We start from the raw sequence: 144,179 nt of genomic DNA, 5'->3' as shown, positions 1-144,179 counted from the left end.
CGTCCTCAGGCACCTTCATGGTGGTGGCGCAGCCCCAGCAGGGCTGCGCCACCAAACAGGCCGCAAGCCAGGGCTCCGGAGGCGGGAGCAGGTCCGGAAACAAGGAGGTAAGGGCCGGACCGCGGTGCTCGCGGCCAGGACTGCAACACATAGCTGATATAATTGTGGGGTGTCTAACCTCTCTGTTATCATGTCTAAAATAAGGTACTGACCCTCTGTGCACAAGTTAAGAATGTATCTTTCTTATCTTTAATTTGTTCTACGCCAAAAAAAAACCTGTTTAAATAAAGAGTTAAAAAAAAATTTGCTCCCCCTTTTCAGCACTGATTTCAGGAGCAGCTATGGTCAGCGGTTGAATTGTGAGGAAGTGAAGGGGAACACAGTTCCCCTTTGTTTACAAAAATTAAAAAAACATAATTCACCTGTTATATCCCTCAGGAGACAGCAATTATCTCTGTGATTTCTAAGCTAAGAGTGGGAAAGCACCACAGGTCGCTATAAACCTGGAGCTGGGAAGATGCCGATCGCTGAGCTGCCCGGACTCAGGTTCTGCAATGTGGACTCTTTACCGCCATGGGACCGGCTGTGGTCTGTGAGTGCCAGGAGAAGTCCTGCAGAGGATGGGAAGGCAGGAGCAGTTCTAGAAAATAGAGACGTGGCTTTGCTCACGGAGGACAGAGCAGGGCAGTGATCCAAGCCTGTGGAGGAGGGAAAAATCACAAACCGAGAGCTGAGCCTGCCAATGAAGGGAAGCAGTGGGGGGGGGGGGGGAGCTGGCTACAGAGAGGTGAGGAGGAACCTGATGAGGAGAGGAGGGATGGGATGGGAAGAGGAAATGAGTGGGGAAAAGAGGAAGATGGATGAAGGGGAAAATGGGGCGCAGAGCAGGCTAAGGGGGTTCAGGGAGTGGAACAGGCAGAGGGGGAGAGACTGTGGTATGGATGGACTGTAGGGGGGAAGGGAAGGAGACTAGTGGGGTTGAGCTGGGGTTGGGGAGAAAAATGATAGTGGGATGTTGGAGCTTCCCTAGTTTTTGTTTTGGTCACATGAGCCTTCCCCATGTCCATATTGCTTACTTCTCTCTGGACATTTAAATATGGGCTGGTTTGTCATACTCATGATCCACAGTGTTTTCTTTTTTCCTTTTTGCTGGTGGGGGGGGGGGAAGACTGCTCTGTTAACTGGTTCCCCCTAGTTTACTGTAAACCGGTACGATAAGACCTGGTCTTGAGCATCGGTATATTAAAAGAATTTAAATAAAACAAATAAATAAATAAATAATTTGTGTTGAGTTCAGCACCCCCAATCATTTTCAAAAGTTGGCTCCTATGACATGAAGGACAGGCTGAAGGCTATCCTGGATTCTGAACAAGTCACAGGCTTCTTGGCTGTCTGAGATATAGCTACAGCACAAGCTGCAGAGAGGGCAGGTAAAATCACATGTTCTGTCTAAATGCCACTACATCCATGGGTCAGGGCATTTCTATTATACATCAAGGGGGAGGCACAGTGGATCTTACACACTGCCCGTCATATAAAATAAAAAAAACATAGCTAATACAGGCAATCTGGAAATACTTCAGGGACCTAGCTCAGGACCAAAGGTTTCAGGAGAACATTTCTAAATTTCCACTTCTTTCTCATATCCAAATTCAGGGTATATACGATCACATGCGGACAACTAGACTTACTGGATAAAAGGGCACCAAACTACTTTTCTACATCTGTGTCACCATAATCTGCTGAAGGCGTGACCCAAAAGCCAAGAGCAGACAGTGCACAGGCAGGGAAAGACTGACAGGCTCTAACTAGAGCAGGTGTATGGCATCTTCTGCCTATGAATGCCACCTTCTCCTCGGATTGAACCCTTGGGCACTGGTGGCTGGCTGGACTTGGACAGGAACAATAGGAAACATAAGGCTCACAATATGACAATGTAGAGCCCAAACCTAGAGATATGAAAAAATCTACAGAAGCAAAGCAGGATCATTGCAAGAAAACCTGGAGATATGAAGATGCCCAAAGAAGCAGTGTAGGAAAAATGCAGGAGGACTAGATAAACAAAGCACATTAGAACCAACAAGAACACTGGATACTCAAAGCAATCTAGGAGTAAACAGAAACACAAAATGAAGGACCAGTTCTAGGACTGAGTGAAAGACTAAACATAAGACCAAGTTCTGGCAAAGTGCAGACTGTCATCCTGGAAGATAACTGTGTCCAAACAGGAACAAGATGGCTGCTAGCAGGAACTGTAGACCATAGAGCTGGGAGGACTAAACAAGTAGTCCAAGAGGCCCACTGAGCCCTCTGCTGGCGAGAGGCAATACCTGCACAACAGGGACTCACAACATCTTACTAGTAGTTAGTATTGATGTAGGTCAGCATAAATCCACACCTCAATCAGAATCTTCATGTAAGGACATTCACACTTATGTCCTCTTCCTCTCCTTTCCACATGTCCAATTAATCAGGTCAGCCATTCCATCATGTCATTCTTTTCAGGTGGTTCCCAGGAAATATTGGAGGTGGTTCATCCCCAACCATGGTGCTGGAGAGGGAAAAGAAGGAAGCCAAGGGTATGGCCTGGACATCTTCAGCCTGCTCTTGAATATTCACCAACAAAAGATAGAGAAAGAGGATTCAGAAAGCCGTACTGAGGAAGAATCCCTCCAGCTGTGGCTCCATCCAGCAGCCCCTTGCCACCCATTTCTTAGCTCTCTTCATTTGGAAGCCCCTCAGTATCATCTATGAAACACCAGCCAGCTGCCTCCCAGTACCTCCGGGAGCAATAGATCATCGCGGGACAGACCGAAATGAGGAGTGCTATCAAAAGTGGGCTCAGAAACGTTGAAAACAAATGAAGCCTCTGAGAAAATAAATTCAGCAACTGAACCGAAATTTCTATAAGGTGCACGCTGTCCTCAAGCAAATATCTAACCACCTGCATTCCATAGGTAACAACATTATTTCCTTTTTTTATTATTTATGTATTCATTTTAAATGTACAAAACAAGCAAACCTTGTGAGAGAAATAGAGTACAATTGTAAATAAGGGGAAAAGGTATTTTAGAACAAAACACCAAACATAATATGCCAAAATATCTAAAGAGTATCAAGGAAAGCCTGGGAGTAGACAAAAATCAGATATAAAATTACAAAGAAAAAAAAAGAGAATCCTTCACACAATCATCAAAAAACGTGTTGCCTGCCCTACTACCTTCTACTGAATCCAAAGGGGGAATCAGCTATTACTAGGTCTCTTAGAATCAATAAACAGCCTAAGCTAAGAAGATTAACAAAACAACTTATTTTACATTAGCCAATACAATTACATATTTACATGGAAAACATTAAAGGAAAGAGGCCCCCAGATTTAATAATTTCTTCTGAGATACCAAGAAATTTATTTTGATGCTCCCGACCCAGCTAGCTCTATACAAATCAGGAAAGATCCACATCTTATACCTCATAAAATGGGTTTAAAGGTTTTGAAAAAATAGCCACAGAACTGAGACTCGATCTTGAGGAAAAATGAAGGTCACAAATAAAGTAACAGTATGCAATTCTTCATCAACCAATCTCTCAAGTATATCAGAAAGCTCCTAATTTTCTAGTTTGATCCACATTGTAGAAGCACCATCCATCTTTTCTGGTTCCTTAGACGTGGGAAGGAAAAATATTTTACTAATGGGAGGAATTGCTTCCTGAGGTATCTTAAGAATTCACGCACATATTTCTTGTAAAGTTCCACCAGAGTGAATATAGACAATCTTGGAAAATGTAATACTCAATTCAGAAATCTCATAGTGTTTTCTAAGTTCTCAAGTCTACGATGCGTAGCAGTTTTGGCCTGAACAAAAATTGATTGAACCTCCACCAGTCGATTGGTGGAGCTTTTCAAACCATCAATTTTTTTCTGTCTGAGAAGATAAAGTAGTTTCCTGGAAATTAATTCTAGCATGAATGTCAAAGTTAATAACAGCTATAGATGAAAGAGACTCTTCCAAAGAGACCAGGACCCCTCCAAATGCTACCCAACACGACTGTAGAGGGTTGACTAGAGAAAGCCATGCAGTAATGACAAAGCAGCCAGCACTTCAGGGGAGAAGGCAGGGCTGTTTGCTGAGAAGAAAATACTAGGAATTCCAGGTCTTAACAAATCCTGCTTTCCATCTAAAGCTCCCCTAATAGCACCACCTTCTAATGCATTCTGCAATGTATGATGATTAAGCCTGATGAAAACTCACACGTTGTAAATTTCAGTATCGAGATGCCCACACCGACCAGTGCTGACCCCAGTGAAACTTCAGGATCTAATACATCCACCCTCGGTATTGTTGCACTAAGAGATGGAAGTGAAGGATCAGCTTGAATCATCCGTCATCATCCAGCCATGTTGATTCTCCCATGGAGGCAGTAGCAATGGATTTCAGCAGCATCAAGTGTGTAAGAGCAGGCTGGAGGAGTTCAGAAATGAAAACCTTGCACAATGGGTGAATCACTGAGGGAGCAGGAGGCCACCCATGGACCTTCCTCTTACTTTACATCATATTCCTGATGTGAAGCAAAAGTTAAGCAATTTAAGCACTAGAAGAGTTCTTCACAGTACATTGTCTCAGTATGACACCATTGTGGTTATCCATTGTTTCCTTGATGTGTGATGTAAGCAATAGGCAGGGAAATGTTATAACTGGGTTGGTAGCTCTAAAGTCGGTTTGTAACGTGTACAAGCAAACTTTAGCCAGCATTTTCAAAGCAAAGTTATGCACATAAGTTGGCTTTGAAAATGCTCAGTTAAAGTTATACCTCCTGTTTGCAGGGTATAATTTATGTGGTAAACTTCTGCACATATTTTATAATATCAAAAACTATGCAGGGATTCCTCCTCCCTCACCCCCCCCCCCCCCAAAATGGAATAAGAACATGCCATACTGGGTCAGACCAAGGGTCCATCAAGCCCAGCATCCTGTTTCCAACAGTGGCCAATCCAGGCCATAAGAACCTGGCAAGTACCCAAAAACTAAGTCTATTCCATGTTACTGTTGCTAGTAATATTAGTGGCTATTTTCTAATCAACTTAATTAATAGCAGGTAATGGACTTCTCCTCCAAGAACTTATCCAATCCTTTTTTAAACACAGCTATACTAATTGCACTAACCACATCCTCTGGCAACAAATTCCAGAGTTTAATTGTGCGTTGAGTAAAAAAGAACTTTCTCTGATTAGTTTTAAATGTGCCACATGCTAACTTCATGGAGTGCCCCCTAGTCTTTCTATTATCCAAAAGAGTAAATAACTGATTCACATCTAGCCATTCTAGACCTCTCATGATTTTAAACACCTCTATCATATCCCCCCTCAGCCGTCTCTTCTCCAAGCTGAAAAGTCCTAACTTCTTTAGTCTTTCCTCATAGGGGAGCTGTTCCATTCCCCTTATCATTTTGGTCACCCTTCTCTGTACCTTCTCCATCACAATTATATCTTTTTTGAGATGCGGCGACCAGAATTGTACACAGTATTCAAGGTGCGGCCTCACCATGGAGCGATACAGAGGCATTATGACATTTTCCGTTTTATTCACCATTCCCTTTCTAATAATTCCCAACATTCTGTTTGCTTTTTTGACTGCTGCAGCACAGTGAACTGACGATTTCAATGTGTTAGCCACTATGACACCTAGATCTCTTTCTTGGGTTGTAGTACCTAATATGGAGCCTAACATTGTGTAACTATAGCATGGGTTATTTTTCCCTATATGCATCACCTTGCACTTATCCACATTAAATTTCATCTGTCATTTGGATGCCCAATTTTCCAGTCTCACAAGGTCTTCCTGCAATTTATCACAATCTGCTTGTGATTTAACTACTCTGAACAATTTTGTATCATCTGCAGATTTGATTATCTCACTCGTCGTATTTCTTTCCAGATCATTTATAAATATATTGAAAAGTAAGGGTCCTAATACAGATCCCTGAGGCACTTCACTGCCCACTCCCTTCACTGAGAAAATTGTCCATTTAATCCTACTCTGTTTCCTGTCTTTTAGGCAGTTTGCAATCCATGAAAGGACATCGCCACCTATCCCATGACTTTTTACTTTTCCTAGAAGCCTCTCATGAGGAACTTTGTCAAAAGCTTTCTGAAAATGCAAGTATACCACATCTACCGGTTCACCTTTATCCACATGTTTATTAACTCCTTCAAAAAAGTGAAGCAGATTTGTGAGGCAAGACTTGCCCTGGGTAAAGCCATGCTGACTTTGTTCCATTAAACCATGTCTTTCTATATGTTCTGTGATTTTGATGTTTAGAACACTTTCTACTATTTTTCCTGGCACTGAAGTCAGGCTAACCGGTCTGTAGTTTCCCGGATCGCCCCTAGAGCCCTCTCTCAAGTTTGCGCAATAGTACGTATATACTTTTACATGCCCAGAGCCCCAGTCTATTTTGTAAGAACAATTTATGTGCATAAAGCTGGGTTTTATGCATATAAATGTTTTGAAAGTCGACCCCCTTCATGAGGCAGGGCAAAGGGGCTTTGTGCCTATTGAAGACTCCTTCTTTACTCTCAATCATGTCTGTTCAAAACCTTTCCACACCAAGGGGCAGCTGAAGACACTAAGGCCCCTGGTCAGACTGGACCAGCAACTCTAAAAGACCCACAAGGAGGGTAAAGATCACACCCTTGATGGAATACTTATTCCTGCCTTCTCTGCTAGACTATCTGACTGTGCTGCCTTCCCTGAAATTTCTTGCCATGGGTTCTGTACTGGGAACCCTACCCTACTTCTGAAAGCTGTCATGCTATGTGTTGCTTCTGTGGTGACCCTTTGAGATCTCCACTAGAAGGCCCTAGTTCCCAACTTTGGACTAGGAGTTAAGATTTAGGCAGAGGAGGGAGGGTCATACCATGTCTGGAACAACATCTCCAGTGAGGTTGCTGCAGTGGTTAAGCCCTTCTATCTGTATAAAAGCAACTGAGTCATAGATCTGAGTGACAGTTTCAAATTCTGTTTGGGGTTTGTGGGAGAAGGAGTTTTTATAGTTTATTGTTTTCCTACTCCAGGAAACAGGCCTCACAATGTGGGACCCAGCATAGGTGGGAGATTTAATCTATTCCAGTATACCACCTGTCAGTCTGCGTTGCCTCCAGTTTGTATTCTTGTGGATTTTGATGACTTTTGGAGTTTCTTGTGAGACCCCTGGTTCTTGGCCTAGGAAGGGTTTAAGAGAAAGTCCAATTTTCTGAAGCGGTCAGATTAGTAAAGACATCTCATAACCCATGGTTGGTAGCTGGTGGAACCTACTGCAGAGATTTTCAATTTCTGAATATACGTATAAAGATTTTTTTTTGTTGATCTGGGAGGAAGATTTTTGCTGCCATCCTCCCTCCTGCCTGAATCTTTCATCTGAAAGATCACTTGTTATCATCTGAGAAGGAGAGCTGTAATACTTGGTTTCTTCTGGAGACCCCCATCCAGAATCCTCACCCCAGGGAATGGGAGCCATGCATTGTTTTACAGCCCTTTTACCCCTCCAGTATTTTAGAATGGCATTTCCGTCTATATCTATGATACCCTGGCCTACTTGGGGATGCTTGTTTTTCCACACCCTGGAGGATGAGTTTTTCCTAGGCCCCATCTACTGAGGGACACTTGCACAAATAAAGGAGAGTTGGAAAACTTAAATAACAATTGGCTAGGGATGTGAATCGTTTTAGGACGATTAAAATTATCGTCCGATAATTTTAATATCGTCTTAAACCGTTATGGAACACAATACAATAGAGATTCTAACGATTTATCGTTATAAATCGTTAGAATCGTGAGCCGGCACACTAAAACCCCCTAAACCCACCCCCGACCCTTTAAATTAAATCCCCCACCCTCCCGAACCCCCCCCCAAATGAGTTAAATAACCTGCGGGTCCAGCGGCGGTCCAGAACGGCAGCGGTCCGGAACGGGCTCCTGCTCCTCAATCTTGTTGTCTTCAGCCGGCGCCATTTTCCAAAATGGCGGCGAAAAATGGCGGCGGCCATAGACGAACACGATTGGACGGCAGGAGGTCCTTCCGGACCCCCGCTGGACTTTTGGCAAGTCTCGTGGGGGTCAGGAGGCCCCCCACAAGCTGGCCAAAAGTTCCTGGAGGTCCAGCGGGGGTCAGGGAGCGATTTCCCGCCGCGAATCGTTTTCGTACGGAAAATGGCGCCGGCAGGAGATCGACTGCAGGAGGTCGTTCAGCGAGGGTTCCGGCGCCTCGCTGAACGACCTCCTGCAGTCGATCTCCTGCCGGCGCCATTTTCCGTACGAAAACGATTCGCGGCGGGAAATCGCTCCCTGACCCCCGCTGGACCTCCAGGAACTTTTGGCCAGCTTGTGGGGGGCCTCCTGACCCCCACGAGACTTGCCAAAAGTCCAGCGGGGGTCCGGAAGGACCTCCTGCCGTCCAATCGTGTTCGTCTATGGCCGCCGCCATTTTTCGCCGCCATTTTGGAAAATGGCGCCGGCTGAAGACAACAAGATTGAGGAGCAGGAGCCCGTTCCGGACCGCTGCCGTTCTGGACCGCCGCTGGACCCGCAGGTTATTTAAGTCATTTGGGGGGGGTTCGGGAGGGTGGGGGATTTAATTTAAAGGGTCGGGGGTGGGTTTTAGGGGGTTTTAATGTGCCGGTTTTGCGATTTTTCGATTTTTCACGATTTTTCACGATTTTTCACGATATTTTACCCCCCCAAACGGCAACAATACGATTCCCTCCCCCTCCCAGCCGAAATCGATCGTTAAGACGATCGAGGACACGATTCACATCCCTACAATTGGCTGTGTCAAGGGCTAATGTGTATAATGCGACAAACTTGTTTTTGGAGAATTGATGCAGTGACGTTTCCTTTCTTTTGAATATTCATCCTTAGAGTCCAGTGTGATGGGCACTCACAAGCAGCATGTACACTTGGAGAAAAGAACCCCCCCCCCCCCACCCCCGGAATAAAATAAATGTCACCCCTATACCCGGGGCCTTGGAGGAGTATCCATCCCCTGCATCAGAAGAATCTGATCCCATGGGGCCAGGGGAAATGGATCAGATTGTGCCCCAAGACCCTATGTGCCCCTGCCTTCCAGGATCTCAATCAGAAGAGAGGCTACACCACTTTCATCCTTTGAAAGTTACAGAATCAATTTTCAAAAAAATCTTGCTGCTTAACTTTGGGAGCTCCTTAATTTTTATTTGCATGTGCATTGCTATATTTACATAGGCAACTTCAATAAAAGTTATTAGAGCAATGATATCCCCATTTATTGTATTTTAAGAGATAATAAATGATTGTAGCTAAGGCAAGCCATTTATCTCATTTTAATACATCTGTCCATCTGTGACACCAGTGCAATGATAATAATAATAACATAAGAAAATAAGACTTGCCATAGTAGGTCCGGCCAAGGGTCTAGAAAGCCCAGTATCCTGTTTCCAACAGTGGCCAAGTCAGTTCACAAGTACCTGGCAGGATCCCAAGGGGTAGAGAGATTCCAAGCTGCTTATCCCAAGAATAAGCAGTGGATTTCTACAACTCTGTCTTAATAATGGTTATGGACTTTCCTCCAGGAACTTGTCCAAACCTTTTTTAAATCTAGCTATACTAATAGCTTTCACCCCATTCTCTGGCAATAAATTCCAGAGCTTAACGATGCATTGAATAAAAAAATATTTTCTCTTAGTTTGAAATGTATTACCCAGTAACTTCATTGTGTATCCCCTGGTCTTTGTACTTTTTGAAAGAGTAAACAACTGATTAACATTTACTCCTTCCATTCCACTCATTATTTTATAGACCTCTATCAGATCTCCCCTCAGCCATCTCTTCTCCAAGCTGGAGTCCTAACCTCTTTAGCCTTTCTTTATAGGGGAATTGTTCCATCCCCTTTATCATCTTGGTCACCTTTCTCTGTACCTTTTCTAATTCTTTTATATCTTTCTTGAGATGTGGAGACCACAACTGAACATAATACTCAAGATGAGGTTGCACCATGGAGCGATACAGAGGCATTATGATGTTCTGTTTTATTCTCTATTCTTTTCCTAATAATCTCTAGCATTCTATTTGCTTTCTTGGCTGCTGCTGCACACGGAGCAGAAGATTTCAACATATTTTCAACAAATGACACATAGATCCTTTTCATGAGTAGTGACTCCTAATGTGGAACCTTGCATTATGTGGCTCTAATTTGGGTTACTCTTCCTTAAGTGCATCACTTTGCACTTGTCTACATTACGTTTCATTTGCCATTTTTATGCAGTCTCCCAGTTTTGTAATGTCCTCTTGCAATTTCTCACAATTCTCTTGTGATTTGACATCTCTGAATAATTTTGTCCGGCAAATTTGATCACCTCACTTGCTGTTCACCTTTCCAGGTCATTTATAAATATGTTAAAAAGCATCAGTCCCAGAACAAATCCCTGGGGCGCTCCACTATTCACCTTTCTCCACTGGGAAAATTTACCATTTAGTCCTACTCTCTGTTTTCTATCTTTTAACCAGTTGGCAATCTATAAATCGGACACTGCCACCTATCCCAGGACTTTCTAATTTCCTAAGAAGTCTCTCAAGAGGGACTTTGTCAAATGCTTTGGGGAAATCCAGATACACTGTATCAATTGGCTCACCTTTATCCACATGTTTATTTACGCCTTCAAAAAAATGTAGCAAATTTGTGAGGCAAGGCTTCCTTTGACTAAATCCATGTTGGCTTTGTCCCGTTAAACTGTGCTTATCTATATGTTCAGCTATTTAGCTCTTTATCGGGCAGATGCAGTAAAGTGCGCTCACACCGAGCGCACTGTTAGCCCCCGTTTGGATGCGCGTTTTCGACGCGCTATTTTTACCCCTTATACAGTAAGGGCTAATAGCGCGTGGAAAATGTGCGGCCACTCCCCCCCCCCCCCCCCCCCCCGAAACTAATAGCGCCCACAACATGCAAATGCATGTTGATGGGCCTATTAGTTATTCCTGCGCGATACAGAAAGTAAAATGTGCAGCGAAGCCGCACATTTTAATTTCAGCCGGCACTGGGAAAGTGTACAAAAAAGAAGAAAAAACTGCTTTTCTGTACATCCTCCAACTTATATCATAGCGATATTAAGTCTGAGGCCCCAAAAATAATAAAAAATTTAAAATTAAAAAAATTAATTAAAAATCTGCCCGCAGCCCGCGGGTTGGAAGTCGGACACTCAATTTTGCCGGCGTTCGTTTTCCGAACCCGTGGCTGTCAGCGGGTTCGAGAACCGATGCCGGTAAAATTGAGCGTCGGCTGTCAAACCTGCTGATAGCCGCCACTTCTGTCAAAAAGGAGGTGCCCTCATTTGCATATTTTTTCTTTCTGAATCGCACACCCAGGAGAGTGGTCTGGGCACACGCCGGGAGAACGGGCGCTCGCCGGCTCTCCTGCAGGTTTTTCTGTATCGGCCCATATGATAGTTTCTACCATTTTGTCTGGCACAGACATCAGACTCACTGGTCTGTAATATCCTGGATACCCTTTGTTCCCTTTCTCATCCCACTTTTTAAATTACCTATTGTGCACGTTTTTATTTTATACAGAAGTAAGACAGTGTAAGTCATCAGTGATTTTGCTAGGAAACAAAATGTCTTTCTCCATTTTAACTGGATTGAATATTAAAGCGTTCCATATCATTTTAATTTTATTGCATACTTGTGTTGCCAGTTCCTTCCATAACTCACGTGATTACTTTGCTTTTTTCTTTTAATTTAAAAACAGATCATTTCATCATTTAATTTAAGATGCTTTTCCTTCTGCTTCTGAGATAAAGTTTAGAGAAATCAGAAATGCAACACACCATAAGATTTTTGTCTTAAACTGATAGTGGTGGTAAGCAGCTTAAGCGGACCCTCCTTCCTCCCCCGGGAAGTCCTTATTACAGAGTTCTTCCTGCAGATTCAGAAAACACCTTTATACTGGGTTATCTAATCTGGAAAGACTAATGAAGACACAAGAGAGAGCTCGTCTGGACATGAAAGAGCCTCCAGCATACTGTAACTTCAGATTCATAATAAACATTATATTAATGTATTGAAGATGTCTTTGGGACAGGTGAGTAACAGACTTACAATTAATTATGTATTACTGGTCTCCTGGAAAAGTAATTTTTTTCTTCTTTATTTTTACAAATGTATGAAGGTGGACAAAGATGAAGGTGAAAAAATCCTTTATCGGCTCATCAGAGGAAATGATTAAGAAGCTGACAGGGATTTATACAGCAGAGATTTCAGTTCCAGCAGAATTACCTATTCTCCTCTTAACATCCTAAAATCCCAGGCTTAGGTACTTCACAGCGCTTACTTTTAACCTGCCAAATGCTGCTAAATCTGGAAATTAAACCTCTGATTATGGAGTTCTGTTTGATGTTGAAAATTGGGGGATTTTCTTTTTGTGTGTAATTATTCCACCAGTAAGATTTTGTTTTGGGGGAGCTAGTTCTGTTTTTGTTTTGATAGGTAGAAGAAGTTCATTCTATTTCTTTGCAGCTTTGGACTAATAGACACTGCTCAGACAAAAGTTCCAAAAACAAAGTTGCAAAAATATCATGACTTGATTCCTGGAGTCACTGAGGGATACCACGGAAGCAAAAAAATTCAATGATAGACCCTCACCTCTCCACCCACCATCTATTTAGTTTATGCTTTTTTACATTAACTTTTCATCACAGTAACAAAACAATCCCCACTATTAATTGGGTATTTATTGTACACTGACTATTGAAAGTACATCTCCATCTCCCTCTGTTGCTCTGTCCTTGCCAAATGCTTTTTGCAAGTCTGAACAAGACAACAGCAGCACTGAAATAGAGAAGAAGTATAGCTCTTCTACAAAGTCACTGCTTCATCATGGCAAATGTTACTAAGCATTTCCTCTTTTCTTAAAAAAAAAAAGGAAGAATATAACATTGAAATCTTTGAAAGTGATAGTCCTACAAAGTAAGACATTTTAGTCACCTGCATCACTTTCAGAATGAGGACATAACTGAGCTCGTAGAATGGTCTAAAGTTTCAATTCAAAGAACAACAACAACAAAATAGGCTACAGAGAGTATGTGTAACATGGGAGCCATCAAAGTGTGGCCAGGACCTACCAGCATGGGTCACTGAAAATGTGAAGATGGATGACAAGGAAAAGTGAATTTCTAGAACCAGAGGTCATAGTATGAGGATCAAAGGGATTAGACTCGGGAGTAACATTAGAAAATATGTTTTTATTGAACGGATGGTGGATGCATGAAACAGAACTCCCAAGGGAGGTGGTGGAGTCCAAAACAGTAACAGAATTCAAGAAAGCATGAGATAAACACGGAGGATCCTTAATGGCAAAGAAATGAAGAGAAAGCCAGAAATCAGCTAGTGGGGATGGCAATCATCTGCATCATATTCTATGTTGCTATGACCAAGCCACCGGAAAACCACACACATTCCATGTTTCTGCGTTTTGCCTGTGTCAGAGTAAATATACAGGAGAGAAACTTCAGATGGGATGACTACTTCCATTCAGAAAAAAATGAGGGTTATAAAGGTGATCAAGTGTTACCCTCAAATAACAGAAGAGAGAGCATAATATACCGTCAATCAAACTGCTGCTTCCAAAGCACTGGCGCTTGTCAGGCATGACCTCCAGTTTCTCTCCTGCATAAGTTAACTGTGATGTGGGAAAAAACCCTGAGACACAGATCATGTCTGAAGCTCCACTATGCTCTCCATTTGATGGAGAGGCTTGCCTGGCATGATAACCTTCACTGTTTCCTGAATGGAGGTGGTTGCACGATCTGAAATGTCTCTTCTGTATATGTTACCCTGATGCAGGCAAAGATGCAGACCATGAGGGTTTGTTGACATGTGTGAGCTCCCAGATATTTTGTGATCTTTGGATTCCTGTCAGCACTCCTTCCTATGAAAGACTAAGGAAAATTTATTGAAGTGCACTTTACTGTTTACATTATAAATACCATGGTGTAAGCAGACATTTTATTTTTGCAATTTACTGTTCATTAAACAGGAACATAATCTCACCAACAACATACATAACTGTACCCTAGCAAACAAGGGTCATACTACAACTCCAATAGTCATTTATAAAGCATACATTTGTTTCACATATTTCAGAGTTTCAAAAGACTCCAAGATCCTGCTGATTACCATGAATGTAGCGGAAATAGATGAGAGAGTTCGGCACTTGATCTTGCAGATCATTAGTGCAACAAGTTGCAATAATTCTTGGAGACTTTAATTTACCTATTGACTCAGAAGAAAGAACCAATGCATGCAAGACATTCCTGAATTCCATGTCAGCAATGGGATGGACTCAAATGATTACAGATTCAACACATAAAGGTGGTCACACCTTAGATTTAACCCTAATAAATACTGATAAAATTTCAACAAAATCCAACAGAATTAAAGCCATCCAATGGTCTGATCATTGTATGATTGAAGCAGTTTTTAATATCATGAATAGCTTAACAGATATTGGTGATACTGAAAAAGTAATCCAATTCAGGAAAATAAATACTTGGCGTCCTCGATGTAAAGAATTAAGATTTGATTTCCCCTGAAGAAGCTGCATCTTTGCAGTGAAACACCGGCCGCTGTTGGGCGGTTAAAGCGTATCAACACAGATGGGACATACCACAAAAATACTTGGGACACAATATGCAAATACTTGCCAACTAATACTGTAATTTAAACATGTTAACAGGAGTTGTCATTTAGCCACAAATGATTAGAAGTCTGGGCGGTTCTAGTACAATACATACAGAACACGCCGTCAGGCTTGCTGATGGGGCGCCTTATATAAAAATTTAAAAAATTTTTGTTATTTCACACATGGCTTGTAAACGGCTGTGGTTTTGATGGAAGAGCTTTTTTGAATAATTTAATGTTCTTGTTTCCGGTTCCTTTTCTTGATACAGAATTGATAGAGACATCTTGTAGTTCCCAAGTTGAAATGCGAGAAACTTTATTGGTGAAATTTAAATTTTCAGAAGACAGAGATAATGTATTAAAGCTATTTTTAAGCAAAAGATCCTCTTTATATATGGGGCAAAAACTATGGGGTCAATTTTAAAACCCCTGCGCGCCGGCGCACCTATTTTGCTTAGGCCGCCCGTGCGTACAAAGCCCTGGGATGCGCGTAAGTCCCGGGGCTTCGTGAAAGGGGTGGGGGCGTGTCTGGGGGCATCTCCGGGGTCAGGGGGCGTGGTGACGGGTTCGGACGCGGGATGGGAGGGCGGTCCCGAGTCCCCCGGCACTGCGGCCTGTGCCGGGGGATGCGAGGCCGCGCGCGCAAGTTACGTCTGCTTGAAGCAGGCATAACTTGCCCAACAAAGGTAGGGGGGGATTTAGGTAGGGCCCGGGGGTGGGTTAGGTAGGGGAAGAGAGGGGAAGGTGGGGGGACTTGGAAGGAAAGTTCCCTCTGAGGCCGCTCGATTTTGGAGCGGCCTCGGAGGGAACGGAGGCAGGCTGTGCGGCTCAGCACGCGCAGGCTGACGATTTTGCGCAGTCTTGCGCGCGCCGATCCCGGATTTTATAAGATACGCGCGTATCTTATAAAATCCGGCGTACTTTCTAAAGATCTACCTCTATGGGTTTACCCTGACGTCTCTAAGGAGACTCAGTTAAGACGTAAGAAATTTCTAGTATTGGCTAACCAGGCTAGAACCTTTGGAATACAGTTAAATATTAGATTTCCTTGCAAATGTATAATGAAAATTAATGGAACAAGATTTTTTTATTATGAACCTGAACAGTTAGAGAAATACTTAGAGAGTCGTCGGAACCTAGGAACTGAGCTACTTACATCTTCTTCTCAGTTGTAAGGAAAAGGAAGTGTACTCTGTAATCTCCCAATTGTTTGAATTTGAATTATTTGGTATATTTTGCTCTAAAGAAGGATTGTCTCCCACATTTTTTTGTAACATGAAGATACAGATATTTATAATTTGTAATGTTGTTATGGTTATAATATATGTTTCCCTTTTAGGGATAATATATGTAATGATGTGATATGTACTCATGATTTTTGATTATTTTTATTTGAATTGTATTCAAGTTTGAAATTTGCAAAATTAAAAATTAAAAATAAAATAAAATAAAATATGCAGCAGTCAGACCAGTTTTGAAACCTAATAAAAAAGAAACATAAGATTTAAATAACTACAGGCCAGTTTCAAATTTACCAGCACTAGCAAAAATAATAGAAAAAAATTGTTCTACACCAACTATCAGATAACTTAGACTCCAACAATTTATTATTCTCATCATAACATGGCTTTAGAAAAAACTACAGTACTGAAACACGTATTATCATTGCAAGATACAGTCCTTAGGGGATATGATTCAGGTTGTGCTTACCTACTAGTCCTACTATATGTATTGGCCATATTCGACACTATAGATCACAATATCATGATTATTAGATTAAAAGAAATAGGTATAAAGGGAAAAGTCTTACAGAGGTTTTTCTTGTTTTTGAATGGCTCTTCGTTTAAAGTTAGACTTGAGGGATATACATCTGATCTGTTCCCATTAGAAACTGGACTGGTGCAGGGGTCAGCGCTATCAGCAATGCTATTTAACATCTATATGCATCCACTTTGCCATCTGCTTTCAAGCATGAGCATTAAATATTTTATCTATGCAGATGATATCCAGCTTCTAATCCTGATTGAAAGATCTTTAGAGCATTCCTTAAAAATACTGGAAATCTATTTTAAAGCAATCAAACAAATACTTCACGAAATTAAATTAGTACTGAACTGTGATAAAACAGAAATTATTCTGCTGAATAGAAAGATATCAAATGCATCATCACATTAATTGCCTACTTAAAAGATCAAACAAAAATCGAATTTTCAGAACACGGACAAGATTTAGGCATCATCATTGACAGTGAACTATCCATGAAAAAACACATACATTTAAAATTGAAAAATGGATATTACAAATTAAACATCTTGAAAAGGTTAAAACCTCTATTGCATCAAGACGACCACAAGACTGTTTTACAAACTCTAGTCTTCAGTGAATTTGACTACTGCAACTCGCTCTTTCTGGGTTTACATCAAACAACAACATCGCTTTTCCAAAAAACGATAGTGATCGGGCATCTTAATTGGATCATAATTGTTTTAATTTTATGTACATTAGGCCACAATTCATTGTAACTAGGACTATGTATACTGTTATTTTATGTTATTTAATGCGTTGTTAACCACCAAGATTGTCTATTCAGATTGATGGTATACTAATAAATAAATAATAATAATAATTTGCAGCATGGTGGTGCAAGGCTGTGCTGTCATCATTGGTATATGTACAACTGAGATTAGCCAGAGTATATAACCTGTGCAAACTCACAGCACACATGGGCTTTCTATATCATCTGGAAGGAGACACAGGAGTCAAGTCATGAGTTTAGAAATTCATGCTAAGGCTCAGAGATTTTTACACATACACACTGATAAGTGGAGAAAACCCAATTTGGGGAGGGGTAATGGAGGTGAGGGTAGGGAGGGGGAAGGGATGAAAATAAGCAGACATTTTCATTCTGCACTTTTTCACTTCAAACTGTGTTATTTTACAGCATTTAGAAAACATAAATCAGAGACTTCTGGGACAATGATTATAAAGATATTGAAGTGAGTTTCATTCCAGATGAATTTCCCTATAATCTTTTTGAAATCATTTACATTGGTACTATTGTCTGTGGTAGGGAGGACAATTTTTAAAGGGATCTGATTGGTTATTTAAGACATTAGCCAACTAGATTCCCTGGACTGAAAGTTGCACAACACATGGTGCCTAAAAGTACACATGGCCTTTCACAGTGTGCCTAGGGGGCAATATTCACAGGGATTTCCACCGGTAAACACGTATTTACCCACAGAAAAAAGCCCTTTGAATATTGTGTTCCATTTTCCCCCATACCCCATGAGTAAAGTACGTGCAATGTCCACAGTGGGGAAAAGGGGCTGGTCAACAGATTTACATGTACCTGCTTTTCCTCATACACTTTTGTGCCTACAAATTAAGTAGGACAAAGCCTCCCTGTGGCAAAGGACAGCCATCAAATGTTTACATCAAATGTTTAAAAGGACACTGCTGGGAATTTCCTTTTAAAAATCCACCTGCAGCCCCATGGTCTGTGGAGACTTTGCTTGTGGAGTGGAGAAGTAGCCTAGTGGTTAAAGTAGGGGGCTATTCACCAGGGAAGCCAGGTTTCAAATCCCACTACCACTCCTCATCACCCTACGCATTTCACTTTATCTCCATTGCCTCAGGTACAAACTGAGAACATAAGAACATGTCATACTGGGTCAGACCAAGGGTCCATCAAGCCCAGCATCCTGTTTCCAACAGTGGCCAATCCAGGCCATAAGAACCTGGCAAGTACACAAAAACCAAGTCTATTCCATGTTACTGTTGCTAGTAATAGCAGTGGCTAATTTCAAAGTCAACTCAATTAATAGCGGGTAATGGACTTCTCCTCCAAGAACTTATCCAATCCTTTTTTAAACACAGCTATACTAACTGTACTAACCACATCCTCTGGCAACAAATTCCAGAGCCGTGATGTTTTATCACAGGAGGGGTCCCACTATTGCAGCGGGGGAGATGCCATGATAGCGGGGCCCCTCCCCTAAAAAAGCATGTATGGCGTATTCTTTTGTGTCATGGCCAAACACTGTGGCACAAAAGGTCGCTGCAAGCGGCCCTTTAACATGATGGTGCCCCCAATCTCACGGAACCGCCATCACCTTAGGCTGCTGGCCCAAAAAATAAAAGATGCAGCAAATGGGAAAGTTGAGCAGGGGTCAGTGCTGACCCCTATTTCAACCCAGGGCTGCCAGTTGAGTTGGCCCCTACTCCCTCAAAATCAAAAAAATATAATACGTTAGGCATGTGCCAATGGCCCCCTTCCCCCAAGTCCATCATGAAGCCCCTTCCAGTTCATTAAATAAACAAGGCCACATTCCCACCCATGAAGACCAACATCAAGCCCCCACATATCCCCAAAAAATAAAGGAGCAGGTCCCATGTCCCTTTGCACTCTCCCTCCACACTTAACCCCCCCCCCCCCCCCCCCGCAACCTGTCAAGGGATCCCATGTAATGGCTGGGTACACCCTCGCACCCATCTCGAAGGGCACCATTTTTCAAAATGGCACTGACCTGACCTTGCACCAGCCATATGACAGGGGTGCTGGGGTGGGGGGAGGGTGCGGGGTGTGTGGGACCTGTTCCTTTATTCTTTTGGGGATGTGAGGGCTTGATGTTGGTCTAGGGAGTTTTGATGTTTGGTCTTGGGAGGTTGGGGGTAGGAAGGAGGGCCATAGCCTCAAATTTATTTAATGGACTGGTGGGGGGCTTCATGATGGACTTGGGGGGCCATCACAGTACCAGTACATTAATTTTTTTTTAACATTTTGAGGGGCGTGAGGGCTGCCTCAACTGGTGGCACCCAGGTTGAGAAGGTGGTTAGCAATGACCCCCTCTCAGCCTCCCCATTTGCCATGACTTTTTAAATATTTTTAACCATCGCTTTAAATGTGAGGTGGGAGCCTCAGGATCCACACTAGGGTCCCAGGACTCCTGTCTCATATCTTCTTTTTTTCAAAAGATGTATCTATTTTATCATGACTGACCACTACATCGGTTGGTAGCAATAAAATCTTTTTATAGGATTGCCTATATATGACCTTCTTTGCATGCATTTGCATTATTGATGCATGCAAAGAAGATCATTGTAATTGGGGATGAAACCTGGGAGGGGAGATGCAAAATATTGTGTATATTGCATGATATCACCACAATAGGGTATATTGTGTGATATACGCAATATAACACATGTTAGAGCCTTACCATGGCTTGATGCATATACCTGTTATATTGTAAGTCCTTTGGGGATAGGGAAATACCTGCAGTACTTCAATATAATCCACTTTGAAGTGTCATAAATCAGAATGAAAAGAAATAAATAACAGTAGGCTCACACTTTTAACTGGGCAAACTCAAAGGACCATACTAATACTGAAAGGAGCATAGACCTTTGGGAGTGCAGGGCTCAGTTTACATTTTTCAATTTCCCCATCTCCATTATGTGAATGTGAAAGGGCATTTAGCACAGGGGAACTCTTCCTTCCCTAATTCATCATAGGTCCTCCCACTTCGAGGTGGCAATCCCCACTAACCTCCATCTCATTCTAACAGTGATCATGAAACGAAACCCCCCCCCCCCCCAACTTCCAGCAGTCAACAAAAAAGACACTTCCCCCCAGTGGCTATCCAACCTTAATCCAGTGGGCCACCCTCTCCCCCTTTAGTTCCCATCAGGCGTCTCACATATCCCTTATCCTCGACCAGCAAAATGTATGCCTTTTACATCCTGCTGGCTCTTAGCATCACTGGTGAAGTGGTGAAATGCAAAACTGTTGTACACATTGCACATATTTATTTTATTTATATTCCAACTTTTGGCACTTCAAAGTGGATTACATTCAGGTACCACAGATATTTCCCTATCCACAAAGGGCTCATAATCTAAGGGTCTGATTTACTAGCTTTATTCCCTTAGACATAGAATGATGAAAAAACTTTAGAATATCAGGCCCTAAGTTTGTATCTGAGGCAATGGAGGGTAAAGTGACTTTTCCAAGGTCACAAGGCACGACAAATGCAATCAAAGTGTGAAGTGCCACTGAACACCATCATTTTGCAGCGACACAGAGCTGACAAGTGCTAAAAGGTACACCTCTTTCTGGGAGACATAAGTAAAGGAACTAGAGGGTGCAGGGTGAAGGGGACACTAGGGATACAAAAAAGTTGAACTGTCACTTAGTGGCTTCTACTGTGGTCCACTGCCAAAAAGGGGAGGTTCTTCCTTTCTTAATCAACTTTCTTTAGGGAATGACTGCCAGAGGGGCAGGGAGTGCAGCTGGCAGGCTTGAGGAATTTCCTTCAAGGGAGTACATGAAATTGCCTCTTTCCTTAGGGACATACTATTTTGTCAAACACAGTAGATACACTAGCATTTACCTACAGTCTGGTATAGGGTTGCTTAGAGAAGGTTTTCCTATGAACCTATTATTACTGTGCTGTGAAATTTCACTGAACAGACTTGTAAAAAGCTATCCAAGGTTGCTGAAATGTCAGAATAAGCTGAAATGCTAGAATGTATACCAAAAGTCAAAAAGTTTTGTTCTTGCCTTCTGGGCTTTATTTACAAGAAATCAAATGACTTACAAGAATTCAATCCTATTAACATATATGAGATAAAATTATAATGCAAACAAATTAGGAAAATGCTATGCAAACAAACTAGATATTTGGTGTGTAAATTAAAGATGGTGATCTATTTAATATATTGCATCAGCAATGTTTCTTTTAGATGCTATTGTTTATTTTGCAGCCCACAACATTGGGATGATGAACTACATTTTTAGTGGTAAAAGGGTCAAACTAAATTTAACTCTTAATATCGTACAGTAAATAAATAGCATGATGAGGTCATTACCATACATTTTCTGAGGTTGAAATTCAAAGGGTTTGACAAAACCCAAGATCTGAATATTTCCTCCTGCTCTCTGGTTAAATCTTGTCTGGGTAACTCATTGCCCCCACAAAATTTACCCAGAAAAAAAAGGCAGCTCTGGGAGCATTCTTGATGCAAGTTTTAGTTTTTCTAGGCAGCACTGATATTCAGTACTGCCCAGAAAAAGTTAGTCTGGTAAATCTGGTCAGGCAAATACTAGTCTTAAAGCTATCTGGATAACTTTATCTGGATATATTCAGTAGAACATTTACCTGAGTAAGTTCCATTGAATATCCAGGTTAAAGTTATCCATCTGATTTTAACTGAATAATCTTTTTGCTGGGCAGCTTATTCTATATGGACATCTGAATGTTTAGTATATATGGATGTGATAAATGTAACCATTTTGGCCCCACAGTACATTGAGTATTTTTTGGCTTACGTGGTACATATGCTTACTGTGCTTGCTAAAAATAGCACTTGATTAGTGTATCAGCCACTTTTTTAAGCAGTGAAACTTATGATTTTGTCACCTTTAAATATGGGTCTATGGGGATAGGAGACGCTGAAGTCTGCTCCCCATTCCCTTGTTTTTCCACACTATATGGCACCTAAACGCAAGGGAAAGGTCCAGTTTATCCCCCTGAAACTCTGTACCTTGAGGGGCAGCAGTTATTTACAGCCTACGCTGCTCCTTCTCCCATTATTTTGGGTGGCATCCCCATTGAGAGTCCCGGTTGAGGAGTGCTGGTCTCTCCGGGGGGGGGGGGGGGGGGGGCGGGGGGAGATGTTTCTCTCAGTCCTTGAGCTCAAGCATTCCTGCCAGCACTCAGGCCAACGATCCCTCATTGATCACAGCAGCACAGAGTGATGACCTGTTCGCTGTGCAGGAGGGGGCCGTTAAGCATTCAACATCTGCTTCATCAGCATTGGGGGATTCAAATTTGCCTCCCCCGAAGGTTATTTCCTCTTCAGATGTCTCTGCCCTGGGTCTCAGTGTAGAGAAGATTTCCTCAGTCTCTGATGGGGATTTCCTTGCTTTACCAGCTTTGGGTGAGTCTTATACATCTCCCGTGAAGCTGGCCGAAGTAACTCTAGATTCATTATGGGAGCTGATGTCTCGATTTGGCCAAGATATGAGTCTAGTTACTAAAATGTTGGATTCCTTTGCTTCTAAATTAGACCCACTGGCCTCTCTACATGAGATAAAGATATGTGAACATGATAATAAAATGTCCTCGGATTTACATAACTAACTGTTGGCCCAGCTCCAGAATGCACATGCCTCACCCCTTTTCTTTAATTTGCACACATGCATATATGTGTGTAATTAGTAGCTTTTAAAATCTTTGTTGCTAACGCTTGGCCCAAATACATATATGGGCTTTTTAGCGCAAACAATGCTTTTAAAATTTGGCCCAAAGTGAGCACCTCTCTATAAATCTCAGCATAATTTCATTCTGAAGATGACAGGGTTTTAGAATAGAAAGCAGTTGGTGTCTCCTTGCTGTCTGGCAAAGCATGGCTCAGCATAGCCCCAATACTATATGATGAGTCATAACAGGTGAGAATGAGCGCTGTTTGATGTCAGGAGTTTTTCAATGTTTCAGAAAGCATCTGTATTTTGGCAGGTCTACTTCCATGGCACCACTTTATGGAGAAGGCTGTGTAGTGGTTCATAGGGATGTCCATTTGTTTAAAATGAATGTGCAAAGTACAACAAATAAGAGTAATTTGTTCATTTGGGGGCCCAGAAATGAAACGAGGACCCACCAAATAAAACAAATCTTATTCATTGCATTTGTTTTAAGTGAATGTATCAGGCCTAGGACCAAAGCTAGGATAGGCCAAGGACCAATCCAGGGACCATGGCCTAGGCCCAAGCGTGATCCAGGGATCTTGGTCAAGACCTGAGCCTCACCAAACAATCACTTACCTAATCCATTGGGTATCTGTGGAAGTGGCCAGGCTGGGTCCCGATGCTGGGGTCTCAACCCGGAGCCAGATCCGATGCTAGGGCCTAGCCCAGAGGCTGTATCCTGATGTCTGGGCTTATTCTGGGGCCTAAGCCAAGGCCCGATGCCTCCAGCATCGGGCCTTGGTCTGGGGTTTGGCCCCAGTGTCAGGATCCAGTCTCTGGCCAGGCAGTGTTGTCAGACTTGGGCCTGAGATCCGGCTTAGGCTGAGGCCCTGGTATCAGGACCTGGCCTACAGGCCAGGCTCTGGAGTAAGGCCTGTGTCCGGGCCAAGGCTCATGCATTGAGATCCCATCTCTGGGTCAGGCGCCAGCATCAGGCTTGGGTCTGGGTCGAGGCCCAGGCATTGGTAACCAGTTTCCAGTCCAAGCTGGGGCAATGGGCTAAGTCCTAGTGTTGAGACCCAGCCTCTGGGCCAGATTGGAGCATTGTGCCTAGGCCTGGGCCTGGGCTCCAGCCTAGGATGAGGCATTGGCCTTGAATAGGCCTTGGCTGAGGTCGTGGTGATCTACTATGTCCTCGGCCTGTGCAGGGTCAAGGCTTCAGCCTGGGTCTAGGCCTTGCCATTGGATGTCCATTGAACCGGGTAAATGGGGGCCATGGGAGATCCTGGCTCTGGCATTTTTCTGGGTATATGGAAGGGAAGGAAGGACAGGAGGCCCCATTTTTGTTTTTTTGTCCATTTTTTAAAAAATGTTTGATTCATTTTTCACATGAATGAAACAAATCAAGCATTCCACAAACCGAAATTCATGGGAAAAAACCTCACAAAAACAAACTGAAAAACAAAAACATTTTTTCTCCGCACACCACTAGTGGTTCAGAAAATGTTGTCTTTTGTGGAACAAACATATGACAGAAGTTGAGTATTCCCATAAAAAAAACTCAGCTGATCTTTAGAAGCTGCTTTAGTGGTATCATGGATTGCCTTTACCTTGTCTTCCACTGGATGGATTCCTGAAGCATCAATGCTATAGCCCAAAAATGTGACACTGTTAATCCTAATTTCACATTTATCTTTTTTCACTTGAATGCCTGATTTCTCAAATCAGTGTAGAATTTCCAGAAAGTCATTTCTTGGATGATTCCATGACCAAAACAAGGTGCAAAACCTGGAATTCCAAAAATAATAATGTTATAAAGCACTGAAAGATGCCTGGTATGACAGAGAATCTAAATTGGAGGTATTTAACTCAGAAAGCTCTTTGATTGTACACAACTCTGTTGTATAGGTGGCAATGCTCTCATTACAACCTTGATTCTACTTGTGGAACTGAAACCTTTGCACTGATGGACAGCATAGATGAGAAATGAGACTTTAGCAATGCTATGATCTCCTCATAAATCGTAGTGTTTGGCAAGGCTGGCAAGACCAGCAAACATTGTATTTATTTATTTTTTTAGCCATTTTATATTATTATTATTATTATTATTATTATTAATAAAGGCTTTTATATACCGACTTTCTTTATACAAATCAAATCAACTCTGTTTACATCGAACTAGGCAGTAACTATAACCAACCAATCAACAAGAGACAATTTGAAGGAGTATAAAGTTACATTATAACAAGGATGCCTTAACTGGGAGTAGGAAAGAAAGGGGGAACGAAGATAAAGTACAATATACAAGAGAGTATGTGAGGGAGGCAAGGAGCCGTCCTCATGATAACTTGTAACATGATTTAGCGTTTGTTTATTTATTTACATAATTGCTTGAACCTTTTTTATTCACATAATTGCTGGAACAATTCTAAGTCAGGCTGTTGGACAAGTGGCGGGGAAGGCTCGGCAGAACAGCCATGTCTTTAGTTTCTTTTTAAAAGTTAGTAGACAAGTTTCCTGCCTGAGGTCCAAAGGTATGGCGTTCCAGATGGAGGGACCTGTGATAGAGAATGTCTGGTCTCTGATGTTTGAGTGGTGCACAACGTTGATAGAAGGAACATGTAAGGATCCCTTGTAGGCATCCCTTAAAGGTCTGGCCGTCGAGTGCAGTTTGAGGGGGTATAGCAGATCAAGAGGGGTCTGATGGTGAATGTATTTGTGGATAATTGTGAGTGATTTATGGAGAATCCTGAAGTGTACTGGGAGCCAGTGAAGATCTTTTAGAATAGGAGAAATATGCGCTCTCCGATTGGTATTAGTCAAAATTCTCGCTGTTGCATTTTGGAGCAGCTGGAGGGGTTTTATAGTAGACGCCGGGAGACCTTGCAAAATGGAATTGCAGTAGTCGATTTTGGAAAACAATGGCTTGGAGGACAGATCTGAAATCATAATGGAATAGGAGCGGTTTTAGTTTTTTGAGTAATTGTAACTTGTAGAAGCACTCCTTTGTGGTGTTTTTTATAAATTGCTTTAGGTTCAAGTGGCTATCAATAATGACTCCAAGGTCTCTAGCGTGGGATATTTGTATGTTGGTTTGCAGTTGGTGTTGGAAGGGACTGCCTTCTGGAGTGATTAGCAATAGTTCAGTCTTGGAAGTGTTGAGCACTAGAGGTGTGAATCATGTAATCGATCGTCTTAACGATCAATTTTGGCTGGGGGGGAGGGAAATCTGATCGTCGAGTTTTTTTTTTTCTAAAAATCGTTAAAAATCGTAAATCGGGAGAGGGCGGGAAAACCGGCACACCAAAAAAACCCTAAAACCCACCCGAACCTTTAAAACAAATCCCCCACCCTCCCGAACCCCCCCAAAATGTTTTAAATTACCTGGGGTCCAGTGGGGGGGGTCCCGACGCGATCTCCTCCCGCTCTCTGGCCACCGCTGCGTTGAGAAATGGCGCCGGTGGCCCTTTGCCCTTATCATGTGACAGGGCAAAGGTAGTGCCGGCGCCATTTTGTTTCCTGGCTCCCTGCGTCACGCGTGCGGGAGATCGCCCCCGGACCCCCAGGGACTTTTGGCCAGCTTGAGGGGGGCTTCCTGACCCCCACAAGACTTGCCAAAAGTCCAGGGGGTGTCCGGGAGTGACCTCCTGCACACGGGCCGTATTGCCAATCTTCAAAATGGCGCCGGCGCTACCTTTGCCCTCACTATGTCATACGGGGTATATATATATATATATATATACTCTGTGTGGGGGTGTGGGGGTGTGGGGGTGGGGCCTGCTAAATTAATTGGGCGGATGGGCATATTGGATGGGTTAAACAGTCTTTTTCTGCCATCATGTTTCTAGGACTAACAGAGGGACTAGATGATGTTTCATCCACTTCTGTAAGTTCTTACACACACTGACTATTGCTCCCTTCCCTTTCACATGCTCTTCCAACTCTGTTTTGGTGTAAGGTGAGTTCTGGTGTAAGGTTGGTTATTCAGAGATAAAAGGTAATATGGAATTAGCAGCTCTGAAATCCTGGACTGGATCAGGGATTTTCAATGGACTGGAGTCCAAGTTACACAAAAATTTAGATTTTAACCCAAATTCTCCTTCACAACTCACTCCCTTTAGTTATCCTATACTGTAGAACATGAAGTTTCCAAATATGAAAAACAAATTTTAGACCCTATTTTAAGAATAAAATAAGCCACATGGCGGTACAGAGGAATTACCCTTTCTCCCATCAAATTTTCTCCTCAGAAAAACTATTTAGGGGGTCTCTCAATCTTCCTTTGATGAACACTGGAATTCTGCCATAGAATTTGTTTCAGAATTGTTTTGGGTCCTCTTTCCCAATGTTTTAAAATGTTGCTGTTTTTGCCTTTTAAACCCCCCCCCCCCCCCCCCCCCCCCCAACTCTTTTTAAGGGCAGATTACAGGTCAATAAGCCCTTCACACCTGTCCACCACCAACATTTGTATTTCATTTGGTCTATTTATGTTTTAATACACTTTAAAATCGGGTTGTCAAGATACAACCAGAGCTTCAACAATCATATGGGGGGAGGGGGGCTCCCTTTCAGTTCCCCATCTCAGATTGAGGGTTATTTTATTTTTGCTTTTATTTATTTTTAAAACATGTCCCATTTTTGCCATGAAAAACGGAAGTGAACTAAGCTGTCACTTCCTGTCACAGCCTGCAGGCTCCGCTGCTAGTCCCAGGAGTTTTCCCCAAGGTCCCTGATGCTGACCACGAGCTCCCTCTGGCAGAGGCAGCATTCCCACTGCTACTGATGCTGCTGCTGTTACAATGACAGCTACCGTGGCAGTGCAGGCTCGCCTTTGATGACTGCGGCTTTAGTCTGCCTCTCCTGTCATTCACCACCAGGGCCCGGGAACCAAAACCGCTATCGGCTCTCTTTCTATTGCAGCTGCAGGGCAGGGAACCTTTGCGTCTTTCACCATCAAGTGATTGCATCCCCAGCACACCTTGCGATCACAAACAGGACTTCTCTTCTTCTCTCATTTTATGGGACACCCGCAGTTGCCCTGCAGCTTTGACAGCTCCTAAAAAAAAAAAAATAATAATTTCTGCATGAGCCATGACAGCTCTCCCCAGCAGACCACCCAGTCCAAACGATCACCGGGTCATGACAGCCTTTCCTGCTCTCCTCCAAGACTCAGGTCAGCATTTAATAATCATTTTTTAAAAAATGATTTACTCCTCCTGCTCTGTTTGACACACTAGTTACACAATTACTCAGGATCTATAATCCAACTTGTTCTATTCCCCTATAAAAAGTGTATTGATGTTCTAGAGCACAGGGTTCTCAACCAATCCTCGGGACACACACATCCAGCCAGGGTATTCACAAATGAAAATGTATGAGATAGATTTGCATGCACTGTTTCCATTCATTGTGGATATCCTGACTGGGTAGGTGTGACCCAAGGACTGGATTGAGAACCATTGTTCCTAGGCACTTAACAATATTTGTAGTGCTGCCTTTTCAAACATGGGGGGTTTTGGTGTTTGAATTCTGGGTGTTAATGCAGCTTATTTATTATGCCTATTTTTGTCTGCTTAATTTATTTGTTGTTTTTTAAAATATTGTAATTTGTTTCATATTATGTATTGGCCTTGAGTTCTTGTGTAAAGGACAAGGTGATTTAATAAATCCACAAATAAATCTCTTTGTGAGTATATGCCTTTTGGATGCTGGGTGGGGGGACAGTAGGGGTGCCATCTTATCCTTCACCACAGACAATAGGTTGCCTTGAGCCGCCCTTGGTTAGGCCTGTTTCTTGGCATGACTAAACTGATCCAGATAACGTACCCACATAGCTGGATAACTTAGACATTCAAAGTTAAGTTAGCCGGGTAACTATGGCCCACCAAGACATGCCCACCCTTGATCCAGATAAATGTTACCCAGGTAATGACTTATCCAGATAAAATGTATCTGGTTAGAGGGGTAAGAATTTAAAATCTTGGGGTTTGTCCAGGTAAATCAGAAGTTACCTGGACAAACCCCTTTGAATATTGACCTGAATGAATTTTTCAAGTACATATATGCGGACATGACTAGCTCATGATTACCTATCTCCATATACTTCCCTGTGCTATATTGTTCAATACTGTACTGCCTAGAATTTTCAGTTCATCCCTTTCTAGGAGGAATTGAGAGGAGAATACAGCTGGAAAGCTTTGCAGTGGAGAAACGTGTTAATGAAAGGAATGACCAGCCTTAATTTGCAGTGCTATTTCAGGAAGTCAGGGGCAACCTGAAGGCCTGACTTTCAAAAGCATTTAATTGCTTAAAACTGGGTTTTACCTGTGTAAATGCACTCCCCCCCCCCCCCATGTAAGTGGGCTTTTGAAAATTGCTACAATCTATGCCATTGAATTGTCAATAGGTTTTACCCGCACTTAACGTGGGTAAATAGCCTTAGAAAATTCCTACGTTATTATATTACATTTACATGCGTTGCTCCTTTGAAAATTCATCTGAAAGTTTGCAATGGTCAAGAGACAGTCACTACAGTCATGACATTACCCCATTTTAATGTATGTTCTACATACCTAATGTTACCCTATTTTACTCCAGCTTCTCTTCTCACTGGTGGGGAAAAGAGGCTTTGGCCCACCTCTGGGCCCTTGAGAGCTCTCTGGTAGAAGAAACAGATTATTCAAGGTTCTGTTGTTCGAGCATCCACAGATCAGATCAGTCCTTCCATGAACACCAATTAGTATGTTAATAATTCTTTAATAATCAAAAGTGTACTGTCTGATTAACACAGTTTACCTGATAGGGTCCCAAGGGTTTAACTGGACCTAGTCAATACAGTACCTCCACGTCCATGCTTCTCCTGCCCTTTCTATGCTCTCTGCTTCACTAACCACAAAGACATTAGGGATCTCACTCCCGGCATCATACCCTGCCACTCCTTGTGACCGTGGGCAAAATACTTCACCCTCCATTTCCTCAGGGCCTCATTTACTCAGGCTTTCCCCCCTTTCTGTGTCTACGGGAAATGCTTAGTAAATCAAGTCCTTAGATTGTAAGCCCTCTGAGTTTAGGGAAATCCTTACAGTACCTGAATGTAATTCACTTTGAAGTGCCTGAAAAGTGTAATATAAAAATAAATAAATACCCATGCTCTCTCTTCCATTTCCTTGTATCATTTTTGATGGGGTGACCAGAGAGTTGGATCAAGGGAGAGCGTTAGATGTACTGTACTTGGATTTCAGCAATAGCTTTGACATGGTTCCACATAGAAGAAGAGAAAATAAATTGTGTGCCCTTGGTATGGATCCTAGAGAGCCTGACTAGGTTAGAAACTGGCTGAGTGGAAGGTGACAAAGGGTAGCGGTAAATGGAGTTTTTTCTGAACAGGAGGTAATTACTAGCAGTGTGCCTCAAGGATTGGTCCTTGGACCAGTTCTTTTCAACATTTTTGTGAGCGACATAATGGAAGGGTTGTCAGGAAAGGTTTGTCTTTTTGCCGATGATACCAAACTCTGTAACAGAGTGGAAAGCCAGGAAAGAGTGGAAAACATGAGGAAGGATCTAGCAGAGCTCCAGGGAATGGTCAAAGATCTGGCAGTTAAGATTTAATGCTAAAAAATGTAGAGTAAAACATTCAGGATGCAAAAACCCAAGCACAAGGGAAGAGTGATATCTGGGGGTAATTGTATCTGATGATCCTAAGGTGGCCAAACAGGTGGATAAAGTGATGGTAAAAGCCAGAAAGATGCTTGGCTGCATAGGGAGAGGAATGGTCAGCAGAAAAAGGGAGGTGATATTGCCTTTGTATTGGTCTCTGATGAGACCTCACTTGGAATACTGTGTGCAATTCTGGAGATTGCAACTTCAAAAGGATAAAAACAGAATGGAATTGGTCCAGAGGATGGCTACTAAATTGGTCAATGGTCTTTGTTCTAAAGCATATGAGTATAGACTTAAACATCTAAGCATGCATAACCCTAGAGGAAAGGTGAGATAGGGGAGATATGATAGAGACATTCAAATATCTCAAAGGTTTCCATGCACAGGAGGTGAGCCTTTTTCAATGGAAAGGAGGCTCTAGAACGAGGGATCATGAGATGAGGTTGAAACGGGGTAGACTCAGGGGTAATCTTAGGAAATATGTATTTACAGAGAGGGTGGTGGATGTGTGGAACGGTCTCCTAGTGGAAATGGTGGAGACAAAAACAGTATCTGAATTCAAGAAAGTATGGTATAAATACAGGGGATCTCTTATCTCTAAGGAAGTGATGAGAATTATACTGCTATATTAACAGGACAGAGGGGCAGTCTGGATGGGCCATACAGTCTTTTTCTGCTATGGACCTTACACGCTGTCTGTCTGCCTTTGGGGTGCTTATTTCTGAGGGTGGGAGCCATCCTATTAGAGAATGATGTAAGTGGCCCACAATGATAGCGTAAGCCCTTTAAACCATTCTATATAGTTTCCTTACATATATATATATATATATATATATATATATATATATATATAGTAGAATTTTCTATTTTAATTGCTTTTTCTTCTGATTGCTCCTTTGGAACTAGTCTACATAAGCCTTTTTGAAGTCATTTAAATGAAACAATGTGGCAACTGAAATATAAGCTAGTATTTTTGGCTCCTTCCCTTAGTCGAAGTATACTCAATCTCAAATGTTGGCAAAGACAAGAACGTGACACTGCATATCTAAAAAGGAAAACCGAGGGTCGTGCATATTGAAATTAGGCTGATTATGTACTGAAGTTTTGTGAGCAAAGACCAGTCTTAACATCAACATGAATGGGATTCAGATGCTATTTTTCTGAGATACACAGGACATTGGAACCCTGTTTTGTTAATATAGGATTCATTTTATTTGTCAAAGTTGGTGAAATGTTTCATTTTCTGCCAGGAATTTGTAAGTACCGAATATGGGTGACTCAGGCTCAGAATTACCATGCTAAGACCTGCGTGTTTTCCAATTTAAGGATTAGATGATACTGAAGGGTAAGAATGATGGCATCAGCATTTCTTCCCTATACATTTTCTTTGAGGAAAACCAAGAGACAGAAGTATCCAAAAACCAAAAGAATCTGGCTCCAAGCTTTCAAACGCTTTTCATTGCATTTTCTTTCTCACCTAGAAACTGCTGAACCATCAAAATTAGTTAATGTGCCAGAGTGCAGGCATTATCTAGAGAAGAATGTTTCAGTCAGGATGTGAGGGGCCTTGGAGCAGTTTTCAGACCATCGATCAGGTGAGATTGTAATGCAAAGCCCCTATCCAACCAGGCCTGAGGCAGTGATGAGAGCCTAAGTACTGCCACTCACTTGTTGATGCTTGGTTATGGCCATAGGCTCAAACAAAAGGCTTCTGCAAGTGTTTTGTCAAGATCCATCACTATTATGTAGACCTGCTACATCGACGCTTCCTAAAATGGATTACAACAAGACTGCTAGCTGGATTTGATTATGGCTTATTATCCCTATTCACTCAAAGAATGTGGTGATTGCTTTTAAGCAATTAATCATCTGTTAAACATCTTGATGGCAGTTATGAAATTACTGCATACTATTTTTTGTTTTCCAGGTGAGGGGAGATGGGGAAAATTACAGCAGGTCAGCTTTCTCCCTCCTGCACGCTCAACCCAGTTAAAAAAAATCTGCTCTGGCCTTGTTACTGTCATCACGAGAAAGGGAGAAGCCTGAAGATGTGACATGGAGCCTTTGTTCAAAGATATCCAGTGTTTTTCCTCTGAGTAAACTCACCGGCTGCCCAGATATCAGTCCAGGTATTAGAACAAAAATTGTACTGCCTAGGGAAATAGACAAAAGCTCCTTCAAGGCCTCAATACAAAGGCTTGCCTTACCCAACCTATAGCTGTCAGTATTTACTGAGACTCCCTCCCCCGCCCCCCCCCCTCTAAGGACTATATCTACAGCCGTGTTTCTCAAACCCGGCCTGGGGACACCACAGCCAGTCAAGTTTTCAGGATATCCACAATTAAAATGCATGACATAAATTTGCATACATTGGAAATCCAAGATATGCTAATTTTATACAGTGCACATTCATTGTAATATCCTGAAAACCTGATGGCTGTGGGGTCGCCAGGACAGATTTGGGATGCCCTGATCTACTATATTTCTTGTCCAAGATGCCTAAGCAGCAAGAACCCTTAACAATAAAACTTTCTCCAGAAAGTGTACTGAACAGGTCTGCCAGAGGTCTCTCAAAGATTGTCTCAAATGTACTATGCCTGAGACAGTTAAATCTAAGTGTATTCTTTAAATAGTAATGTAGATTTTCATCCATTAGACCTATATATGTTCTTTCAAATAGCGTTTTAATAAAGAAGGGCCAACTGAAATCAAGTGATGTACACATCACAATCCATATATCTCCCAGTTTGTGAGCCGTTATTTGTTTGATTACAATCGCGGATTGTGCTTCATGGAGTGCTTAATTAGTATCTACCAGAGACTTCCCCTGGGCCTACACACAGTTTTCTGTCCCTTTTGGGAGAGGAGAATGCACAGCCTCTTGCTAGAAAAAAAAAAAAAAAGAATCACACTTTACCTTGCAGGCAGAGAGAGGGATTTTCCCCTGGCTCCTTACCTTCCTCTCAGCTGGCCAAAAAGGAAAAGGAATTACTCCCAGTCACAGGAAAATGGAAGACTTCACAGTGAATGCAAACCAATGATTCCTGGGATCTGCATTCTATAAGGATTAATTATATCCCTTTTTGTTTGAAAAACTTTCTTTAGCTATAAATCATAAGCCCAAACTTCAAAATGGACTTAGGCCAATAAGTCAGACTTATTCGGCTAAGCGACAGTGCTGAATATCTCACTACAGTCAACCTTCGCCACTGAGCCGGATAAGTTAAATATTTAGTCGGATAATTCAGGGGCGGCTCAAGGAGGAATTGGATTAGCTGCATAAATTATCCGGCTAACTCTGGTCCACCCATACACCTGTCCGAAAGTTAACCGGATAAACTTCTCCAGCTAACTTTAGAATATCTGGGTATATTATTCAGCAGTGTGGCTACACTACTGAATATATAGCACTAGTTAGCCAGAAAAAATGTATCTGGCTAACTAGTAGTGCTACACAGCTGAATAAGGACCCCCATATATCAGAAAAAATCCAAAGGAAGACAAAAGCACTAATGCTAAATGTTAAGAACATAAGAACATAAGAACATAAGAAATTGCCATGCTGGGTCAGACCAAGGGTCCATCAAGCCCAGCATCCTGTTTCCAACAGAGGCCAAACCAGGCCACAAGAACCTGGCAATTACCCAAACACCTAGAAGATCCCATGCTACTGATGCAATTAAAGCAGTGACTATTCCCTAAGTAAACTTGATTAATAGCAGTTAATGGACTTCTCTTCCAAGAACTTATCCACATTAAAACATTTTATTTATAAATTCCAGACATTAAAATAAATAAGCAGTTTCTAAATTGACCTAGACACATGTCACAGTGCATATATGTATAAAAAAAAAAACTGTACGGGTGTACATATTTTACAACGAATAAACAATTACTTCAACATAATGTATATAAACACTCCAAATTATGAATGCATTAACCTTACACAATATAATGGACATAACCTGATTGTATGTCCTATGCGTAGGATCCTCATTTAATCACAAAAGAACAATTAAGCAATTTGATTTAACATTCACTGTCTCTAACCAAACATATTGGGAACCCTTATCAAATTTGTTAACACACACTCACCACCACACAATCAGGCCGATACAGTAAGGACGCGGTAGAAAAAGTGCGGCAGTGCCGGGCGCCCGCTCGTTTGCCGCGCGCACAGTCCGGATCACATACCGCTCGATACAGTATTTAAATGGCATGCAAATGCAAGCCGCATCCAAAGCACGTCCAAGAAGCATCCATGAAGCGCAATCCATTTTACCGTATAGGCGCTTATACCAGCTTATACCAGCGCCTATACAGTATCTTGGGTGCGCTGGAACCTGTCATTTCAAATGTCATTTCAAATGACATTTGAAATGACAGGTACCAGGAAGTGGATGGCTCTCCTACAGACCCCACTGCCTTGAGCACCCAGCGCCAGCAAGCCCCAGCAGCCGGCGATCAGAGGCAGGGAGCGCAACAAAGCACCCTCCTTCGGACGGACAAGAGAGACGAAATTTCACAGTCCCAACCCAAACCAACCCAATCATCAGGCAAGCCCCAGCAGAGAGAGATGAAATTTCACAGTCCCAAACCAAACCAACCCAGTCCAAGCCCCAGCAGAGAGAGACAAAATTTCACAGTCCCAAACCAAACCAACCCAATCCAAGGCCCAGCAGAGAGAGACAAAATTTCACAGTCCGAAACCAAACAAACCCAATCCAAGCCCCAGCAGAGAGAGACGAAATTTCACAGTCCCGGGCAAACTTTCCCCCAGCCCCCGCTCACCTGCCCTGGCCGCGGCCACGCAAGCCCCCAACAGCAGCAGAAGAAGGGCGTCGAGAGAGAGCGGCTTCAGCAGCCCGGGGCGGATCGGGCGCTCCCCATGCGAGGTGGCTTCCAGCAGCCCTGCTGGCGAAGGTGAATACGTGCATGCCTGTACGTCCAATATGGGCGCTCAAGGCAGTGTAGGTGCTTGCGCATACGCCGTGACCTGAGCGCCTGGCTAGACGTCGGAGGTCACGGCGTGCGCATATTCACCTTCGCCGGCGGGGCTGCTGGAAGCCGCCTCGCATGGGGAGCTCCCGATCCGCTGAAGCCGCTCTCTCTCGCCGCCCTTCTACTGCTGCTGCTGGGGCCTTGCGTGGCCGCGGCCAGGACAGGTGAGCGGGGGCTGGGGGAAAGTTTGCCCGGGACTGTGAAATTTCGTCTCTCTCTGCTGGGGCTTGGATTGGGTTGGTTTGGTTTGGGACTGTGAAATTTCGTCTCTCTCTGCTGGGGCTTGCCTGACACTTGGATTGGGTTGGTTTGGTTTGGGACTGGGCGGCTAAATTTACCACACTAATGCCAGGGTCAGGGTAGGCGGTAAATTAGCAGGTAAAAGACGCGGCAAGATAGATTAAAAAGGAGATAGTCGGGGCGCACGTTACTGTATGGGAGGGAATAGCTAATCGGATCGTTTACATCTCATATACATGCCGTGGGCGGAAAGGGATACGCGTCGAGTAAAAGAAGCGGTAAGGATCGGTAAAAACAGATAGTGAATCGCGGATTAGACTTACGCGGCCAAATTGTGAGTACACAGCGGGTTAGAAACGGGGTAACTGCGGCCACACTTTACTGTATCGGCCTGAAATATAAGTAAGACTTGTAGACTATTTGTTATTTTCTGGGTCTGGTGGAAAATCCCCAACAAGGCCCTTGTTTCGCCGGTGAAGGCTTCCTTAGCAAGGGGGGGGGGGGGGGGGGAGGGAGCCCTTGGCACAGAGAACAGAATAAGATCCATGAATAGATCAAAAAATGAATAAATAAATAAATGAAAAACTAGTGAAGGAAAAATTTCTAACATGCCAAAACTCCTGTAGGAGTTGAATCCTAACACTTGCTTAATCAGTGTTCTAAAAATGATACAAGATGACAAACCTGTTTAAAAAGGACTGCGCCCAGTGAGTATGAACAGGAAGAGCCAAGATACCTTGAAATTTGCGAGGATCAAAACTATATACATGAAGACAAACAACTTGAAACAAAAAAGAAAAGAAAAAAAGGAGAAACTAGATTGTTAATCCTTAAATGAATATAACAAAATTTAAATGTGCTCGTTAATAATCGAGGGACTAGATCACTCTGTGGAAACTGCGAATAAACATTAACCTGTAAAACAAGATATTAAAAAATTTTGGAAAAGGAAAGTAAAATGCAGGAATAGAAAAACCTAGCAAGCAGGTGAAAGTCGAGAAATACTGGCTGCCAAAATCTTAGCACTGTTTATATCCAATGACTCACGAGAAGACAGCGAGAAGTAGCTTAGTTGATCGCAAACTGAAATAACAAAAAACCTAACAGATTACAGAAACAAAAAGTCTATTTCATAGTATTGCAGCAAGTCCTCACAGGAGAATGTTCACATATGCTAATTTGTTTTGTTCGCTTGTTATGCAGCAACGGGCACTAATACTCGTATGTACCTGCAAACAATACTGGTACTCAGGTTCCGATGCTCGAGAGTCAGCGGCCGCGCTGACCTCACTGGTAAACAGGTGCTGCAGAAAAGAAAGGAAAACATGACTGGCTTAAAGAAAACAAAATGCAAAACCAATGACCTAAGTTGAAGTTACCTGATATGAAGGTGTTTTATAAACTGCTGCCCAGATGAATGGTTAAATAAGCTGAACCGGAATACTGCCTGAGCTAATGCAGCATTGGCAGGTCTCCATGAGAAACAAACAATTGCAGTGTAAATATAAACTTTTAGAACTGTTTCAAAAGAGGACAAATCTGTAAGAAAAGAACAGAACCCAAGATGACCTGGATGTATAAAGAGTGAGTGCTGCCAGAGAACGCTCACTATATACTTACCCGAACCAAAACCCCGTGATAAAACTTTCCTAAGTTTTATATGTCGACATGGCAGCCCATACTAAGCTATACCCAATGAGAGAAGTGGGCGGGGAAAGGGAGGAGACTAATGCTGGAACCAAGGAGAGACTGAATGAGATGAGGAAAATGATCCGTTCAGATTTATATATCCAATTGAAGGAAAATCGGTGTGGTGAACAGGGAACCTCTCATGATAAACTTAAAAGAAACTAGAAAAAACTGAAAGAAGTCTTCCCAAATTATCAAATGAATGCCTCCTATTCAATCATTGAATTCAATCCATCTGGGGCCAAGGTATGCAATGTACAGATGTATTTTTGTTCGCAGCGAAGAAGTTGTAATGATATATGTCCACCTCTAGGATTACTTAGACGCTGAATAACAAAGAATTTCAAATGATCAAGATGTTCCAGATGATCAAGATGCTCCAGATGATCAAGATGATCCAATGCTTGACAAAAGGGGCTTCTAATTTCAGAGTGTGGATACAGCTTTTGTGGTGTATGATCCATGTGCGTATAGGCAGTTTAAAGTGGCCTATATACAAGGGCAAATTACTACAATTGAAATGCCTCCTAAGCACATGAGATAATGACTGAGCTGTGTGGTGGAAGATTCGAATCAGATATACATTAATGCAGACCGAACAATGATTACATGCAAACTGTCCACACCCTTCTGTTGTAGGATTGGCGTGGGGGTAAGGTCTAGTGTGGGCAAAGATAGGTTTCTTCTGAAACACCTGATGTAAGGACAATATATGCCAGTGTTTTAGAATGATGTTTTGGTCTGTATGTGACCTGGACGAAAAAGGAATTACACAGATCAACTGGTCCGCCGGGGAACAATGGCAGGTCTGTAATAGAAGATCATGATTGGCATATAGCCTGCATTTATTTATTTATTTAAAGATTTTATATACCGATATTAGTGGGGAACATCATATCGGTTTACATAAAAACTAAAAGCAGGTGGAAATTACAAAAAAACAAGTAAGGGGAAGGGAGAAAGAACAGACAAAGAGGCCGAAGGGGCCAGAAAATGAGCAACAAGGCATATGGAATATATAATATTTATATTTATTTATTTATTATTTATTTATTTAGGATTTTTATATACCGAAATTCTTGTTGGGAAACAAATCAGTCCGGTTTACAGGTAACAACAATAATGCCGCGGGACGGGAAACAGTGCCCCTGGCTTTACAAGAAACATATTAAACAAGGCTTTACATAACATAATGAATAGTAACGATTCAAGGAAACTTCATAAGGTAACTTCTCTGGGTTAGGGACAAACTGGATGGTTTTAGATAAAGATGAACTAAGTCTGGTTAAATTTTTAACTTGGTTAGATAATACATGATAATACATTATGTAACAATAATGGAACAGGATAAAAACAGTAAAATTTTATACAGTAAACAGTACGACTTTATACAGGCTCAGTTGATATGGGAGGAAGAAAAGGGAGATGGAGGAGGGGGACTAGTCAGGGTATGCTTGTTTAAAGAGCCAAGTCTTTAGTTTCTTTTTTAATTTGGCAGAACAGGGCTCAAGGCAAAGAAAGGAGGGAAGTGAATTCCATCGTGAAGGACCAGCAATGGAGATTGATAGTTTTCAAAAGGTAACCTCTCTCTAAAAATCTTGTTTGCATGTTGAGAGCCTGTATCTTGTATTCAGAGGTTGTTTTGCATATACGTCATAACCTAAGAAACTGTCCCATTGGGATGTTAAAGTGCAAATTGCGGGGGTGGAAGCTATCAAAATTCAGAAGGTTATTCCGATTGGTGGGTTTTTTGAAAATGGTGGTTTTTAATCTGCCTTGGTGCTTGATTACTGTCAGGTCTAAAAAAGAAACAGTATTTGGAGAGAGACAAAATGGCCTCCTACTTAGAGCACGGCAAACACTCGGCTCTTACCTTTTTCAAGTTTCTTTGGTGAAAAACTTTGCTTCAAGGGGACGGAGAATGCCGCACACAAAGAGAAAAGGCAAAGCTGAAGAGCTTGCTTGTTGCCTCAATAATGGAAGCATCGCAAAGAAGTATCACCGAGTGTTTCGGCACCGAGAGGACCGCTGACGGGCAGGGACTGGAGCAGATCTCTCCCATCCTGGTCGATGAAATATCATTAAGCCCCGGGGCGCCGTCGCCACCGGGAACTGGTCTGTTGAGACCAGGGGACATATTGGAGGAACTCCTGGGAGCTGTAAATGAACCAGAAGCTCAGTGGAAGGTGATGAAGGAGCCGGAGCTCCGTGCAGAGAGTGGAATGGAACAGCAGAAAAAAACGGTGGACCTAAAGCAAGGGTCGGCTGGGAATGCTGTTAAAGTTTCCTTCGAAGCTAATACACCAACTGCTGAGGATCTAGGTCAGAAAATCCAGCATGACCAGGGAGCAAAGCCCAAGGTTAGTAAAAACATAATTATCAAACCTATGACAATTACTCTGGATATCATATGGAATGTAATCGTGAAATTAGAGGCCTCTATAACATCACTAACAGAAGCTGTGGTGGAGACAAATAAATCTTTAAAAGATGATACTGATAAGTTAAAGGAACAGGAAAAGAAAATATTGAGTATGGATGAGCATTTGAATAAAGCAGAGAAGATATAACAGCATCAAATTCAAACACAAGGAGAAATGTTGAAAAAATTGAAAACTTACGGGCGGATTTTAAAAGCCCTGCTCGCGTAAATCCGCCCAGATTTACGCGAGCAGGGCCTTGCGCGCCTGCGCGCCTATTTTCCATAGGCCGCCGGTGCGCGCAGAGCCCCGGGACGCGCGTAGGTCCCGGGGTTTGTCGAAGGGGGTGTGTCGGGGGGGCGGGACCCGATGACGCTGCGTTTCAGGGGTGGGACGTGGTGTTTCGGGGGCGGGACCGGGGGCGTGGCGCCGGCCCGGGGGCGTGGTCCAGGCCTCCGGACCAGCCCCCGGGTCGGAGGACGGCGCGCCAGCAGTCCGCTGGCACGCGTAGATTTACGTCTGCTTCTCGCAGGCGTAAATCTAGGAACAAAGGCAAGGGGGGGATTTAGATAGGGCCGGGGGGGTGGGTTAGGTAGGGGAAGGGAGGGGAAGGTGAGGGGAGGGCGAAAGGAAGTTCTCTCCGAGGCCGCTCCGATTTCGGAGCGGCCTCGGAGGGAACGGAGGCAGGCTGCGCGGCTCGGCGCTCGCTGGCTGCCCAAAATCGGCAGACTTGCGAGCGCCGATCCAGGATTTTAGAAGTATCTTATAAAATCCAGCGTACTGGGGGGCGCGCTGACGTCACCGGCGGGAATGGCCGCCTAATAGGAGAGCTCCCGGCTTTTCACAATCGCAACGGCTGAAACCCACCTTTTTACCGCCTACACGCCCCTCTCACTGATAGCACCTCGTAGCCTCCGCACCCGGGATGGCGAACGCGCAGTCGAGCCGCGATTTAACCCGCTTCCAGTATGCAAAATTGGGGCCTGAAGACAGGGACTCTGAGGCGCATGTGCTCGCCGGCCCCTCTGCAGCGGGGGAGGCAGAGCACCCGGCACCAGCAGCGCTCGCGGACTTACCGTCGCGGGCAGAGATGAGGGGCTGGTTCATCGACCTGCGGGCCGACATGAAGCAGCATAAGGCCGACTTGCTGCAACACATGGAGGAGCTCCGGGATGATCTTGCGGTGCTAGGACGCCGCGTGGACGAAGTGGAGACCAGGGCGGAGGGACAGGACGAGGTGGTACACAAAATGGCCGCCGAGCTCCGTTCCAGCGTGAAGGCACAGGCCTTACTGGCAGATAAGGTAGAGGACCTCGAAAATCGGTCCCGCCGGAACAACTTGCGCATACGTGGAGTGCCCGAAGAGGAGTGCTATGCCGACAGCGAGGCAGTGGTGGTAAAAATTTTTCAGTTTATTCTGCACGAGGGGGAGGCGGAGGGGGCGCAGGTGGCTGACGGAGGCCCCAGTTTCCATATCGAGCGGGCGCACCGGACTCTGGGCCCCAGGAGGTCCGAAAAACCCCGGGACATTTTAGTATGCCTGCAGACCTTCAAGGAGAAAGAACAGCTATATGCGCATACCCGCAAACAGCGCGAATGGGCCTGGGAAGGCCACAAGCTAAGCATTTTCAATGACCTAGCGGCGTCTACATTGCGTCGGCGTTTTGACTTTCGCCCAATAACTAGTACGCTGCGGGATCGCCACATCAGGTACCGGTGGACCTTCCCTTTTGGTCTGCAATTTGAATCCCAGGGGAGAACCTTCCGTGTACGTACCCTGGAGGAGGCGTCAGAGGCTTTCGCTCAACTCCAGCTACCCTTGCCAGCAGTAGCCACGGACACAGTGCCGCAGCAGTCCAGCACGATTAAGACACCGCGTTGGCAACGGGTTGGCAACAAACGCTGACTGGAACGCCAGGGGCGGACGCCTCCCGGGGGGCGACTAATGCCCACCACAGGTTCTACAGGATGAAGGACTGGCGGGTATTTCACGTGTTTTCTGGGGCACATGAGTTCTGATGAATGTGCGTTTGTTTAAAGTTCAGTGGCTATCTTCTCTTAATCTATGTTATATGGGTTTTGGCCGAATATCTGTGGGGATTTGTTGTTATATGGCCGGGGGGTGGCTCTTCTCGCGGGTGTCTAGGACCCCTGGTATAGGAGTTATCCCAATGAGGGATATATCGGGAATTGGAGGGAAGGGGGAGGGGGGGTTCTTATCCATGAGCTCGGGGGGCAGTAATGGGGAGATCCTGAGAGATGGGATAGTCCGGAATGGTGCTTGGGAATTATTTCAGCAGTGTGGTATACATCGAGCCATCAGGAATACCTTATGGCTTTGAAGGTTTGGTCCTTGAATGTGAAGGGCCTTAATACTCCCCAGAAAAGACAACACCTTTTCCGAGACTTAAAGCGCCAACATGTTGATATTGCCCTTGTCCAGGAGACTCACACCAGGAAACACCATGAGCATTTGTTGAACTTTGCCGGCTACCCTCACGGTTACTTCGCCGCTAGTTCTCCTACTTCTAAATATGCGGGGGTGGGAATACTTGTGGCACAATCTGTTCATTTTGAACATCTGTCACATATGGTAGACCCTGATGGACGCTATGTTCTCTTGAAACTCCGGCTGGCGGGGCGACTGTATACTATAGTGAGCATTTATGCACCTACGGTGGATCAGCATCTCTTCTTTGCAAAACTAGAGGACGTGCTATCCACTTATGCTGAGGGGTTATTGATTTGGGGCGGGGATCACAATGTAGTGAGGAACCCAAGGGTAGACTCCTCCCACCCCAGAAAGGCAGGGAGCTGGAAAGCTACTTCCTCCTTGAAGACTTTAATGCAGGGGTGGAATCTTATAGATATTTGGCGGCAGAGGAATCCTACGTCTCGCACTTTCACTTTTTATTCTAATCCACATGACACTTATTCCCGCCTGGATTTCCTGCTGGTGGATAAGGGAATTCAAAATCAGGTACTGACCACAGGAATAGGGGATATTACGTGGACCGACCATGCTCCAGTGTGACTCACCGTTAGCCTGCTGGATCAGGATCAGGGGTGTAGATTTTGGCGCCTCCGGGACGAACTACTCCGGGACCCTGAACACAGTGACCAATTGACGGTCCACCTGCGGGACTACTTGACTTTGAACAGGGGGACGGTGAGGGACGCGGGGGTTTTCTGGGAGGGATCTAAGGCAGTCATGAGGGGTCATTTGATTGCACTTGCCTCCGCCTTGAAGAAACGGAGGGAGGCCAAGCGTGTAGCACTTTTGGCGGATATTGCGCAGCTGACACAGGAACATACCCAACGACGGGCTCGGGAAACGTTGGCCCGTCTCCGGCTTAAGCGCACTGAATTGCATTTACTGGATGCTGAACAGATAACGCATGCTATGCTCCGGGCTAAGCAGCGATATTACGAAGGTAATAATAAAGCAGGCCGGTTTCTAGCGAGACTCCTCAAGCAGCGTACTTACTCAACCCTCATAGCTAAAATACGGGATAGACAGGGCCTTATGGTGACTGCCACTAAAGATATACGACACTGCTTTACTCAGTACTATGCCCAGCTCTATGCGGCAGATGCTACGATTACACCAGTTCAGGTGGATCATTACCTGGCGACCATACCCCTGCCCACCTTGACTAAGTCCCAGCAAATCTATTTGGACTCCCCCATTCAGGAAATAGAGATACAGGAGGCCATCCGGGACCTGAAAGCTGGTAAATCCCCAGGATTGGACGGTTTTCCCGGGGGTTACTATAAAAAGTTTAGCTCTCAATTAGTGGGCCCTTTGACTGCCTATTTTAATGGCTTGCGGGACGGTGCCTCCTTACCTCTTCATGCCAATGTGGCGGGCATCACGGTTCTTCCGAAACCCGGCCGCGACCCCACGCAATGTGGTTCGTACCGACCTATCTCCTTGCTCAACGTAGATATAAAGCTTTTAGCCAAGGTACTGGCAGCCAGGCTCAATACCATCCTCCCTTGTTTGGTACATAGCGACCAGGTGGGCTTTATACCCCGTAGGACGGCAGCCGACAATGTGCGTAAGGTGATAGACGCGATTTGGTGGGGTAAGACAGCGAAGGTCCCTATGGTGTTGATGGCCATCGATGCCGAGAAGGCATTTGACTTGGTCCATTGGGATTTTTTATTTGCTGTTTTGGAGAAAATGGCTTTTGGTGCAGGGTTTGTACGTTGGATTCAATGCCTTTATCAGGATCCGGGAGCTCGCATTAAGATTAATGGGCAGTATGGGGAGTTATTCAAGGTCCATCGAGGGACACGCCAGGGGTGCCCTCTATCTCCTTTACTGTTCGCCCTGTATTTAGAGCCTCTGGCGCACAGGGTCCGCACCTCTGACTTTATAACCGGAGTACCCATGAAGCCCAACCCCATGAAAATCTCTCTTTTTGCGGACGACATACTCCTCACCCTTACACGACCCCTGACCCATTGAGGGAGTAGCGGAGGAACTGCGGGCGTTTAGTGAGGCGTCTGGCCTCAAGGTTAATATGGATAAAACGGAGTTATTGAATATAAATACCGACTCTGCAACCATGGGAGAGCTGGCGCGACTTTACCCCTTTAGGGTCTCCCATAAGGTGTTGAAATACCTAGGTGTACATATTGGAGCGAATTTTCATGAGCTCTTCCGCCTAAATTATACACCACTGCTGAAACGGATTGAACAGGACCTTCATATATGGGATAGGGGACAATATTCATGGTTGGGGAGGGTGGCGATTGTAAAAATGAATGTTATTCCTCGGTTTCTGTATTTTTTTCATACCATTCCCATCTATATTACTTCAGCGATTCTTCGCTCCTGGCAGAAAATACTTTTTGACTTTATTTGGCGTCGGCGCCCCCCCAGGGTGTCGCGGCGCCTACTGTTCCAGCCTCGCGATCGGGGGGGCCTTGGAATTCCAAACTTAATATGGCTATATGCAGCTGCACAACTTAAGGCAATCACCGACGCCCATAGCCGTCGATCCCCAAAGCAATGGGCCTTCTTTGAGGAACAGGTGCTTGGGGGCATGCCATTGACTGATCTTTTCTGGCAACAGCGTAGTACTTGGTTGCCGACGGGCAGGCAGACGGGAGCCCTGGCAACCACGCTACGTCTCTGGGACCGCTGGAGGGTGAAACTGGCGGGAGACCGCTACTACTATCATACCACTGGGCTATATCACCATCTACAGTTTTCAGCCGGCCGCCAACATGGGGTATTCAACGCCTGGCGTAGGAAGGGAATTCTTCGCATTGAACATTTGCTTAAAGGCGAGACCTTGATGACGTGGCCAGAATTACAGGACCACTACCACTTACCTCCTACCGACTTTCTGGCGGGCAGCCAAATGCTACATTTTCTTCGGTCAGCCAGAATGAAAGCCTCAATACACAGGGGCAAATCTCAGTTTGAGCACCTTTGTGCCGCAGTTGACAAAACCAAAGGGATGATATCAAAAATTTACGCTCTACTGGCGGGACCTGATGAGAAACCTTTTCCCCACACTGGAGCTTGGGAGCAGGACCTGGGCCTCACGTTAACTAAAAAGGATTGGCTCAACATATACAATCAGGCCCGCCGGTGCTCTGTCTCAGCCCTTCATCAGGAAAATTGTTATAAAATGATCACCCGCTGGTATCTCACTCCTCATCTCCTGCATCGACGGTATCCTCATTTGGATGCTCAGTGTTGGCGGAATTGCGGCCATCCGGGGACTTTCTTTCACATCTGGTGGCAATGCCCGAAAGTAGCGGACCTATGGGCTGCAGTAGCGGCATGGCTGGAACGCCTAATGGGAGTTTCTGGATTATACCGGGCTAGTTTCATGCTTCTCCATCATCCGATCATAACCTTACGAAAAACTCATCTACTTTTATGTCATCAAGTCTTTATTGCAACTAGATTGACAATTGCACAAGCCTGGAAACAAACAGAAGCGCCTTCGCTGGCGATGGTGCAGCAAAAGGTTCATCTCTCTTGTAAGCTGGCAGCGATTACGGCGGATTTACATGTGGACGTTCCTAAGTTCCAGACAGTTTGGGCCCCTTACCTGCGTTGGGAACGTCGACAAACATTGTCTTGACTTGGATAGCAGCATGAGCTCCGCACGACTTCGGAACGAGCCAATAATTATTTTTACTTTTCTTTTCTCTTTTGATGTAACCACTTCACATGGTACTGCATTGATTCTGGATCTTACAGCTTTTCACTTTCCGAGCACATGGATATGGGGAGGGGGGGGAGATTCGTTGGGGGGGGAGGGAAGGAAGCACTGTATTCCAATTTTATATGTTATGTTGTTATGACGTATAGTGCTGACTATTTTGTATTCTTTTGATAATCTAATAAAAATTGTTAGTAAAAAAAAAAAAAAAAAATCCAGCGTACTTTCGTTTGCGGCTGCTATGCAAACAAAAGTACGCGATCGCGCTGTTTTTAAAAATCTACCCCTTAGAGAACACAGCACATACAATGAATTTAAGAGTACTCAGTTTTCCTGTGATGGACCAACTCTCGCCAGTGGAATTATTTAAAGAATATATGATGCATACTCTTAAAATACCATCAACCTGTCATTGTCAAGGCGTACTATCTTGGGGCAAAGAAAGATTTCAGGAGTCAGCAGGAAAATCTCTAGAAGAACAGAATCCCACAGATCAAGCACCATTGAATATTTCTGAAATACTACAAAGCTCTACGGATTTAGAAGTAAAATAGAGAGAAACACTCGTGATAACTTTTGCCTTTATTTCCAAAACAGATACAGTAATGTGATTCTTTTTTCGATCCCGACTATCTACATTCTATGGACAAAAAGTATGGTTATATCGTGACCTCGCAAGGAGTATGCAACTGCGTAGAAGAAAATTTATAGCTCTTAGGCAGGATCTGTTATCGAAGGGGGGTAGTTTTACCTTGAAATATCCATGCAGATGTATAGTAAATTATTTTAATGAAAAGTATGTTTTCACAGACCCGGAATAACACTATAAATCTCTGATAATTAAAATAGCAGGGGGTCCGGTATTTTCTTTTTGAATATATTTTGCATTGGACTGCTCCATTTTTTTAATGTCTCTCTCCCAAGTTTCCTATATGAATGGGATTAGGTTCAGCTTTGAATTTGTAGTGAAAGCTTATTATATGCTATTTCTTTTTCTGTAAACTTCATGTTTCCTAATGCAAGAAAGATTCTTCTTAATTTGTTTAATATGCAAATAAAAAGAAAAAAAATAAAAAGAAACAGTATTTATGTGTGATGTAATAGTGAAATGCAAGTTAGGATCAAGTGTGTTGATCCTAAATGAGAATTTGATGCAATGCTTCTTCCAGTCCTTTCCAAATAAAAAAAATATCAATGAAACAAAACCATAAATGTATGTGGTTCCACTGCTCAGATGCTTATATGAAAGATTGCTCAAAGTGGGCCACATAGAAGCATGCTAATGAAGGGGCTATTGTGGCTCTCATAGCTCTCTCTTTAATTTGTTGGAAAAATCAGTCATTAAATTTGAAATAGTTGCATTAAGTACAATAGAGACTAGCTTAGTGACAAATATACTAAACCCCTGGAAGAATTCCTGTGCAATGAGTGAATTATGAATCAGCTGAAGGGATACCTCCTGTAGAATGTTAGTATACAAAGATGTTTGATCAGCTATGGCCAATATCCAAGAATCTTCAATATTCGAGACAGACTGAAGCTTTTGGATGAAATCAGAATCCCGTATGTATGATCTTCTATTGGGAACCACTGGATTTAAGTAGGAATCTACATATTTGGATAGGGGCTCCAAAACAGAACCAATTCCAGATACTACTGGGCAACCTGGAGGGACCAACAATGATTTGGGAATTTTGGGAACCAAAAAACTGGAATGTTTTTGGAAATGGTTCACACAGAAAATTTTGTTCCTTAGGAGTAATGCACTTGTTGGATAAGCCCTCTCCTAAAATTGGCTTGATAAGTGTTTGCAATTCTACTGTGGGATCTGAAGATAAGGGAGTGTAGAGATTCAAGTCAGGCAACTGTTTGAGAGCTTCCTCATTATACACTGTGATGTTCAAAACTACCACTCCACCTCATTTATCAGCCGGGTGTAAAGTTATGGAAGAATCCTGCTGAAGTGATTGACAAGCCTGGCATTCTGAAAGAGGTAAGTTATTCATATATGGAGGCGGGGAATCCCCCATTAGATTCATGTCCCGTAACACAAGCTGTTCAAATGTATTAATGACGGGGTCACTAGGGCCTGGTGGCACTCATTTGCATTTATGAGACATCCCAGTTCTCTCTGATTGGGAGGGGCCAGCAAAAAAAATGGACTATTTAATTGCCTGATAAATTTATGTAAATGTGTGCGTGTTTGGAAAGCGTCATATTTAGTGGTTTCTACACGACAGACCTTTTTGAAGTAACGAAACCTCTGATGTAGATAATATATGGGAGGATAAGTTGAACACAAGTTGGGAATTTACCTCTGGGACTGTGTAACTCTCCTGTTGAGTTTGAGATTTGATGAGCGGGGGCCCTGCATATTCCCTGACCGACTGATTTGTATGTCCTTATGGTGTGTTTGTAGGGATAAAAATTCAGAAGGTAAACTAGGACACTCAGGGGTAGATTTTCAGAAAGCGCGATTTGGCGTACTTTTGTTGGCGCATCAGGCGCAAACAAAAGTACGCTGGATTTTAGTAGATACGCGCGTAGCCGTGCGTATCCGCTAAAATCCTGGATTGGCGTGCACAAGGCTACCGATTCTGTATAGCCGGTGCGCGCCGAGCCGCGCAGCCTACCTCCGTTCCCTCCGAGGCCGTTCTGAAATCGGAGCGGCCTCGGAGGGAATTCTCTAACGCCCTCCCCTCACCTTCCCCTCCCTTCCTCTACCTAACCCACCCGCCCGGCCCTGTCTAACCCCCCCCCTTTCCTTTGTCGGGGGATTTACGCCTCCCGGAGGGAGACGTAAATCCCCGCGCGCCAGCGGGCCGCTAGCGCACTGGGACGCGACCTGGGGGAGGGTCCGGAGGGCGCGGCCACGCCCCTGGACCGCCCCGGGCCGTAACCACGCCCCCCGGGCCCGCCCCCGAAACGCTCCCGACATACCCCGAAAACGCTGCGCGGATCGGGCCCGCCCCCGACACGCCCCCCTCTGAAAACCCCGGGACTTACGCGAGTCCCGGGGCTCTGCGCGCGCCGGTAGGCCTATGTAAAATAGGCGCACCGGCGCGCAGGGCCCTGCTCGCCTAAATCCGCCCGGATTTAGGCGGATTTAGGCGAGCAGGGCTCTTAAAATCCGCCCCTCAGTGTTCTTAGAGAGATTAAATGACAGTGATTTGAATATTTTTTGTTCTCTACTGTACCACTGGTGTCATCTTCCGAAAAGTCGCTCTATGATGAATCAAATGTATGCGACTTTCTTGGAGGACTGTTCTTATTCATCCAAGAATAAACATATCCTCCGATACAATCAAGTTGATCGCGATGGAACTTTCTAATTTTAGACGCTTTAAGTTCCTGCCAGAACTTATCCATGACTTCTTTGTAAGTTTTGTAAACTTCCCCTGGGCCTGCACACAATTTTCTCTCCCTTTTGGGAGAGGAGAATGAACAAGCCTGGACTGAATAAGGTGCATCCTTCCTCTTGCTGGAAAAGAAAGAATCACACTTTACCTTGCAGGCAGAGAGAGGGATTTTCCACCTCTCTGCTGGCAAAAGGAATTACTCCCAGTCACAGGAAAATGGAAGACTTCACAGGTAATGCAAACCAATGATTCCTGGGATCTGCAAGTTCCTTCACTAGTTTTTCATTTATTTATTCATTTTCTGATCTATTTACAGATCTTATTCTGTTCTTTGTGCCAAGGGTTCCCTCCCTGAGGAAGCCTTCACCAGAGAAACAAGGGTGTTCTTGAGGATTTTCCACCAGACCCAGAAAATAACAAATAATAGTGTGTGGATGCGAGTGTGTGTGAGTGTGTATTAACAAATTTGATAAGGGTTCCCAATGTGTTCGGTTAGAGATAGTGAATGTTAAATCACATGCTTTACTGTTTTGGTTTTTTTTGTGATTAAATGAGGATCCTATGCATAGGAAATATTCAGGTTATGTCCATTATATTGTGTAAGGTTTATGCATATACAATTTGGAATGTTTATATGCATGTTGAAGTAATTATTTATTCATTAAAAATATGTACACCCGTGTAGTTTTTTATATATGCATGCACTGTGACATGTGTCTAGGCTAATTTAGAAACTGCTCATTTATTTTAATGTCTGTAATTTATAAATAAAACATTATGTTTTAAGGTGAACATTAGTGCTTTTGTCCTCCTTTGTATTTTTTCTGATATCTTATTGAACATTTCATATAATATATACATTTCCCAATCTCTATTTTTTCCATACATACATATATATATATAGTACATATATTTTTTTTTCTATACTTATATATATATATATCTTTTTATAAGACCCACTCAGTTTTATCTTACTATTGCTGTAAAAGACTATCAACATCTATGATGAGAGAGTGTTATAGAAATAAAGTTGTTTCCCCTGTTAAAGTACTGACAGAACTCACCTTGAGCTACCTTGAACTCGGGCATAACTGCAGAGGTTGTGTTATCTCTCCAAGGAGCTCTGGAAGCTGTCAGTCCATACTGTATAATTTGTTTTCACATTTGATCCTGCCAATCAAGTGCACAGACAGACTTGGTGGGAGGAAAGGGTTCTTTTTTTCGTCTGCTGTAATCCTTATTTTAAAAGATACTCCACAGGCTTGTCTGAGACATTTGATCAATGAGCCCTGGCCTGTCCCTCAGCATGGACAAGAATATACAGACTGGCTGGAAACGAGGTATTGCAGAGCGGTCCATACATGAGAATGGGGTAATTTGAAAATGGATTTAGAATTCTATAGCCACACAACCTTTCAAAGAAGTCCCAAGTCACGAGCTGCCTTATTGCTGAATGTGTTTTCTCACGGCTCTGTGCTGTAGCTTTCATTGGCTGAATGGAGCCCTATCATGTAGGGCCTCAGGGCACAGCAGCCAATGGAGGTGCTCGGCAATTCAGAGCCTTATGGGAATGGCCTCTGGCATAACCACCAGATGACAACTGCAGCTGCCGAGATAGTCAAGGTGAGTACAATAACAATTTCAAAAATATGCTAGAACTGGCAAGGAAACCCATCGCAAAAGGATGGGGTAGAATCCAATTGCAGTTATTGATCTCTCTGCCCATCCCAACACCCCTTTCCCATTCCTCCCAGAAGCACATAGTTGACCCCCACCTCAGGAATCCCACACTCCACCCAACTTACCAACACCCTAGGTCCCCCACATGCCCCCACCCCAGTTCCCAACCCCTTACCCCAGGGTCCTCCAAAGTATTGAGGGCAAGAGGAATACCCAATCACTTCTATCCCATAGACTGTGCCAAGATCATACCAGCTCCACCCAGCCACCGCGTAATGACTGCATCTGCTCCAGCACATCCCACTCATGCACAAGAGGTGTCAGGTGAAACACAGCAACCTCACAACAAAACACACCCAGCCAAAACTGGCAGACAAGTAGCTTTTATATATGTATATGATCTTGCAAATAGCAATCCATTACAAACCAAATAAACATGAAAACATTGGTTTGGGGGTATCGTATGTATCACAAAACACTCACTGAAAATGGCTGAGCATGCAATCTTAATGTCGATGATTTTTTTTTTTTTTTGGTATATAAACTGCTATAAAATAAAGTGAAAAAAATTTCAAGTGGTTTCAAAAAGACTGATTCTTAGAAAACACAATCACTTCTACAGAACCTGTGTAGAGAATCTGTTTTGCTGTATCCAGTGGCTGTCTTAAAAGCATCATCCCAGCCATTCCAAATGCTGTTCAAGTCCCAAACCAGGAGAACATGTCTCCAAAAATGTTTTGGCAAAGCAAAAACACTGAATCTGTTTTAAAGAATCGACTCAGAATCAGACAGGCTTATAACCCATCCAGACTGGCAGACAAGAAAACGTCTTGTTCGACGATAGCAAAGTACATTCAAAACCTCAATTAATATCATATCCCTTGTAAAGATAGAAGGAATTATTTATATTGCGGGTCCATACTAAAAATTAATTTATTCAGTTAAAATTCAGGGCTTAGCCAGTCGAATCTGGAGATTAAATAGCTCCCTGCTGACCAGATACATTTCAGCCAGTTAAGTCATTACCCAGCTAAAATTTAGCTGGATAAAACAGGAGGCAGTCTGGGAGCCTTCCAGAGAGAGCATTTAAACTTAGCAGAGTATGCCTGCATGTTTAATTTTATCTGGGTATGTTTGCCAGGATAACCTTAAACCTAACCAACTATATTTATTACATAGCCAGTTGAGAAAAAAACAAACCACCAGGCCAGCAGTGGCCAGATCCTCCCCTCAACCCCTCCCCCCCCCAAGTGAAATAAAAAAGGCAGGCCTGCAGAGTATTACATGACAGCAACCTTGGTAATGTGTGTGACCAGCATTGTCAGAGTAACACTGGATGTGACCAGAAGCGCAGTAAAAGTTTACAGCCTCTCCGCTCAGCCTTGAGGGTTTAGGAGGATTGGGGAGGGGAGGGGCAGGTGAAGGCTTAGAGTTAACCTTTCTAATATGGGAGAAGGGGGTCATGATCTTAAGCCTGCTATGCCCTGCAACTTGTTTTAAATATATATGTGTGTGTGTGTGTGTGTGTGTGTGTGTCAGAGGTGAGGGGGGGGGGGAGGGGGAGGAGAATCAGGTGCAATGCCTCTTTTTTTTTTTTTTAAAGAATTGGGGGCTGGGGGTAAGGATTGAGCCTAGCGTCTGAGATATATATATATTTTTTTAATTAACTGGTTCTATTCAGTATATAGCTGGTTAGGTTTAAAATTATCTGGGTAAAGGTACTCAGATAACATCAGCAATCTATATTTCAAAAAGTTATCTGGATAATTTTGCTGCTTACCAAGATCTTATAGATTTCTGTTTGGGACATATTGTTACTGATGCCACAAAATTACATACATTTTTTAAACTTTAACATACACTGGTAGTTTTCCCTCCTGATAAGAGTCACAGTTCTCCCCTACCTCCTTTTTACTGCAGCTATGTGTGCTAGCTGTGAAAGTACACATGCTTAGGTGGCTGAAAATTCACTTAGGAGGATTCAGGGGGTCTGCTCCTGCAACACGTGTTTATCCATGGAGATCCCAATTAAGCCTTTTGAGATGCTTCCTGCTATTAAAAGTTTAGGATGCTCTGCCCCCTGCTGGACAGTCAGAAGATAGCAGATATATCAAGTTTATTGCCAGCATAAATGTTGAAAGAATAGTTGAAAAAAAAAATTAAATCGATCCATTATATATACAATACTGTAGTCTCAAAAAATGAAACAATCTTATTACACTTTATTATAATATTTGTGTATATATATTTGTGTATTTGCGGAAGGAAGTTAATCCATGAAGGATTTTAAAACCTTCTATCAACTGCTTAAAACTGCTAAACTTCCAGCTAAATTTGCTGATGATCCCCCCCCCCCCAAGAACCAAAAAGAAACTAAAATTCAGCCCAGGCACCAGATTCAACATCCCTGTTTTTCTGTGTCACTAAAAGGGGTGCTGAATTTCAGTACAGAAGAATGGTTCCCAACCTGGGGTCCGCAAGACCATTCCACTGGGTCCTCTAGAAGGGATGCAAGAAAGTTTTAGTGAGGAGGAAAAGGAGCGAGCTACTGCTGTGGTTAGTTGAGCTGTTGCCACAGGCCTGGAGAGTGAGACTGGGGTCTATTATGGCCCTGAAAACTTCACCCCACGTCACTGCAGACCAGGAGGAGGAGGGATAGAGGGGCTGTTTACACCATTAGAAGCCTAAAACCACACTGCCACGTGTTTAGCAGAAGTGGGACAAACAGGCAGCAGTTGCAGCCCTCAAGAATCATAAACCCCACTGCACTTCATGAGGATCTGGGGAGGAGGGGCTGAATCCAGCTGTTAGAACCTTTGCAGCCTCTGCTGCACACCCAGGAAAGCAGAGGAGAGCTGGGTTATCACAGCGATGAGAAACATTTCCCAGTGCTGCCACGTGCTCTTTACCAGCCTGAGAGAAAGAGGAGAGCTGCACTAGGAAAGCGAGAAGGATGTCTCAAAGGAAGAAAGGAGGAACTGGGACGGGATTGGCAGTATAAGGGGAAAGACAGAAAGGAGAAGGAATGAGACAGAAATAATTGAATAACTGGAGGATAAAAAGAGGAAGACAGGAGTCCATGGCTGACCTAGTTAAGAGGACTGAGAATGGATGGCAGCCTATCAGGGGAGAGGAGAGGATCCCAGGAATCATGCTAGAGAGAGTTAGTGAGAGAGAGAGGGTGGGACAGAGGACCACCAAGGTCCAGGAGGGAAGAAGGGAAAGATGACCACCAGGGATCAAGGAGGAGGAAGGACAAGACAACAGCTAGATGTGGATAGGACATTTAAACACATATCATTTAGGGGAGAACAGACAGACGTGGAGGTCTCATTAGCCTTCTTCCCACTGAAAAGCAGGCTATGTGATTTTTCTAAAATCTAAATTATTTTATGACTATCATGTTCTGTACATGTTTGTAAGACTCTTAAAAGAAAATAAAGCATAAAAGAAAAGAGATGGCTGAGGGGGGATATGATAGAGGTCTTTAAGATCATGAGAGGTCTTGAACGAGTAGATGTGACTCGGTTATTTACACTTTTGAATAATAGAAGGACTAGGGGGCATTCCATGAAGTTAGCAAGTAGCACATTTAAGACTAATTGGAGAAAATTCTTTTTCACTCAATGCACAATAAAACTCTGGAATTTGTTGCCAGAGGATGTGGTTAGTGCAGTTAGTGTAGCTGGGTTCAAAAAAGGTTTGGATAAGTTCTTGGAGGAGAAGTCCATTAATGGCTAAAAGTGTCATGAACCTAAAGCAGTGGCTTGCTCTCTGATAAGGGGTCCAAGCTCTATTGTTTATCACAGCTGCTCTTTTGGCCTCAGAAGGGAATGCCCCACCAGCTGCCCACGTTCCTAATGTGTCCTTGTGTGAAGGACAGGAAAGATGCCTATGTGGCAAGCAATTTGGAAAAGGAAAAACAGGCTATACCCTGGGTCTGCAGTTGGTGGTTACCTCTGTCCTTCCCTTTGGGGTCTGGTGAAACCCTTGTAGTAGTAATGCTTAAGCTGTGTTGGGGAAAGGGAGTATGGTCTCCTTGTAAAATAAGAGGGCAGAGGTGCTTTCTACTGTGCTTAACCACAGGTGCATATGGCATCTACTTTGTATGGGAAGAGATAGTTGTAAAAAGCTGGGCACCATCCCCAAGGATGGCTTACTGGTGGGAGCAGAGAAGATGGGGAGGATAGCTTGGTCTGGGACATCAATGCAGTGTTTTGCTGCTCCTTTTGCTCCTGCAAAAACTGAAGCACCCAGAACATTCTCCTAGAGTGATTTTGCTCGTATTAATCAATCATCCAGATAAGGATGAACCAAGATGCCCTCTTTGCCCAGTGCCACCACAACAATAACCATCACCTTCAAAAAGAGTAGAGCTTGAAACTGGAAGTGCTGACCAGAACTGCAAATTGAAGGAAGTGCTGATGATCCTTCCTGATTGGAATGTGAAGGTTAGATCCAAGGTAGTTAGAAATTCCCCTTTCTTACCGCTGGAATGACTGATTTCAAAGTTTATATCCTGAAATGAATTACGACCTATACTGTCTGGGAACCAAAAAATAGATAATTGACCTAGCCATTCCTGCTCTCTTGGAACTGGAACCACAGTTCTCAACTCAAGAAGACTCTCTAGCATCACTGTTACTGCTTCCCTTTTCCTGATGGAGTGACAAGAAGAACCCATAAAAATGTCTGATGGGACGGGAGAATTCCAGTGTGAATGATGTCCAGTAGCCACTGATCTGAAATAATCTAAGCCCATTTCTGAAAAAATTGAGATAGGAAGCCGCCTATCTCCAGAAGTGGAGATGGAGCCCCCAAGGACTTATTGTGGGGTTCTAGAGGATCCTAACCCTGATGATCCATCCTTATTTCCTCTTCTGGGATGAAAGGACTGATGTCTGGAGAAAGACCTAAACCTTTCATCAGCTGCAGTCCTCCTCTTGAAATGCTTTGAATCCCAAAACCTACTAAGGGATATGAAACTACGTGATGATGGCTTGGTTTTGTCTTCCGAGAGTCTGGGGTGAGAGAATCACCCCAGGCTTTTGCTATTTTCTCCAAATAATAGCTAATCTTTAAAAGGGAAGATTTGTTAGGTTAGTCTTTGAGATGGAGTCTGCAGACCAATTCTTCAGTCAGAGAAACCTCCTATAATAATAATATTTATTTATATACCGTCAATCTGGGATACAAATTTGGCAGTTTACAATAAAATTAAAAACAAAATGCAAAACAGATAATTAAATCATTGATTAAAACCAAAATACAAATCTACCTAAAAAAACATAATAAATTAAACAAAAGTTCATAAACTGCTTTCTATCAATCTTTGATCATTATCCTGTGTGGGAGCTGAAATGCAATTCCAAATACCCATGTTTTTCTTTCTTTTTTAAAATGCTTGGTGTCTGATTCTTGGTGTCCACAATAGAAGTGACTCCTCTAGCAAAGGTCAAAACACGCATCCACTAAGTATACTGCACCAGATTCTAATTGAGAAATATCTTCTAAAGAACTATCCTGCGTTTGCTGTGCCAGACGCAAACCAAATCACACATACCTCAGTGTAAATCATCGAAGTGAAGACTTTGCTTACCGAATTTGGCCCGCATCTCAATCAGGCAGAAGGATGAAATTCTCAAGTAGAAGGTGACATGTTGTGGCTGGAACGGTGAATACATACACTCGAAAAATCAATGACGGAGAAAGGAGATAAAATTGATGATCTTGAGAATCGCACCCATAGAAACAATCTCCGCTTCATTGGAATTGTTAAAGATGACCTAGACATTGATGTCACGAAACTTCATGGCTACTGCTCGAACTTGGTTTGCAGGAGTTGCATCATTTGGGGCCTAAACTCGTAGGGTGCATGAGGCTGAGAATTATTATTGCTAAGCTCTCTCACTTTTTACATGATTTTACAGGCATTTTATAAGAAGACATCCTTGCAATATCGGAATTAAAAGGTAATTATTTTTCAGGACTTTTCTAACTGTGTAATCTTAAACGCCGAGAATTTTCAGCTTATTTGCTCTAGCTTGGACCAGAAGTATATTCACATTTCCTTGCAATACCCCGCACTGATATGAATCTGGCATCAAGAGATTCGACTTTCAAGATGCTAAGGAAGTGAAGAAGTTTGTGGCGAATCTACAATCGGATCCAGCGTAAACAGCTATCCAACTGCAGAATGGTATTTTTTGCCCTTGGAACGGCATTTTTGCTTTCATTAAGCATATTGAGTGAAATATGTGCCATAAGAGTCCTGATTTAAAAGATTGCAATGTATGCAAAAAATAGATACCAATCTGGGTTTGAATGCTTTACTCTTCGTGTTGATCTCAGGAGACTGATTTGTCTATTTATTTTTATGGATTCCTGCATTCCTCAGGAGGAATTGAATATGGAGCAGAGTCTTTTCACTTTTTCTAATTGCCTTTTGTTTTTTGACCTATTTTTGTAGCCACAGACTTGGAGTAATCGGCTGTTAATGGTAATAGTGGCATCTTTTGCTTTTCTTGAGCACATGACGTGGGGCGTAATGTGCTCAAGATTTTGGTAATTTTTTTTCCCTTTACATCTTGCAGCTTTAGTTAACTTCCTTTTTTTAGACTATTGTGCCTCCTCAGTGGAGAGAAGTGGCTAAGGGGCTTAGTCTTCTCATGCTACCATAGGTTTAATCTTTGTATTGTGGTTAGCCCATTGCTAATGGGGGACTTTTGTTGATGATCTGTATTACACACACATTTCTTATCAATATTGCCAATCTTAGGTTGCGTTATTCACAAGGAGGTTCAAGAGTGGGGTTTGATGTTACCTACTGGGCGTTAATTCATTCTTAATGTCGCTACTCTTTTATTGGTGGGGCTTTGTTTTTTGATGGGGGAGGTGGCACCCTAACATGTTTGACTGACTTCTAGCCTACTTCGTAGATAATGGTGTTTGCTGTGGAAGGGAATGGGGCAAAGGGGGACTGGAGGGAGGGGGATTAGGTTGGTTGGGAAGTATGTATATTACAACTCTATATATGGCATTTTCTGGAGACTGACAAGAGTCATTCTTCTTTATTTGAGATATGGTAAGAGGTATGGGAACAGGTATGTGCTTTTCATTTCATTCCTTTTCATTTTAAAAGTGGCCTAGCTTCTCATTTCCTATTGGTCTCTTATTAGTAATCATGAGAGACAACCAATTTTTTAATTTTTTTTTACAAGGAATATAGCAGAGCTGGGAACACCTATTAAGAGAAATAGTACTTTCACACTTGAACAGACTGAAATGCCAAGTTGTGTTTCTAAAGAAACGCATATGACTGACCTTGAACATTCCAAATTGAAAAAGAGGTGGGTCGCCCAGGCCTTTGCAGTGCAGGGCACTTCAAAGAAATGTGGAGATGCCATTTTGGTTCATAAGAATATTGCATTTGAATTGTCACAGATTTGTGCGGACTCTTAGGGGAGGTATGTTGCTATTAGTGGTCTTCTTTTTGGGAAGCCCGTTCGATTGGCCTCAATTTATGCTCCCAATAGATATAAGCATGCCTTTTTCACCAAAGTTATAAATGTTCAGAATCCTTGGGAGATGCCCCTTTAACCATAGGAGGTGACTTTTATTGTGTAGCTGATGCATCACTGGATAGGCAGTCAAATTCACACTCACCACCCTTACGTAGCGATAAGGGTATTTCCTTTTTATGTGAACACCTTCATTTTTAGACTCTTGGTGATTATTGCATTCAGAGGAGGTAGGATTTACACATGTTGCTAGGGCATGTGTCTCCAAATTGAGGACTGACTTTCTCTTAATCTCATTGAGCTATTTTTCCCATTTGCAATCCTCAGAAATTCGTACATTAAGTGATATCTGATCAAAGCCCAGTATATGGAGCTGGAATAACCACAGAAAGTTGTAATATTGCCTTTTATTAATTTTCAAACAAAAAAAGTACAAGCCTTTGATTATTACATAACAATTGGGTTTACAAGTGTAAGATTATTTAGCATATCTGCAAATTAGAAGTTTTATATTATCCCACCTATACTTACATTCAGAGCAATATTCTTTGGGGGCTTTTCAAAGATTTCCTTTTATATGTAGACAGAAAAATCACACTATCTAGGCTGTATCATTTCTTACATTCTATTTCATCCTATGGGGTTTTACAGTCCTTGGCGGGGACTTGGAGTGCAGATCTTAAGAGTTTCATCTGAAACTCTTAAGATCTGTGGTTATTCCAGCTCCATATACTGGGCTTTGATCAGATATCACTTAATGTACGAATTTCTGAGGATTGCAAATGGGAAAAATAGCTCAATGAGATTTAAGAGAAAGTCAGTCCTCAATTTGGAGACACATGCCCTAGCAACATGTGTAAATCCCACCTCCTCTGAATGCAATAATCACCAAGAGTCTAAAACGAATAATCACCAAGAGTCTAATAATCACCAAGAGTCTAAAATATTGTTGTGTGTGCACGTTCTTTATATACTAGATCTGAATGTGTAGTTCTCAGGGAATTACAATTTAGGATTGTACATAACATTTTCCCCCTATCGGGTTTCAAGGCTGGGATACCAGAGCATGGTAATTGTTTAAAATATGGACATAAAGACACATCCCTGATTCATGGACTATGGGAATGCACATCGATAGGCCAGTTTTGGGAAAATATTTTTCATTCCATAAGTAAATGATAGGGGATTACCTTAAAAGGTTCAGCAGCATTGTGTATCTTGGGTATGGACTCTGATACTATGGGACTTGGCAAAGAAGGGAATGTGTTTATTTACAAATGTTTAGTGGGAAAACAGTGTATGATTAAAATGGTTGGAGGAAGATTTTCCCACAGATGGTCTTTGGCATAAAAAGCTGGTGCAATTACTGTGTGTGGAGTCGCAATCCATTCGGTCGAAAACTCCTTCCTATCTACTGACTTCTCAAGATTTGGCAACCCTTCATCAAGTCCTTATCAGCGGAGACTCAACTTCTTGTTGAGAGTTGATGTTCGTTTTCTGGTTCCCCTCATCATTAAAACTCTCATTCTTGAATGCCTTTGCTTGTCAAATTACTATTCACTGATATTTCCATACTTTAATTGATGACTGAATGTTTTATGTTTAGGCACACTGTCTGATATAGAGTTGCTCTATATTTTGTATCGTATCTTTTATACTTTCATTTTGATAGGGTGGGGGATGAGGGAGGTAGAATTTGATATAGTGGTTTCAATGTTTTTTTCCTCGCTTATTGCTTCATGTGTTCATTGTCTCACTTTAAAAATTTTAAATAAACAATTTATGCAAAAAAAAAACCAACTCCAAAACCTCCACTATCTGTACTGAAATGCTGCAGTGGATCTTGCACCTATGAAGTACTGATTTTTCTGCAAGTCTCTCACTTTGTAATGTAAATAGACATTATCAGAGATGATTTTGTATTACTATCTGAAATGAATTATGTAGTTTATCACCAATGCGAGAATGTTTAGTCAGTCTCTGTAGTTGTTAAAGGTGAATTCTCTTTAACTATCCATTCCAGTTCTACTTAGCTATTGCACAATCCAGGGCAGATTGCCATACATCATGACTAGACTTTTCTCTGCTGATAAATACTCTCTATCTTGTCTCTTAGTACTTGATCCCAGTCATCTTCTCTCTTCAGCAGGGTGAATCTGGTCTCCATAGCTTCTAAAGCCTTTATCTCTGGCGGAATCTCAGGAGTGAGGTTGGCTCTGAGTAAGACATCCTGGAACTTTGCTGCTGAAGCAGGAGCCAAGCAGCACCTGGGGCTTGAGGGAAAAAACGGATAAGTGTTAAACTGGGTGAATATCAGGTCCCCTACTCTGCTCAGCCCCATAGAATGGAATGGGATTAAAAACAGCTGCATTTATGCTCTTCTGCCAGTATTTTCATAGTATCCACAAAATTTAAACACCAAAAGAGTTTTTTGTGGAGGAGACTAGTATCCCCGCAAGCCTTATCGGTGTTTGCCTATTAGGTACAGCTCTTCATTAAAAGTATCAGACTCCTAAAAAAAATCCTTTTTCTCCATTTTATATCTTTGCATGTGAGGCTTAAAATATACCATTAATGTTGATAGTTTTGAGTAACTTTATCACCAGTGTCTTTTCTAAAAATCTGTAAGATAAGGCTTGCCAGAATGATGGTATCCTTTCCAAAAAAAAAACACACAAAAAAAAACAAAACTGTTTTGGTATTTAACTTTTGTGGTTATTTAGATATTGGTCATATTTATTATTTTATACAATTTGAGGATTTTCATAGTAACATAGTAAATGATGGCAGATAAAGCAAAACCTGCAACAGGTTCTCTCTGTAGATAGTAAGACAAATCAGCCAGATAAGTAGTTGATGTTATTCAATGGTGTCGAGACTGAAAAAGCTCTCTCAGAACTTAGAAAACCCGAGGTAGTTTTCTGAGCATGCACAGTGTTCCCACATAGTAATCACCACGCTAGTCTCTCCTCAGTCTATAGCAAGCTACCTTTCAACTATAAGGGGAAGATAATGAAATTGTATGGCTGATTACAGTCACAAGAACCCCCTGTCATCTGATGAAGAAGCCCTGGACAGGTGTTTTATGCTTTCCAGTGGGGCCAGAAAACAATAATGGTTCATTAAAAGTGAGGTGGAATGACACCATTTGTCATCAAAGATTAGGTGGACTGCAGGCAATTCCACAGGTCATCTGATTGAGATGCCCTAGACCCTGAAGAAAACAGGCCCTTGTTTGGAATGGTGCAAAATTATTCCCTTCCTCTCTTTCCAAGCGCTGGTACTTCTGGGTGGCCAGATGCTTACTTGCTGCTTATTTCTTAGCCAGAGAGGCCTTGTGTAGCAGCAAGTCAAAATCAGTGGAAATTTCTTCAGACCCACTGGATCCCTTCTCCACCGTGTCCTCATCTGGCTCCCCTGCCCCTTCTCTACCTTCTCTAGGGCCTTGATCCCTAGCAACAGCATGCTTCCTGCCATATGGAGGCAATATAGCCACTGTCTCCTCTGCCCCCCCCCCCCCCCCCCCCCCCAAGGCCTCCCGAACAGGGCCTGAAGAACGCATGAGACTGCTTTGTGAGACCTCCTCAGAGGTTCCTTCCTATCTGGGGGCAAGCTGGCGCACAAAGAGGCCTCATTGAGGTGTGATTGCCTCACACCACAGGCCTGACACACTTTCTCATGCTCCGTGGGAGGCGCCATGCTTCTACCATGGCCCAGAGCAAAAATAACCTCCTAACTGTTGCAATTGCCACGACTCTGCTCCTGGCTCTGTCCCGGATCCCCGGTGCTGCAGCCAAGTTGCGTGCATCCCCTCTTACTCTCTATATCAGCCTTACTGCTCTGACACAGCCGACTGATCATTTCCAGCCGACTGAGATTTCCAACTCCCCTGCTCGCCCTGCTCAACCTGAGGGATAGCCCATGAAGGATTCTAACAGCTTGGGGAGCACCAGTCTTCACTAACTGATTAAAACATTTTTTTTGTTGTTTTTTGTTTTTTTTTTTAAATAAACTCAGACTGCAGATTTGCACCTCTACTATCTGCTGGAGAACAAGAAATCCTGAAGGGACTGCAGGTGGCACTCTCAGTTAAGAAGCAATGCCTGAAAAGTTTAATTCTGTCTCCCTCTGCTGGTAGGGATGCAAAGCCCTCTTGTATGGACTAATCTGGGGCATGAACAGGAAAAGCCAATTACAGAGTTATTTTTTTCTCTCTCTCTTTTTACTGTTTCTATGAGACAAAATGCAAAGGCTTCCTGTCTCTTGTGCAGAAACATTGCAATGAGCAAGATGCAGAGAGGGAAGGTAAGCCTTGCCACCCGGGAGCAAGAGTGTAGGAGTAAACAGCAAAACAAGAGAGTGATACATAGTTCTATAGAGATCCTGCCAGATCCCTACTAGGAACTATATAGAATAAGGTAAGTAATTCTCTTGTGGAAGAGAGTATTTGGTAGGGTCTTCTAATATAAATACTCAGACCACTATTTTATGTCATGGATGTTCTGTTTTTCCTCCCAGGGGCAGCAAGCCATGGCTCTCTCCTGATTTTTCTGTTGCTTAAATCTTAATGCCTCCATGGAGCCTCTTACTTTGCATATGGGACTTTCTTTCCACCCTCCCTATCCCTTTTATATTTTTTATGCTGAATTATTTGAGTTCGGAGTACCCATTAACTAGGGACTCAGTTAAGTTATTTTCTTTGCTGCTCTAACATCCAAGGGAGAGGTTGCTTCACTGAGAAGGAATCTGCAGACTGTCTGTATCCAGGAGAAGGATACAGCTGTCCAGAGGAGAGGAAAGAGAGAGGAGGGAATAAGCAATTGGGATAGAACCCTAAAGGGCCCAAGAACATCTACTGGAGATTTTAGGAGAAGAGGAGTAACAGCAGTATAACTCTGATACTAAAAGGAAGAAGAGGAGACTAACTAGTGCTTTTCAGGTACTGTGAAGAGACTAAGTATGAGAAGACAACGTGGAGAGGTAGGAGATAAATGATGTGTAAGAATGAATTTTATCTTTAACATTTCACCCGCATTGGGCGGGAAGCAAAAAATGTACTCAATGCCAATGGGATGAGTGAAACAGAATAAATACTGAATCAATTGGCTTTATCACCTTAAGCTTTAAACAAGACTTTGAGAAGTCACAAATTTAGTTAGAAGCCCTTGTAACATTTTTAAGTGAATTGAACAGCTGTAAAGAATATTTTCATCACTTCCAAACATCTCAGTAAAAGTAATGTTAGAAACCAAGTCAGCTTCCGGTGTGCTTCTTCTTAATGTACAGAGAATTAACTCATTAGTGCTGTTGCCATCACTTTAAAATGGGACTTAAAGCGTTTGCAATGCCCAGGGCCTTGAAAGTTACCTTTCCCCCACTCACGGAATCCTGGAAATGTAAATAATACCAAGGGATGTGTACCATCTAAGACTGGATCAACTATCCATGATAAACCAGCCAAGGGGTTACATCCAGACAGATAAGATTGAACCATGGAAATGTCAAAGATTGGAAAGTCTCTATTTAGCCTAGTTTAAGTCACCAATATACACCTCCAGCCAATCAACAAGAACAACGAGAAACCGCAACCTTTACAATAGATTAAAAATTTTATTTTATTTATTTATTTATTTAAAGCTTTTCTATACCGGCATTCATGATACAATCATATCATGCCGGTTTACATATAACAAGGGGTGCAATAATTTTCTTTTAACCAGTGTCGAGGAAGTAAAAAGTTACAATATAACAAGGTTGTTGAAACTGGGAAGGAAGGAGACAGGGAAAGACAAGAATTATATAATCTTTGCAGAGGTAGATTATTTACATTGTGCCGTAATGTCCCTTAATGGAAATTATTTACATTGTGCAGAAGTGTCTCTCAATTGTGCAGTAAGGTCTCTCCATGGGTATTACCGTAGGTTCTCTCCCTGCCGTAGGATCTCCCCCTGGCTATTAGACTCGGGAAAGGCTTGTTTAAATAGCCAAGTCTTGAGCCTTTTTCTAAAGGTTAATAGGCAGGGTTCAAGTCTAAGATCCAGTGGTAAGGTATTCCAAAGAGCGGGGCCCGCTGTAGAGAAGGCCCGGTCTCTGAGAGCAATATGGTGTGTGGATTTAGATGGGGGAACAGTCAGCGAACCTTTGTAGACTTCTCTGATGGGTCTGGATGATGTGTGTAGTCTGAGGGGGATTTGGAGGTTGAGCGGGGCTTGGGAGTGGATTGATTTATGGATGATGGTGAAGGACTTGTAAAAGATTCTGTAGTTTATTGTATTGGCAAATGAGAAACCTGGCAGGTGTGACCTTTCAGAATGTGACCTTTTCCAAGATGTGCCTCTTGGAAAACCAATGACATGAATGAAGTGATCACAGGTCCTATCTGGACTAACAACCAAAAGCATTTTGATGTTGCATGTTATATCAGATGGCAAACTTGCTCTAATGAGGACAAAAATATACCACAAACATCAACTGAACAGATGCACTTTTGCAGCTAGTGCTTGAATGCACCAGCAGTTTTGAACTGCAACAAAGGAGAAGACTGAAACACTTTCTGAAGCAAAGACTAGCGTGCCCAGGAAAGAGAGAAGGAAGAGAAAGATTGCCAAACACTGGAATCCACATTGGAAGACTTTCGACTGGCTATCGGAGACTTTCAAACTGGAGAAATTCCTGGTTCAGTCAGAGAAACTTGGGTGAGATACAGTCATACTAGGATTTTAATCTTTTGGATTTTTCTTTTCTTGTCTCATATAAACACAGAGGTGAGGTCAATGCTTATGCTAAGGAGAGATACACAGTTTGCTAAGTAAAGCTTGGCATATACTTCTTATTGTGTCTCAATGAGCTATGATTTATAAATAGTATTCTGTGTTCTGGAATGCTAATCCCAAGAGATAATCTCAAAGAGAATACCCATTACAGGTAAATAACCTTGCTTTCTCAATGGACAAAAAAAACCTCTCATCAATCACACAAGTGGACACTCCCAAGCTCAGAGTTGCATGAAAACATTTACTATGTTCTTATTTAGTAGTGAATATGCAACCCATATTTTGAAGAGGTTGGGAAGAGAGATGAAGGAATTAATTAAGCAAGCTTTTGAGAACCACTTGGCCAAGACAGTCTTGACATGAAGAATTTTCTAGGCAGTAATGAGCAGAAGACCAGATGGCAGTTTTGAAATATCTTCTATGGAAGTAGAGCGAAGATGGGCTAATTAAGTTGCCATAATTCTGACTTGATGGGCTTTCACCTTACACTCAGTTAAGACAACAACTTCAAAGTAACAGTAAGAGATGCAATCAAAAAGCCAAATGGAAAGAGTTCTTTTTGTAACTCAAAACTCCTGTTTCACTATGTTGAAGGAAATGAATAGTTGAACAGATCTGCAGGATCTATCCACCATGCCAGAGAATGGATGAGAGTGATGGATATATTTAAATTTGTGGAAAAGCAGCTGTAAATGTTGCTTCCTCTGTAATTTCAGGGGTCACTGAGCCTCCCTCATGTTGAATTGTGCATCTTTATGAAGAACTGGGTAGGTACTTGTTTCCGATCCAAAAGAGTTAGGATTATTCTGGTCAGTTCTTGTACTCTTTCCTAACAAAGGAATGCTTTCCCTTTTGTGGAACCCAGGTAAGGTCCCTATGATGTTTATTATGTGAGATAGCTCCAAATTGGCTTTTTGGAAATTGATAATGAACCCCTGAATGTGAAAGTGGCCATCATGCAGAGTATGGAACAATGAGCTGGCTATAAGCCAATCATCTAAATATGAGCACACATTTACATTGTTTTTTGAGGGAGAACACAATACTGGCAATGCTCATTGGCTATAGTGAAATGAATAGACTTCCAGTGAGCTTTGTGAATCAGGATGTGTGTATAGGCATCCTTGAGATAGCAGATGTTGCTTACCTGTAATAGGTGTTCTCACAGGACAGCAGGATGTTAGTCCTCACATATGGGTGACATCACAGGATGGAGCCCAATCACGAAACACTTTTGTCAAAGTTTCTAGAACTTTGACTGGCACCTACTGGGCATGCCCAGGATGGCACTAACCCTGCAACCAGCAGGGGTCCCCCTTCAGTCTTGTTTAAAAGCTATTGTAAGTGCCAAAAAATAAAATAAGAAAACGTAACGAGCCCAACACCGCAGGGTGGCGTACGGATTTCTTGAGGACTAACATACTGCTGTCCTGTGAGAACACCTATTATAGGTAAGCAACTTCTGCTTTCTCACAGGACAAGCAGGATGGCGGTCTTCACATATGGGTGAGTACCGAGCTGAGGATGTCCGAGAAATGCACCAAATCTATTTTTATTATTTATTTTATTTAAGGATTTTTTATTTTACCCAAAGACGTGCAACAGGCACAAGGACTGGGGTGGAATTTGGTGGAGGGCATCCTGAACCCTAACGGGCAAGCAGAAGGGTGTTGGTACATCAAGTTGCAAATAGGTTGCGCAAGACAGACTGGCCGAAGATGGAATCTTGTCTTCCAGCCTTGTCTAAACAATAATGGGCTGTAAAGGTGTGGAGAGAACTCCAGGTAGCAGTCCTACAAATATCAGGAAGCGGCACCGAGCATAGGTGCGCTACTGAAGTTGCCATGGCCCTGACAGAGTGTGCTTTAACACTGTCTTGAAGAGGAATGCCTGCTTGCTGATAGCAAAAGGATATGCAGTCCGCTAACCAGGAGGAGAGAGTCTGCTTACCCACAGGTTGACCCAATCTGATCGAAGCAAAGGAAACAAACAATTGAGTACTTTGCCTGTGGGCAGCTGTACGGTCTGGGTAGAATGCTAGAGCCCGTTTACAGTCAAGGGTATGCAGAGCCTGTTCTCCTGGATTGGAATGGGGCCTGGGAAAGAAGGTGGGTAGTATAATGGATTGATTAATGTGAAACTCCGATACTACCTTAGGCAAAAACGTAGGGTGACTGCGGAGCACTACCTGGTCGTGCAGAAGTTTAGTGTAAGGCGGATAGGTAACTAGGGCCTGTAACTCACTAACTCTGCGAGCGGATGTGATTGCCAAAAGAAAAATCACTTTCCATGTGAGATAGCGAAGATCACAGGATTGGAGAGGCTCGAATGGTGGTTTCATGAGCCGACCCAAAACCAGATTGAGGTCCCAAGAAGGGGCCGGAGGGCGCAGTGTAGGTTTGAGGTGGAGCAAGCCCTTCAGAAAACGTGTTACGAAGGATTGAACTGAAATAGGAACATCCCCAACACCTTTATGGAAGGCTGCTACCGCATTGACATGCATTCTGATGGAAGAAGTTTTTAGACCTGATTCTGACAAGTGCCAGAGATAGTCTAGAAACTTCATGGTGGAACAGGTAAAAGGACCAAGGGATAGTGAGGAACATCATAATTTAAACCTGTTCCATTTGTAAAAATAAGATTTTCTCGTGGAAGGCTTCCATGAAGCAATCAGGACACGGGAAACTGGCTCCGAAAGGTTGAGAGGTTGAAGAATTAACCTTTCAACATCCAGGCAGTCAAGAGACAAGGCCTGAAGATTGGGGTGGCGTAGGTACCTGTCGTTCTGAGTGATCAGAAGCGGGTCCTTCCCCAGGGAAATGTGCATGTGAATGGGAGGCCCTGAAGAATCAGAAACCACTCTTGGCATGGCCAGTGAGGGGCTATCAGGATCATGCTTCCCTTGTCCTGACGTAGTTTCACAAGAGTCTTCGAGAGAAGTGGAAGTGGAGGGAATGCATATAGGAGACCAGTTGCCAGTTCACCTCAAAACCACAAAGCTCTCTACTTTGCGGTTTTGAGGTGAAGCAAAGAGGTCTATGTGAGGATAACCCCAACATTGGAATATTGTTGTGGGGTTGAGGGACCACTCGTGCGGTTGAAAGGTGCGACTCAGCTTGTCTGCCAACACATTGTCCACTCCCGGCAAGTAAGTGGCCTTGAGGTACATCGAGTGGGAAAGGGCCTCCGCCCAAATCTGTGCAGCTTCCTGACAGAAGGTAGTAGCCTGTTCCTTTTCTTCCTTGTGCAGGGAACACAATTGGTCCACCTTGTGGTTTTGCGAGAACGCAAAGAGATCCACATCTTGCTGACCCCACTGGCGGAAGATCCTGGCCACTACACAGGGGTTCAGGGACCACATGTGGGGCTGGAATGTCCAGCTGAGGTGGAACACTACCACATTCGCAGTTCCTGGATCTACAGGCCCGTAGGCGTCCTGTAGATCCAGAGAGCAAAGCCATTCCCCTTGATGCAGAAGTGGAAGTAGGGTACCCAAGGATACCATTCTGAACCATTCTCTGTGGAGGAACCTGTTTAAGGCCCGGAGATCGAGGTTGGAACGGAGGCCACCTGTTCTCTTTGGGATGAGAAAATACCAGTAGAACCCTCGTCCCCGGCGAACCAATTCCACGACTCTGGACTGTAGCAGTAGCGAGAGTTCCAACTCGAGGGTAGATGCGTGTTCTATGAGGCTCCACATCGGGGAGGGTGGGGAGTCTGGAGGAACACTGAGGAGATTCAGGCGGTAACCTTGTGCTATGATGGATATTACCCATTGGTTGGTGGTAATTGGGAACCAGTTGCTGACGAATTGGCAGAGACAACCCCCCACAGGTGGGTCGGACAGTGCGGGCAAAGGGGATAGGTTTCTGTTCTCTGTATGCCAGTCAAAAGCCAGCTGCAATGCTAGGCTGGGGGACTGGCTGAGCCCTAGGCGCTCTTTGTTGGCGAGGGTGGCCTCTTTGGGAGGACCGAGTTGTACGAGCACGGGAGGCCGGAGGGTAGTATCTACATTGCTCGTAAAATGGCTTCCTGGTATCCCTACATGGCCCTCTACAGGTTGCCGAAGAGGGATCAGAGGTGGAAGTTCATAGTTGACGTAGTGTCTCAAGGTGATCCTTGAGTTGGGCGAAGGTCGGAGGTGATCCTTGAACCTCTGGGCGAAGGTCGGAGGCTTTTAGCCAGGCTCAGCATCTGGCACTAATGCCTGCTGCTGAGACTCTTGACGCTGTCTCAAACACGTCATAGGCCAATCTCACCTCATATTTCCCAGCTTCAAGTCCTTTCTGGAGGATGGATTCTAGGCCTTCCTGAAATTGTTGTGGTAGGGTCTCAGTGAACTCCTGGACCTGTTTCCAGAGGTTTCTGTTGTACTGGCTCATGGAGAACTGGTATGCTGATATGTGAGCAATAAGAATGGACCCCTGGAAAACTCTTCGACTCAGGGCATCTAAGGCTCTATGCTCCTTTCCTGGAGGGGCAGGGGAGTGTGGGTGAGTCCTTTTGGCCTTTTTCTGGGCTGATTCAACTACCACCAACTGGTGTGGCAATTGGCTCTTCTGAAAGCCTAGGACCTGTTGTACTAAATAGGTGGCATTTATTTATTTTATTTATTTAAACTCTTTTCTATACCGTCGTTAAGCTAGAAGCCGTCACAATGGTTAACAATAAGGCACTTAAAATACTGACTGGAGCCACAGAACCTGGGTGTTCCCACAGCCGGTGAAGGAGGTCCAGAAAAACCTCATGCACTGAGACAGTCATCACCTCCTTAGGAGCATCCACAAATTGAAGGACCTCCAACATCTTGTGGCAGGCATCCTCTTCTGTTAAAAGTTGGAAGGGAATGGTCTCCACCATCGCCCGGACAAAACTCGCGAAGGATAGATCCTCTGGAGGTGAGCGCTGTCTCTCTTCTGGCGGAGGAGGCTCCAACAGAAGGTCCTCAGAGGCCTCTGAGGAGTGTTCAGAGGAGGCGTCTTCCCATGGGTCATAAGGAGCTTCCTCCTCACCAGCAAACTGCCTGGGTCGAGGAGGGAGGCTAAAGCCCAGAGTAAGGTGCGCAGGCACCGATGATCGGTGAGGTGGAACAGACAGCGGTGGCGCAGGCAATGAGGGCACCGGGACCTGCGATGGATGTTGGGGCACCGGGGAGGCCTGATGTCCCGGGCACGGGATCCGGCATCAGCGGTCCCGTCCGTGGAGATGGGAGAGGAGCCGCATCTTCCTCCTCCAAGCAGCCCGGAATCTGGATCAAGATGGGGGGAGGCACCGGTGGTGGGCAGGGCACAAAGGGGCCCGTTGGCACGGGCTGCACCAGTAAGGCACCAAGCAGCACATCCAGCCTTTCCAGCAGAGGCACCAAAATGAAGGACGCCGGTTCCGATGCCAGTATGGGGGCCAGCGTCGGTGGCTGCTGGAGACCCCAAAGGGCATTTAGCCCTGCCTGTTGAACCACGCAGTCCAACTCCTCTCTGAAAGAGGATGAGGACAAGACCGACCCTTGAGTAGGAGGCAGGATGGGCGTCACTGGAGGCTCAATGCCAAGCACCAATGTCGGTGGGGAATGCCCTGGGGTCCCAGGTCCAGAGGAGGATGGGACCTCCTCTCCCCAGGGCCTCTTCGGTGGGGGGGGGGGGGGGGGGTTCGGCCGAGGCCGATGCCACTCCAGTGTCAGTGCCGGCATCGGATGGTGGCGACTGTCGGTGCCGCTGTCAATGCTTCCCACGGTGCTCGGTCTAGTCATTCTCCGGCGCCAAAGAAGTCAATGCAGAAGTCTTTGAGTGTCCCAGTGCCAGTGAGGGGCGATCTCCCGCTTCCTGATCCTCTTGGCAGGGCTTCGAGGGTGAAGGTCCCGAGTCAGTTTGATCCCATGACTCGACGTACCCGGCACCAGAGTCGATGGAGCAGATTGCTTGGAACCAAACAAGTGCTCCATCTTGTCCAGGCGGGCACACCAGCCTTTGGAGGACAAGGAAGGCCCAAGATACAGGACGCAGATGTCGTGTGGGTCTGTTATGGACATAGTCCGAGGACACTCTGGGCACTTCCAGAAATCGGTTGTCATGATAAAAATGGCGGTGTGCAGTCGATGGCCGTTGGCCACCGGAAGGCAGATGCTCAGGAACAGACCGCAAAAAAAAATGAAAAACAGACTTACCGAGCGCCGGAGGAATCGGTTTGCGATGGGGGACCCTGGAGCGGGGAAAAACTTGAAGAAAAACTTCAAATCGTTCCATGAGGAAATTGTGAGGAAAAAGTTCTCACAGAGCTCCACTAACTGCGAGACAACAGCTCCACGGAAAACAAAGAGACTGAAGGGGGACCCCATGTGGCCACGGGTTTGGTGGCATGCTGGACATGCTCAGTATGCCAGTCAAAGTTTTAGAAACTTTGACAAAAGTGTTCCATGACAGGGCTCCATCTGATGATGTCACCCATCTGTGAGGACTACCATCCTGCTTGTCCTGGGAGAACATTTTATCTCATGGATATTCTGAAAACCTGACTGGCTGGGGATCTTCCAGGACAGGTCTGGGAACCTCTGCCCTAGTTCCATAGAAGCAATCAGTTCTGTAAATTGTAAGTATCCCTTCCTACTCTCTGTAGTTCTCCACTAACCCATTCTTAGGTAAACACAGGAATATGCTGTACAGGGCAGAGTACCCTAACCAGCAGAGGTACCACGACACCCCAAAATGTGCAGTAAGCCAAGTCATGGCCCTGTCAGGATGCTACATGTAAACCTGGGCCACTACCGACTAAACATAAGCCGCAGTTTGAAGCATTATGTCAGAGCTTGTGCCCTCCTGGAATGGGTGGGAGACGCTAAATTGGTAACAGACTTCAAAAAAGATATGGGGGAAAACAGATAGGATAGAGGAAGCATGATCTACTGGCACTACAGGACATGGGAGTAGCTAAGGGGTAACCTATGTGGAGAGGAGGTAATCAGCAATGTTATGACTTTATCAGGCTTCTAAAAAGGCAATGGGGTAAGCTGCATGGAGTGACCCTGCTAACAACTAAAACTTCAATGAGCAAGGGGAGGCCGCATGTTCTGAATAATGGCTTTGCTAGTTTTAGTAGCTGTGTGAATCATTAAAAAGTTGATAATAGGACATGGAAAGGGACTTGGGTGTTGAATTTAGTATTGGTCTTGAAAGAATCATAGAGGAAAAAGATAAGGCCTGAACAGCCTACCTGATTTTCAAAAGCATTTACACACAAACTAGGTTTTACACTTGTAAATACACTTTACCCATGTAAGTGGGTTTTGAAAATTGCTACGATAATATGTTACATTTAAATGTGTAACTTCTTTGAAAATTCACCTGAAAGATTGCAGAGAAATGGATTCTGGCTACATTTAAGACTGATACAGAGGGCAGTGGTAGGAAAGAAGTTGAGAGCTCAGGCAAAAGATAAACAGTTGGGGAGCTGGTATTGGGTTGCATAGGGGAATTCATATACTCATCTATCCAAAGTGGAAAAATAACTGGACAAATTGGATGGGCCAATTTAGAACATAACACTTGCCAACTGGGTCAGACCAAAGGGCCGTCAAGCCCAGTATCCTGTTTCCAACAGTGGGCAATCCAGGCCACAAGTACCTGGCAAGATCCCAAGGGATAGACAGACTCCAAGCTACTTCTCCTAGGGATAAGAAATGAATTTCTGCAACTCCACCTTAAATAATGGTTTAAGGATTTTTCCTCCAGGTACTTGTCCAAACCTTTTTTAAACACAAATACACTAATAGCTTTCATCAATCCTCTGGCAAAAAATTTGAGCTTAATTATGCCTTGAGTAAAAAAATATTTTCTCTTATTAGTTTTAAATGTATCAGCTAGTAACTTCATTGTATGTCCCCTGATCTTTGTACTTTTGGAAAAATTAACATTTACTCATTCCACTCCACCCATGATTTTACAGACCTCTATCATATCTCCCCTCAGCCGTCTCTTCTCCCAGTGGAAGAGTCCTAACCTCTTTAACCTTTCCTCATAAGGGACTCATTCCATCCCCTTTATCATTTTGGTTTCCTTTCTCTGTACCTTTTCTGCTGCTATTTACTATGTTACTATGAGTGAGGCAGTGAGTAGACAAATCACCCAGATAACTTTACCCAAGTATTCAACAGGATAGGACAGCAATTTATCCGATCAGACTTACCTGGCTGACTAGTTGGACGACGCTAAGTATCAGCAATCACTGGCTAAAGTTAAGCCCTGAATCCCGGAATGCCCCCAAAACCACCCTTTTTTGTATCCAAGTAACAACTCACCCAGTCAAACTTTAGCAGGTTGGAGGGAGTAAATATTCAAATCTCAGCTTTTGTCTGGGTAACTCGAAAAGTTACCCGGACAACTACAAAACACTAAAATGAGAATCTGCTATTGCTGCTGACAGCACCTGCTGCATTCATCCTTACCTGGTCCGATGGCAATCGGACATCATATAATGGTACAGCACAGCCACGGCAGAGTGAGGGCACAGCAGATAGTGGTCTTCTACCCAGCAGCGCCTCATTGTCTGAATGATATCTTCATCCGATGCAGAGTATGACGTTAATACTTCGGTAATCTGAAGTGGCAGGAGCAGCAACAAAACAAAGTGAATAAGACAGCCTGAGACAGCAGGCACCAGGTGACAGTCCGGGGCCCCAGGAAGCTCTGGACTCACTTCTTATGATTTTCCCTGCAAATGTCCACTCCTTCCTAGCACTTATGGAATGCAGTAACAGCCCCAAAGCCAACCAAGGAAACCGTTCATTTAAGCAGTAAGGATGACAACAGCACTGCTTTTAGCGAAAGCACTAAAATCTCCTGCACGTGTCCGCCCAAACCCGTGCTTCTCCCAACTCTGGCTACAGCAGCAGAGGGTAGATGAGAGGGAGGCTGGCACCCTAAGTCCCATCAGACGTTCTCTGCAGCAGCTCTTCCTCTTTAGCATACACTTCCTTTCTGAAACTAAAATCGTTATGCCTGTCTGTTGTCTTCATTATCTCATTAGGTGTGGATTATATAATGTCACATGTAAGCCACACTGAACAATCCCATTGGAAATGGCCGAATAGAGGTGTATATAAATAAATAAACGGGGAAGGAGGAGAGGTTGTCACAGAAACAATGTGTCTGTACCTGATTGTTGTTGCTGTTCCCTGCTTAGCTCTCCCAGAATGACACTTCTATAGCCTTTGTGCCCACTCTTGTCCCCTCCCCACCTCCAACTGGATTTGTGGCCACATTCTGCTATAGAGGCAGCTAAGGAAACTTTACAGCAGTAGCCTGACCCTCTCTCCACCTCTTTCTTCCCCCAACAAACAGAGAGAACTAGATATGATGCAGGCGTGAAAGGGAGATGGAGAGGTAGCAGAGGCAGTGGAGGAGAGAGAGAGAGAAAAAGAAAAGAGTTTGCTTTTCCTTTCAGTTTTCCAGGGTTCAGTCCAATTCTACTTTGGATCAGATTTTTAAGCTTTTTCTGTGCAGACACAAAAGGAGAGAAACCTTCCAGAGACAAACGCCACACTTTTAGCACAGTCCCTATGTCTTTCTCCACCCCCACTTTGCTTTGCTGATGAGTCCTCACAGCAGAGCTTTCCAAACTGTGTGTCGGGACATGTTAGTGTGTCGCCTGCAGTGTGCAGGTGTGTCGCGCAAGCCCGGTCAACTCTGATGCGAGTTTGGGCTTTTTTTTTTCTAGAGATTCACTTTTTTTTTTCAGTTTATGGGTTGCTTATTATTGGGTGATTTTTGCTGTCAATCGCGTTTTTTGGGGGGGCTTGGTGGGTGGAACGAGCCCAGCCATCCTTGCATTGGCTGCTGCTGCCAATGAGGCCTGGCCATGAGGAGTACTGACTGCAAGCAGCAGTGTCTGGTGATCATGGAAGGGAGTGAAGCACTTAACTGGCAACAATCAAAAAGACGAGGTACATGAGTGTGGGAGCCAGACATGTGCTGGGGAGAGAGAGATGAGTGAGTGGGGGGCAAACGTGCTGGGGGGACAGACATGTGCTTGAGGGGGAGAGATATGAGTGTGTGGGGGCCAGACATGTGCTGGGGGGAGGAGAGAGATGAGGGTGTGGGGGACAGACAATTTGTTTTATTATTGTTTCTCATAAATTATAACAATAACATGAATCTTGGAATATATATTTTTAATATAAATTTAAGGTTTTCATGAGATAGGTTGTGTCGTGAAACATTGTATTTATGTATATATTTAAGGAAACATACATAAATTGTCGAAATATGTTTCGTTCGTTTAACCTTTAACCCCTGGTTTACTAGTAGACTGAATTACCGTGTCGTGAAATTATGTTTGTCTAAAAAGTGTGTCACCAACATGAAAAGTTTGGAAAGCTCTGCCTCACAGGATGGAACAGGAAAGATTGTAACCTTAACTGTGATCCTTCCATTCCAGTCTCCAATTTCAAGTTACTAATCGCAGCACCGACGGATGCTACAGTACAAGACAATATACTTGTAAGCAAAGTGGGACAATGCTCACAGGTCCATTTACATGAAAATACAGAGAAAGCTCTTTAAGGCCACATGCCTGTGCGATCGCTGATATGCTGAACCAGCCTTCCAGGTACAGACTCAGAAGCTGACACAATGTAGGTGCGATATGGGTAAGGTTATTGGAGCTTGAGCTTCCTTATGTCAACACAAAAAATAAAACTGCAGAAAAGTCAGCGTTCTTAACTGTTTTGTCAAGTCACCAAATGAAATCTTAATACCAGAGACCTTTGCATGCAGTTTTTCTGGCACTTTGCACGTTTTGTTCTTCTGAAATTCCTCCATCAGCTTCTTGACCAAACTGCAATCCGAGTCTGCCAACAGCCAGAAAATTCTCTCCATGTTGTAAGGCTCCTGCAGGGAAGAAACAAGCTACTTCAATCCCTTTGCACAACTAGAACAAGAACGGAAAACCCTTCTCTGGCATTTGCCATGGAGTGGCCTGAGTGTTAAGGACAAGATGCACTGTCATGTCCAGATAAGAGGTCTCACAGCATTTGGTTTCCCCAGCAAGATCGGATTGAACATTTATTTATTTAAAAGTTCTTATGAACCGCCTCACCAACCTAGTAGGCCACCCAAGGTGCTGTAGGCAAGGGTAAAAACAACAATACTGTATATAAAACAAACCAAAAACCCACAACAGATCGCAAAAAGCCAGTTCTGTTATCCTTATACTGCGGTGGCAGTATCACAATTCAGGGATATCACCCACAATACCGTCTCACCCCTCTGCCCAACAGATTGCTTAGCACCAGATATTATACCCCTATAACTGAACACTATGATGGGCCCATAGTAATCCCCCTACCCAATTGCCAATAGCCTCATATTATTTTTATTTTATTTTTTATTTATTTATCGAGTTTTATATACTGTCATTTGGTTTTGCCATCATAATGGTTTACAAGTTTTGATTAGATAAAGTAAGTTAATGAGTTAGTATAGGCATTATAATAGAGATTCCAGTTAGAGGATTAGCAAGGTTAAATATGCAAATTTACATATTCAATTAGATGCAGTTCCAACACTGCTCTCTACATTAATGGTGAGGTGGAAGGGAAATAGAACTAAAAGGTACTAAGAGCCAAGCGTAACAAGTAAGAGGAAAAATAAAAAAAGTGCATAGCTTGCTGGGCAGACTGGATGGGCCGTTTGGTCTTCTTCTGCCGTCATTTCTATGTTTCTATGTAAGATGTTATATAGAAAAGGTTAGGTATAAAGGTTTACAAGATTGAGAGGAATGGACATGTAGAGGTCCAGTGTCATGGTATAATGTGAGGAGGATGCGTAAATGTCATTGGGTGTTTTGGTAGGCTTTGGTGAACAGCCAGGTTTTCAGCTCCTTCTTGAAGGTTTTTAAATTTGGTTGTGTTCTTAGTTCGGTTGGGAGTGTGTTCCAGAGTTTGGGGCTTTGAGGAATATGGTTCTTTCACGAGTAGAAATTAGTTGTTTGGATTGAACAGGTGGAATTTTCAGGAGGCCTTTGTTGGTTGAACGGAGGTTTCGTTGCGGTGTATGGAGTTTTATTGCTGTACTTAACCAGTTAGTTTGTTCTTCGTGTATTAGTTTGTATAGTATGGTCAGTATTTTGTAATCTATTCAGAATTTTATTGGGAGCCAATGTAGAGATATAAGAATTGGAGTAATATGTTCATGTTTTTTTGTTCCTGTGAGGATTCTGGAGGCTGTATTTTGTAAGATTTGGAGTGGGTGGATGGTGGAGAGTAGTAAGCCAAATAATGAGTTGCAATAGTCCAGGTTGGAGAAAATGAGTAGTTGTAGGACTGTTCTGAAGTCATCTGGAGTTAGGAAGGGTTTTAGTCATCTTAATGTTAGTAATTTGTGGTATCCCTCTTTAATTTTAGTAGTGATATGGTTCTTGAAGGATAGTTCATTGTCGATGATGACCCCTAAGTTGCGAGCATGAGTGACAGGGGAAATTGCTGCTTTTTGGTTCTCTATGTTGAGCGGTGGTGGGGATGATGGGTTGTTTTTTCTATCCATGATAATTATTTCTGTCTTTTCGATGTTTATTATGAGTTTCATGTTGGTTAGTAGTTGCTTTATTTTGGTGAGATATGTGGCTGTTTTTTTGTAGGTTTCTTCCAATGTATTATGTATTGGGATTAGTATTTGGATATCGTCTGCATATAGGAAGTGGGTAAGCCCAAGATCATTAGCAAATAGTCCCATCATTAAATCTTGTACCGCTCATTTGCTCCTTCAATAAACCCTTAAAGAACACTAATTTTCTATTGTCACCCAATCTGAGTATCACCTTTTTTCAATATATACAAGAATCCTACTTCAACCTGGCATCCACAAAGAAGGCCTGCTACCAAAAGACCCCTTGCCCGCAGCCAAACCCACTCCACTTCTTCCAAAAAAGGCACCTTGACTCTATCTTATTTATTTAACAGTTTTTCTATACCGACATTAAAATACACATCATGTCGGTTTACATGATAACAAAAAGGTGGAAATTACAGATAAAGGGGGGGGGGGGAAGATGGAAAGCTAAGAGTAACTGGGGGTCGGGAAGAGACCCCAACAAGTAGGAGAGAAACGAGAGGAACAGTAACATCTAAGTAACAAAGGTTAACTATGGTTCAAGAGAAAGTATATTGTTAAATAAGGAGTAGGAGTATAAGTATACAATGGGTGGATATACAAGGTGTAAATATACAGAGGGGAGTGAATATACAAGGTGCGTACCGGGGGTAGGGAGGCAGCAGGGGAAATAAAGGAGGTTAATCCGGGAAGGCTTGATGAAAGCCACGTTTTTAGTAGTTTTCTAAATTTGAGAGGGCAGGGTTCCATACGAAGACTGGGTGGTAGGTCACTCCAGCGCGTTAGGCCGGCAATAGAGAAAGCACGATTTCTTGTAGCTGAGAGGTGGGCTTTTTTTTAAGGGGGGGTGAGCAGGGTACATTTGTGGATTGTTCTGGTAGGGCGGGAGGATTGTGTGGGTTGGAGGGGTTCATTGAGCCAGGAGGAATTGTGGTTGTAGACAGCTTTGTGTAGGATGGTGAAGGTTTTGAACAGAATGCGGAAGGAGATGGGGAGCCAATCTAGGCTTTTGAGGACAGGGGTAATGTGCTCGGATTTACGTGATCCTTGCTGTGGCGTTTTGCAGGATCTGGAGAGGTCTGATGGTGGAGGATGGAAGGCCAAGATAGAGGGAGTTGCAGTAATCTAGCTTAGATGTGAGTGTGGCATGAATGACAGTTTTGAAGTCGTGGGTGTGGAGGAGTGGCTTGAGCTTTTTCAGGATCGAGAGCTTGTAGAAACCTCCCCTAATAACGGAGGTGATGTGGTTTTTGAGGTTCAGATGAGGATCGATAAGAACCCCTAAATTTCGAACTGAGGGTTGCGAGAGAAGGGGTGTGGTCAGAGGGTCGGTGGGGGTGGTCAGTTTGAATGTGTGGTGGTTGTGAATGAGGAGCAGTTCGGTTTTGGTAGAGTTGAGGGCAAGTTGCATTGAGGTGAGTAAGTTGTTGATGGCAGAATGGCAGTTTTTCCAGAAACATAGAGTGGCAGCAAGAGAGTCGCGGGTGGGAATGACGATCTGGACGTCGTCAGCGTAAATATAGAATTTGAGTCCAAGTTCTGTTAATTGATATCTCGGAGAGTACCATTCTAGTTTACTCTTAATGGGGAAACTCCCTCTCAAGGTCCAAAAAAACTAGTGTAAGAATCTTAAATTGTGAACAAGCCTCAATGGAAAGCCAATATAATGCATGCAAGACAGGAGTAAGAGCGGCCAGTCTAGCACATCCTGACACCACTCTGTCTGCTGCACTCTGAACCACCTGCAGCCTATGGGCGAGCCACTCAGGGAGGCCTGCATATAGGTCATTCCAATAGTCCAGATGCAACATAACCATGGATTATCTCATAACCGGTGCAAGGGTATTAGGTAGTGAACCTTACAGCCTTGTGCCCCCTCCCCACACAATTATAACAGGTTTTATATGAAAAATATCACTTACAAAATGTATATTTACATTCATTGCTGTGGTGCCAACCAGAAAATCCTGCATAAAAGCGAAAAAAAAAACCCACTTGGAAGCCATTGTATTAGGTCTATTGCAACACGTTTGGTGTAGTTTTAGCCCTCAGAAAGTCATGAATATTACAAATATAATATAGTAAACTTCTCTACAAAACAGCATGAATTGTCAGCACTCAAACAGTAACACTACTACTTATGAAAAGGCAACACTACAAATATTACACCAGGCCCTAAAAAAACAATATCCCTTCTATTAGGAAAACAAAAAGAAGCCAGGCTGCGATAGATCCCTACACACGAACAGAATACCTCGCCTAAGCCACATACAGTGAACACCAAAACCTTTTAATATAGAATAAAGAGAGCATAAAATAAATACTCATGCAGACAAAAACTGAACTGGAAACTGCTCCAAGCCAGACTCTATAAGCAGTACAACAATGGAAAAAGATAAAGGGGATGGAACTTTCCCCTATGAGAAATGGCTAAAGAGATTAGGGATGTTCAGCTTGGCGAAGAGACAGCTGAAGGGAGATATGATAAGGGTCTATAAAATCACGACAGAACTAGAACGGGTAAATGTGAATCAGTTATTTACTCTTTCAGGACTAGGGAGCACTCCATGAACTTGGGAAGTAGCACATTTAAAACAAATCGCAGAAAATTATTTTTCATTCAACACACAATTAAGCTCTGGAATTTATTGTCAGAGGATGTGGTTAGGGCAGTTAGTGTAGCTGGGTTTAAAAAAGGTTTGATAAGTTCCTGGAGGAGAAGTCCATAAACTGCTATCAATCAATTTGACTTACAGAATAACCACTGCTATCACTGGCATTAGTAGCATGGGATCTATTTAATGTTTGGTACTTGTAACCTGGATTGGCCACTGTTGGAAACAGGATGCTGGGCTTGATGGACCCTCAGTCTCACCCAGTATGGCGACTTATGTTCTTTAGTAATTAAAACCTCATAAAAATAGTTGAAATTTTCCCACTCATCAATAAAATATTGCAATACAGCAGATACATCAAACATCACCTACAAATTAAAACTAGTAAGAATTAAAATATCCCATATTCTACACATCTGGGAACTTTTGAGTTCCAGTCTCCATGAGATTGTTGTGGATGAATGGGGGATGGTGGGAGCCATTCAAACTTTCTCCTCTCTCTCATATACACTACTTCCTAATATTCATTCTCTCATACATGCGCTCGCACACACACTCTACTCCTCTCATTCTCACGCATGTTCGCTCCCTCCCTCCCTCATATACACATGCTCACACACACTTACTCAGACAGTTCTCTCTCACATACACTCCCTCTCTCTCAAACACACCAGGCCTCTCCTCTTGCTTCTTCATTGGGATGGGCTCCACTAGTGGACCCACAGGGCTCTCGCTTTGCTTCAGCTTCCAGTGGAATGAGATCCGCCAGCAGCCAGAGGCCCATGCTGGTGATTTTGCCATCTCCCAAGGTTTGGTGCACTAGGCGACCGCCTGGATCGCCTAATAGAAGCACCGATCCTGGGTTACCCTCATTCAAAATGATGCATAACTATAATTATAAATTTTTCCTTTACAGAACTGGAGTCAATTACTCAATTTAGGATAACATTACCACAGTATTTCAAAGTTAGTGCAATTTCTTAGTTAATTTCACTACTATGGAGTTACTGCAGTACTCCAGTTTTACTCCTATTGCAATGCAAGGTTACTCCAGTACTTCAAAACAGAAGTGTGGCAGAAGAGAATATTGGTTGCCATAGATGATGACAGGGACAGAGGAACAAGATGGCAGAGTAGGATCCTGTGGTTTTTCTTCTGCCTTAGTAGAAGAAATAAATGCCATAACAGGGTTATGACCAAGAAAACAGCGAGTGTTATTTGACTGCTGACTGACTTCAGGATTAAAGGTCTTGAGTAAAGAGAGAGCCTGGCAAAAACAACTCTACCCCTATAATGCTCGGGGCCTATAGGGCGTTACTCAGTAAATATAGAATCAATATTTCAAAGGCGAAACGTGATTTTTACTCTAGGAAGATCCATGATTCTCAATTTAATCCAAAGGTATTATTTTCTTATGTTCTGGATCTAACTAAAATGAATCAGCCGACTATCTCCATGATAGCTCAGGAAAAAATATGCAATGAATTTGCATATTTTTTTAGGGACAAAGTTTGATAACATCCCTTCGGTAACTATGCAGAAGATTACTGTTGCAACCGTCCCTTCCCGACGGCTTCACTCCGCCTACCTTTCTTTCCTTCCACCTTCTCTTGTTGATGGACGACTAGCTGCCGCAGCGTCTGCCTGCCATCCTCTCCGGCGTCCCCGGACCGGCTTGGGCGCTGCCTCCTGCCATGCTCCGTTGGTACCTTAGGGCGCGCGTGCTGCGCAGCCCTCACTCTTATTTCCTACTTGGCGCAAACCTCAGGGGCGTCCCCCTGTGATGACGTCACACTGCCCGGATATTTAAAGCCTACGATGTTTGCTAGCCTTTGAGTTAGCAAGGGGGGAATCTTACAGATGGGATTCGCTCTCCGTACCCAGCTACTCTGCATCTCCAATTTCCCATTGAACTCTTAACGCTAACAGGGTACTCGCTCCTCGAGGGCCCATGTTCCCTGACTCACTGTCTGCTCCTACCTTCTCTTCTGCCTGGAAGGATTCGCTATCTTCAACACCAGTGAGTACTACCATCTTCACCTCAGAGCTGTTCCCTGGAACCAGGTACTCACTCCGAGGGCCTGCCTCCGTTCCAGCCCTAGTGCCATCTCCTACGTGGATCCGCTGTGTGAGTACATTACCTTCAAGCCTCTCAGCTCTTAGGGATCAGGTGCTCCTGAAGGGCCTACTCTCTCTATCCTGGGGTTCTCCATACTGGGGCTTGTGCATATTCCACTGTACTCATTATTCTCAGTTCTTTCCACTACAGCACTGCTACCAGAGGAGCGCCTAAGGGATACTAGCCTAGCCGAGCTACTTCTGCTGCTCACTACTGCCACCTCTGTTGGCTTCACCACATTGTGTAATAAAAGATCAATCTCTGTATTTGTGTGTCCTAAGCTGAGCCTGACCTATGGCCCCTCATGGGACTTCCCCCCCGTGGGCGTGGTCAGCTGCCACAGTGTCCAAGGGTCCACCCAAACCTCACTAATTATAACAATTACTCTGCCTACGATTCCCGACCAGACCTGGTCTACTTTTGAGAATGTACCATCCTCTGAAATAGAGATTTTAATTAGAAAGATGAATCCCATGGCTCATCCACACAACGCTATTCCTATTAAATCATTAAAATTAGAATCCAATATCATTGCTAGACTAATCGCTGATATCATACATTTATCTTTGGACCAAGGAAAATTTCCTGATAATCTGAAATGCGCTATGATTAGACCACTTCTTAAGAAACCCTAATGCCGACACGGCTAATCTTAACAATTTCAGGCCTGTGTCAAATCTCCCATTTGCAGCTAAATTAATGGAAAAAGTTGTACATAAACAACTCTCTGAATATCTGGATAATAATAATATTTTATATCTTGCACAATTCAGTTTTCAGACATTTTTTAGTACCGAGACTCTGCTCTTATCACTTACAGATACAGTCCTTAGAGGGTTGGACTGTGGACAATCTTATCTTTTATTTATGTTGGACATTTAGGTGGCTTTTGACACAATTTTGACACGACCAACCATGAATGCCGGTATAGAAAAGCACAAATAAATAAAAATTAATCACGAGATATTGATCCATAGACTAATTGAAACTGGTATTTCAGATATTATTTGTAACTGCCCACTTCCACACTAATTGGTTACTCAGTTGTTCATTGTACACCCCTGTTATATGTAAACCGGCATGATGTGATTGTATCATGAATGCCGGTATATAAAAATCTTAAATAAATAAATATAACCTTGAACTGGTTCAATCTTATTTGAAGAATAGATTTTACAAAGTGAAGATTGGAATATTCAAATCTGAACCTGTGTCACTCTCTGCTGGTGTACCTCAAGGGTCCTCTATCTGCAACACTTTTAACATCTATATGTTGCCTTTATGTAAATTGCTCTCAGGTTTAGGATTAACTTACCACATATATGCAGATGACGTCCAAATTGTGCTTCCAATTTCTGGATCTCTTGACAATTCTCCAAAATTGTGGGAAATATACCTTGTCTATATCCAACAGTTACTAGCCTACATGAACTTGTCCTTAAATCAATAAAAAAAATGGAAATTTATTTGCAATAAGCTTGATAAGAGGACACTGCATATTAACAATATGCAGCCTAGGTACGCTATAGTTAAAGTAAGGGATTTAGGGGTTATTTTAAATAATGAACTCAACTTAAAGAGGTTCATTAACAAGCTGATTAGAGATGGGGTTTTTTAAGCTTCAAGTCCTAAAGAAACTAAAACCATACTTATACTCCAATCATTTTAGAACAGTTTTACAAGCTTTGATCTTCTCAAAAGTGGATTATTGTAACTCTCTTTTGCTGGGACTTCCACTATCAACTATCAGGCCCCTCCAACTGCTCCAAAATGCAGCTGCGAGAATTTTAACCAGCACTAAGAAATATGATCACATTACACCGATTTTAAAAGACTTGCATTGGCTACCAATCACTTATAGAACCCAATTTAAATTATCTTTGATCCACAAAATGCTATTTAATGATAATGTTGACTGGTTCAGCGCAGCACTTCATTTTCATACACCACAATGGAATTTGTGTTCTGCTAACATAGGTTTACTTTCAATACCATCTCCCAGATTATCACATTTAAATAGTGTGAGAGAGAGCCCTGTCTTTAGCAGGCCCTAAATTATGGAACTCCTTACCATCAGATTTAAGGCTTGAATGTCATTTTCAGACATTTAAGAAGAAATTAAAAAGCTGGTTATTTCAGCAGGTATTTAGTTGAGCACACATGAAATCTCGATTTTTCATTCGGCCATGATTAGTTTTATTGTTCTATTTTATATGTGTATTTTATGTTTTATATTTTTTAATTGATATATTTTAACCAACTTTTGCTGTTTTTGTAGTTAAATTATGTGAACCGGTACGATGTCCCAAGAATATCGGTATATAAAAATAAATAAACAGCCTATCATAGTTTGTGGAGATGTTATGTATCAACAAGAGAAATGAGAATCGAATAAGTTGGAATTGTTCCAGCGAACACTTTGACTACTGCAGAAACAGTGTGTTGAACTCTTGCGGGGGTGGCACAGAATTGGCACCAAGTTATCACAGAAGAGCAGGATTCATTGTGCAAGCTGGAGTGAAAACATCAAGCAATGTGAGTACTGATAAAGCTGCTCATTCCAGTACTGCAGAGAAGGTGATGGGTTGATATGCGAGTATGAGATGAGCCACATCAGAGTTAAGCTGGTAAATGCATTTGATGCTAGAAAGAGAGCCTTCATATTTTTGTGGCAGGATGATTAAGCATATTCAGCTGATCATGGTATTTGGAGGTTTTAAAGGTATTTAGAGTTTAGGACAGTAACTGAATTTGGGGATTTTATGTGGATTAGTGGTCTTCAGAGTTTCCTGACAGACTTTTTGATATTTTTTTATTCTTTTTGAATGATTTGACTAGTACATATGGAAGGGAAACAAATTTCAACCAAGTCCCCTGAATGAGAATAGCTCATCTACCAGGGGTCTGATGAACAGTTACCTCATTAGGATACCACCAGGGAAAGACTCAGTGCCAGTGGGAGGCCTTACAAGGATCCCTAGGTATGACTGAAGCTTTAGGTAGAATTAAACTCATAGCTCAAGAAAGAGTAGATTAAGCACATTCACAAAATACATAGCCAGCTATTAGAAATCTTCCATTATTTCAACTAAAGGTAAATCTATAAAGGTTGTACTGGATACAATTTGTCCTGTACTAAAGAGATAAAAAATGAAAACTGATGGGATGCCTTCTAAAATGGGAAGCTCAGATCAGAGTACGAAAAAAATAGAACAAAGGATCAAGATAAGTGTTTACTGGAACAAGACAGTAAAGTTCAAATACTGCAGGCTCAGAGCCAGCGGCTGATTAAAGACCATGTAAGCCTGCATTGTAAAACTGAGGATGTAGAAAACATTGAGAGATATAATAATTTAAGATTTGCTAATTTCCCAAAATCTCAAGACAAGCATGTTCATTTAAAGGCAGTAGTTCCAACATATCTAAGCTAAATATGTGGAATTGAAGACACAAACTAGCCACCAGCAGTTAAGGCTTTCTTTTCCCTACTAAAGGAAACAATAGTTAAGACTGTAATTTATTATCCAAATCTCAACATGCAATTAGATAGAGCAATACCCTGGTTCCAGTGCTAAGAAAAAAGCACTTCATAGGGACTTTTGTGGCTAAGTGGCAGCCGCTGAACATAGGCGCATATTCAGCAGCTGCTACTTAGCTGCATAAGTCCCTTTTATGTGGCTAAATTGCATTGAACACGCTTTTAATATTGACCTCATTATATATTTTTCCTCACATATAATGTCTTTATGTGACAACTAAGTTATGAAATATCAATAAAAATAATAGTTAAAAAAAAAAAAGATGGTGACCATTTTGACATGTTCTTTCTTCTGCAGCCTCCAGAACTAAGATCCTCCAAAAATACACATACCAAGGGCCAGGTGTACTAAAGGATTTCCCCACTTTGTACATGTGGGGAAAAAAATGCTCAAATACACCTGGCCCTTAAAATTTCAGTCTAAATAAGTGCAAGATTAGGTGCTGTACTTATAAGAGGTACATCTGGAGGGATATGTAGAAACTTGCAGACATATTGAAAGAAACATCTTCCTGGATATGGAGAAAGGAATTGCTATATTTCAAGTGTTGTGATCAAATAAGAATTTTTCAGTATGTGGCAATCAGATGAAAATATAAATCTGCCATACTGAATTTCTGAATATCAATGGATTTTATTTTTTAAATCATACTTGAGAATTCATCTTTGTTCTCGTTTAATAAAGTGTACCTGGATATCCATAGCTGAAGCCAGGGTTGACAGGACAGTGTCTCTCAATGAGAAATCCCCATGCTGGATAGTTCTATGAATAATATCATTCTTGTTCACTCCTGCAACAAGTTGGATTGGAAGTCGCATCCTCTGGGCAATACATCCAGCTGGAGGAAAAAAAACAAAGGAAAGAAAAATATTGGTGGTAAATATTCAGATACATGTATCAATAAAACCTAGGAGCTTCATCTGGTTGTACAAATATACTAATTCTTTTCTGTAAGGCTTATTCCAATAAAGGTGAGGTGCTAGAGTCATGTGACCTGGAGGACTATAAAAAATGACAGCCACCAAATGTCCTTAGTGGAGGCCATACAACCATGAGGGATGTCTGTTATAATTCACTGTCCTAACATACTGGGTCATTCATCAAGCTGCGATGTGGCCTTATCGCGTGCGATAATGGCTACTGCACGTGATACCGGCCGCATCACGGCAGTATTATTCAAATTAAGGGAAGGGGAGGAGTGTGGACGGGGTTTGGGTGGAGTTATGTCCCAGCAGCACCATGGGAAATAAATACACCTTTTCCTGTGACTCTGTAGGGGTGATAGTGTGCGGTGCCGGCAAAACTGCACCACCACGATGCAGCTGGCTGCACACTATCACCCCCCAACCCTTTTTTGTTCACAGGCCATCATTATACTATAAATAAAACAGAATGATGAATCTAGACCTTAGCCCTGGGAGAATTCTGCCCTACTGCGGAGTGGAGAATTTGTGCAGAATTCCCCCTGCGCAGAATTCCCCCTGCACAGAATTGTCAAATATCTTCAGTGCAGATAGGGATGGGCCAACAAATGAGTAATTTAACCCCAATGATACTGGCATACTTGCAATCAAGAAAAGGAAAAAAAGCATTTGGCTTTCACAGAGTGCACAATGTCAGGACAAAGGTGGGTGGTGAGCCTTAAAAAGATTTACATCCCTTACCAAAATAAGAAGTCATAAAATAATTTTAACTGGTATCATACAAAGGTATGCTTCAATGTACATATATTAATTGCATAGCATCACTTATAATCATATACCAGATTTCATTTTTGTTTATGCAGCATATGATATTATATAGATAGATAGATAGATAGATGGAGATAGATAGAGATGTATAGATATAGATATATCATTTGTCAAATGCACATAAAGTTGCCAAGGAAAACACTATCCTGTTGTTAAATTATGTATATCTCACGGTTCCACTAAGTTTTTAACAAAAAAATCAAAACTTTGTTTAGGAACATGGTGCTCCACATGAACTCAGAGGAAAGGCGTTGTAAGAAATGTTATAAGGCAGCAGCACTGTGCACAAGCCAACAAGGTTATAGCAAAACAGCTATTTTATGCCCATACTCGACATTACAATGCTTTGGTGTCTACATGCAAAATATATGAAACACATAGAAGGACAAAAAGTGAATTCAAATAAGTAATTATAGATCTAAAGGGCCAAAGGATATTCACAATTTATTACATTTTAATCAGACCGCAATGTTGATTTTTGCAAATTTTTAAAAGGGACACAGTCTAATGAAACAATGCAAAAAACTGGTAATCATGTCTCATCTTCCTTAAAAACAAAACAATTTGAAAACACCTGAGTGATCCTATCCAAAATTTAAAGATATACTGTATATAGTGACAAAAAGGTATCAAACATATTGAATAAATCCAAAATATCACTGATAAAAATCAGCCCATTCAATTTCTTTGTTTAATCCATATTGTGTTACTGTATGCCATTTATAAATATATCTTTGTTCACATTGTAAAAGAAAATACGAAAATCACCTCCATGGGTGTTTCTATAACCCAATTCTAATACTGCAAATCAAAGATGATCTAGAATATAGTTAGATGATATCCAGTGTGAAACTAAGGGCGCTTCTACTTTATGCCATCAAATACAAATAACTGGCAGGGACAACAGACAACATAAATCAGTCCAGTACTGCCTTAACTTGTACTCCGGTCAATCGTGAAACACGAGCTCATTGCCACTAAAAGAATGCAAACAGATATTGCAATGGCTGCATGGAAAAAGTCCAGATGTGATAATATTCTCCTGTCACTTAAAGGATACATAAGTGGAATTATATTAATAATCCTTAGCATTTTGAGCCCATTTTAAGTCAATAAAAAAAGCTGGTAATAAACACAAAATATCCCAGTGTTTCCAAATACCTTTTGTGTGATTCATGTCTGAAGAGTATAAAGTAGTACACATAGCATTTGTGGATCCTCTTTTGCTGGGTAGGATGAAAGTAACAGATCACAGTTGGCCCATAAGTCCCCTTTTATAAAATTGCTGTATGACCTTAAATGGATATCCCTGTACATAAAAAAAGTCTTCATCTCTTGAGCTTGGCAATTACATTCTGATGTATCAGAGCAAAGCTTGCATAGCCGTAAAAAAAAGGTTTGGATAAGTTCATGGAGGAGAAGTCCATTAGCTGCTATTAATCAAGTTGACTTAGGGATGGTCTCTAATATTAATTGCATCAGTAGCATGGGATCTACTTAGTGTTTGGGTACTTGCCAGGTACTTGTAGCCTGGATTGGACACTGTTGGAAACAGGATGCTGGGCTTGATGGACCCTTGGTCTGACCCAGTATTGCAATTTCTTATGTTTTTAACTATCCAACTGCTAAATTTTCCCGAAGATTTAAAGGATGGCAACTGGAGAAATGTATAAGAGTGCTAGACTGTGGGCTTTCCTGGAAAATGAAAAATTTGAAGCCTTCATTTTGAAAAACTCCAATGTCTGAAAAAGCAATTTCCCAAATATTAACTGTATATGTAAACTGCAAATTTGTATCGCATGAATTATACCAAACAATAACCTCTTAAGATCTTCTATGTCACCAGTCCATAACACAAAAATATCATTGATGTAACGTTTCCATAGTTTTACCTGATTTTTTATAGGGACACTAAGGCAACAACTAGCTTCAAAATCACCTACATAAATGTTAGCAACATCTAGATTACTAGTAATGGTAACTACTGATATAGCTTCTTTATATTCTAAATATACCTCAAGATGAGTCGATTCAAATTTTGAAAATGATTATTAAATACAAGAAGAGATCCAATAAGAATCCCTACTAATTTTCTATGCAATCTTGCCACCATTGTATTAAAAAGAGAATTTTTTAACAAATCAAAGAGACAGCGATGGTGGCCTCCATGGCCCCCAGACATCACTAACATTTACGATTTTGAAGCTAGGTGGTTGCCTCGTTGTCCCTATAAAAATCAGATGAAACTGTGGAAACATTATATCAACGAAGAGCTAACTTTAGATCTGCTCTGAAGCAGGTCTAAAATTATCCGACCAACTTAACCGGATATACCAGATATTTGGCTAAGTTAGCAGCATAATTCAACCCCTTCCTAGAACGCCCCTTTTTCTATCTGGCTATATTATAGTCGGATAATTTGGAATAAGTACAGTTACTAAATGCTTTTGATAATATCATTCAACCCCTTCCTAGAACGCCCCTTTTTCTATCTGGCTATATTATAGTCGGATAAATGTTGGAATATACCAAATTTACCATTTAGTCTAAATGGCTTTTGAATATGGACCTCACCTAATTTATTCAGTATCATCTGTGATTGGTCAACTATCTACTTATTGGGGCAGATTTTAAATACTTGCGCGAGCGCGTACTTTTGTTCGCGCAGCAGGCGCGAACAAAAGTACGCTGGATTTTATAAGATACGCGCGTAGCCGCGTGTCTTATAAAATCCGGGGTCGGTGCGCGCAAGGGGGTGCACATTTGTGCAACCTGCGCGCGCCGAGCCCAGCGCGCGCTGCCTGTTCCCTCCGAGGCTGCTCCGATTTCGGAGCAGCTTCGGAGGGAACTTTCCTTCGCCCTCCCCCCACCTTCCCCTACCTAACCCACCCCCCCGGCCCTATCTAAACCCCCCCCCTTACCTTTGTTGGCAAAGTTACGCCTGCTGAAAGCAGGCGTAACTTTGTGCGCGTCGGCCGGCTGCCCCACTCCGTGGTCCGGTCCCGGGGGCTGTTCCAGAGGCCGCAGCCATGCCCCCGGAACGCCCCCGGGCCAAAACCACGCCCACGTCACCGCCCCCGAAACACCGCGCCCCGCCCCCTAAATGCTGCGTCATCCCACCACACCCCCGCCACGCCCCGCCACACCCCCGACAGGAAGCCCCGGGACTTACGCGCGTCCCGGGGCTCTGCGCGCGCCGGGGTTTTAAAATCCGCCCCATTATCTTTTATATTATTAACTATTATTCTCTACTGGAGACTTCTATAAATTATTGTTTCTTGTGGTTAGTATTACATGGATTTGTTCCTGGCATTTTCTATTAACTATATTTCAATTGTAAATGTTTTTCCACATACAATGCCATACATTTTAGTGCGCAGCACAGTAATCAGATGGTGTATACAGTGTTCACACAGGCAAGAAACAGATACCAGAAAAAAGCTTACACTTTTCCCTACCACCATTCTGAGTAAAATACAGTAAGACAAGGAGTAGTAATCCATCCTAACTCTTAGATCTATAACAAAATATAATTTTTTTGTTGACTTTTATTTCATAGAAAATTTAGACCAAAGGTAGAATAGATATTTATTTATTTAGGCGTTTTATATACTGTTGTTTCAAAGGTAGATCCTGATGTTTTACAAGATCCACATCCATATTCATAAGCAATGATTACATACTATGTGTTAGCATTCAACACTCGCTACAGTATATTCTAGTTCTTATTCATGCATTTTCATGATAGTTCAGTCCATCCCATCCTGCTAATTATCTAATGAAGTTTTAATAAACTGGATCTGAAACTAATGATGTGGATGCCAACCAAGTCAATGGAAGCAAATGTTGTGAGGAAGTGGGTGATTTCCTTAAAGTGAGATTCTCAACCTCAAACTGAGGGCAAACTGGCCATGGTAAGATTTATCAATTGCTTCTCAGTGTTTGAATCCCATCTGTTTAGTTTGCTAACCTGTGAGGTTTCCTGCTCCACCTGTCGGCACAATCACCTCCACAATGGGCAGTGGCTCTTCATTTCTCATGGCCGGAGTACACTGAAAGTAAGCATAGAAGAAATGGGCAATCTGGACCATAATCCGAGCCCAGTTCACAGAATTTAGACTCATTAAGTTATGTCTTCTGACAAACTCTGTGTCGGCAAACAGTTTTTTGATTGGTACATCCAGGTCATCAGAAGTCCCTTCAACTGTGGAAAAAGAAGACAAATGAAATAATGTTCTTGAAATTACATACTGTAGGTTAAAATAAAACATTTTCAATAACTGTATGAAGGTAAAAAGTTTCACTTGGACTGTGTCCATATTTAATATGAGATCTGTGTTCCTGCCTCATCATGTCAGTTGTCTGACACATGATTCAGTGAAATCCATTTCTAGCCCATGGATCACTATTTTGATTCAAAAAAAGATGCTCCGCCATCGGTGGTTGATCACCTGATCTCCCGAAGCTGCTCTTTGTCTCTGCTTTTGGACACATGCACCTCTAACTACTAAAAATAAATTCATGATATATGCCTCAAACAGAATGCGGTAGCGAGGACCATCTCTAATGCCCGTAAATTTGATCCTATCACTCCCATCCTTAAAGACCTGCACTGGCTCCTGATCCCCTCAAGTATCCTCTATAAAACCCTTTCTATTATCCACAAATCCACCTATATACACAATTCCAAATGGCTTGAGGAGCTGCTCCGTTTCACACCCTCTAGCCCCCCCTCCCCAGAGCTGCCAATAAAGGAACCCTCCATGTGCCTTCACTCAAGAAGGCACACCTCACCTCCACGAAAGACCGTGCCCTCTCCATCACCGAGCCTACCCACTGGAACACACTACCCGCGAACCTCCACCTTGAGCCTTGTACCAGTAAATTCAAATCCAACTTAAAAACTTGGCTCTTCAAACAGGCCTACCCCGAATAGATATTCTGCTCCCTTAACCCATGCCGCGCCAGCTCTTAACCTAATACCTGGTATAAGTTATGTTACAATGTTCTTCTTGTTTTCCTTGTATTTGTGATTGCAAGCAGCCTGTTGCTCTTGTTTTCCAGTTCCATGCTATATCTCTATTCCTATTTATTCCCATCCCTGTACCTGTTCAATGTAATTTTTAACTTCAGTTCTGCTGTAAACCGATATGATGTAGCTACTAATATGGGTATAAAAAAGTGTTAAATAAATAAATATTTTTGTCTTCATAAAAAGGCCACTTAGTAGCACTGGCTACTGTTATGTCCATGTTAGTCAAAACGTCTCTGCCGAAGAAAGCCATTACAAAACTTTGCATTGTTCCCCTTTCCTCTTTGTATACATCTTTTGAAATATGTTTATGTTGTAGTAAAAAAAAAAAAAAGGGATATCTTGCACACACTAAATCCCGACAAATATTCACCAGCAACATTTTGGCATGTAAGACAACCATTCACTGGAAGCTTGTTTGAAACCATCTGGTCCTTTTACATGGGTCACTGAGCAGACCTTACTATTCTGAGCTGGACTTGAACCAATGATCATGGCTCTGTAGGCCTGTGTTTTTAGTTAGAAGTGTAAGGGGGTCTTCTAACCTATCCCTTGCTAGTATCCTCAGTGTTCCAACTGATACTATATGAGGAGGTCGGAGCAGAGTCGGAGAGGTAAATGGTGTTTGGCATTCCCCAGTGTCCTGAGTTTCACAAACCTTCTGAGACCACATGGCTCAGGGCTCTTTGCAATGTCTTTCAATTGTACTGAAGGATGGTCTCTCCAAGGGGAGAGGACTGCCTGGCCTTCTTCCTGTCCTGGGAAGGTGGCTGGGGCTCAAGGTCAGGGTGCCAAGGCCTTCTGACTGAGGAGGACATTGCCCTGGGATCCAAGAGGTTTAAGTCCCCAAAATTTCTGAAGATCAAGGGAAAATTCTCTAAGAAGAAGGGAGTTAAGTCCTTAGTTCTGTTCTGTCAGGGATTCCTTCAGCAGTTGAAAAATGAGGATATACCTTAGTAGGAATAAGAGGAAGGACTACCTTGCAGGGGAACGATCCCAGATTTGGTGCCTGATAAAATGAATCAGTCAGAGACTCATCTACCTTTTCCTTGAGCGGCTTCAAGAAAAGGCTACCTTATGGGTAGAAGGTCCCACAGAGCTGCTGCCCTCAGAGTTCCTGACTTGTTCATAGGGAGTTCCAGATTCCTAATGGAATACAGAGAGAACTGTCTCCAAAAGTGCAGGTACCAGGCCAAGTGCACAAGTAGGGTTGCCCTATGCATAGAACAGTGGTTCTCAACCTTTTTTCTGTTGGGACACATGCATGACACACGTCCCAGGGCTAAACATAAACATATACAATGTATCTACAAGAACCGCCCTGACCCCCAACAATGGGTGCAGAACAGAAGTAGGACATTTCCCATTTAATTTTCTATACAAAAAAAGATATTTCTGGTGTCATCTCAGTAACACCAGCATAAACACTCTCTCCTACCAGTCACAATAGCCCTCCTTATGAAAAAAACAGTAATTTGCCACCAATACATGTCCTATTGAGAAAACAAAACAAATACTACTGATACATATGCCTACATGCTAATAACATACCTCACCTAAGTCACATACATAGAATCAACCTTCACCAAGTACAGAAAGACCGCAAATTACAAATATGGAGACAGAAACTGGAATGGTAACAACCCTACATATGAAAAGGCAACACTACAAATATTTAACCAGGCCCTAAACACCAATACACCTTCTATTAGGAAAATAGAACAAGCCAAGCTGCTATAGATCCCTACACAGAAACTACAAGCTTGCAGAATACCCTTACCTGGGTCACACATGCAGAACACAAACAAACCCTCACCAAATACAGAATAAAGTGACCATCAAGTTAATGTTTTTGTTTTTCCATTGTTGCACTGCATACACTCAGTCTGGCTTCTTGCTGTTTCCAGTTCAGTTTTTGTCTCCACATTTCTATTTATGCATTTCTCAAGTAATATAAAATAATTCTAAAACTAGAATAATAAATATAATAAATGCTTCAAAACAATTGGTAAATAGAACAACATCCAATCATTAAAAACGTACAAAATTATTAAAAATTCTCTAAATACCAATAATATATTTCAAACAGCAGACACATCACATAATACCCAATAATTAAAATGGCAGTCAATCAAGAGAAATAAACTTAAAAAGCCACCTTTACTTCCCTCTCTAACAATTCTCCTACTCCTTTCCGTTGTAGGACAGTAGCACATACCAGAAGCAGTAATGGCTGCTGAAGCTCTGTCCTCATGCTCCTCTTCCTTAGGGTCCATGACTAGCCTGTCTCACTCACACACACTTTCTGTCTCACACACACCAGTCACCTCCCTGACCAATATCTCTCTCTCTCACACACACACCACTCACTTCCCTGACCAATCTCTCTTTCTTTCACACCACTCACCTCCCTGACCACTCTCTCTCTCTCACACACACACACACACACACCAGTTATCTCCCTGACCATTCTCTTTCTCTCATGCGTTTTCTCTCTCTTACTTGCACAGTCTCAATCACACACATTCTCTCACACACATACTGGCTCACTCTGTCTACTCACTCACCCCTCCCTCAGCACACATGGCAGCTACAGCACAAGGCAGTAAGACAGAAAACATGTGTGAGAGCAAGAGACTGGCCAGGGAGGTGACTGGAATGTGTGTGAGAGAAAAAGAGTGGTCAGGGAGGTGACTGGTGTGTGTGAGAGAGACAGAGAGATTGGCCAGGGAGGTGATTAACAACTAGTCACTAGCAATTACAAAAATAAAATATTCTCTCTTAAAATAAAAGGCAACACTACAAATATTTAACCAGGCCCTAAACACCAATACACCTTCTATTAGGAAAATAGAACAAGCCAAGCTGCTGTAGATCCCTACACAGAAACTACAAGCTTGCAGAATACCCTTACCTGGGTCACACATGCAGAACACAAACAAACCCTCACCAAATACAGAATAAAGTGACCATCAAGTTAATGTTTTTGTTTTTCCATTGTTGCACTGCATACACTCAGTCTGGCTTCTTGCTGTTTCCAGTTCAGTTTTTGTCTCCACATTTCTATTTATGCATTTCTCAAGTAATATAAAATAATTCTAAAACTAGAATAATAAATATAATAAATGTTTCAAAACAATTGGTAAATAGAACAACATCCAATCATTAAAAACGTACAAAATTATTAAAAATTCTCTAAATACCAATAAAATATTTCAAACAGCAGACACATCACATAATACCCAATAATTAAAATGGCAGTCAATCAAGAGAAATAAACTTAAAAAGCCACCTTTACTTCCCTCTCTAACAATTCTCCTACTCCTTTCCGTTGTAGGACAGTAGCACATACCAGAAGCAGTAATGGCTGCTGAAGCTCTGTCCTCATGCTCCTCTTCCTTAGGGTCCATGACTAGCCTGTCTCATTCACACACACTTTCTGTCTCACACACACCAGTCACCTCCCTGACCAATATCTCTCTCTCTCACACACACACACACACCACTCACTTCCCTGACCAATCTCTCTTTCTTTCACACCACTCACCTCCCTGACCACTCTCTCTCTCACACACACACACACACACAAACACACACACACACACCAGTTATCTCCCTGACCATTCTCTTTCTCTCACTAGCAATTACAAAAATAAAATATTCTCTCTTAAAATAAAAGAATGTTTCTAAAATACCTAGTGCACTTTGAAACATCCTCACATATGAAAACAAAAACTAAGTAGATAGATTTTGGGTTTCTAGCAGGGGTAATTGGACATGAACTCCCAGTGAGCTTTGGAGTAATCTCTTGCAAGCACATGCTTCGTCCAGCACTACCATGGGAAAGGAAGACCCCAGGATCCTCTCTCCCACAAAGCGGCTTTGGCTCAAGATCTTAACATTGCTCATTTGTACTTTTGCTTTTTAAGTAGAGAAATGCCTCTTTCTTTGGCCTCTCCTTTTCTATTGCTTCTGGGAAAATATTCATGAGTACAGAAGAACCCTTGAGTTTCCCGTGTGCAATATTTATTGCTCACACTCTCTCACACACATCACATCCATCATTCATTCATTCATTTAACAGATTTCTGGTTTCCTGTTCTCCATATTTCAGTTTCATGCAAGCAACTTTGCCACAATCAAACTGTGAACAAGAACCTGTTAGAGCAGTCTGCCAGAGACTGTTAAAACCTGGGAATATTTGTACAGTTTTTAGGATTTACAAGCTTAAAGTCTGGGGGGTTGACATCACCCGGCCTTGCAAAGGAGCCTGCATTTCCCCCCAGTCTTAGCCTCCATTGCTCCTTCCTGAAACATAGTCTGTGCTAAGTGACTTTTACCGCTAGGGTGGCCACTGCCTGCTTTCGGAACGGACGGCCGGGCTTTCAGGCAGTGTGTGCAGCATCCGGTCAGAGGCACCAACCAAAAGTTAAACATCCTCTGCAGCGGCAGCAACAGCATGGTCCTTTCTTCTTCCTGCATGCCCGGTAAACATCATTTCTTCTTCTGGGCCACAGGGGCAGGAAGAAGAAAAGGCCACATTGCTGTTGCCGGCTTCCACAAAAGAAAATTGGTTCTTACCTGATAATTTTTGTTCCTGTAGTACCACGGATCAGTCCAAACCATGGGTTATGCCTCCCTTCCAGCAGGTGGAGACAGAGAAAAACTTGAAAGGCACCCTCACTTAACCCGGTGTACCTCCTGCATCCCTTCAGTATTTAGAATATCAAAGCAGAAAAGGACTAGCAATGAATCAAGCAAGAACAGAACTGTAAACATGAACAGATAAACACGGAAACTGTATTTTTCTTTCTTAGTATGCTTCAATAACATAACCGTAACATGCGAGCGTGGACTGCAAAAATTTCCGTTACCCACTCCTAGTCTTTGGGTGGGCATTTGCACTGATCCATGGTACTACAGGAACGAAAATTATCAGGTAAGAACCAATTTTCTTTTCCCTGTACATACCTGGATCAGTCCAAACCATGGGATGTACCAAAGCTTCCCTAAACAGAGTGGGACCTTGCGAGTCCCAAGCACAGCACACCACTGCGGCTCTGCAGATCTCCTGAGGTGATACCAACTGGCATTCGGCCCAAGAAGCTGCTTGAGAACAAATAGAATGGGCCTTCAAGCCTTCAGGAACTGAACATCCCTAACAAATGTATGCAGACGAAATGGTTTTTGTCAACCATCGAGCAATCATTGTCTTAGAAGCCTTCTGACCTCTCCTGGGACCACTCCAAAGGACAAACAAATGATCTGAGAGTCTGAAAGAATCTGTGACTTCCAAATAACATAGCAAAGCATGTCTAACATCCAGCCTACAAAGCTCATGCGTGTGCTGGGCATCGTTCGCTAAATCAGGAAAGGCTGGAAGCTCAACTGACTGGCTTAAATGAAAAGAAGACACTACCTTGGGCAAGAATGATGGCACCATTCGAAAAGAAACCCCCGAATCAGAGATTCTCAAGAAGGGTTCCCTACAGGAAAGCACTTGCAACTCAGAAATTCTGCAAGCTGAGCATATGGCCACCAAAAACACTGTCTTCAGAGTGAGGTCCTTCAACGTTACTGACTTAAGGGGCTGAAACGGCGGGTCACACAATCTGCGAAGAACCAAATTAAGACTCCACGATGGACATATCGGACGGACAGGGGGTTTCAAATGTCTTACTCCTCTGAGGAAACGTACCACATCAGGATGGGACGCCACTGAGCTACCAACCAGATTGCCAAGGGCCGCCACCTGTACCCAAAGGGAATTAAACAATAAGGGGCGGATTTTCAGAGCCCTGCTCGCGTAAATCCGCCCAAAACCGGGCGGATTTACGCGAGCAGGGCCCTGCGCGCCGGGAAGCCTATTTTACATAGGCCTCCCGGCGCGCGCAGAGCCCCGGGACTCGAGTAAGTCCCGGGGTTCTCCGAGGGGGGCGTGTCGGGGGCGGGCCCGGTCGTCGCGGCGTTTCGGGGGCGTGTCGGCAGCGTTTTGGGGGCGTGGCTACAGCCCGGGGCAGCCCGGGGGCGTGGCCGCGCCCTCCGGACCCGCCCCCAGGTCGCGTCCCGGCGCGCAGGAGGCCCGCTGACGCGCGGGGATTTACGCCTCCCTCCGGGAGGCGTAAATCCCCCGACAAAGGTAAGGGGGGGGTTTAGACAGGGCCGGGCGGGTGGGTTAGGTAGGGGAAGGGAGGGGAAGGTGAGGGGAGGGCAAAGGAAAGTTCCCTCCGAGGCCGCTCCGATTTCGGAGCGGCCTTGGAGGGAACGGGGGTAGGCTGCGCGGCTCGGCACGCGCCGGCTATACGAAATCGATAGCCTTGCGCGCGCCGATCCAGGATTTTAGCGGATACGCGCGACTCCGCGCGTATCTACTAAAATCCAGCGTACTTTTGTTTGCGCCTGGAGCGCAAACAAAAGTAGGCTATTTGCGCTCGTTTTAAAATCCGCCCCTAAGCCCTTGGCCAAACCATCTTGCAAAAAACTCAACATCTGAGCAATCGTAGCGTGTCTGGGAAGGAATCCTTGCCCCCAGCACGAGGTCTCAAAAACTCTCCACACTCTACTGTAAGAAAGAGAGGTAGACACCTTTCTGGCTTGTAGCAATGTAGTGATAACTGCCTCAGAATACCCTTTCTTTCTCAATCTCCTCCTTTCAAAAGCCAGGCCGCTATACAAAAGCGAGCTGCCTGGTCGAAATATATAGGACCTTGACGGAGAAGATGTGGAAGATGTCAGAGTCGCAGAGGTCCGTCCACGGTTAGATTGATGAGATCTGCGAACCATAGATGTCGGGGCCACTCCGGAGCTACTAGGATTACCCTCCCTGGGTGAGCCTCTATCCTGCGAATCACCTTGCCCACCAGAGGCCAAGGAGGAAATACGTACAGGAGAATTGAGGTTGGCCAGGGAAGCACTAGTGCGTCGACCCCCTCTGCACCGTGATCTCTCCTGCGACTGAAGCAGCAAAGAGCCTTGGCATTGTCCCATGTTGCCATTGAGTCCCCCATCAGCGAGAAGTGAGATCCATTGCCCGATCCGAGAGTTCCCACTCTCTGGGATCTATGCATCTGCGACTTAGAAAGTCCGCTTGAATGTTGTCCTTCCTGGCTATGTGAGAGGCCACTATTGTTGCAAGATTTTGCTCCGCCCAAGCCATGAGCAGTTCTGCCTCCTCAGCTACAGCTTGACTTCTGGTGCCTCCTTGACAATTGATATAGGCCACCATCGTTGCATTGTCAGAGAGGACCCGAACCGCCTAATGGCGTAAGTGTGGAAGAAAGGTTGTACGGCTAAGCGAATCACTCTTTTCTCCAAGTGGTTGATTGATCATCCGGACTCCTCTGGGGACCATCCACCCTGTACTGACAGAAACTGGCAAATAGTTCCCCAGCCGGAGAGACTGGCATCCGTGGCACCACTATCCAGTTTGGAACTTCCAGATTCACCCCTTGTGACAGGTTGTGTGGGCAGAGCCACCACCAAGACTGGACCTGACATGATCTGTGAGTGATAGAGGGAACTGGAAATTCTCCAACTTGGGGTCCCATCGGGAAAGCAATGCACTTTGTAATGGTCTCTCATGAGCAAAAACCCAAGGTACCACACCTCCAGAGTGGATGCCATCGAGCCGAGAACTTGAAGGTAGTCCCACACCTTGGGCAGTGGAAGAGCCAACAATCGATGAACTTGCCCCATCAGTTTGTTCAGTCGATCAGTCGAGAGAAAGACCTTCCCGACCGCAGTGTCGAACCGGGTTCCCAGAAATTCCAACGTCTGGGAGGGGACGAGGTTGCTCTTGGACTGATTGATCACCCATCCGAGGGATTCCAAGAGAGTGGTCACCTGGTGTATCGCTTCCACACAGCAATCTCTTGATTTCGCTCTGATCAGCCAATTGTCCAGGTAGGGATGAATGAGCATGCCTTGTCTCCGGAGAAAGGCTGCCACCACCACCATGACTTTGGTGAATGTGTGAGGAGTGGTCGCAAGGCTGAAGGGTAGAGCACAGAATTGGTAATGCATTCCTAGCACCATGAAGGGAAGGAACTTTTGGTGATCCTCATGTATGGGAATGTGCAAGTAGGCCTCCATCAGATCTAGAGAGGCTAGAAATTTGCCCTTCCTCACCGCCACGATGACTGAATGCAGAGATTCCATGCGAAAGTGGGACACCCTGAGAGACTTGTTCACCCCGTTGAGGTCTGAAATTGGCCGGAAGGAGCCTTCCCTCTTTGGAACTACAAAGAAAATGGAGTATCGCCCTGTCATCCAGTGCTCTGGAGTCATGGGCTTCACAACTCCGAGGGTCAGTAGACGTTCTAGAGTTTGCTGACCAATCTGTTGTTTGGCCTGGGGACCGCATGGAGATATGATGAAGAACTCTCTGAGAGGACGAGCAAATTCCAAAGCGTAACCTCATTCTATTAAGCTTAGCACCCACTGATCTGAAGTAATTGTGGTCCATGCCTTGTAAAACCATGACAGGCGACCCCCAACCCGTGGGATCAAAGGATGGGTTGACTGCATCTCATTGTGTAGGCTTGGAGGTGGGAGCAGAGGAAGAACCACCTATGCGTCCACGGAAGGACGAGAACCAGGCTTGGCCTCTGGCAAATGGCTGTCGCTTGCTGCCTGTTTTGCCGAAATCTCCGTTGCCCCCGAAAACAAGAACGGGATGATGGAAAACCTCTAGAGGGCTTCGGTCTGTCCTCTGGCAACTTGTGAACCTTGTTCTCCCCCAGGGACTTGATCAACTGCTCCAAATCATCCCCAAATAAAAAACCACCTTTAAACGGGATAGCTCCCAGCTGAGCCTTGGATGAAACTTCCACTGGCCAGTGGCGGAGCCACAAAAAATGCCTTGCTGACATTGCAGACGAAATGGTGCGAGATGAGGTGCAGAGGAGGTCATATAGAACATCCGTTCATATACCACTGCAGCTTCCAAATGTTGTGCCTGTTCAGACTCTCCCGGAGGAAAATCTCTAGACGTCAGCAGCTGCTGAACCCAGCGCAGACTCGCTTGCAGCATGTAACTGCTACACACTGCCGCTCGGACACCCTGGGCGGAGACCTAAAAAATACGCTTAAGCAGGACTTCCAGCTTGCAGTCCCAGAGATCCTTGAGGACCATCGAGCCTGCCACAGGAATAGTGGTCCATTTGACCACAACCGAAACCGCAGCATCCACTTTAGGGGATCGGAGGAATGCCAGAAAGTCGTCTGATAACGGATACAGCTTATCCATAATGCGACCCACTCGCAGACCAACATCTGACGCCTCCCACTCCCTGGTCACCAGCTGCTGAATCATGGCATGAACAGGAAAAACCTGGGCCGGAGTACGCAATCCCGCTATAACCAGATCCACCAAATCTTGCGGCAGAGCTTGTAGGGGAAGCTCGACCCTCAGCTCAGACAGAACTGCTGGAATGAGGAGCTCTAATTCCTCCCTCTGAAACAGCCAGGCCACCTTAGGGTCATCCCCCTCTAAGGGGTTTTGTTTTCCTTGCTCCTCATCCAATCCCCCACCAGCAGAAGGGAAAGGAGAAATTCCTGCATCTGTCGCCGTACTGCCCGGAGTGGCCGTGCCTCCTGAAGCCACAGCGCCTTTCAACTTCGTGACCCGTAGAGACGCGGGAACATCTGTGTGCTTGGCTATCTTGGGGGCGGTCCCTGCACAGGTCTCATCGGCAAGGGAGTACCTTGCAGAGATCTGGAAGCCAAAAAGGCTTTATGCATAAGAAGGCCAAAATTTAAAGAAAAAGAATCAGAATCAACATCCTGTCCTCCAGGGAAAACAGGGTCCTCCTGTAAATCATCCTGGTCCTGATCCAAAATATCATCAGGACCTGCAGGGACCGGAGATAACGCAGGAAGAACCTCCCCCTCCCTCCTAGAACACTGACAGACAGCGGGAGCAAATTCCAGGCCTAGAAAGTTGCGCGGAGGATTCTCCACATGCTACACACCAAGATGGCCACGGCATCATGGTGGGAAAAAAACAGCTCAAAAACCGCAAAAAACACAGTGAAATTCGACGAAAACGCGGAGGGTTCCTGGATTGCAGCAGACTAAAAAGAAAATTTTTGAAAAATTTCGATTTTTTTTTTTTTTTTTTTTTCACACAAGTGCTCAGGAACACCACAGGGTAAGAGAGGGACTGGACCACCAGTAATCTCTTCCCGGGATGCTTACCTTGCTGGAGTCCCACGGGGTCACCAACCCCAGCTCCAATACCTGCTACCAGAGGGGATGAACCCGCAGGATTTCACAACCCTCTGGGAGGATAGGGAAATACTCCCAGCTGCACAAGAACTTCTTCCTTTTTTTTTTTTTTTTAAACTTGCTTGATTCACTACTTAATAGCTAGTTCAATTTTAGTTAACTTTAAGGGATAGCCTAATCCCAGACCCAGGGCAAGACCGCAGGGTTTGCACTACCTCCATCTACTGGAGACAGAGAAATACTGAAAGGATGCAGGAGGTACACCGGGTTCAGTGAGGGTGCCTTTCAAGTTTTTCTCTGCCTCCACCTGCTGGAAGGGAGGCATAACACATGGTTTGGACTGATCCGGGTACGTACAGGGAAACACTGTTTTCGTTCCACTCTGGACTTGAATGTGCCAAAAGCATGGGCAGGAACGGCAGCAGTGTTTGTTGAAGAATTGTGTGCATCTTGTTGGGGTGAGGAGAGGAAGGGAAAAGCAGCAGGAGACCAGGAAGTGCGTGACACACCTGCCGGTGCTTGGCGACACACCGCTTGAGAGCCGCTGGCCTAAAGTCCCTACTGCCTGGGAGTACAGAACTGTTTCATTTGACGGAGAATGATTTAATGATTTTATTGTTAAACAACTACAGTGTAGTATATGTGTGGATTTTTAATGGACTGCAGAGGAGTTCCAGAAAACCCTCTGCCTTGAAAGACTTGTTCTTTCCCGCCATGTGAAAAGAACTCATGTGAACCTGTGCCCAGGCAGAAGCTGGGGAAGGGGCTACAGACAAAACATTTTAATTTCATCAAGTTTTGCACCAGCATTGCATTATATAATATATTATAATGATATTACAAACCGGCAAACACATGGACATTATCTTCAATCACCGTCGTCATTTGCAGTTCTTGAATTTGTGTGCAACGACCACGTGGTAATAGGACAACAATGTCTACATCCCTCATCCCTCTCACGCTTTCAATAGCTGAGCTGCCAGTATCCCCAGATGTTCCTATTTGAAAGAGCAACAAAAAGAAAATATTCAAGGTTCACATGACATTATAGCTATGTTAAGTAAATCCATTTTTCTGCAATACACGCATGCTCCAAAATGAGTATGACGTATTACTATTATTGCTCATTAAACAGCAATACAGGCCACAAAATATCAAGGCTGGCCTGAGCTGCTGATGCTGTGGAGGCAGCATTCACAGCCCTTGAACAGCAAGGCAGGGACAGGAGAGAAGTCTTGGCAATTGCTTTTCAGCAAGACCTATCTTTGTATAAAAGAAAAATCTCATATACTGGCTGGCTTCAGATTACACAATCTGAAGGGAGCTACACACAGTGTCACTCAAACAAGTTTTGCATGTTATTTCCTGGCCCCTAAACCTAGTGCAATAGGGACATGCAAATGAGCAGTTCTGCATGCAAAAGCATGCAAAATAATTTATTGGCATGCAAACAAGTATCGCAGTAATTGAAAAATCTGCATGTAGCTAGCTTTTCCCCAAGAGCATTATCAGACTAATGCCCCTACAGTACAAGGCTCAGTAAAAGGCTGCCCATGTGTCCCAAAATCGCTAGTAGTCTTTCTAGTGGAACCCTGCAACCCTCACATGTAGAGCAAGGAGTGCATGAGGTCAGTCAGCGCCATTTTGAAAAATGTTCCCTGTGACACAAGAGCAAATGGGGACCACTCCTGCCCTACTACACCCCCAGGGATTTCCCAGTAAGCATGGGGAAGTCTGGGAGAGTTGGGAAAGGAGGAGGGCCCACAATTTGGTAAATGGAAATCAATGCTTCTAATCTAGGGGGATGGTGCTTAAGGGGGGCTGCATAGTGAGGGGAGTCACAGGGTTCCACTAGACTACCAGCAATTTTGGGACATGGAGGGTGAGGAGATTTTTTTCTAGGCCTTATGGCCCCTTTAAAAGGTGACAGCCCCCAACGTATGTTGTCACAGCCAGGAACATGAGAAGTTCCCAGTCATATCAGCATTCTGCAGGATTTATTAAAAAACAACCGTACTCAGGTGCCATAGTTTAGTAAACCCCCATGGAATTTTTATCTGCTTCCAGTTTAGTAAAGAGGCCCCTTAGTTAATGAATAACATCCAGAACAATATATTTTATTCCTGCAAATGTACTTTTACCTAGCAGTTGACTGTAACATAGCAGAATACCATAAGATAATTATTTTCTTTTGTCTGGCCCAGCGATGCCCTCCTGATCCTTTAGGCTTGCAGCTCATTTGAAAACCTGGCATCACAAACCTTCATTCACAACTACTCAATGATTTTTTTTTCTCTCCCTATTTTATATCTTCTCCCAGCTTACTACAGTCCGGTTGTGACAGCAGAGGCCATGCACCAGGGCTCCCTCCCAAGGTCCATGAGATTATAAACCCCCAATCCAGCCACTAGGTGTGGCTAATGGGAGGTGACAACAGCTCCCTCCCCCGCTTGGGGGCAGCAGACCTGTGCCAGAAATTGAACCTAGGTCCCTATGCATGGCAGGGAACAACCCTGCGACCGAGATGGCCCTTTTACCATCATGTTTGTTTATATTACGGCAAAGGGGCCAGCCCTTTTACATTATTGAATTGTTGTGCTATACTGCCGTGAGCTCTCAAGATACAGTGGCCTAAAATTTAAGGTATAAATAATTTAATTAAGAAGAATATCTCATATCTTCTAGACAAACAAACTAATTTATTCCCAACTCCTCCTAGCCCACATTAGAGAAGATGTGGAAAGACCAAGACATATCTGTTTGGTCTAGACTTGGCCGAGGCAGGGCCTGGAGTTGATTATCCCAGGCCTGCCCCCCTATATGCCAACATCTCTCAAGGAGATAGGGCAAGTTTGCTGAAACCCCAGCCTATCCCCTTTCACTTCCTGTTTTCACAAATCCTCCTCAGTCGGTAACTGACAGAAGGATCTTGTCATCTGGGTAGTGACTTTCTCATGACCTCAAAGCCTGTTAAGCATTTTCTTCAACTTTGTCTATAATTGAGATTTTTCACAAGAATATAGAAAGAGGATTTCAATCTCTGCGATTTTTGACAATTGACACCATCTCAACAAAATCATAACACTGGAGAAAATATATCAGTTTCTGATTTGCTTGAAGGTGGAGTGGCCTAGTGGTTAGAAAAATGACTGATGACCCACAGAAACTAGGGTTCAAATCCTGACACTCCTGGTAACCTTGAGCAAGTCACATTATCTCTCAGTGCCTCAGGTACCCAATTAGATTATAAACTATATGGGCCAGGAACTTATAATAGCTTAATACCTCTGATTTGACGGTACTACATACATCCAGTAACACTATAAAAATCACAAGTGACTTACCTACAAGGATTGTGACATGTTTATTTTGTTTCTTCAAGAAGTACTGTAAGAACTGTCCTACACAGGACATGGCCAAGTCCTTAAAGGCATGGGTCACACCATGCCACATCTCCAAGACATTCAAACCATTCTTCAGTCTGCATAAATTGACAACATCACTGTGCCTGAACCTACTGAAAGCTTTACCAATCAGATCTAGGGAAAGAAGAGATTCAGCGAGATAATTCTTATAGGCATACATTATAGCATTTCAATACTGTGCCTCAATTAGAGAGATAGTACTTCAGTAGCTCAATCCCAAGAAATAAAAATAGGATTTTTATTTTTTATAGTGATGTGTAAGAATAAGGCCTATGTCTGAAGTCAGTGGAAAAATTGCTGATATTATGTAAAGAATTATGAATATTTGCTTCAGTTAAACAGCAAACCATGACCGGAGACAGTTTATAGACTACAAATGCAGGCTGGGTATTACCTACAGTGCTTAGGTACTGGGAAGATTTATGGAGACTGGATTGTATTGCACCTTTTCCTGCCACGCCACACACGGTTTTGAAAACGAATAAAGTAAGATTTGTTTCATGAAATTCAGCTACACTTTTTAAAAGCTGAGTATGTTTGGCCCAAGTTCTAAATTTACAGCTGCAGGTTTGGATCCAGTGTCTGTTAGAGCCGGCTGGGCCCGAGTAGTACCATTAAAAAAGTAGTGTGCTCCAGCTCGGGGAGGGAAAGTGAGTGATGCTACCGTGGCAACCCCTACCAGTCAACAAGCAGCTCGGAGGGCACTTCTCGGGGAAGGTCAATGAGGGTCCCTTGAGTCACGGAGGTGGAAAAGAAAACGGGGCGACCAAAGAAATGGCACTGACACAAGGAAGACAAATCTTTAGTAACTGTTCATACAATCTGCCTTGCTCTGCTATGCCAGGTGAAGACACCAGAGGGTGCTACAATAGCACTGCTGCTTGCTAAAAGAATATGAGTTGTCACAGAACAGCTAGTACTATGACAAAAAATGGATGCCAGCCGAAAAGTCAGCATGTAATGTGATTTCACCTTCCATCCCCAGGACAGCTCACTGTCACGAAGGATAGGATACAACACCGCCAACAGTGAGAATATGTTCAGGAGCAGAGATACTAATCCTAGTCAGGTTGGTGGCACAACCCTTATGTCTTTATTACTGTTGGGAGGATTCGGTAAAATGCGCGGGAGAGCCGGCGCTCCGAGGCGTGCGCCCAGGCCACTCTCCTGGGCGCGTGATTCTGTATGCAAATGAGGGCCCGTGCTAATAAGGAGGCAGAAGCGGCGGCCGTCAGCGGGTTTGACAGCCGATGCTCAATTTTACTGGTGTCGGTTATCAAACCCGCTGACAACCACGGGTTGGGAAAATGGACGCCGGCAAAATTTTCCAACCCGCGGGCTGATATTTTTTTTTTTTTTTTAAGATTTTTGATTTTTTTTTGGGGGGCCTCCGACTTTATATCGCTATGATATTAAGTTGGAGGGTGTACAGAAAAGCAGTTTTTTCTGCTTTTCTGTACACTTTCCCGGTGCCGGCCAAAATTAACACCTGCCTTTGGGCAGGAGTTAATTTATGAGAGTAAAATGTGCGGCCTGGCTGCACATTTTACTTTCTGTATCACGCAGGACTAACTAATAGGTTCATCAACATGCATGCTCATCAAGATGTATAAGGGGTAATAATAGCGCGTCCAAACGGGGGCTAACGGTGCGCTTGGCCCAAGAGCACCGTACTAAAATCGGCCTGAAAATGAGAAATAAGCCTCTTCGTCCCATGTATAAGAAAATTATTCCTTACCTGCTAATTTTCATTCCTGTAGTACCACGGATCAGTCCAGACAGTGGGTTATGTCCCCCTTCCAGCAGATAGAGTCAGAGAAAACTTCGAAGGGTGCTCCCATATAAGCTAATGCACCCTCTGTCATCCTTCAGTATTAAGAATATCAAAGCCTGAAGAGACAAGATGGATGGATCAAGGTATAAACCCCTTTCAACTTGAACAACTGTACAGTGTGTACTAACTATAAGAGGCAACTAAACTTGCAAAATGAACCAGCCACTAAACACGTGGTATATGGAAAACAATTTGAGCAGAGAGACAATCCCAATCCCATAAATCCTTAGGGTGGGCATCTGGACTGATCCTTGGTACTACAGGAACGAAAATTAGCAGGTAAGGAATAATTTTCTTTTCCCTGTATGTACCCGGATCAGTCCAGACAGTAGGATGTACCAAAGCTTCCTTACTTAGGGTGGGCCCCGGATAGCCCTGCTCGAATGAACCGATTGCCAAAGGAGCCGAAAACCGGTGGCTGTAGATTCAAACGATAGTGCCGAGCAAAGGTATGTAAAGACTTCCAGGTGGCTGCTCGGCATATCTCCTGAAGTGAAACAGATTGACTCTCCACCCAGGAAGCCGCGTGAGCTCAGAGGGAATGGGCCTTGATGCCCACCGGAGGCTGTCGACCGGCACCAATATATGCTGAGGCGATGGCCTCTTTTAGCCATCGAGCAATGGTGGGTTTTGAAGCCTTGGCCCCTTCTTTGGGCCACTCCAAAGTACAAAAAGATGATCCAACAAGCGAAAGTCATTTGTGGCCTCCAGATAGCAAATGAAGATGCGCTTAACATCAAGCTTGCGTACTTCACGGGAATCTTCAGTTGAGAAAGACAGGAGCTCCGTCGTCTGATTCATATGGAATGCAGAAACAACCTTGGGCAGGAAAGAGGGCACCGTGCGCAAGGAAACTCCTGAATCCATGAAACAGAGATAGGGCTCCCTGCACGATAGCGCCTGAAGCTCTGAAATCCTGAAGGTAGAGCAAATAGCCACCAGGAAGACTGTCTTGAGCGTAAGATCCTTGAGGGTAGCGGCTCATAGCAGTTTGAAAGGTGGGCCGCCTAGAATTCGAAGAACTAAGTTGAGGCTCCATGAGGGACACAGAGCGTGTACTGGAGGCTTAACGTGTTTCACTCTCTTGAGAAATCGGACGATGTAAAGGTGAGAGGAAAGGGGGGGGGGGGGGGGGCAGTCACCTGCACCCTCAGGGAATTGTAGGCCAATCCCTTTTCCAGGCCCTGTTGCAGGAACGACAGTATCTGAGCCACTGAGGCGCTCCACGGCGAGACAGGTACAGAGCCACACCAGGTCTCGAAGACCTTCCAAACTCTGACATAGGCAATGGACGTAGAGGTCTTCCTAGACTTGAGGAGGGTCGAGATCATTGCCTCCGGGTATCCTCGTCTTCTCAGCCGGCACCTCTCAAAAGCCAGGCCTCAAGACAGAAGCGATCTGCCTGGTCGAAAAATACCGGACCCTGGCACAGTAAGCGTGGTAGATCTCCCATGCGAAGAGGGCCGAAAACTGAGAGGTTGACCAAGTCCACAAACCACGGCCGACGTGGCCATTCTGACACCACCAGAATTACTGGACCATGGTGACTCTCTACTCTTCTGATTACTTTTCGCACCAGGGGCCATGGCGGAAACACGTAGAGGAGAATGTGCTGCGGCCAGGGAAGGACTAAGGCATCCACTCCTTCCGCGCCGTACTCTCTTCTGTGGCAGAAGAATCGCGGAGCTTTGGCATTCCGTGGAGTGGCCATCGGGTCCAGGTGGGGAGACCACCACCGACTGAATAGAAGTGCCACTGCTTCCTCAGAGAGTTCCCACTCTCCGGGATCTATGCGTTGACAACTCAAGAAGTTGGCTTGAATGTTGTCCACTCTTGTGATGTGAGAATCCAATAGGCGGGAAAGGTGGACCTCCACAAAGGCCAGCAACTTGTCCATCTCCCGAGAAACGTGACGACTCTTTGTTCCCCCTTGACAATTGATGTACACTACTGTTGTTGCATTATCTGACAGAATCCGAACCGCCAGATGCTGGACTAGGGGGAGAAAACGCTTCAATGCCAGGCGCATCAATCTGGTCTCCAAGCGATTGATTGGCCAGGATGCTTGCAACTACATCCACGTCCCCTGTGCCAATTTCGTCTGACAGACCGCTCCCCAACCAGAGAGACTGGCATCTGGGGTGACAATCACCCACTGAGGGACTGCCAAGGTTACTCCCTTTTACAAATGATCCAGCTTGAGCCACCAGGCCAGACTGTCCTTGGTTCTCTCTGGCAGCAGGAGGATGGCCTGAAACTCCCGAGAAATCGGTTTCCAGTGGGAGAGCAAGGCTCTCTGCAGAGGACGCATATGTGCAAAAGCCCAAGGTACCAGATCGATAGTGGATGCCATAGTGTCCAGAACCTGGATAATCCCAGGCTGTGGGAAGAGAGAGCAAAATGAATCGCTGTACCTGGGAGATGAGAGCCCGGGCCCGATCTGGACGCAGCAGTACCTTGCCCACAGCTGTATCGAAGTGTGCTCCTAGGAAGTCCAGGGACTGAGATGGAGTAAGGCTGCTCTTGGAGAAATTGACCACCCATCCGAGGGACTGAAAGAGATGCAACACTGTCTATCGCTCTTTGACACTGGAACAGGGACTTTGCCTGGATGAGCCAATCGTCCAAATAGGGGTGGACCAGGATTCCATCCCTCCTGAGGGCTGCTGCCACTATCACCATTACTTTGGTGAAGGTTCGGGGAGTTGTCGCCAGTCCAAAGGGCAGGGCTTGGAATTGAAAATGCTGTCCCAGAATCTTGAAGCGATGGAAGTGCTGATGCGCCTTGAGGATGGGAATGTGGAGATAAGCCTCCTTTAGATCCAAGGAGGCCAGAAATTCTCCACTGTGTACCGACGCTATCACTGAGCGTAAGGTCTCCATCCTGAAGTGTGGGACCCTGAGGGCTTTGTTGACCATCTTGAGATCCAGGATCGGACGGAAGGAACCCTCCTTCTTGGGGACTACAAAGTAGACGGAGTAATGGTCGGCTCCCACTTCCATCGGAGGAACCGGGCGAATTGCTCTGAGGGCCAGGAGCCTGTCGAGTGTCTGGCATACTATGAGTTGTTTCTGTGGTGGTCCGCAGGGAGAGAAGAGGAATCAGTCTCTTAGAGGACGAGCAAAATCTAAAGCATAACTGTGCTTTAGAATGACCAGGACCCACTGATCTGAAGTAATCTTGACCCACTCCTCGTGGAAGAGGGAGAGACAGCCCCCTATCCTGGGGACCGAGGAGTGGGCTGGCATGGCCTCATTGTGAAGATTTGGGAGCTGCCCCCTGGGGAAGATTATCCCGGGCCGGTCTTCGGCCATGAAAGGAATGAGACCAGGACTGGGAACGCGAAGAGGGCGGATGAGAGGCAGCTGTTCTTGGTTGATGGAAACATCTTTGGCTCCGTAAACAGCTTCTAGTGGAACCGAAGGTCCTAGCAGCCCGCGGCTGATCCTCCGGCAGTTTGTGGACCTTATTCTCACTGAGTGACTTGATAATCTGGTCCAGATCATCTCCAAAGAGTAATTTCCCTTTGAAGGGTAGGGAGCCCAACTGGGTCTTGGAGGAGGAATCCGCTGACCTGTTGCAGAGCCACAGGAGACGTCTGGCGGAGACTGCTGAAACCATAGACCTGGCCAGAACTTGGAGCAGGTCATATAGCGCATCTGCCCCATACGCTATCATGACCTCCAGGTGGTCAGCCTGTTGCGCTTCGGCAGGAGACAGCTCTTGTGTACTGAGGAGCTGCTGGACCCATCGGAGTCCTGCCCGTTGTGTGCGGGAACTACAGATTGCCGCTCTGACACCCAGAGCTGCCACCTCGAATACTCTCTTAAGATACACCTCGAGCTTTCTAGCCTGCATATCCCATAGGGCAGCACCTCCCATCACCGGAATGGTAGTTCGTTTCGTCACTGCAGATACCGCCGTGTCCACATTGGGAACCTTGAGGAGCTCCAGAAAATCGTCTGGGAGGGGGTATAGCTTATCCATAGCTCTACCCACCTTGAGGGAGGCTTCAGGGGAATCCCATTCCCGGGACAGCAATTGCAGTAGCGTAGGATGGGAAGGAAAAGACCTCAATGGTGGACTTAGACCTGAGAGCACGGGGTCCCCCTTCTTAGCTGGTGGAGAAGGCCCTGAAGGGTCTTGTGGATCCTCAATATCCAATTCCTGCACGACATATGGGATGAGCGGATCCCATATGGAAGAGACACAGTACCCAGGGGATCATCCCCTTCCATCTGAGCCATCAGAGAGGGTTCATCCAGGTCTGGGTCCGGGAGAGGGCCTTCAGGAAGAGGAGCCAAGCCCCCCAGAGGATGATGGACCACGCGGACCCTGGATGCACCTTGGTGAACCCCAGGTCCTGAGGCCGCTGTTCCCGCATTGGGCAGGATCGGGGCCAGCCTCCGTGCATCGAGGCGCGCGAACCTGCTTGTCCTGCCGACCGCAAGGAACCCTCCCCACCAGGGAAGCATCTCGCACAGATCCTCTCGCGGGAGAGCCGGGCTCTTTGCACACGCAGCACCTTGAGGACCGTGGAATGGGACTGTGAGCTGAGCCGCTGATGAATCGCTGGTGAGTGGCTGTGAGGAGCAGGGAAAATCCCCCTCTGCAGCACTACTCCTTCTCTCCGACCTGCCTGAATTGCTATTTACACCACACAGAGGAATGTCACGTCTCTGTGGAGGCTGCCCCGAGGCAAAACGACTTCTCAGGGCAGCGGGTCGGCTTGGAGGAAAAGGGGGAGAGGATGGACCAGCAACTTGCACCCTGGGGCTTACAAATCTAACCTGCAAGTAAGAAAGGTACAAAAACTTACCCCCACAAAGCAAATACAGCAATGGAGACTGAAAAACAGCTCTTCCTGCAAGTTAGATTGCTGGGCCGTAGACAAGGGTCTGAACTTTCCCTGTCTTTTTTTTTTACTATCCTCTATTAACCTTGATCCATCTTAAGATAGGAAGGAAACTAAGAAATAGAGAAAAGAGCACTAAATTTAGCTTTTCAGAAGTCTTAGTGGGGAACTAGAGTTCAGCCACTCTCATCTGCTGGAGTCAGGAGAATACTTAATACTGAAGGATGACAGAGGGTGCACCAGCTTATATGGGAGCACACTTCGAAGTTTTCTCTGACTCCATCTGCTGGAAGGGGGACATAACCCACTGTCTGGACTGATCCGGTTACGTACAGGGAAATCATGAATATAAACCCTGGTGCCCGCTTCTAAATATATCTTGATGTGATTAAAATGGTCTATGCTTAGAAATAACCTTTAGAGGAAGTTGTAGGTTTATTGTAAAACTCAGAGCTGCCGAGTGAACCAGGCCCAAGGAGGGAAATTTTAGGCCTCTCCTGAATTCCTGGTAATCCCCATCCTGATGCATTCTCATACCTGCAGCACTGATTTCAAACGGTAGAAGCAGGGACTACAAACATCATCATGCATTGTGATGAGAGCTCATAAGCTAGGACATTTCAAACAGAAAACCCATCACACTTTCTATCAAGCCGATACAGTAAAGCGCGGCCGCGGTTACCCTGTTTCTAATCCGCTTTCTACCCACAATTTGGCCGCGTAAGTCTAACCCGCGATTCACTATCCGTTTTTACCAATCTTTACCGCTTCTTTAAATCGACGCATATCCCTTTCCGCCCACGGCATGTATATGAGATGTAAACGATTGGATTAGCTATTCCCTCCCATACAGTAACGTGCGGCCTGATTATCGCCTTTTTAACCAACTGTTTTGCCGCGTCTTTAACCCGTTAATTTACCTCCTACCCTGACCCTGGCATTAGAGGGATGTGACAGCAATAGGCAGGCTCTGGTCAAATAAGTGGGTGGGTTGGAGCAAGCGAGTAACATGGTGTGGCCTGGTTCTCCTATGCTCGGGCATCGGGGATTGCCAGTCCTCTCTACCCCCCTCCCAAAGCAAGGCGCAGGGCGAAAATCGACTCGACATGTTATTAAAGCAAATAGAAATTGTAACAAAAGTAAAACTTACTGCATGCTTCCAGCAGCCCCAGTCCTCTCTCCCCTCCTCCCGAGGCGCCCACCACAGCTCCCCTGCCTCTCGGGGGCAGCTGGCGGCAAAAACGGCTTCCAGCAGCCCCGCCGGCGAAGGTGCATGAACGCACGTCCAATTTGGGTGCTCAAGCAGCGAGGGCGCATGAGCGCACGCCGTGACCTGAGCGCCCGGATGGACGTCCGAGGTCACGGCGTGCCCTCATGCGCCCTCGCTGCTTGAGTGCCCAAATTGGACGTGCGTTCATGCACCTTCGCCGGCGGGGCTGCTGGAAGCCGCTTTCGCCGCCGGCTGCCCCCGGGAGGCAGGGGAGCCGCGGTGAGTGCCTCGGGAGGAGGGGAGAGAGGACTGGGGCTGCTGGAATCATGCAGTAAGTTTACTTTTGTTACAATTTCTATTTGCTTTAATAACATGTCGAGTCGATTTTCGCCCTGCGCCTTGCTTCGGGGGGGGAGAGAGGACTGGCAATCCCCGATGCCCGAGCGTAGGAGAACCATCCACTTCCTGATACCTGTCATTTCAAATGTCATTATCATTTGAAATGACATTTGCAATGACAGGTACCAGCGCACCCAGGATACTGTATAGGCGCTGTATAGCGCTCTATACAGTAAAATGGATTGCGCTTCATGGATGCTTCATGGACGTGCTTTGGACGCGGCTTGCATTTGCATGCCATTTAAATACTGTATCGAGCAGTATGTGATCCGAACTGTGCACGCGGCAAACGAGCGGGCACCCGGCACTGCCGCACTTTTTCTTACGCGCCCTTACTGTATCGGCCTGTATGTGATTAACACACAACTTTGTGCTGAGTGCTGGGAGGGAAGTGTCCTCCATCGGACTGTATCTTTTCACAGCCTCATCCCTATTCCGCTCAAGCCTTGATTTAGGCATAGCCAACATAGACAACTACCCAGGGTGACAGACTCTGAAGGTGCCAAATATCCAGGCTAAACAGAAGCCTGCTTCTGTTTGCTTTAGCACCCCGTGCATGCATGGCTTCAAAGAGGCGATACTGTGGCACTCTGCCTATGGGCACCCAAAACTTAAATCCAGCCCCCATTCCACTGCTGCCCTTTTGGCAAGCTTTACAAGATGCCATTTGTCACCTAACATGATTGGGATATAAACTTGTATTTATTTTTAATAGCAAATTATGTTAATTTCATTAACTGGAGCAGCCTGCTGATTGCACTCCTTCTAAAGCTCTTTAAAAAATGTACAGAGATTCAACTGGGGAAGAAAAATGTTTCTGTGGTGGAGAAAAAGATCATATTTATTATTATAAACATGGGGGAGATGCATCTCTTACAGGGCAAATGTTTTCTTCTTTCAGAAACAGAGCAGCAAATTAACTCAAAACACTTTCAACAGAGCAACTTAAGCCTCCCTGGGGCCAAACACAGGTGACATCAAGAGCACCTTGTGGCAATAGCAAGGCGGAGGGGCAGGTTGTTGGCAATATGCAGCCATCTCATTTTTATTGATCGGGGGCATTGAGAAGAAACAAAATCTATAAAAGATATACACTATTTTGCTATGTTTATCCCATGTCTACATAAAGACCCTTTAACATACTAAAAGGTTAAATGTATTATTTAACAAAAGAGTGGTGTATTCCTGTACATCCCCTTAGATGTGTGGTACGTGGTTTGTCCCAGCAGAGGGCATGTAGAGGCACCTGTGGGAAGTTTCTAGACTTCACCAGGAGATTGAGAACTACTGCTAGCGGCTCTTGAGAGTCAGGAGGCCCTGGTGGTGAGGACGGAGTCAGGAGGGGGAGGAAGGGGGATTCAGCACTAACCCCTAGCCCCTTCTCTGCAGGAACCTCTTCCCATCCACAGCTCTGGGCAACAGGACTGGCACCGCAAGTCTTACCAGTACCAGCATGGGAAGCTCACAGGTCCCATGCTTCCCATGGGACCTGTGAGCAGACTACGGTGGGTGAATGGCATCTCCCATCGACCTTTAATCACCTTGCGGAAGGAGGAGAATGACAAACTCTGTTTTGGTATGGAGGCCAGGCAATAACGCACTGCTTACACCTTGCCCCTTGAGAATCTTTTCTGCCCCCGATAAAAAGATATCCCTTGTGCCTTAGGTCCTGCTGTCCAAAACTGTAGCTAAACCTGTTAGGAAGTCTGTACCTTTAGCACCAAAAGAGTAGGGAGAGCGAAAGTACTTGATCAGTGCAAAGAGCGTACTGGCTGTTACTAGCCTGTTTATTCTTACATTTTTAACTACATTGAGTAACAGAAGAAGTCTTTTGAGAACATCAGCCTAGTGTGTTTTTTTTTTATAATATCAACTGAGATTAAAAGAGAGTGTGTTCCCCTACCAATAGGCCTTGAGCTCCCCCTCTCAATGGACTAAAATCCCTGTGTTTGTCTCATGTTAAAAAGTGCTTCGATGCTACATGTAATTCTAGCTTTCTAACCTTGGATATTAGACTCATATAACATATCAATAAAATTGTATGAAAGCCTCTGATAATGTTCCAAGTGCTATCACTCATTTATGGTGTCAGGAACACATGGCTTTGTCTTATGCTTTTTACTCTTGACACACACATGAACTTGCTCTTGTAAAATATTTTTTTATATTACCATCCAAATCCTCTTTTGGAATGAGCTCTGAAGGAATGAAAAGTGAGCACACTTCCTTCACCAGGTCTTCATAGGAGAAGGAGCTCCATTTCAGCAATGTGTCCCCATCCAGTCTGGGAATTTCTTTAGGCATGAAGAGTCCACCATCTGGAGCAAAGCCAGAAAACAGGACACCTTCAAAATCCACATCACCATCTCCTCCTCGAGTGCTGGTGTACTTCATGTCTCCAAACTTTCTGTAGAAAAAAGAAATTCATTATTACATTATTATGGTAACAATTTTCAGAAAGAAAGATGTTAAAAGGCAAGTAATTTCTAGAAAATCACTAACTCCCACCAGTGAAAATCATAGAGAACTTCGGTGACAACAAAAGCCCAGCTTTCAAGGATGTTTTGCCGTAGGCACCAAATGAGAGAACCCAACTGAAAAACAAGTTTGCTTAATGTAAACATAGATACATAGATAGCAGCATAAATTAGCCATGCTCAGTGGGCAATGTCATCAGGCAGCACTAAGCGGAGTGGTCTCTCAAAGCCTATAGAAATTTTACCTCTACTGGGCATGTGCGGTGGTTCCTGCGCAACTGACTGTTCCAGAACTTTCCTCAGTATGTATTATCTTTCAGATAATAGAAAGACATGGGGCACTCCATGAAGTTAGCACATGGCACATTTAAAACTAATCGGAGAAAGTTCTTTCACTCAACGCACAATTAAACTCTGGAATTTGTTGCCAGAAGATGTGGTTAGTGCAGTTAGTATAGCTGTGTTTAAAAAAGGATTGGAGAAGTTCATTACCTGCTATTAATTATGTTGACTTAGATAATAACCACCGCTATTACTAGCAATGGTAACATGGAATAGACTTAATTTTTGGGTACTTGCCAGGTTCTTATGGCCTGGATTGGCCACTGTTGGAAACAGGATGCTGGGCTTGAAGGACCCTTGGTCTGACCCAGTATGGCATGTTCTTATGTTCTTATCAAAGCATGGAAGACTTCATTATGAAAAGAGCTGTCCAAGGAGAAGAGCGGGATTACATGGCTAAATCATCCTGCTATCTATGGAAAAGCAAACTTGTTTTTTTCTGTTAATAAACAAGCTGAATTAGCTATGCTCCATGGAAAATCCCAAGCTGAGGGTTGCCTCCAAATGGAAAGTGATTTATTTATTTATTTATTTATTTAAGTTTTTTTATATACCAACATTCAGGACGATAGTCCCATCATGCTGGTTCACAAGAAACAGGGGTGCAATAATAATAAAACTTTACAATTTGAACAATAGTGCAGAAAAAGCAGTTACATATAACAAGGAAATCAATAACTTGGAGTGAGAAGGAAAATGAAGATCAGATAGTTATATATAAGTATAGATAGCATTGAATAAATAACATTTATTAACGTTATTACTAGTGAAGCGTGTTGATTGATGGGAGATTAAATAATGTTGGAGTTAGGAAATGCCTGCGTGAACAGCCACGTCTTGAGTTTTTTCTTGAATGTTGAGATGCTGGGTTCCATTCTAAGATCCGGGGGAATGGAGTTCCATAAAGTTGGACCGGCTGTGGAGAATGCCCGATCTCTAAGCGTGATGTGTCTGGTAGTTTTGGCTGGAGGTACTTGAAGTGAACCTTTGTAAGCATCTCTTGTCGGTCTTGTAGAGTGGTGTAATCGGAGGGGGATATGGAGATCGATTGGAGCTAATTGATGGATGTTTTTGAAAATGGTGAGAATGGCCTTGTAGATTATTCTGAAGTGTATGGGCAGCCAATGAAGGTCCATCAGGATAGGGGTTATGTGTTCTCTTCTCCTGGTGTTAGTGAGTATACGGGCGGAGGCATTTTGGACCATTTGCAATGGTTTGGTGTGTGATGCGGGGAGACCTAGCATGATGGTGTTACAATAGTCCAGCTTTGCGAAAATGATTGATTGTAGAATCGTTCTAAAGTCATGTGTGTGGAAGAGAGGTCGTATTCTTTTCAGCACTTGGAGCTTATAAAAGCAGTCTCTGGTGGTTTTGTTGATGTTGGCTTTCAGGTTTAGGTGATTGTCAATTAGAACTCCTAGGTCTCTTACTTGTGTAGTATTTGGTACGTTAGGATTTAATTTTCTTTTTGTTTTTCACAACCTGGATGCCTTCGTGGCCAGCTTTCTAAGTAGATTCCATTTGATGGAGCACCACTTGTCCTACTGAGCCATATGACTACACTTCATCGAGACAGTAGTGTGACGTAAGGTGTGTACCGATGACCAAGTCACTGCTCTGCAAATTTCTTCAATAGGCATGTTACATAAGTGTGCTATGGAAACCGCTCTCACTTGCACCTGATGCAACTTAGTGGAAGTGATTTTGATGCATAGCAGTGCTTATAAGCAAGACGTGATCCTTTTTTTTTTTTTAATCATTTTGACCAAACAAAGCAAGACAATTCTTACTGTGTGAAACTGAAAATGCTATAATACACATTAAACCTAACAAACAGATTTCCAGGAAATATACATTTTCCCATTAAGTAATATAGGTAACAAAGGGGATGAAAATTTTCAAGGAGAAAATAGCAAGTAACAAGCTGCATGCAATAGGCTTAACATATACAAGGCTATCCTTTCAATTATGGATCCTCAGACCTAGAATCATCAGGAGAAATTATTATGACCCTCCTTGCATTGATAAACGATTTTAACTGCTCAGGGAAAAATAAAAATAAAAATAAACATTCCCTTTGGGATTTAACAACACACTTGCACGGATATCTTAAAGTAAAAGAGAATCCCATAGAAACTGCTTGGGCTCCTAGAGCGAAGAAATCTCTCCTATCTTGTGTTACTCATGTGAAGTCAGGATATATACGGATCAAGGATCCAAAAAGGAACTTCTATGGACTTAAAATATATTTTCATGACTTCAATCAAGTCCTTCTCCGTTATAAACGATACCATAAGAGTTGCTCGTTCATAAAACTCAGCCGTAGAGTCCTCCAAGAACTGAGTCAAATTTCCCAAAATCTCTGAATGGTTTTGCAAAGCAGCTCTGTCCTTAGCTGAAGCAAGAAAAAACAACTTGCTGATGCAAGGAGTTTTCCCTTCCTCAAATTTTAGAATTTCGAGGAAATACTTTTTTAATGTAAATAATAGGAGGTTCTCCCACGATCTTGGGAAAATTAAGGAAACGTAAATTTAAATGTCTCGAATGATTTTCCAGATTTTTCAGCTTACAGGAGACACTATTTAGATCTTTTATCAATTTTGCATTGCAGTCCTGAGACCTCTGCAATCCTGTTTCAACTGTGATTTTATTTCATTTAATTGACCTTCATGGGTTTCCATTTTAATATTAAGATAATCCATCTTATTGTTGTAGTCCTGCATAGAGCCACCTAAAGCAGCTATAAAATCCCAAATTTACTTATTTGTTTGTTTTTATATATCGACATTCGATCGAGATATCACATCAGTTTTCATGAAACTGATGTGTCAAATAAGACATGGGCTGCTTATTTTTACAAAAAATAACTTGTAACCTAATAGTTCCATGTAAAGTTTCTATTATTTTTCGCTCCATAAGAATCACCTAGGATTCAGAGAGGGAAAATTAAAAAAAAAAAAAATGGTGTGCTAAACCGGCTCTGTTCCTGGAGGTCTGTGCGTCTTATGGAGCAAATTAGGGGTAATCCAAAAACAGAAAAGGGGAGCAAATCCTGCACTTAAACAATACACAGTTATGGGAGAAGTGCAGAATAGAGTAAAAGTCCACAGAAGGATTTCAATATGATATTCTTTAAATCATTTTGAATATCATATTGAAATCCTTGTGTGGACTTTTACTCTATTCTGCACTTCTCCAATAACTGCAAATTAGGGCTATGCATACAATTTTTTTGTCCCCATTTCATTTTCGGGTCTGGGGAGGGCCATTTTGGTCCACTCCCCGGATCAGAAAACTTTTATCATTCTTTCGTGAGAAAACAACCCCACCCCAACCCTTCAAATGTACTTAACTACAACCCCCCACCCTCCTGACCCCCCCAATACTTGCCAAAAGTCCCTGGTGGTCCAGGGGGGGAGTCCCGAGAGCAATCTCCTGTTCTTGGGCCGTCGGCTGCCAGTAATCAAAATGGTGCTGGCGGCCCTTTGCCCTTACTATGTGACAGGGGCTACCGGTGCCATTGGTCAGCCCCTGTCACATGGTAGGAGCAATGGACGGCCAATGCCAAGATGGTGGCTTGAAGACTTAAAGATAACTTAATTTAACTTAAACTTAACAACAGAGAATTTAACAGAAGGGCGTGAATATGCATTAACAGAGAAACTGAAGAAATTACAGAGACATTTGGAAATTACATCTAGAGTGAGAAGCCATCTTGTTATAATGAGCGTAGGGGGCCCTTTAATAGAAAAGCTTCGAACTTAGTGATTTGTTCCTGTCGGCGAATATTAGTGGAGTTTGTCAACATTGCCTCCAATGTTACTATCGCTGGTTTTGGGGGCATCTGAAAATGGGGAACCTGCAAGGACTCACCCATCTTCCCCATCACTGGTGTTCCAGCCAACGTAGCCTTCCCCAATCCATCCATGTCACTTCCAAATGCCTCCAGCTCCTTAGTCGGGGTTGATGTAGGCGGCACTGGTCTCATATCCGCACCTCCCGGTACTCCCAAGCTTTCACAGGCAATGTTAGTGTCACGGTTTCTCCTCCTCTCTGGCCCCCTCCCATCAACATCGCATGAGCCGTGTCAGTGCTCCACAACACGGCAGCCAGTGTGAGGTCAGGGGAAGTAATCATCATAGGAGAGCGAGGATCCGGGGGACTTAGTGTGATTTCCCCCAGTGACGTCGATGCTCCTTCACCGACCTTCACAGCAGGGGCTTCCTCCCCCTGCTGAGTAGCCTTCCTGGGTACGTAGGCTGTAATTAGGCGCTGCGCTGTTTGAGACCAGAAATAACTCGTTTTCAGCAAGACAGTGTTTCAGAGCACATTGCTAACTTCAAGAATCCAACAGAACCAATTTGATATGGTGCAGTACCTATATGAATGCCTCCAAGAACTGAAGGCTCATGTTCAGATTGGACACAGGTCAACAGAGAACACCACCACCACCTCATGACCTGGAAGAGGGTCTCTGCTACCTCCTCTGCTCAGGATATGAGGCATTTGATACTATGGCCAAGACCTCTGCAGCACTGATAGCTGCACGATACATGGCATGGCTCAGAGGAAATGCCATTTGAGAAGATGTTCATGAAAAGCTGGCAGACCTTCTGTGTTTGGGATACAATCTTTTTGGAGAAAAATTGAGAGAGGCAGTCTCCCAGATTGAGGAGCAAAATGTAGCCATGCAGTCCCTGACCGCTGTGGGGCACATCGAATTGTTTCTACCCCCTGTACAAATGCCCTTACTTTCAACACAGAGCATACAGGCCTTATCAATCGTATCGACAGGCACCATATCAACAGCTGCGTCAGCCACAGACTTCGCAGAATCATGTCAGAGGGACCGATGTTATTTCTGGCCTTTTCCAGGTGGTGTATCTGAATGGAGTCTGGATTTCTTTGCTTTCTTCATGGCAGACTCTACAACTGCCATATGTAGTAACTGTACTATTCCATAGCTCAGAGACTTCCATAGACGGAATTTGAGGTCAATCTTCCATGCTACTACTGGACCTAAGAATTGAGATTCCCACGATTTCAACAATACTTTGTCCAGTACTGTGAGAGATGGTAGCGCTGATGGTTCTGCTGGGATGTCTAGTATTTTCAGGATCCCCACGAATTCTGATAAATGGGTCCGAGTCTCTTTAACAGTGTTACGAGTGGTACCCATTTTTCAACAAAGTGCGAATAGCTGAAGTCCTCAGGCAGGGAAGAGTGGTCTGGTAGTTCCCTCTGGTGAGTCTGATGGTATTCCAGTGGAACTACCCAGAGACTCTGCGGACTTCCTCAGGGGTAGAACCTTCAGGGATTTCGTCATGGGTGATGGTTCCCTAGAATGTTCCCTGGATGATGAAAAAATTGAAAACTCCTCTCTGGTATCCTTGGAGAAGATGGAGGGAGGTAATGGTGGTACCTCTGGCATGACAGACACCGTTGTTGGCAATATAATATATAGTGGAGTAAACACTGTTAAAAACTTCTTGACATCACTTCTACAAACAGCGCAACCAATTTCAGTAATTTGTTCTAACACGTGCTAGGATCTACTTCCTGGAGATGGCACTGGAACATCTTCTTTGGGCACTAAGATTTGTTCTTGTTCTATTGATGATGGTCGGCCCAGCAATAACAGTGAGCATACAGGTTCCAGCACCTGCAGGCAAAAGCCCTGCTGGCATAAATTGGAAGCCAATAGGGTTCTTGCGCCCCCTGAAGGAATTTGGATGCCACCACCCCGAGGTATTCCGGGTGGTGGCAACGCTGCATGTACTATGTCATAGGTAGAAGTAGGATCTTGCAGCAAATAGGTTGGTAGTAGTCCTCTGTGTGAAGTTAGAAATTCACTCTGTGGTTGGATTCCTAGTGAAGGCCATGCAGGAGTGTGTTCCGAGATCAGTTGCCTTCCACTAATCCTAGAGGACTCTGATGGATTCCTGGATTTTGGTTGCTCAATAGAGTGGTGTGAATTGAGGCGAGGATGTTTGTCTCGATGACTGATGTCACCTTAACTGTGTCTTGGTGATTTTGCTTGTTGACAGGAGGCCCTGTAGGAGTCAGCAAATGTTTTACCGGAGGCGTCTATTTATGATCTTTTGTGCTGCAATGCTCCTTAGCTGAGTGTGTTTCTCCTTGCACAGTCTGCATTGCCTCCTGTGTCGATCCTGTTGAGACATGTGCCATCTTGTGCTGCACTTGCATTGTTCGCAGAGGTGTGTCGATGCAGCTTGTGCATCGCATGAGCCTCTGCATTGTGCACCAAATGCGCCACTGGTGTTTGCAGTCACTTTATTTTCGGTGCTTCAACGTCTGCCTTGAGGAAGATTTCGAAGAAGTTTCTGGCGCATGAGCCAAGCACGAAGCTGGCCAGAGCTCCTGTTCCTGGGCAACTGTCCCCGGTGAGGAGTATGTTGGTCTTCTGCCTTCTCAATACCAGGGTAGAGGAGGCTGTTGTGGTTGATAGATCACCACCCTCCATCCTGAGGCGGGCTACTTTTTCTGCCAGTTGCTTCTGGGACCTGGGTGATATTTGTCCACAGTCCCTGCAGCTGACCTGGTCAGGGTTAGGGCCCAAGCACAAATAACAATAGTATGTCTATCTGTGAGAGACATTATGTGTTCACAATAGCAGTGTTAAAAAGGATGTCTTGCGGGCAGCCATTGTAGCACTGAAAAGTGCTGTTTGGTGTTCACAGTCACGAGGAGAGATGGCTCATGTGAGAGACAGGGTTCCTACCATCAGTGCAAAGCACAGACAAAATGAGACTGAGGAGAGTTCTGGAACAGTCAATCGCACGGGAACCACCGTGCATGCCCAGTAGAACTAAAGCTCTACAAAAGTATTGAGAGACAGCATTGCCTAGTGCAGTCTGATGACATTATCCTCTGAGCATGGCTAATTCAGCCTGCTTATCGATGGAAAAAATAGAGCTACAAATGTTATTAAAATAGTAACAAAATAAAATGATTTAGGGGGCTGATGCATAGTAACACAGTAACATAGTAGATGACAGCAGAAAAACACCATTGATATTCATAAAAGGTTTCTCTGACTAAATTTTGAAGTTAACTAGACAAACCCCAGGTTTGAATTTCCTGTCCAGCTAAGTGATTAAATTTAAACAGAGAACTCATTTCCCAGTTAAAATTTACCCAATTAAAAAAAAAGGAAGCAGCACTGCGCCATTCCAGGGGCGTAGCTTAATTTTATCTGGCTGGTAGTGATACACAGCGCTAGCTAGAAATTTTTACCAAGTTAACTCTGCTCAGAAAAATTCCTGATAATTAAACCCCCTACCAAAAAACCTAGCAGCACTAGTAGTCTATTCCAAACCCAGTCCCCCTTCCAATCTGTCCAAAACTTGTAGTGTGGGCTGAATAGTCCCCCTTCTCACCCCTAATATGTTTTCAAATTTTAGCATGGGCCATTCTGTACCCCCTGCTGCCCGCATATGCTAGCAATACTTAGTGTAACTGTTGCCTGAATATCCAATTATGAATTGGGATCGGTCCCTTCACTGACAGCTGTCACTGAAGGAACCAATCACTGCACAAGTGATGTGAACAAACAAATACTAAGTGCAGGAAGCTGTCAGAGCTATTGGCACTTTATATTTAACAGTGTGGAAAGAGGTAAGAGCCTCTCCTCCTCCTGCTGTGCTATGGGGCCAGTTTTGGAGATTTCGGATTGGAAGGAGGGGTGGGATTTGCTCAGTTTGTTTTGTTTGTTTTTTTAAGGTAGGAGATGGGGGAGGGGAATTGGTGCTGCTTGCAGTGCTACAATTTTGAACATATTGGGCGATTGGCGGGGAAGGGGGATATTGCTCGGCCCATGCTACAGTTTGAACCTTTAGGTTACACAAAGTTTTGTGGTTAGACATGGGAAAGGTGGGGTGATGGAGGGAACTAAATGGGGAGCTTGTATCTGACTGGAAACAAAGATTGTGATTTTCAACAAGAATGACAAGAATGTATGTATCTCTTTAATTTTACTTATTTGTAGCTATTTGATATTCTGCCTTTTACCAAGAATGTAATCTGCCTTGAAGCCAATTCATTAAAAAAATAAAACAAACAAAGACAAAAATGCAATTGAGATCATTTACAGTGGTGTTCAAATTTACAGTTGGAAAGCATAGGGAATATAACTAAGTCGTAATCAGAATAACAAGGAGTTGGAATAGGGGGGAAAGGGGTCTCTGCAGAGAAGGCCTATTTGAAAAGCCATGCCTTGGCTTTTCTCCTGAAAGTAAGGTAGCAAGACTTAAGTCATAGGGGTAGAGATACCTTGTTCCAAATTTCTGCTGCATTACAACTGAAAGATTGAAGTCTAGAACAAGGCAAGCTGGCTGAAGCCAAAGGAGAAAAAAGAAGAGCCATTTAGGAGGACCAGAGATCTCTTGTAGGTATGTAAGAGGAGAGACGTTGGGAGTATGCAGGTGCTTGCTTATCCACACGCTTGTAGATGAAGCAGAAAGTTCTGAATCTCGATTTCCTGAATATTGATTGGGTAAATGTCACATTAGAACATGCAAGGTGGTAAAGTTCCGAGATGCCATCAATGACTGCTTCATACAGCAGTTCGTCATGGAACCGATGAGGGGGCGGGGGCAGGAGGAACTATATCAGATCTAGTTCTTAGTGGAACACAGGACATGGTACTAGAGATAAAAAAGGTAGAGGATCTGCTTGGCAAATATGATCATAATATAATAAAATTTGACAATCACTGGAGATCAATTACTAAGGAAAAACTACTGCAGTAGTATTTACCTATAAAAAGAGAGATTATGATAAAATGAGGAAATTTTTGAGGAAAAAAAAACCTGAAAGGCGCAGACCACAAGGTTAAAAGCTTGCAGAAGGCGTGGACGCTGTTTGAAAGTACCATCCTGGAGGCCCAGATAAAATGTTTTCCATACATTAAAAAAGATCAAAAGAAAACCAAAAGACTGCCAGCATAATAGTGAGGTGATAGAGGCCATTAAAGCCGAAAGGGCAGCATTCAAAAAAATGAAAAGCAGACCTAAATGAGGAAAATAAGGAAGAGCAGACAAAAAGAGAATTTGAAAAGAAGCTTGCCACAGAGGTAAATGCAAATAAAAAACTTTTTCAAACACATTCAAAGCAAAATCCTATGAGGGAGATTGGCCGCCAGATGACTGAGGGGTAAAAGGGGTTGTCAGGGAGGACAAGGAAATAGCAGATAAACTAAATTAATTATTTGCCTCTATCTTTGAGGAGGATATCAAGACCACACTCACAATGGAAAGACTTTTTGATGATGATGACTCTAAGCAACAAGATGGAATTACTGTGAAACTGGAGGACGTAATAACTCAGACTAAAGAATAACAAATCACCAGGACTGGATGGTATTCACCCCAGAGTTCAGAAGGAACTCAAAAATAGAACTGCAGACTTGTTTCTTATGATTTGCAACCTATCACTTAAAATAGTCATGGTAAAAGACTGGAGAGTGGGCAATATGACACCAATTTTTAAAAAGGGCTCCAGGGTTCATCCAGAAAACTATATTTTGCTTGACATATGTGCCAGGCAAAATCGTTGAAGCTATTCTTAACAAAATTACTGACCACCTAAATAGACATGGATTAATTAAGGAGATTTAACATGGGTTTTACCTTACCCTTTTACTACATTCTTTTGAGACTGAAAATAAACATGCGGACAAAAGTGTATTTGGATTTTCAAGAGACATGTGAAAAAATCCCTCATGAGAGACTCCTCAGGACATTGCGGGAGTCATGGGATTGGAGGCAGTGTCCTGTTGTAGATTGGTAACTGGATAAAAGACAGGAAACAGAGCATGGGACAAAATGGTTATTTTTCTCAATGGAGAAAGGTCTTAGTGCGGTGCTGCAGTGGTCTGTATTGGGACCTGTACTATTTAGCATATTCATAAATAATCTGGAGACAGTAGCAACAAGTGAGGTGACCAAGTTTGCAGATAACACAAAACGGCAGCGGATTGCGAAGAACTGCAGAATGACCTTGAGAAAATAGGAAACTGGGCTTCTAAATGGTAGATGCAATTTAATGTGGGCAAGTACAAAGTAAAGCACGTAGAGAAAAATAATCCCAACTACAAGTACACAATGCTACGTTCTGTATTAGGAATCACCACTCAGGAAAAAGGACCTCTAAGTCCTTGTGGACAATATCTTGAAATCTTCAGCTCAGTGTGCAGCAGTGGTAAAAAAGAAAAATAGAATGATAGGAATTATTTGGAAAGAAATAGATAACAAAACTGAGAATATCAAATTCCTTTGTATAGATCTATGGTACAACCATACCTTGCATATTATGTGCAGTTCTGGCCGCTCCATCTCAAAAAAAGACATAGTGGACATAGAAAAGATACAGCAAAGGGCGACAAAAATGATAAAGGAGATGGAAGAGCTTTCTTATGGAAAAAGGTTAAACAGATTAGGACTCTTTAGCTTGGAAAAGAGAAGACAGAGAGGATATGATTTGAAATGTATAAGATCATGAGTGGGGTAAAACGAGTAAATAGGGGATGGCTATTTACCCTTTCAAAAAAACACTAGGACTAGGGAAACGCCATGAAACTAGCAATCGGCAGATTTAAAACAAATCATAAGAAATATTTTTTTCACTCAGCACACAATCAAACTATGGAATCTGTTGCTGGAGGATGTGGTCAAGGGCAGGCAACTAACACAGTTGTGCTCATAAGTTTACATAAACCCGGGAAGAATTTGTAAGATGTGTAGCATTTTAAGAAAACATGAGTGATCAGACAAAACATGTCTTATTTTTAACGTGTTTCAAATTAAAACTATTATGCATCACAGACTAGCACAATCATTAAACAAACCATGGCAATAAAATGGTCCTGTTTAAAAGTTTACATACCCTTGAATGAGTTGATAATATACACTCAAGCTGACACACACAGGTTGAAATGGCAATGAAGGGGTGCCTTATGCCTTGTTTGATTGTAATTAGTGTCTGTGTATAACCAGTCAATGAGTTTCTTAGCTCTTGAGAAACCCTTGTGCATTTCATTCAGGGCTGCACTGACTTTGGTGGTTACTGGAGCATGGGGGAAGGCAAAAGAACTGTCAATGGATCTGCAAGCAAAGGTAGCTCAACTTTAAAATCAGGAAAAGGGTATAAAAGGATAGCCAAAGATTGACAATGCTAATCAATACTGTTCAGAATCTGATCAAGAAGTGGAAAATTATGGGTTGTTAATACCAAGATAGCTCAAGAAAGATTTCAGACACAAACGCCAGGAAAATTTGTTGGGATGCAAAGAAAAATCCACAAGCAATTTCTACTGAAATACAGGCTTCTCTAAAACAAAGAAGTGTGGGTGTTTCAGCATGCACAATAAGGAGATACTTGATCAAAAATGGGCTGCATGGTAGAGTTGCCAGAAAAAAGCCATTGCTGCACCAACGCCACAAAACAGTCCATTTACAATAAACCAAATAGCACCTAGAGAAGCCTCAAAACTTCTGGAACAAAATAATTTGGAGTGATGAGACCAAAATTGAACTTTATAGTCACAATCATAAATACTATGTTTAGTAGGGATGTGAATCGTGTCCTCGATCGTCTTAACGATCGATTTCGGCTGGGAGGGGGAGGGAATCGTATTGTTGCCGTTTGGGGGGGTAAAATATCGTGAAAAATCGTTAAAAATCGTTAAAAATCGAAAAATCAAAAAACCGGCACATTAAAACCCCCTAAAACCCACCCCCGACCCTTTAAATTAAATCCCCCACCCTCCCGAACCCCCCCCAAATAACTTAAATAACCTGCGGGTCCAGCGGCGGTCCGGAACGGCAGCGGTCCGGAACGGGCTCCTGCTCCTGAATCTTGTCGTCTTCAGCCGGCGCCATTTTCCAAAATGGCGCCGAAAAATGGCGGCGGCCATAGACGAAAAAGATTGGACGGCAGGAGGTCCTTCCGGACCCCCGCTGGACTTTTGGCAAGTCTCGTGGGGGTCAGGAGGCCCCCCACAAGCTGGCCAAAAGTTCCTGGAGGTCCAGCGGGGGTCAGGGAGCGATTTCCCGCCGCGAATCGTTTTCGTACGGAAAATGGCGCCGGCAGGAGATCGACTGCAGGAGGTCGTTCAGCGAGGCGCCGGAACCCTCGCTGAACGACCTCCTGCAGTCGATCTCCTGCCGGCGCCATTTTCCGTACGAAAACGATTCGCGGCGGGAAATCGCTCCCTGACCCCCGCTGGACCTCCAGGAACTTTTGGCCAGCTTGTGGGGGGCCTCCTGACCCCCACGAGACTTGCCAAAAGTCCAGCGGGGGTCCGGAAGGACCTCCTGCCGTCCAATCTTTTTCGTCTATGGCCGCCGCCATTTTTCGGCGCCATTTTCCAAAATGGCGCCGGCTGAAGACGACAAGATTCAGGAGCAGGAGCCCGTTCCGGACCGCTGCCGTTCCGGACCGCCGCTGGACCCGCAGGTTATTTAAGTTATTGGGGGGGGGGGGGTTCGGGAGGGTGGGGGATTTAATTTAAAGGGTCGGGGGTGGGTTTTAGGGGGTTTTAGTGTGCCGGCTCACGATTCTAACGATTTATAACGATAAATCGTTAGAATCTGTATTGTATTGTGTTCCATAACGGTTTAAGACGATATTAAAATTATCGGACGATAATTTTAATCGTCCTAAAACGATTCACATCCCTAATGTTTAGAGAGGAATCAACATGACCTATGAAGAGAAGCAGACCATCCCTACTATCAAGCATGGAGGTGGATTTCTGCTGTTTTGGGGGGGGGGGGGGGGGGAGCTACAGCAACATAGGGAATTTAGTCAAAATTGATAGCAGGATGAAAGCATCATCTTAACAGAAAGTATTAGAGGAATATTTGCATTCATCAGCCAGGAAACTGTGCATTGGGCACACTTGGACTTTCCAACATAACAATGATCCAAAACATAAGGCCAAGTCGACTCTTCAGTGGATGCAGCAGAAGAAACTGAAGATTCCGGAGTGGCCATCACAGTCTCCTGTGATGTTTGAGCCACATTGGGGAGAACTCAAACAGGCAGTTCATGCTAGATAACCAAAGAATTTATAGGATCTGGAAGCTTTTTGCCAAGAGGAATGGGTAACATTACCACATGAGAAAATAAAGGGCCCCATTCACAACTATCACATAAGACTGTAAGTCTTCATTGATGCAAATTGGCCCAAACACACGATATTAAGAACTAAGGTTATATAAACTTTTAAACAGGACCATTTTATTATTTTCCTTATTGCTATGGTTTATTTAATGACTAGCTGTTAAGCCAGTAACAATGGGCTACATTAACATTTTTTTTCAGTCCATTCCTTATCCCTCATTCTCTCCTCCCTCCCCTCATTCTCTCCTCCCTCCCCTCATTCTCCCTCACCCTCTAGTCTCCCTCCCCCTCCCCTCACTCTCCTCCCCTCCCCCCTCAGTCACTCTCTCCTCCCTCCCCTCAGTCAGTCACTCTCTCCCTTCCTCCCCTCAGTCACTTTCTCCCCCCTCCCCTCAGTCACAACCCTTTCGGATGGCACAGATGGAAGATCTCCAGGGGAGGTCCCTCCCTCCCTCCCTCGTGCGTGCGCTGCCGCCGCTACTGCTCGCCACCGCCATTACTGATTGTGCTCCTCGCCGCGCCATTTTGGTTACTGGCAAGCTCTGACCGACGTGCTGCCCGTGCATGCGCGGTAGAGTTGCTTTCTACTGCGCATTTGCGGCACGTTGGTCAAGCTTCATTTATCTAGTAGATTGTGCTATTCTTTGATGTATAATAGTTTGAATTTGAAACATTTAAAAAAACAGACGTGTTTTGTCTGATCACTCATGTTTTCTTAAAATGCTAAAATATCATCAAGGGAGTCAAGTCCATGCTCCATGTGTATTACAAAGAATAGAGGAGTGCAGAATACTATAGGTCCTTCAGTTTTTCTAAAGGTTATATTTTATCATTCAGGGTAATAAAGGTTTTTTATCTCAAAGGAACTCCTGAGGTTCCATATGGCAGCAGTAGAGATAGCAGAGAGCGCTGAAGATGAAGCATATGCGCCCTTGCCCATGGCACAACTTTCAGGGTAGCCACCATCAAGCCAAGTACCTGTAGTTCGGACTACATCATTGGGTATATGGTGTTCACCAACCGACGCACTTGAGACATAAATTTCCGGATCTGGACTTCTGGTAGGAAAACTCTGTCCTGTCCCATGTCGAACAAGACCCCCAGATACTCCAATGACTGGGATGGCTGAAGATTGATCTTGGTCAGGTTCACCACCCAACCAAGCTCCTGCAATAAGGAGATCACTTTGTGTGTCACCAGGTGGCTCCTTCCTGAAACTTGGCTCAAATTAGCCAGTTGTCCAAATACAGGTGGCACCAGGACCCCTTCTTTTCGCAAGGCCGCTGCTACTACCACCATAACCTTGGAAAATGTTCTGAGAGCAGTGGCTAGACCAAAGGGCAGTGCCCAAAACTGATAATGGCACCCCAACACTGCAAATCATAGAAACCGTTGGTGCTCCAATCAGATGTGAATATGAAGGTAAGCCTCTGGTAGATCCAAGGAGGTCAGAAATTCCCCCTACTGCACCACCAATTTAGGTGCTATAATAGATTCAGAATTAAATATGAAACACCACATCTCCCTAAAAGTAAGAGAAGGATATGCTAAATTGATGATTTTGAGAAAATTGAAACCTCTGTTAACATTTTCTAATTTTAGAACAGTACTACAGACACTCATATTTGCAAGTACCGATTATTGCAATGCTTTATTATTGGGACTACCTGGTGCCACATTGAGACCACTTCAAATACTGCAGAATTCTGCGGCAAGAGTATTGACAGGAAAGGGCACAACAGGAAGCAACCTATAAGTTCATTGCCATCGCCTCAAAGGCTTGCTTAAGAATAGCCTCAATCCTTCTATCATGTACATCCTTCAAGACCACCCCTCCCTCTACGGGGATAGTCATCTGCTTAGAGATGGCACATTCCAGTGCATCCACATTGGGAAAACGCAAACACTCTCTCACAGCTGAATCCAGGGGGTAGAGGCCTTCCAATGTTCAATAGAGATGAGCTTCGTTTTTCTGGCTCGGGTCAGGTTTCGGTTCGGGCGCTTTGTGGGAAAAATCGTTTTCCCACGGATCATTTTTCGCCAAAAACGAAACTGGAACCCGAACCTGGAAAAACGAATTAAAAAAAACAGCGAATAGGAAAAAACCCCACACCAACCCTTCACATTTACTTTCTAATAACACCCCCCCACCATCCCAATCCCTCCCCAAGACTTACTAGAAGTCCCTGGTGGTCCAGTGAGCAATCTCTCCCTCCATGCCGTCGGGCTGTCAGGCCTGCTATGACTCAAAATGGTGCCGATAGCCTTGCCCTTACGATGTCACAGGGGTTACCGGTGCCATTGGTCTGCCCCTGTCACATGGTAGGATTTTCTCCGAAGCTCGGAGAAAATCCGTTTTGTGGTTCAGGTCCCCCTGAACCACAATGAATTTGTCTAATGTCCAACCCTCTTTAAAATTTGTCTCTGGGGTGTCTCATTCCAGATCAATTCCTGAATGGCATCCATCACAGGGAAAAAGCAAGAGGCTTTACGTAAGAAAACCAAAATGGGATTCTTCCTCGGCTCTGACATGGAATCCGAACCAGGGACACCCAGCTGTTTCAAGGTCTGGGAAATCAGGGCCATCAGTTCATCTCTATGAAAAAACTGCAACATGGTTTGATACGGTTCCAGTCCTGGAGGAATTTCCCCATCTTCCAGGGAATCAGTCTCAACCTCATCACCAGTGCATTCCGGATTCCTGTCGGAAACATCCGCAGGGAGCCGAGACAAGCTCCGACGCTTAAGCATAGGACTGGAAGAGGGAGGAGCCACCAGCTAAAGGTCCAACCAGACAGGAATGGGAAAAGCGGAGGACTGTGCCTGAAGAAAGGCTTGTAATCCTTGAAAAAATTCCACCCACGAAAAAACAGCAGGGTCCAGATCAAGCCCAGAAGATCTGGAGCTGGTCCCACAAAACTGCCCGTGCTAGCAGAGTAGCCAGTCAAGGGAGAACCAAGATCTGGTGTCCCCCCAGTCAAGGGCATGATCAATCCATCATCAGAATGGGAAGAGCCAGGCTTAGCAAAATCAAAGGAAGACAAATCTCCCAGAGCTTCTGAGCAGAGCTGACACAGGTTAGAAGCCAGATCAGGCTGAGAAGCCCTAATATAACAGGCAACACAAATAGGAAAATGCTTAGACTTCTTACTTACCAGTGCCATTGTGGCAGGAAACGTGTGTGTGTGAATGGCTAGCGCTCAAAAAGGGAATGCACACAAAATATAAGCTCCCAGAAGAAAGTGCGGCAAGGCACACGCGTAACTTGGGCGCCAAGCTAAGTGTATGGACAGTGAAAAAAATTTGTGCATGTAAAAATTTAGCCCAAAAATAGAGTGCACAACGCGTGCATAGAGCCATCGCACTGTGCACACCGGCAGACTGTAGAGGGCAGTACAGCACGCACAGGAATGCGCAAAAACCGCCGCCGTGGCCTATCATGCAACTTGCAAGAAAAAAAGCCTAACTGTGAGGCCTAGCCCACCGGGGGGCCACGCAACCCACCAGGCTGCCGAGGTCCAAAATCCCAGCGGGAGCAGGAATGAAAGCTGGTACGGCGCACCAAGCACAGAGACTGGAGGCATTCCCGAAACCCATCTAACTGTCTCTGAATCAAGGTAAAAACTCTTTTCTTTTTAAACCACGAGGTAGCAAGTCAACTTGAATTATGCTCTCTTTTCAGTGTTACTACAGATTACTTATCTTATACCCAGTTAAATCTCCAGCCAGCTCTGGCAAGTCCTGAGTTCTCCCTGTGGCAGGCACTGCCTTATTCTCTGCTTCCAGCTGGTTTACTTTCTGTTTCCCCAGGATTTTTGTCTCGGCTACGGATCAAAATCACGGCAACTTAATTACCTCAGCACTGCTCTGAAAAATCACAAAAGGGCATAATGTTTTGTTCACAGAGGTTTTTCTGCTTTAAACTCAAGAACCGGTTCAAACTGTGCTAATGATTACTGATGGCTCCTGCTCTTTGCCCTCTGCACTGCTTCCTGCGCTTTGTGATTACGTTTCGGCAGGTTCCCTTAAAGGGACCGTCACGAATTACAAGAAAAAGGCTTTAAGCCACAAAGGGTTTACAAGACATTACATTCACTGTATATTACTCCTGGGAGAATTCTGCGCAGAAAAAATTTGAAAATTCTGGGCACACATTTTCTAAATTCTGCAAATTTGTTAAAATAACACAATATTTTTTGCAAATTATTCTGCATTTTAGTGCAATCCAGTATTTTCATGAGAGGAGGTAAACAGGAATAGAAGCAAAGGAGGATTCACATCTCCACATGCTCTAGGCCAGGGGCTGCAACCCACCACACTGGACAGCTGAGCAGACAATGACCGCGCTGCTACCTGAATCAGAAAGCTAGCTCCAAGCCTCTTATGCAGCAGCAGGAGTCGCATTTAAACAAACATCTCCCGCTTCTGTGGGGCCGGTCTTGCGCTGGAGGAGATGTTTGTTAAATGCAACCTCTGCAGCGGAAGTCAGAGTCCACTCAGATGCCAGTGCCAGAGCACACATGTCAAAGGCTGCAGACCTCTGGCTCAGAACAAATGGAAATATGAATCCCCCTTGGCTCCTGCCCCTGTCCCAATTCACCTGCTTTCCCCTCATACTTTCTCCCCCTCCCCACATCCCCCCTCTACCTCTCCATCCTTCCCTCTCGCTCTCCCCCTCTTCCCTCTCTCATTCTCTCCCCCCATTCCTCCCTCTTCCCCCTTTTCCTCCCCCTCTCGTTCTCTCTTCCCCTTCCCCCTCCCCTCTTTCTCTCCCTCTCTCTCCTCCCTCCCCCCCCTTCCCCCCCCCCTCCGATTGTAGGGTCCTGGCCTATGCCCAGTGCAGCTTGCTATCCTCTCCTGTGCCATGCTGCCTCTGCTCTCCATGTGGGTACCTCACCTGTGATGCTTCCGCTCTCCATGCGCATGCCCGTGCTGCGATGGTTCCACTCTCCATGCGCAGCAAACCTTACTTGTGCTGCGATGCTTCTGATTTGGCTTCCTCTTCCAGCAGAGCATTTGGAAGGGAGAAGCATTCGACTGCAATGGATTCTGCGAGACGAGGGAGGATATCTACGTGACGGTAGAGGCTGATTCTGCGAGGCGAGGGAGAAAATCTGTGGGAAGGGAGAATTCTGCACAAATTCTGTATTCCGCAGTAGCACAGAATTCTCCCAAGACTAGTATATGAAACCACAAAATGGACGAGCAGGCACAGCTCTTTGCCTGCCTGCTGTTCTATGTAACCCATTTCATTCGCCCCATTTCTTTCCAGATTCACATGTAGGAAACTGTATTGGCATTACAGTATCTTCATGTGTTATTTATTTAAAAAATACTTACTATACTGTTGTGGCCCCCTGTGCCACAGATAGGTGTATAGAAGCTGAATATGTTAGCAGGAGTGCAGGTGAAGGAAAGGCTTCCTTTTGCAAGAGGCCGGAGTGCCTGAAATCTTTAAATCTTTAAGTAAACATCTGCTGGAAGGGCACAGAATGTGCACGGAGGCAGGGGGTCAGTTGGAAGCAGGCCCAGCATGACTAGGTGTGCATACTGTGCATTCGCCCAGGGGGGCATACACGGGAGGGCCGCAATGGTGGCAATAGAAGAGGCCGCAGGGCTGCCAGTGGAGCCAAACCCGCCAGCGGCTGAAGAGGAAGAAAGGCTGCTGGTTGCCGCAAAGTTCAACCTGCTGGCTGCTGAAGAGGAAATACCACACCACCACAGAGTTCCCTGAAAATATACCACACATGCCTGAAGAGAAGAAGAACCCCTGGGGCCTTGATGGAGCTCATCCCACCAGGCCCGAAGAGATCAGGAGGCCGAGTATGTGTGTGTGTGTGTGTGTCTGAGTCTATGTGAGAGTTTATGTATGTGTGTATGTCTGTCTGTGTTTGTGTGCAAGCTTGTGTGAGTGGCTGTGAGACAGCCTGCAATTTTTTTTAATATTCAGAAAACCAGGGAATATGCGCTTCTTACCTACTCAGAAGATATAGCAAAACATAGCTGAAATCTCTCTGATACAGGCAGCAAGATCAGCGTTCTCTTCCCACACAAATAATCAATTCAGAACTGGTCAAGATTAGAAACAATATAAAATTATGCTTCTAGAATTACACACTTTCACATCTTAAGACATACATACAGAGTCAGGACTTTTGATTTTTCATGAAAACAAAAAGTTGCACAATGGAAGAGTTCCAGCAGCCCTCAAAATAACAGGCGAAAACAGGATTTCACTTCACTCTCAGCCGCCCTTTTACAATTCACTTTCACAAATAAACACAATACACCTTGATATGGGAATCAACAGGCCGCAGCTTTATTTAACCAATTAATAACAAACCAGTCTGAGCCCCTCGAGAACTCAACAAGATGGTCATCCGCCACAATCCAGGAAGACAACACATCCACAGGCCACCTGGCCTACCCCTTTTCAGGCAGCACCTGATGTCTGATTCCTGAGTTCGGATCCCGATGTCTGAGAGTCCAGATCCAGCAGTCCGTTCCAAGAATTTCATGTTCCAAATCCTACAGTCTATTTCAAGTCCTTGTTGAAAATCTGTTAGGAATCTGTTGCAAGGAATTAGCAATCTGTTGTATATAGGAGAGTTGTGGGTGGATCCTTGGACCGGTGGCAGATGACCACACCCCCGAGGGGGAAGATCCCGCGAGGGACCACCAGTCAGGCTCAGAGTATGGAGACAGACACACACTAGTTCTTTTATTAGACAGTATACTGAACCACCAGAGGTGGCAGTAGTGTGCTGGAATGCCCGACTGGCTGTAGTCCCTCAGATACTGGAACAGCGATCCCTGGAGGCTGAGCTGTAGAGAAACTGAAATATAGTGAGTAGGCAGGGTATGCAGAGTTCATGTACTGAACCAGATGGTAACACTCACACAATGTCTCATAGAAGCCCAAGAGCTGGAAAGTAAAGGCCCTTGAGGAGCGAGTACCTGGTTCCAGGGAAGCTCTGAGAAAGCGATGGTAACGCACTGATGTAGTTGGCAGTAAGGACTTCCAGGCAGAAGACAGTATAGAGTAAATCTGGGAACGAGGGCCCTCGAGGAGCGAGTAGCGGTTCCAGACTGTCACCTGAAAAACAAAGGAGAGAGCGAGACTCCCGAGGAGCGGGTACCTCAGGTAAGTCCGAGGAGGCAGAGTAGCTTAGGTAGCGAAACCCTTGCTAACTTGATGTGTTAGCAAATTCCAAGACCTTAAATATCTGTCGCAGGTGACGTCATCTTCGGGGGACGCCCCCGAGGTTCGTGCCATTGCCGGTACTTCAGTCGGGGCCGCACGCGCGCCCCTAGGCCCCCAGGAAACATGGCGGTTTGCAGCATCTAGCCAGTCCGGGGATGTCGGAGGGCCTCAGCAGGAGGATGCCGCGGCAGCCAATCTTCCCACAGACGAAGAGGGAGGCGCCAAAGAGGTAAGGAGGGCGGAGAGAGGGCGTCAGGAACCGGACACAACAGTCCTGCAGTCCATTCCAAGAAGTTCCATGTTCTGAGTCCTGCAGTCCATTCCAACTCCTGCAGTCTGTTCCAAGACGATCTAAGATGTTCCAAGTTCCTAGTTCCAAGATGTCTGAGTTTCATATTGTGATGTCCCTTGTCTCCCTTGGATGTTGTCCCGGTCCTAATGCTCCAGGTCTGGTGGGACCCGTGCCTCCAGAGATTCCCTGCTTTTATCTGTTCCTGGTTCTGACTCCGGACGATCCTAGGGGTTTCCACTACCCTGTGCTATGAGACTTCCTGAGCTTGCCCTGATCTCCTCATAGTCCACGACCAGCCATTCCGCTGTGTAGGGCGCAATGGGGACAGTGTGGTCTGTGACCAGCCCTACGTGCTGTGCAGGGCGCCTGATGGTCTTGCTCATCCCTGCCTGTGTCTTGTCCTTCGCCTGAGTCTTCAGTGTGGTCCGGGACCAGCTCCATGTGCTGTGTAGGGAGCCTGAGGGACCCGCCTTCCTTGTCCCAAGTCTACGTTCCAAGTTCCAAGTCTTCATCTCTACACCTCCACATTCCAAGTCTTCAGCTCTATGTCTCCACATTCCAAGTCCCAAGTTCCACGTCGTCCTCCTCATGAGTTCCAAGTTCCTATGTTCCAAGTTCTTAGTCCTAGCCAGCAACCTACATTGTAGTCTTGTGTCCTAGCTCCGTCCAGCTTTGCTCCTGTGACACTCATTCCCGCACACACACCTCATCACAGGTGCGACTCATGTCCGGACCTGAGCTGCCCTGTGGCGCAGGGGTTCTGCTCTCCCTAGAGCCAAGTGTTGCGTGCTGAGCCCACACCATTGGCCCCTGATGGCTCCGCTCACAACAGTGGGTTTCTGCAATTCTACCTTAATAATAGTTTATGGACTTTTCCTCCAGGAACTTGTCCAAACCTTTTTTAAACACAGCTACACCAATAGCTTTTACCACATCCTCTGGCAATGAATTCCAAAACTTAATTATAAGAACATAAGAACATGCCATACTGGGTCAGACCAAATGTCCATCAAGCCCAGCATCCTGTTTCCAACAGTGGCCAATCCAGGCCATAAGAACCTGGCAAGTACCCAAAAACTAAGTCTATTCCATGTTACCATTGCTAGTAATAGCGGTGGTTATTATCTAAGTCAACTTAATTAATAGCAGGTAATGGGCTTCTCCTCCAAGAACTTATCCAATCCTTTTTTAAACAGAGCTATACTAACTGCACTAATCACATCCTCTGGCAACAAATTCCAGAGTTTAATTGTGCGTTGAGTGAAAAAGAATTTCTCCGATTAGTTTTAAATGACCACATGCTAAGTTCATGGAGTGCACCCTAGTCTTTCTATTATCCGAAAGAGTAAAAAACCGATTCACATCTACCCGTTCTAGACCTCTCATGATTTTAAACACATCTATCATATCCCCCCTCAGCCATCTCTTCTCCATGCTGAAAAGTCCTAACCTCTTTAGTCTTTCCTCATAGGGGAGCTGTTCCATTCCCCTTATCATTTTGGTCACCCTTCTCTGTACCTTCTCCATCGCAATTATATCTTTTTTGAGATGCGGCGACCAGAATTGTACACAGTATTCAAGGTGCGGTCTCACCATGGAGCAATACAGAGGCATTATGAGATTTTCCGTTTTATTCACCAATCCCTTTCTAATAATTCCCAACATTGTTTGCTTTTTTGACTGCCGCAGCACACTGAACCGACGATTTCAATGTGTTATCCACTATGACGCCTAGATCTCTTTCCTGGGTTGTAGCACCTAATATGGAACCTAACATTGTGTAACTATAGCATGGGTTATTTTTCCCTGTATGCATCATCTTGCACTTGTCAAATACAGATCCCTGAGGCACTCCACTGGCCACACCCTTCCACTGAGAAAATTGTCCATTTAAGCCTACTCTCTGTTTCCTGTCTTTTAGCCAGTTTGTAATCCATGAAAGGATATTGCCACCTATGCCATGACTTTTTATTTTTCCTAGAAGCCTCTCATGAGGAACGTTGCCAAATGCCTTCTAAAAATCCAAATACACTACATCTACAGGTTCACCTTTATCCACATGTTTATTAACTCCTTCAAAAAAGTGAAGCAGATTTGTGAGGCAAGACTTGCCTTTGGTAAAGCCATGCTGACTTTTCCATTAAACCATGTCTTTCTATATGTTCTGTGATTTTGATGTTTTTTGATGTTTTTCCTGGCACTGAAGTCAGGCTAACTGATCTGTAGTTTCCCGGATCGCCCCTGGAGCCCTTTTTACATTAGCTATCCTCCAGTCTTCAGGTACAATGGATGATTTTAATGACAGGTTACAAATTTTTACTAATAGGTCTGAAATTTCATTTAGTTCCTTCAGAACTCTGGGGGTATACCATCCAGTCCTAGTGATTTACTACTCTTAAGTTTATCAATCAGGTCTACCACATCTTCTAGGTTCACCGTGATTGAGCAAAAAAATATTTTCTCGTATTAGTTTTATATGTATTATCTAGTAACTTTATTTCATGCCCCTCTTTGTATACTTTGAAAGATTAAAGTTTACTCATTCTCACAGAGAAATTGTTCCATCCCCTTTATCATTTTGGTTGCCCATCTCAGTACCTTTTCTGATTCTGCTATATCTTTAGAGATGTGGTGACTAGAACTACACACAGTATTCAAAATGAGTTCACACCATAGTGTGATACAGAACCATTATGATATTTACTGTTTTATTCTTCATTCTTTTTCTAATAATTCCTAGCATTCTATTTGCTTTCTTGGCTGCTGTTGCAACTGGGCAGAAGATTTCAATGTATTTTCAATAATGACGCAGGTCCGTAATCTTGGTATCTTCATTGATAACTCTCTATCAATGAAATCTCACATAAGTAGCCTAGTGAAAAATTCTTTTTTCAAACTTCGTAGGTTAAGATATTCAAAACCATTATTAGCTCCACAAGAATTTCAAACAGTTTTACAAACTCTGATCTTATCTGAAATAGATTACTGCAATGGAACACTTATTGGTCTAGCTAACGATTCATTAAGATCTTTACAGATAATACAAAATTTTGCAGATCGTTTACTTACTGGTACAAACGTTCTTGAACATATACACCTACACTGGCAGCCTTGCATTGGCTACCTGTTCAATACCGAATCCAATACAAAATATTTACAACTATACATAAATCTCTACAAAATGACTTTAACTTATGGTCTAATACCATTCTTCAAATTTACAAGCCTACTCATTCCCTTAGATAAGAGAACAAGAACTTCCTTTAGGTACCAGCGATTAAGGTGGCAAGGTTGGGAATAACCCAAGAAAGAGCCTTCTCGGTGGCTGCCCCTGTTATATGGAATTCTCTTCCTGAAAAATTGTATATGATCACATGTGGCAAAAGTTTTAAGAATTTTTTGAAAACCTCTCTTTAAAAAGGCATTTCAAGGCAATTAAGAACATAAGAACATGCTATACTGGGTCAGACCAAGGGTCCATCAAGCCCAGCATCCTGTTTCCAACAGTGGCCAATCCAGGCCATAAGAACCTGGCAAGTACCCCAAAATATAAGTCTATTCCATGTAACTGTTGCTAGTAATAGCAGTGGTTATTTTCTAAGTCAACTTAATTAATAGCAGGTAATGGACTTCTCCAAGAATGTATCCAATCCTTTTTTAAACACAGCTATACTAACTGCACTAACCACATCCTCTGGCAACAAATTCCAGAGTTTAATTGTGCATTGAGTGAAAAACAACTTTCTCCGATTAGTTTTAAATGTGCCACATGCTAACTTCATGGAGTGCCCCCTAGTCTTTCTATTATCTGAAAGAGTAATTAACCGATTCACATCTACCCGTTCTAGACCTCTCATGATTTTAAACACCTCTATCATATCCCCCCTCAGCCATCTCTTCTCCAAGCTGAAAAGTCCTAACCTCTTTAGTCTTTCCTTATAGGGGAGCTGTTCCATTCCCCTTATTTTGGTCGCCCTTCTCTATACCTTCTCCATCGCAATTATATCTTTTTTGAGATGCGACTACCAGAATTGTACACAGTATTCAAGGTGCGGTCTCACCATGGAGCGAAACAGAGGCATTATGACGTTTTCCGTTTTATTCACCATTCCCTTTCTAATAATTTCCAACATTCTGTTTGCTATTTTGACTGCCGCAGCACACTGAACAGACGATTTCAATGTGTTATCCACTATGACGCCTAGATCTCTTTCTTGGGTGGTAGCACCTAATATGGAACCTAACATTGTATAACTATAGCATGGGTTATTTTTCCCTATATGCATCACCTTGCACTTATCCACATTAAATTTCATCTGCCATTTCGATACCCAGTTTTCCAGTCTCAAAGGTCTTCTTGCAATTTATCAATCTGCTTGTGATTTAACTACTCTGAACAATTTTGTATCATCTGCAAATCTCATTACCTCACTCGTCATATTTCTTTCCAGATCATTTATAAATATATTGAAAAGTAAGGGTCCCAATACAGATTCCTGAGTCATTCCACTGCCCATTCCCTTCCACTGAGAAAATTGTCCATTTATTCCTACTCTGTCTTTTAGCCAGTTTGTAATCCATGAAAGGACATCGCCACCTATCCCATGACTTTTTACTTTTCCTAGAAACCTCTCATGAGGAACTTTGTCAAACGCCTTCTGAAAAGCCAAGTACACTACATCTACCGGTTCACCTTTATCCACATGTTTATTAACTCTTTCAAAAAACTGAAGCAGATATGTGAGGCAAGATTTGCCTTGGGTAAAGCCATGCTGACTTTGTTCCATTAAACCATGTCTTTCTATATGTTCTGTGATTTTGATGTTTAGATCACTTTCCACTATTTTTCCTGGCACTGAAGTCAGGTTAACCAGTCTGTAGTTTCCTGGATCGCCCCTGGAGCCCTTTTTTAATATTGGGGTTACATTAGCCACCCTCCAGTCTTCTGGTACAATGGATGATTTTAATTATAGGTTACACATTTTTACTAATAGGTCTGAAATTTCATTTTTTAGTTTCTTCAGAACTCTGAGGTGTATACCATCCAGTTTACTCTTCAGTTTGTCAATCAGGCCTACCACATCTTCTCTGTTCACCGTGATTTGGTTCAGTCTATCTGAAATATTACCCATGAAAATCTTCTCCAGTACGGGTACCTCCCCAACATCCTCTTCAGTAAACACCAAAGCAAAGAAATAATTTAATCTTTGCGCGATGGCCTTATCTTCTCTAAGTGCCCCTTTAACCCCTCGATCATCTAACGGTCCAACTGACTCCTTCACAGGCTTTCTGGTTTGGATATATTTTTAAAAGTTTTTACTGTGAGTTTTTGCCTCTACGGCCAACTTCTTTTCAAATTCTCTCTTAGCCTGTCTTATCAATGTCTTACATTTAACTTGCCAATGTTTATGCATTATCCTATTTTCTTCTGTTGGATCCTTCTTACAATTTTTGAATGAAGATCTTTTGGCTAAAATAGCTTCTTTCACCTCCCCTTTTAACCATGCCAGTAATCGTTTTGCCTTCTTTCCACCTTTAATATGTGGAATACATCTGGACTGTGCTTCTAGGATGGTATGTTTTAACAATGACCATGCCTCTTGCACATTTTTTACCTTTGTAGCTGCTCCTTTCAGTTTTCTAACAATTTTTCTCATTTTATCAAAGTTTCCCTTTTGAAAGTTTAGTAC

General features: G+C 43.9%; 1 protein-coding gene across 2 annotated transcripts; it reads right to left on the bottom strand.

The window, feature by feature from the left end:
• Window positions 1-59,474: 59,474 nt before the first annotated feature.
• THNSL2 (threonine synthase like 2) lies at window positions 59,475-134,985 on the bottom strand. 2 transcript variants are annotated; one of them, XM_029593087.1, is made up of 9 exons: window positions 134,849-134,985; window positions 117,200-117,435; window positions 106,649-106,843; window positions 104,150-104,302; window positions 92,016-92,249; window positions 86,984-87,132; window positions 76,177-76,302; window positions 73,860-74,011; window positions 59,475-60,925 (listed from the first exon to the last, which is right to left on the bottom strand). In XM_029593087.1, the coding sequence occupies exons 2-9, from the start codon at window positions 117,420-117,422 to the stop codon at window positions 60,724-60,726; spliced, it is 1,434 nt and encodes a 477-aa protein (XP_029448947.1). In that variant the 5' UTR covers window positions 117,423-117,435; window positions 134,849-134,985; the 3' UTR covers window positions 59,475-60,723. The 2 variants fall into 2 exon arrangements, with proteins under 2 accessions (XP_029448947.1, XP_029448956.1); XM_029593096.1 differs by lacking the exon at window positions 134,849-134,985 and adding an exon at window positions 134,703-134,803.
• Between the last annotated feature and the right edge of the window lie 9,194 nt (window positions 134,986-144,179).

The sequence above is a fragment of the Rhinatrema bivittatum genome, chromosome 1 (assembly GCF_901001135.1).
Source record: "Rhinatrema bivittatum chromosome 1, aRhiBiv1.1, whole genome shotgun sequence".
Lineage (NCBI taxonomy): Eukaryota > Metazoa > Chordata > Amphibia > Gymnophiona > Rhinatrematidae > Rhinatrema > Rhinatrema bivittatum.
This window is presented reverse-complemented; position numbering and strand designations above follow the sequence as displayed.

Bases quoted from the DNA above. Each gene is read 5' to 3' on its own strand.
- THNSL2 (XM_029593087.1), bottom strand. From the start codon at position 117,422: ATGAAGTACACCAGCACTCGAGGAGGAGATGGTGATGTGGATTTTGAA. The intron at 104,303-106,648 runs GTAAGTCACTTG...TCTTTCAAATAG, and splicing joins ACATGTCACAATCCTTGTAG to GAACATCTGGGGATACTGGC. The intron at 87,133-92,015 runs GTTAGCAAACTA...TTTTTCCTCCAG, and splicing joins TGGAGCAGGAAACCTCACAG to CTGGATGTATTGCCCAGAGG.